The following is a 144,179-nucleotide window of genomic DNA, read 5'->3' on the forward strand; positions in this document are numbered from 1 at the left end:
GTATAACACCAGGAGTAAACCTAAGGTAAACTATAGACTTTGGGTAATTGTGATGTGTCAATGTAGGTTTATCAAATGTAACAAATGTACCGCCCTGGTAGGTATGTTGATAATGAGGGAGACCAGAGATGTGTAGGGAAGAGGTATATGGGAAATATCTGTATCTTCCTCTCAATTTTACTGTGAACATAAAACTACTCTTTAAAAATAAAGTTGAAAAAAGAAAAAGAAAAAGAATGAGTACAATTGTATACATTAGGACAAATGTTGCCCACAAATATCATTCATCACGGTAAATAAAATAGGAGAAAATATGCAGTTATTGTAGATAAATTCTATATTTTAAACAACATTAGTAATTACGGAATTCCAAAGATGTCCCAGGATTAGGACTAATGCAATAATCCATTAATTAAAAATTATTTCATTCATGTTATTCATCAGCTCCTATTTTTGGTTCTACAATTACAGGAGTAAATAAAACAGATTTCTTACACTCAGAGGCTTGCATTCCAATAGGGGAATGTACAAGTGCATACATAAATAAGTAAATGTTATAATGCCAAATAATGGTAACGCTTGTGAATTTAAAACGTGGGAGGCAATAGATAGAATACCATTGTACCCTTAATTTGTTTGGTCAAGATTTCTTTTATTAATGATATTTGAAAGAGATGTGAATGTGATGAGGGAGTGAGCCAATTTATGCAGAAAGAAGTGCTAGGGGATGGAGCAGCAGTGTAAAGTCCTTGACACTACGAGGAAAAGTAAAGATGGCAGCAGTAAAAATCCAGTGAAAGAGGGAAATACTATGGTTAAGTTCACACATGTATCCAGTATCTGTTTGTCAACTTGGACTTATTTAATATATATTGAATAAATTTGAGCATAGAGCTATATCAGCTGTCTAATTTTTCTAGAGAACACCTTTAGAAGTCCTGGAAACATTGTAAATTTTTAAATGTTTGTTTATTTATTTATTTATTGAGAAAGAGAGAAAGAGAGAGAGAGAGGAGGAAAGAGAGAGTGAGACAGAGGGTCCAAAAAGCAGACTCTGGGCTGGCACTGATAGTAGACATCCTGATGTGGGGGCTGAAACTTAGGAACCACTGTAAGTTCATTACCTGAACTGAAGTCAGATGCTTAAATGACTGAGCCCCCAGGTTCCCCAGTCATGGAGACATTTTAGAAGAAAAGGATGAAAACTGGAAGAGCAGTTAAAAGTTCTTCATGGTACCAAAGCAAGAGACAATTTTGTCTGAGTTCAAGAGTCTACAAGGGAGCTGTTGAGAAGTGGGCAGATATGGAACCTGTTCTAAAGATGCAGCAACAGGTATGCTGGTGAATTGAAAGTAAGATGTTAGAGAAAGAGAAGAGTCAATAATGATTCTAAATTAGAGAAAAACTATGATATCATATGAATGGTGACAGATTTTTGTTAAAAAAGAACATAGATGACTTCCAAACACTAAACACAGAACACGCAAACACACACAAACACAAATACACATGCACACACACAAACTCTTTGATAATGCAGCAAAAATGTCTATAATATGATAAAATTCATAACCACTTTACATTAAAGATAAAACACTCCCAATGCGTCCCATCAATTATATGATCAGGATATTAAATACCATGTAACATGCTTTTTTTGCTCAACATCTTCCTGGAAGCAGTGGCCATGCATATTGGGGTAACATTCCAGCAACCAAAAAGATAGAAACTTCTGGGAAACAAGCAAAAATAAGTATTTGCGTATGATATAAGTAACTTGGTATGTGTTTGAATTTAACTGGAAAGCTATAAGAATGCTCAGGAAGTAGAGGGGACACACAATTGATATAGAAAAATGAAGGATCATACACAGTTAGAAATACTACTTTTATAAATTTACAATGTAGCAAAATTTACACATTTCTTCCTCATCAGGAAGATTGCAATATTTGTATAAGGACAATTTTCCCCTGAACTTTATAAAAGAGGAGGCAAGTCAATGAATTGTTTCTAGTTGGAAAGGTAGAATATAGAATATAGGTAAAATATACATTTTTTATTCATCTTCATGTACTCTAAAATATTATGAAATTCAGATTCAAATTCTCATTTCTTAAGATTCCTTTTGGGGTTTGGGTGCCTGGGTGGCTCAGTCAGTTAAGCCTCTGTTAATTGACCATATCATTTATATTGTCATGTTTTCTATCTACCCCTGCCTTGTCTCTTATAAACACTATAAGACGCATGTCTATTTCCTATACATGCCTCCTGTGTTTTTTCCAAGTCTCTAGTCTCCTCCCTCATTGCTTCTTCTTTTGTGACTCCAATCTGGAATAGGTTTTGAGAAACCTGGGTGAATGTTGCCTGAGTCTCCTTGTATGTGAACTTTTCTCCCTCATTTATTTACCAGGTTAATGGTTATGCCAGTTGGAGCCAATTATCTGGTTCAGCTACCTCTGCACAGGGACTGTAAGGAATATTCCCAAGCAGTGGCCAAAACTTCTTTTGTTCCAGGGAAGTTCCCTGTCTTCTCCAGCTCGACATGGACTGCCTATTTTTGCTTTTTGTTTGAGGAAAGCAACTTTTTTGTTAGAGGAAAGCAATTTTGTTCCTCTGTCCAGGCTGATGAGCTTTAGGACTGGAAGTCTTTTTTGTCTTCACTGTGAGCTTTTATCCTCCCCTAGGCTTGCTGGTAGTACCTCACCTCTTCTGCCTCTACCTACCCCTCCTCCTGTTTCTGCACCACCATGGGTACAGCAAGCATAACTGGCTCCTGTACCAGTCTCCATGCCTCCAGTGCCAGTGGCTCTGCTCCTTGTATCCTTTTTATCTAGGAGCAAAGAGCACCCTAAGCTGTTGCAACACCTTCTTATGAGGTTCAAACCAGACATGTCCCTAATAAACATGAAAGGGCCCAAGGGTTCTCTTGGATTTAATCTACCCACCCCGTCTCCCCACAGGTGCTGCACATCTGTCCACATGGACAGTGGGAACAAGGTGATTGGCTCTTATGTCGACCTAGGTGCAAAATATTCAATATTGAAACTCATATAAGTTTGTTAGCTCATATAAGTTTGTTAGTTGTCTTTAGATTTATCAGCATTAAGTATAACTTTTCTTCTACCAAGGTTTACTAAAGGCAAACATCTGGACAATTTTCAGGTCATTAGGTCAACATAATGGGAAAAGTTGTATGAAAAACAGATTTCTTCTGAGCTGTGGGGAATAAGCTTAGGAATTCCCTGGGTTTTCACAGATAGGTTAATAAGGCATAAAGAATTAGAAACTCACAGGATGCTCACACCCAAATTTAGGTAAGCAAGATTAAGTAAATAGGTATAGAAAGGGCAGGGCAAAGGTCCCAGTATAGAGAGCACAGGGCAAAGGCCCCAAAACAAACTTATATGAGGTAAACAAGATTAGGTATTCAGAGCAGAAACACACCCAACTTAGTACTATAGCAGAAAGCTGCTTTCACAGGAAGGAAGGACCAAATCAGGTAAACAAGTAAATAGGGCTATAGACTGCTGTGGGGCAAAGTTGCCCAGAGTGGAGCTAATTAGCAAAGGAAAGGTGCCTTGTTGACCCTGAGGTAGCTTGCTCTATCTTGTCCCCTAGACCAGTTTAGGTAAACAGAGGTGGTACCTCATGTCTGCTGTAAACAAACTTCCACAGGGCCGCCTGGCACCAGGATTTTGTTTGTATTAATTCAAACCCCCAACCCCGAATATCTTCAAAACCTCCTTTCCCTCACTTCCATGAGTTAATGTTCACAGTTTCATTGTCTCTTTGTGCACATCCATCACCATGTTTGTAAGCCTTCTGATCATAATAAAAACGGAGGAAGGACCCTTAATTGGAGCTCTTCCCTTCCCCCAGACATTAGCCATCTCTTGCATTTTAATCCTGCATCCCACTTTCTTGCTAGACAAGAAAGAACCCAAGACCCAGAGTCTAGGACACTGAGCTAAGTTCCAGGGTAAAGAAAAACACAGCTGTTCCCTTGTCTTATTAACCTACACCTGGCCAAGGAAACAGACCTGAGAGAAGGGTCCTGATGCTCACACATAAATGCTGCCTCCCAGTTGGGGGTTTCAGTGCTGGAGGGCCAGACCTCTGTCCTCCCATGAGCTATCATGGGTCACAGTCCTGAATTTTGGTTCACTTACATTCACACCATTTTTAAAATACTGTGAACATGATTCCCAAACAGAAAACTGACTTGTTTGGCCACTCACATAGGGGAAAGTGAAAGCAGGAAGTAAGTGGACTCTGAACAAAATTACTCATGCTTCAAATAGTAAAGGATCAAATAAGAAAGAAGATTAAAGCAGGGTTATTGATAACATGATGAAGCAATCTCCTTACAGAATGAAGATAACTTTAACCCTAAATTCTTCATTTCAGTATGGAGATTGGTTTTCTGGATTAGAATTTAAACCACTCTTTACTCTTTCAAGGAAAACAAAATTAGTGACATTCAAGTTGTCTTAATTGGCAGAAGGCAAACATGAACAGTGTCACATAATACAGACAGGAGTTCTTTGCACAAGTACAGAGGTTGTGAGATGCCTGGACCTCAACATTGTGCTAGAGAGGGTGTTTCAGGGATGAATTATAGTAGAGGGAGTCTTCCCCTTTCATCCTACTTTTGGGAATAAGCATGGGAGCACCTGTGCTACATATTTTAGCTCCAATATGTACACAAAAATCAAAAATCGAGAGTAAAAATGAAAAAAAAATAAACTAGTTACAAAACTGGGCCAAACAACCTAAATAGGCCTGGTTTACGGTTTCTCTATGTTAGCCATAGACTATATGTGGGTAATAAATACTTATATGAATATATGTATAACATCACTAGCCACAAAGAAAATATGAAATTAAACCATTATGAGATATCATTGCACATCTGTTGTAGCAAATTAACGTTGTGGATTTTTTTGTTATGTTTTTTGTTCTTGTTGTTGTTTTTAAGTGACAATGCCAATAGTTGTAATGGTACAGATAAACTAGATCAATCATACATTGTTAATGTGAATGTAAAATGGTACACATGCTCCAAAAAATAGTTTTATAAATTCTAATAAAACTAAACATCCGAATGCCACATAACACTAAAATTTTATTTTATTTTACATTTTCTATTATATTACATTTTATTTTATTTTATTTTATTTTATTTTATTTTATTTTTTTATTTTTTAATACGATATTGTCAAGGTAGCTAATATATAGTGTATACAGTGTGCTCTTGGTTTTAGGAGTAGATTCCCATAATTCATCGCTTACATGCAACACCCAGTGTTCATCTCAGCAAGTGCACTCCTCAATGCCCATCACCCATTTCCTCCTTCCCCCTCATCCATCAAACATCAGTTTGTTTTCTGTATTCAAGGGTCTCTTATGGTTTGCCTCCCTCTCTGAAATTATTACCTTCCCCCATGGTCTTCTGTTAAGTTTCTCAAGTTCCACGTGTGAGTGAAAACATATGATATCTTTCTCTTACTTACTTCACTTAGCATAACACCCTCCAGTTCCATCCATATTGTTGCAAATGGCAGCATTAACAAGCAGTATTCCATTTCATATATAAATCACATCTTCTTTATCCATTCATCAGCTGATGGATATTTGTCCTCTTTCCATAATTTGGCTATTGTTGACGGTGCTGTTATAAACATTGGGGTACATGTGCCTCTATGAATCAGCCTTCCTGTATCCTTTGGATAAATTCCTAGTAGTGCTATTGCTGTGTCATAGGGTAGGTCAATTTTAATTTTGTGAGGAACCTCCACACTGTCTTCCAGAGTGGCTGCAACAGTGTGCATTCCCACCAGCAGTGCAAGAGGGTTCCCATTTCTCCACATCCTCACCAACATCTGTTGTTGCCTGAGTTGTTAATTTTAGCCACCTGACTGGTGTTAGGTGGTATCTCAGTGTGGTTTTGATTTGTATTTTCCTAAAGATGGATGATGTTCAGCATCATTTCATGTGTCTGTTGGCTATCTGGATGTCTTCTTTGGAAAAGTGTCTATTCATGTCTTCTGCCATTTCTTCAGTGGATTATTTGGTTTTTTTGGTGTTGAGTTTGGTAAGTTATTTATAGATTTTGGATAATAAACCTTTATCCAATATGTCATTGCAAATATCTTCTCCCATTCCATCAGTTGCCTTTTAGTTTTGTTGATTGTTTCCTTTACAGTGAAGCAGCTTTTTATCTTGATGAGGCCCCAATAGTTCATTTTTGCTTTTATTTCCCTTGCCTTCAGAGATGTGTTGAGCAAGAGATTGCAGCAGCTGAGGTCAAAGTGGTTGTTGCCTGTTTTCTCATGTAGGGTTTTAACGGTTTCCTGTCTCACATTTAGGTCTTTCATCCATTTTGAGTTTATTTTTGTGTATGGCATAAGAAAGTGGTCCAGTTTCATCTTTTTTTTTTTTTTTTTTGCATGTTGCTGTCCCGTTCTCCTAATATTTTAATTCTCGGCAATATTCACAGAGAAATAAAAACTATGTTCAAAAAAGTTGTGTACAGAAATGTCCATAAGCTTAATCTGTATTAGTCAGAATTTTGAAGTAATCCTAATATACTTCAATGGGTGAATAGTTGTACTGTGGCACATCCATACTATGATATACTACTCATTAATGGAAAGGAAACTGTTGGTACACGAATCAACTTGATGGATCCAAATGGAATTACACTATGAAAAAATCTAATGACATAAATTATATACTGCATGTGTCTAGCCATATAATGTTTTCTAAATTATAAAATTACATTAATGTGGATTAGTATTTCACATAGGTTAGGGACTGTGAATAGTATTGAGGTGTAGGGTCAAAGACAAATGCGACTTCAAAAGTGTAACACAAGAGATCTTTTTTGGTGATCATACCTTTGTATTTCCTGGTTGAGGTTGTTACTCACATTACACATAAGTTAAATTGTAAAAAACTACTCAAACACACAAAAAGAAGTCAGTGAGCACGTTAAAGCAGTAACACCTGAAAAATTTCTGTGGATTGTAGTCAATTCAGTTTCGTAGGTAATGACATTATGCTGGAGTTCAACAAAATATTACCACAGAGGGAGACGGGAAGGAACTTCCTATACCAATTTTGTTACTTTTTATAAGTCTATGATTACTTCAAAATTAAAAAAAAAATAAAATACAAAATTTAAGAAAGACAAAGTCATAGGTGCACTTGGGTGGCTCAGTAGGTTAAGCATATTTTGGCTCAGGTCATTATCTCGTGCTTCCTGAATTAAAGCCCCACATTATGCACTGTGCTGACAGCTCTGAGTCTGGAGCCTGTTGCAGATTCTGTGTCTCCTTCTCTATCTGCCCCTCTCCCACTTGCACTCTGTCTCTCTCAAAAATAAATAAACATTAAAAAAAGAGGAAAAAGTCATAGAAACAGCATTGATACTAAATAATAGAAGTTGATTTTATATATAGGGGCTCCTGAGTGGCACAGTCAGTTAGGCGTCCGACTTTGGCTCAGGTTTGTGAGTTTGAGCCCTGCATCCGGCTCTGTGCTGATAGCTCAGAGCCTGGAGCCTGCTTCAGATTCAGTGTCTCCCTCTCTCTCTGCCCCTCCCCTGCTCATGCTCTGTCTCTCTCTGTCAATAATAAATAAACGTTAAAAAAAAATTAAAACACACCATGAGAAACTTAAAATAATATAAATCATATAAACTGTGTTCTCAGACTCAATGAAATTAACAATGAAATAAAGAGAATGATAACTTTGAAACTTAAAAATACTTGGGCACCAACTGATTTAAACACAACATATGTGTCATGGAAGAAGTCTCTAAAAATTCAAAATAATTTTGAAGTAGATAAAAATAGAAATACATCTTATCAAAATGTGTGGGATGCAGCAAAAACAGTGATTAGAAATAAGTTTGTTAATATTAAATATATATATTAGAAAAGAAGGAAAACTAAAATCAATAATCTAACCCGCCTTAAAAAAACTGGAAAAAGAAATGCAAATTACATTTAAATAAAGAGAATAAGGTAAATAAAAATTAAAGTAGAAGTCAATATAATTGAATCAAGATATAAATAAAGGAAATCAACAAAAACAAGAGCTCTTGATTAATTTTAATTACTTTAATTAATTTTAATTAATTGAAATAATAATTAAAATTGATTAAAGCTCTAACCTGAAAGAAAACTAACTTAAAGATCATTGATATTAGAAATTCATGCTAGAAAAAAGTATGGTATCACTCAATTCAAACAGTTAAATATTTAAATATTAATAAATGAACATGTTTTTCTTTTAAGTTTTTATTAAAATTCCAATTAGTTAACATACAGTGTGATATTAGTTTCAGGTATAGACTTTAGTGATTCATCATTTATATAAAACACCCAATGCTCATCACAAGAGCCCTCCTTAATATACATCACCTATCTAACCCATTCCACTGCCCACTTACCCTCCAGTAACCCTTAATTTGTTCTCTGTACTTAAGAGTCTGTTTCCTGGTTTGCCTTTTTTTTACCCCCTTATCTTCATCAGTTTTGCTTCTTAAAGTCTACATGAGTGAAATCATATGTACTTGTCTTTCTCTGACTAACTTATTTCACTGAGCACAGCACACTCTAGCTTCATCCATGTCCTTGTAAATGACAGTATTTTATTCTTTTTAATGGTTGAGTAATATTACATTACACACACACACACACACACACACCCACAAACACACACACACACACACACATACATATGCCACAACTGCTGTATCCATTCATTAGCCAATGGATATTTGGGCTCTTTCCATAATTTAGCTATTGTTGAGAGCACTGCTATAAACATTGGGATGCACTTCCACCTTCAAATCAGTATTTTGTATCCTTTGGGTGAATGCCTAGTACTGAATTTCTGGATGGTAAGGTATTTCTATTTTTAACTTTTTAAGGAGCCTCCGTTCTGTTTTCCAGAGTGGCTGCAATAGTTTGCACTCCCACCAACTGTGAAAGAGGGTCCCATTTCTCTGCATCCTTGACAACACCTGTTGTTTTTGTGTTGTTAATTTTAGGCTTTCTGACATGTGTGAGGTGGTATCTCATTGTGGCTTTAATTTTCTTTTCCCCGATGATGAGTGGTGTTGAGCATCTTTTAATGGAACTTTTAGACATCTGTATAGTCTCTTTGAAAAATGTCTGTTCATGTCATCTGCCCATTTCTTAACTGGATTATTTGGTTTGGGGTGTTGAGTTTGATAGGCTTTGTATATATTTGAATACTAACCCTCTTCAGATATGTAATTGGCAAATAGCATCTCCCATCTCCCAATTGAGTGTTTTTGTCATTAAAGGGTGATGGAATATATCAATTTTTTGCATCAACTGAGATGTTAATGTATTTTCCATCTTTCTATTAACATGGCTTCATGTTGTATTACATGCTTTGATGTTGTATGTTGATAGTTCTTGAATTCCAGGAATAAATCCTACTTGATCATGGTATACAATCCTTTAATATGTTGCTTAATTTAGTTTGCTAGTGTTTTTTTTAATTTTTTTTATTTTTCTAAATACATATTTTTAAAGTTTCATTATTTTGAGAGAGAGAGAGAGAGAGAGAGAGAGAGAGAGAGAGAGAGATCTGGGGAGGAATAGAGAGGGAGACACATAATCTGAAGCAGGTTCCAGGCTCGGAGCTGTCAGCACAGAACCCAACGTGGGGCTCAAACCCACAAAGTGTAAGATCATGACCTGAGCCAAAGTCAGATGCCTAACCGACTGAGCCACCCAGGTGCGCCACTAGTGTTTATCTTAAAATTTTTACCAATATTCATCAGGAATATTGGTCTGTGACTTTTTTCATGTAGTGTCTGTATCTTTTTTCAGTGTAAAGACAATTATGGCTTCTTAGAATGAATTCAGAAGTGTTTTATACTTTTAATGTTTTAGAAGAATTTGAGGAATTTTGGTGTTATATTTTCTTTAAATATTTGGGAACTAGAATATATTATGTTAAGCAAGTAAGTCAGAGAAAGACAAATATGATATGACTTCACTTATATGTGGAATTTAAGAAACAAAACAGATGTACATAGGGGAAGGGAAAGAAAAAATAAGAGAAAAAAAAAACAGAGAGGGGCAAAATATAAGACATTCTTAAATACAGAGAACAAACTGAGGGTTGCTGGAGGAGGGATGTTATGTAGGGGGGATGTTCTAAATGCATGATGGGCATTAAGGAAGGCACATGTTGGGATGAGCACTGAGTGTTGTATGTACGTGATGAAACACTAAATTCTGCTGCTCCTGAAACCATTTATTACACTATATGTTAACTAAATTTAAGCTTTAAATAAAATTTAGATGAAACGTATAAATCACGTAGCACAAAAGAAACTCCCCAAACATGAAAAGGCCAAAAATGAAGTTATAAAACTGCTGCAAAGATAAAGGGAATAGATCCTAAGTCACCTTAAGTTTAAGTTTTAGTCATGCTTCTCTCAATTTATAGAAGCAACAGACTGACAGGGATTCAGACTGACCTAAGGTTAAATCATGAATTTAGTATTCATTAAGTATATAACTTTTGCCCAGGTACACAAAGACAAGTCTCAGTCTTTCCTTTCTTTTTTTTTCTTTTTAAAGTTTATTTTAGAGAGACAGAGACACTATGGATGGGAAAGGGTGGACCGAGAGGAGAGAAAGAATCCCAAGCAGGTTCATCACTGACAGTGCAGAGCCTGATGTGGAGCTCGACCTCACGAAACTTAAGATCATGACCTGAACCAATCAACAAGGAGTGTAAATTAGAAACTTAGGTTTTCTAATTTATACAAGTAATAATGTATGTAATGTGAGTAGGAATGGATATTAAGTGTATGGTTCAGACACATTTCCTACCTATCATCTATGGGCTTTGCTTTTCATGTCTGTTCAACTTTTAAATATTTGTTTTTAATTTTTAGTCTGATTATTTCTACACCTCTTTATGAGACTGTGATGCTGATGTTCTTTCCATCTCTTAGAATCCCTTTCTTGACTTTTGTATGCCATGTAATCTTTTTTATTGAAAGCTGGGCCTAAATACAAGGTAAAAACACTGAGGTAGGTAGGCTTTCAGGAGGAAATTTTATGTTTATCTGGCTAGGAGTTAGTCCGTGTCTACCGTTTGCTCTAGCTGTAGGTGTCAAAGGCTAAAATGTCTGCTATTTTTTTAACTCTCCTTTTGCATTTGGGTCTCCATAGAGATTTCTACTTCAATAAGATCTGAAACATGTGTTTCTTTTGTATTTCTTTGTTATTTTACAGGATGCTTATTGATGTGGTGGTAAGGTAAGGATAAAGGGCATACTTTATTTCTATAATTAGGTTCCAATCTTTTAGTGTGCCTGTGGCTTTGCCCAACACTTTGTATAAGACTTTCAAAGCTGTCCCCCTTTTCCTACCCTTAGGTGTGACAGCATGGTTAGTAGGGGCTAGGCTGAGGCTGGGTATTTTGCTCCCAAGTTTGCTAAAGCTCTGGTAAATCTAGTTTTTAGGCTTTGTTAAAATAGTTTCTTTTGTGAAAAGCCTTTTAGGAACAGGATGATTGGGGCAGATTTCGAAATGATCACTTTTTTTTTTTTTTTTTTTACTTTTCCTACTGCTTGTATGATGGAGGACATTTTTCTTCAATCTTCACTATGATAATCTAGAAAAGCTCCTGGATGTAAAATTCAGAAAACTGTATAGGTCCCCTTAAGAAGACTTCTTTCTTTTAAGGTTTAACTCTCAAGTTTATCTATCTCAAACCTCCAGCATTCATCCATTACAGTTTAACTTTTTTCCTGAGTTCTCTTGATGGTTCCTACCATGATAAACTGATTATCTATATCTGTCTGTTGGTCTTTAACTTTGGAGCAGGTGTTTTCTCTGTGATATCAACTTTCTGATGGACCAAAGAAGAGTTGATCCTTTTCAGTTTGTCTTTGAGTTTGTGTGTGTACGTGTTGTGTGTGTCTTGTTGTGAGAAATGGAGTGAGGACTTCCACGTTCTTTCCTTACATGCCAGACTGAAAACCACAATGTCTGAGAGTTTATTTATTTTAAATATCAGTGTGGTTTAAGGATATAGAAATTAATGCACATACTAACTACAGTGTTCAATGAATAAGTCAAGAGTGTCTTCTAATTTCCAAAAAGCCTTCAACAAGAAAGGGTTTTTGAAATTAGAAAATGCTCTTTTATAAAAAGAAAAAAAATAAGTTTTTTTGCTACAACATATGAGTAGTGATATCTCATCAAGGTTTTCTTTCATATTTCCTTTATGGCTAATTATGTCATAAATATTTTCATACAAGTATTTATATGCCTATTCCTTCTCTATAGCTAACAAAGTAACCATAAAACAGGACGGACTGTTTATGTTGTTTGGCCCTGTTTTGTAACTAGTTTATTTTTTTTTTCATTTTTACTCTTCATTTATGATGTTTGTGTGTATATTAGGGCTAAAATATGTAGCACAGGAGCTCTCATGCTTACTCCCAAATGTAGGATCAAATAAGGCGAACTTTCCACTGCTAAAACACATTCCTGAAAGAACCTCTGTCTCCAGATGCTGAGGTCTACACATCTCACAACCTCTGTACTTGTAAACAGAGCTTCTGTCTGCATTATGTGACACTGCTCATGCTTGCCTTCTGCCAAGTAAGACAACTTGAATCTCACTCATTTCATTTTCCTTGAAACAGTAAAAAAGTAGTTCAAATTCTAAATCAGAAAACCAATCTTGATACTGAAATGAAGAGTTTAGGGTTAAAGTTTTCTTCATTCGGTAAGGTGATTATTTCATCCTATTATCAATAACCCTGTTTTAATCTTCTTCCTTATTTGGTCCTTACTATGTAAAGCATGAGTCAGTTTGTTCAGAGTCCACTTACTTCCTGCTCTCACTTACCCCTATGTGACTGGCATAACAAGTTAGTTTTCTGTTTGGGAATCAGATTCACATTGTTATAGAAACGGTGTGAATAGAAGTGAACCAAACTTCAGGACTGTGACCCATGATAGCTCATGGGAGGATAGAGGTCTGACCTTCCAGGACTGAGACCCCGACTGGGATGCAGCCTTTCTGTGTGAGCATCAGGACCCTTCTTCTCTCAGTTCTGCTTTCCCGGCCAGGTGAAGGTGAGTAGGACAGAGGAATGACTATTTTTCACTACCGTGGATCTTTGCTCAGAAGTCATTTTTTCCATAGAACATTCCTTGGACTTCAGCTTTTTTCCCATTATCTAGATGTGAAGACTTGAGAATTGTTCTCATTTCAGTTTATCTTTTTTTTTTTTTTCTGCCTGCCTGTGTCCCTTTCCTTTTCTACACTTTTTAGAATAAAATCATATAATTATGCAAATGTAATTTGTTACTGTAAATAATATATGAGTAATATTCAAAATACTGGTATTAATCCTGCCTAGTTTATGTGGTACATTTTCTAAGCTGAGCCTCGAAAAGGAAACTCAATTTGCTGCCCTGAGGGATGCTCTCTATCCACTGCTGCCAGAACCTACTGTCAGAATCTTTGGGATCCCATGGTCATGTTGCACCCATGCCCTTCATGACCATTGGTAGGGCTATTAAATACTTTTGGCCTCAATAAATGCCTTTATGCTTACATGAGTGCATTGAAATAAGTTTGAATATTACTTCCAATATAGAAAGTTTGTATTGAAATAGTGTTGTGAGGAAATTGGTACAATTGAGAAGACACGCACTTGCCAGACAGCAAGTTAGTTGAAAGAAGTTCACAATGTTCCATTTCAATTCAAATGTAAACAGTGGAATATCAACACATTTTGTAGAGAATATTCATATTGATTTTAGTGAAAAAGGGGCTACTGAACAATAAGGTATGTATACACACTTTGCCTAAGCAATAAAAGGGATCCATTTTAAATTCTAAAACTGCATCCTAGTCCACTACCTCAGAAACATCATCTATTAAAAATACAAGTAAGCAATTAGTACATTAGAAAATTAATGCTTGCCAGAACTGGAAAAGTAACCTATCATATCTGTGAAGCTCTGTACTTAAAAATTAGTTTTAAAGAGATCAAACTGATATATAAAATTCAAATATTTAAAATATACAATTTGTAATTTTGGACATTCACTATTTTGTTTTCTTTCATAAAATAATCAATAAGGTGCAGCCACCATAGGGTATACAGGAGAGGGTCAGGAAAACAAAACTTGTCTTTCTCACATGTCCTAGATAAAGTCCTATTCCATGAAAAGGGTTACATTGAGAAAGACAGAGAAAGTGCCTGGGGAGGGGGGTCAGCTAAGCAGTTTGGGAGCCTAGACAGTGGAAAGCTCATTGGCAAGTATCGTTATTGGAATCAAGGTGGGATCCATAAATAAAAGGCACAAATAAATTTCTGCATTTCAATATCAAAAGGCCCTAGTCTGAGAAGGGCAAGACGGGGAATTTGTGGTAAAGGTCATCTTATCACAGTGGTGCCTGTGGTCACCTAGGAAAAGTGCTCCCAAATCTGTTGGCATGTTGAGATATCAGGAAATGGTAACATGTGAAAATTTACAATACAAATGCAAACCCTTGTGTAACAATCACCACAATCAAGTTAATCAATATATCTAGAATTTTCCTCCTGCTATGCTGTTATTTTAAATGTGTATGTGTGTGTATGTGTGTGTGTGTATGTGTGTGTGATAACACTTGAGTTATCCCTCTAAACAAATTTCTAAGTGCACATAGTACAATATTGTCAAGTATACATCCTATGTTGTAGCAGATCTTTACTACTTATAGATCTTGCCAAATGTGAATTTCTCTTTAATTGCAAAAAAGGAGAAGTGGGATACAGTTTTTGTTAGGGGAGTAGGTAAAATGTTCTTCTGTTAAGCATGTTGCAGGATCATTGAGCATGGCACTCAAGAAAGAAATTTTAGACATTTTACATTGAAGGTTATTTAAGTTCATTTATGTAGCATGGGGACAGGACCCATGGGCAGAAAGCTGCACTTTTTCTATGAAGCTGGTGTTTATATGCTTAGTGCTCAAAGGGGAAAGGGTCTACACTGAGTATAAGTATTTTGAGTATAAGTACACTGAGTCATAAGTATTTTCTTCAAATTTCTACTCACAAAATTACTTTTGCAAGATTTCTCTGGTGAATAATATTCAGCTCCATATTAACTTTCATGAGATGCACAGGCAGTCATGACTCTCTTTAAGAATGTAGCAACCAACACATATTTGATCCTTATTGCAACTATGCAGGCCATAGCTAAGCTCTCTTGGTTAAAGGTGAACATTTTTCTGCCTCTAGCTGTCATCATTTCCCTCTGACCAATTTTCATTGCTTAAATCATTAAGGTTTTTGAAGGACAAAGGGCTCATCATCTGTAACTTCTTCAACCTGCAACCTGACAAGGATTGTAGAGATGTCACTACATATGGACTAAAATTGGTCACTATCTGTTCTCCAAGTAATCATTACAGAAGGCTATTGCTTTAGTGTCTAGAGTGGCCCTCAGGGTGAATTTGTTTCAAGTAGAGGACCATTTGATGGGTAAAGGATACAGGAACAGGTTGTGTGTATCTCAATAATAGGAGACAACAAAGTGAAAAATACAACATCTCAAGATTATAACTGTAATAAAACTAGAAATTATGATAAGAAGATGTTTTAGTGTGGGCCAACCAGGTAGATCCAACCAGGATCTTAGCCAGTCTTGATTACCCCAAGTGTAGGGTTTTAAGAGCACCAATTTGGTTATTTATATCAGTAAGTAATCCTGTTATAGTTTTGTTAAAATGTGTAATGTAGATGCAACATTCCACTTTAATAATGACATATGTTCGTGGTTATGCTGCTGTTAAATTACCTAGTGCCATTTTATTGTGTAGAATTTGTTTATGCTTTTGAGTTACTTCAGTGTTTAATAATGTAAAGCTATTTTGTGTTATTTAAGGCCATAATCGTGTATTTATCAAGGGCATCCATGTGCTATATGACATCTAAAACTACTGATGGAAGAAAAATAGATGCTAGATGGTAATACCAAAGAAATATGTATCTTGCCCATTATTGTTTTAGATATGGAAGATTAGTTGGACTTGTGATAGTTAATGCTACAACCAGGTATCCATGCTTAACCTATAGTCCATCTCCTAATCCAGCCTTCTGGAAGCTATGGCCACTAATTTTGCCCAAATAGCAACTGTGTTCTGTTAAGTGCCAGCCATGTGATATTTGGTCGCCTTGTCCAGTCAGTGGCAAACCAATTGGTTGCTGGCAAAATAATGGTATGGTCCCAGGCTTCTGGGGGGGAGCCATTGCTTTGGTGAGTACCATAGGGTCATGAATCAAGTGTATGTTCTTTCTGTTCCCAGCATAAAAGGACCACTTGGCTTAGTTGTTTTATTGTGGGAGTAAGCCTCATATATCCATCCCATATCTTATATATTCCTTCCTGAGTGTATTGATAGGAAAGACTACATAGATGTGGAAAGTGTGGTAATGAGTCTATCTGTTGGTTGGCATATTCAGTTAAATTTTTGATAATTCAAGGATAAGAGAAAGGTCTCCTATGACATGGAGTGGCCCATCTAATTTTTAGCATAATACAGCAAGAAACATTATTATTTTGGGGTGCCTGGGTGGCTTCAGTTGGTTAAGCATCCAACCCTTAATTTCAGCTCAGGTCATGATCTCACAGTTCATGGGATTAAGCCCCACATCAGGCTCTGTGTTAACAGTGCAGTGCCTTCTTGGGATTCTCTCCCACCCTTTCTCTGCCTCTCTCCTGCTCACATATTCTCAAAAATAAATAATAAAAAAAGAAACTCTATTATTTTTATTAATAGAAATTTCCCTATATGTGCTGGGACTGGGGTGACTTTCTGTTGGGTTTGGTTAAACATGGCCACTGTATGCTTGGCTAAAGCATCTACTTGAAATCTTGGTTCAATAGAGGTGGCTCCAAGGATAAATATGACTAAGGGATTAAACTATGAAGAAAGCTTCTTTGCTTGATGTCTATACCTAACCATATTATACTTGAAATGAATCACTGGCAAGTGGGCTATGATTTGCTCTGTGAGATAAGGGTATCGCCAAGTTCATTTTCCAATCAAATTTTAAGGATTTTATCTCCACAAGTTCATAGCTAACCCCATAGAGTGGGATGTGTTCTGACTTTTAAAGAGCAATTTTGTGGGGCGCCTGGGTGGCGCAGTCGGTTAAGCGTCCGACTTCAGCCAGGTCACGATCTCGCGGTCCGTGGGTTCGAGCCCCGCGTGGGGCTCTGGGCTGATGGCTCAGAGCCTGGAGCCTGTTTCCGATTCTGTGTCTCCCTCTCTCTCTGCCCCTCCCCGTTCATGCTGTGTCTCTCTCTGTCCCAAAAATAAATAAATGTTGAAAAAAAAATTAAAAAAAAAAAGAGCAATTTTGTTATCTCAGCCACATGGAATTGGTCAAGTTGACAGCTAATTTACACAGTTGTTGGGGAGTTTATTTTACTGTCTAGATGTTAAATAATCATATGTCCATGGAACACCTGTTATTAGCCCCACAGAGTAACAAATTAGAAGATAGTCTATATGCAAACTTTTATGGCATTTTCTCTGTTTTACCTCAAGTTGTTTAGTTTAGGCAAGTAACAAACACTTAAAGATAATTAATGAAAACTAGAATCTAGCATCCAAAAGGAAATGTTATTAAAACATGTATTTTCTCTCTACATTCACCTTTATTTCCAGAGATAGCCAAACCAGGGCTAATTTGCTTGTAGATTAATTCCAGTTTTGACAAAATTGGGTTAATTATTTACATAAGCTCACCAAGAATAGTTATTGACCATATACAGCCTTTAAAATCTTGCTGGATTTTAATCTTTCTGGAACTTTTTATGAGGAATCTCTAGACTGAACTCTTAATAGCCTCTCTAGGCCAGAGCCAAGCCAATATTTGTCATCACACTTGCCTACAATACCTGTATATTTTGGTGTATTCCTATTCTTGAGGTCTCCTGGAAATATATATCATCCAATCTATCCTGGATATATATTTCATCCAATATATGCAAGAAACTTGATGTCCCTGGAAGTGATGTTCTCTGCTCACCTGGTAAGACTGCTGGGAACTCTTAAACAAGATATCAGGCCAATATTCTCAAGGGGAGTTATTGGCTTCAAAACATCAACCTTAATTCCTTAAAGCTGTCTGGTCATATATGTGTCTATGCATGTCTCTTTAAAATATTACACTTCAGATAAAGTCTTGGTAATATAACCAATGTTCCAGTGGTGTCCTGATATGAGGAGACCAGATTTTCATGAAACTTATTCAAATAATTATAAATTCCATGGAAGAAAGAACACTCACTAAGAGTTTCTGAATTCTGGAGGATTCAGTTAGGGGAAAATGTTAAATGCTTCCATTTATTCACCAAGGATTATTCTATCATTTTTCTCAATTCAATCAGTTCTGTGTTTTTAATTTTTGTTCATTTTAAGTGCAGCTTGCTCATTAGTTCTGGAAATCTTACCTGGGTCAGTTTTATGATTTTAAAGATACCAAAAACTTGTATTTGTAAAAAATCCTTTCTATGAATCTCCTTGAAGATGAAACATATTTTGCAATAACACTCAAATAATAATTATAAATAACAAAATAAAACCCCTCAGAAATGCACATGGTTAAAAATCTTGTATGAAAATTTGTTATAATGCAATTGACAAGGACATCTGGTTATTTCTGTGACATACAAAATTTCAATAATACAAGCAATGACTTTCTATGAGGACATAGAAACTTCAGGAATTTCATATATTTCCTAGAATAATTATAGATTTATCCATAAAATACAATCTAAAGATTATCATTATTGGTTTGAAAATGTTGTCCAAGTAACTTCAAATACCAAATAAACAAATGTAATTTGGAAAAAAAAAGAAAAAAAGAAAACTTCCTGTATAATTAAATCTTGTAAAACTTGTTAAAACCCTCAGAAATTTTTAAGCACATTCCTAAAAAGTGTTATAGATCATTACAAATCTAATATTTATATTTAACCAAGGTGACAATAATGGACCCTATTAGGAAATCATATATCAGTTAGCAATACTATACTATTTCAACATTGGAAAGTCTTAAGGTTCTTTTTTTTTTTTTTTTTTCTTTTAATAGGTTCCACACCCACTGTGGTGTTTGAACTCACAACCCTGAGTTCAAGAGTCCCATGTTCTATCTACCCACCCAGGCGGGCACTTTCTTAAGTAATCAAAGACCTGATAAAGACAAAACATAGAAGCTTTGGTTTTCAGGGCAGATAAAGAAAAACACTGGTATTCTGGGTAGACAAAAGAGAAAAGCCCCTTTCTTTATTTTCTTATCATGAGCAGACCAGCAATCTAAATGAAAAAAAAAGTCTTTTTAAAAATGAGGAGAAACATTTTCAAACTTATACCAGTGTGCCTTAAATTCCATTTATTTCAAACTTAACCACATATAAAATTATTTTCCAAAGATTCTCCTTCACAAACGTCCTACAGCTTTCTTTTTCATTCAGAATTTGTCCTAAGCCTGTTTTCTCTAAACAACCGGTCTCATTTTAGGATAAAATTACATTCTTTTTCCCTCAACAATATTTGTCCTCATTCCTTATGCCTTTCTTATTAAAAACTCATCTTTTCTTACATACATAGTTTCTACCCTTATTTCCATCAGTCCTCATTACATTTAGCAGAATTTTATTTTTAGAAGCTTTAGTGTACAGTTAAAGTTAAATAGGAAACAATTGTGAACTGTTGCTCCAGAATTCTTAAGAAAGGAAATTCATGTTTACCTTGTATAATTCTAAAAATGTTTTCCATAGTATTCTTTCAATAAAGCATACCACATGTTTACCAACAGGCCCAAATATCTTCAGTTTCTCTGCAAGAAAAACCCCAAAACACAAACCTATGTTCAGTAACCAATGCTTTTCTACATTATTTGGACAAGACTTACATATCCAGCAAATTCAATCCAATTTTATCATTTAATTTAGCAAAAATTCAAATTTTAAGTGACCAAAGATTTTGAAAGCTATGAAAACTTTTATGTGTAAGCCTTTTAATTTATTTCAGTTTTTAAATTATCCATGAAAAGTTTAAGAGATGAAACAAGCATCTTTTTAAGTTATTATTATTATTATTTTTTTTTTTGCTGACAAATTACAACAGAAATCACATGAGTTTATTTCACACTTACTAAACCTTGGTAGAATAAAAGTTATATATTTAATGCTGATAACTCTAATTTTTTAATGTTTTTATTTATTTTTGAAGGAGAGAGAGAGAGAGAGAGAGAGAGAGAGAGAGAGAGACAGAGCATGATTGGGAGAGGAACAGAGAGAGAGGGAGACAGAGAATCCGAAGCAGGCTCCAGGCTCTGAGCTGTCAGCACAGAGCCCAATGCGGGGCTTGAACCCATGAACTGTGAAATCATGAGATGAAGTCAGACACTTAACCAACTGAGCCACCCAGGCACCCCTAATGCTGATAACTGTAAAGACAAGTCTTCCTTAGTTAAACTAACAAACTTATATGAATTTAAATACAGAATATGTTGCGCCTAGGTTGACTTCAGAGACAATCCACTTGTCTCCACTGTGCATGTTGACCTGAGGCGTCTTTGGGGAGAGGAAGTGAGCAGTTTAAGTCCAAGAGAACCCTTGGGCCCTTTCATGATGACTGGGGACATATCCAGTTTGAACTTGATAAGAAGGTGTTGCAACAGCTTGGGGTGCTCTTTGCTCCTCGATAGCAAGGGTAGAAGGAGCAAGAGCCAATGGCACTGGATGCATGGAGACTGGTCCAGAAGAGTTATGCACACTGCACCCATTGTGGTGCAGAAACGGGAGGAGGAGCAGGTGGAGGCAGAAGAGGTGAGGCACTACCAGTAATCTGGGGGAGGATAAAACCCAGAGTGCAGACAAAGAGGACTTCTAGTCCTAAAGCTCATCAGCTCATACAGGAACATACACATATTTCTTTCCTCCGACAAAAGTGAAAAAAGGCAGCCCATGTCAAGATAGAGAAGTCAGGGCAGACACACATTTATTTTCTCCAACAAAAAGTGAAAATAGGCAGTCCATGTTGAGCTGTAGAGATCAGGGACCCTCCCTGAAACAAAAGGAATTTTGGCAGCTGCTTGGGACTACTCCTTAAATTCCCTGTCCAGAGGTAGCTGAACCAGATAATTGGCTGCAATTAGCATAGCCATTAATCTAGTAGATAAATGAAGGAGAAAAGTCCACTGACAACAAGACTCAGGAAATATTCCTCCAGGACTCTCAAAATCTATTCCTGATCCCACATAACAGAAGAAGAAACAAGAAGGAAGCTAGTGAGTTAGGAAAAACACAGCAGGCATGTATAGGATCTTGTTAGCAAAGTGTTTATAAGAGAGACAAGGTGGGGGTGCATAGAAAACATGACAGAACATAAGTGATGTGGTGAATTAACAGAAGTAGAAGAACTGATGCAAATGGGTAAGAAGAAGTTGTCTTTAGGCCCCGTAAAGGAGTATAGACAGATCATCCTTGTGGCACAGGGCCATAAAGATCTGACCAAATGTAGGGGCGCCTGGGTGGCGCAGTCGGTTAAGCGTCCGACTTCAGCCAGGTCACGATCTCGCGGTCCGTGAGTTCGAGCCCCGCGTCAGGCTCTGGGCTGATGGCTCAGACCCTGGAGCCTGTTTCCGATTCTGTGTCTCCCTCTCTCTCTGCCCCTCCCCCGTTCGTGCTCTGTCTCTCTCTGTCCCAAAAATAAATAAACATTGAAAAAAAAATTAAAAAAAAAAAAAAAAAAGATCTGACCAAATGTGATTTTGTTCCATTTTCCCTGAAACCTACAAAGAAGGTCTAATTTATAAATAGTATTGAATTTGAAGGTCCCATTAATGGACCAATTTTCATCATTCTTCAGAGCATGTTGAGGCCAGGCACTATTACTGAAGAAGATGAGATGCTTCCTTAAATCCTGTTGTCCAAGGTCACCTCAATGTGCTGGAGACAGCCTGAATGGGGAATCCTTTGGGAGTGAAGAAGTTGATCACATGGTTGATTCATAGAAAACAAGGAGATCACATTAACAATCTAGGAGTCCATTACCAAAATCCCCCTCAGCTCTGAATGGCACCACATCAGGAATATTGGTGAAGGTTCCTGGGATCAGAGTGGTGGGAGGCATCCTTCTTTGGTGACCACTCTGATACTTTTGTACTACCTGAAAAGGGATGTTCAAATTTTCACTGCCCTATTGTATCCTAGGCTACAACAGGTGTTGATGAATGGACTGAAATGCCACAAAGAGTGTGGTTTCTTTCCATTTTGAAGGAGTCAATATATTTGGCAACTAGTAATAGCCTCAAGGTCTAGTATTAATGGAAAAGGCATAGGTTGTTAAGAAGGGGCAGCTATTTGATATCATATTAAGCATCATATACCTAGGGTAGAAGTACTTTCAATGTCTTGATTTCAGCTCAGGTCATGATCTAACTGAGATTGAGCTTCACATTGTGCTCTCCCTGATAGTGTTGAGCCTGCTTGGGATTCTCTCTCTTAATGTTTCTCTCCGTCCGTCCCCTGCTCATGCTCTCTCTCAAAATAAATAAATAAACTTAAACATAATAATAATAATGACAATAATAATAATAAACACCAAACCATACTGCAATGACATTGTAAGAAATCTAATCAAATTTATCATGGAACAGTCAGTAAGGTTTCAAGAGAGAAAGAAACCTAGCCCACTTTTCCAGCCAAGCTGGTTCAGTCCATTACTTGCATATCTCAAAATATATTATAAAAAACTGATACTTAAGAATAATAATATGAAAGTAAATTTTGTTTTAAATTCATTTATTTATTAGTGTGTTTATCTGTACAGCTTTCCTTACATTAATGACATGTGAGCAGTTAGAACTTGGAGCCATGCATGCCTAGGTTAAACATACACAGTGACAGAGTGAAAGTGGTGCTATCATGTTTGATGTTTACATTTCAAAATGATAGCCCTCCATCCTTAAGAAAGATATATTCAATGGGTGACTTGGGTGGCTCAGTTAAGCGTCTGACTCTTAATTTCGGTTCAAGTCATGATCTCACGATTTATGATTTCAAGCCTGACATGGAGAACCACCATCAGTCTCTGTGCTGACAGCATGGAGCCTGCTTTGGAGTCTCTATCTCTTTTCTCCATGACCCTTCCTGCTCTCTCTCTCAAAAATAAATAAATAAACATTTAAAAAATATATTTGAATTTCAATATTGGAACAAAAGATTATGTAGCCTTTTAAAATATATAAGCCAGGTAAAATTTATTGTTTTAAGATTGGTTTTAACTAATGGTTACTCTTTATGCCTATACTCAGAGAGAACTTACAGTAAAATTCTAGAAAATTTATGTTGTAGACAGGATCTCATACTTATGTTCTAAACTGGGTAAATATTATGAATAGAATTACGTTCTTTCTTAACAAAACCATTTAAGTTTTAATAGTTTCACCTTATATTTCTTTATAGATTATATTATATAATACATGGTGTAAAGCAAGGAAACATTTGGGTATTACTATTAGAATACTTAGACCATATAATCTAACAAAGAATAAGTATTTAGGGGCAATTTAACATTTACTGAATCCATTAATCATTGACTCAATTATTAATTGTTGACTGACTCAATACTTTCATCTGTTAAATGATAATATATTCTATAACACATGAAATTTTTATAAGCCATAAACAATGAGATTTATATAATTTGAATTCTAATCCTAGGAAAAGGGAAAAACATATTTTTTAAGATCAAATGACTATTGCATGTTGGCATTATGTTCTGTATTATCTTTTATGCTAACAGTGTATTTGGGCATCTATATTTTATTTTTTGTTTTTTTTTTTAACATTTATTTATTTTTGAGAGACACAGTGTGAGTGGTGGAAGGAGAGAAGGAGATGCAGAATCTGAAGCAGGCTCCAGACTCTGGGCTGTCAGAGAAGAGTCTGTTGCATGGCTCGAACCAAGAACCATGAGATCATGACCTGAGCTGAAGTCAGACGCTCACCCATCTGAGCGACCCAGGCACCCCTGGACAGCTTTATTTGAAATCTGTTCATTAATCATCTACAATTTCCTATGTTAATTAAACTGGTCTAATTTTTTACTGATCAGATGGCCACAACCATGCTTGTCAAGGTCTCAGTAATGATTCCATTGTTTTAAAAATTATTTCCAGGGCAATTCCAGGTCATAGGACCAAGAGCACCAGTCATTGCCTTTGTTGGGGAAGAGGTTGTGGTTTCCTGTCATCTCAACCCATCAATAGATGCTCAGAACATGGAAGTGAGATGGTACCGAAATGATCCTTCAGGTCTGGTGCATTATTATGGGACTTCCCAGGATCATATGGACCAGCAAATGCCAGAGTATCAAGGGAGGACCAAGTTCCTGAAGGGGAATATTACCAAAGGGCTTGTTGCCCTAAGGATCCATCACATCAGACCTTCAGATGAAGGGGAGTATGTGTGTTTCTTTGAAAGCTCTACATTCTACAATAAAGCACAGTTCAAAGTGTTGGTCACAGGTGAGTCTCTGCAATTAAAACTACTGTCCAAATTGTATTATTTTGTTTCCATCAGCAGTCTAAAGTAGTGTTGTATATGGGTAAAGGTGGCTAAATCTATACAAACACTATGACTGAATGCCAAGAAAGTTAAATATGCAATCTAATCAGTCTGCCTCAACATTCTTGGGTGGTAGTAAAAACACATTTTAATCATTTGTCAACATAATTTCTTTGAAGAAAAGAAAAAAGTAGGTATTATAGTATGTTCTATCTCAAAAGAGTCCCAGAAGTGTATCTTAGTCTATCTTCTAAATTTCAGAGGGAGTTAAAAGAGACAGAAAGAATCTGAGTAGCTGCCCTCTGGCTAGGTTTTCTATACCTTGCTGCTACCACTCTGGGAAAAGCCCAGTCACATGTGGTCTTGTTCACTATTTAGTATGACATCCTTCTTTATTCAGATCCCTGCATAATTTGTCCCCTGAGATCTCACTCCTGCTCAGATATTGACCAAAACACACACACACACACACACACACACACACACACCCCAAAACAAAACAAGAAAAAGCCCACAAAACTATATTGCCAGAGTGAAAGACTAAGGAAGGACTGTAATTAAACCACACACTGAGCCTCGTCTTCTGAGATGAGTTTTTGTATCATCTTTCTTATAATGGACATAATATAAACTAACCCAATATAATGAAAGAGACAATAATATTGACCTTCCTCCCAAAAGCAGGAAAACGTTTTCCTTCAGAACTCCCTGACCTATGTGCAAATGCTCCTTCCTCTTATTTAGTGACAATTGTGCATAGGTCCCAAGTAACCCTTAATCCATGTTTACACAATAAAGGATGTGTTCTTCTATAATTATTCATAAATTAAACGGGAGCATGTGCAAAGACACTCGCCTGCAAGTTTTAAACACCTTTGTGAGTTACCATTTTTGTAACCAGACATTTTGAGCCACACATCTTCTGATAATATTTCTGACGAATCATGGAAAGAATAGTAACCTCCTTCTGAGATTCCTTCCTGAATTTAAAGAATATCTGCTTTTTATGCAAGTATACTCGTGTTCTTCACTGCAAGTGTCTATTGTATGCAAATGACTTTCAGTGTACTGGAGACATTTAACCAGTCACTAAGAGGCATGAATGAAACCAATTATATTCATTCATTCATTCATTCATTCATTCATTCAGTTTTGCCTTTTGAACAGGGATCTTTCACTCTATTGTGGTAACTTCTGAAGCAATCCAGGTGTTACACATCCACTTCTATAAGTCCTACAAACATTTCCTAAACTTTGGATAAACTCTTATCAAGGGCTTTGGATTTGAAAACTGTAATTGCTTCTGCAATGAACAATATGTCATTCCTCAGAATCATCTCAATTTATTTATCTCAATTTCTTTACTTGCTCCTTGTTGAGAGAAACTCTACCACTAAATAGAAAACAAATTTCCACTATGTGTCCTTTTTAACCCAGTCTTTAGAAGAGTGCATTTCCTACCTTGACGCTCTTGGCACTAAACTCTGACATCATGCTTGTGATTGAATTTGTTTTGAGCTTAAACAATGGTTAACTGACATACCTTCCCGAATCTCTTATATCTTGTACATGAGTTTTTATTATACATCAACTCATTGTTTGTTCCAAATCATTTATGCAAGGGAAGTTGTATTTGCTACCCAAGCACAAAAAGCCAGTGCCAAGCACTTTAATTTGCACTGTGAATATATATTTAAAACAAAGTATGCATTCCACCCATCTTTTTTATGAAGCCCAGAAGACCCCACAACATCCAAAGATATTTGGTTTTTCTCTTGGTTGGCTTTTCTCTTGTTTCCTGTGGGCAGTACAAATATGTGGATTTAATATTTGAACTAAGTACAATATTTGCATAAACAACCTTTGACTTTAGAAATTAATGAAAATAGGTGTACTTTTAAATTCTTAAGAAATTATATCATCCTCTGGCCTACTGTAAAATAAACTGGTATCTAAATATTGACATAATAAGTGATTACAAATAAGCTTTTAAGAATCCAGATTTTTTTCCAAAAAAAAAAAAGACTTCTGTACTACTAAAATGTAGTTGTGCTGCTTTTTTGCCACATTTTGTTGATTTTAATGGGAGATATCTCATTTTTGGACCTGCAATCCTCATTCATTATAAATAAGAAAAATAAAGTCCTATATTGATAAAATGCTCTGATGTTCTTACCTCTTCCAGATGAATTATCCATGAGCTTGTGTAGTTCATCCTGGGATGGATCCATTTGTTTCCAATCCCATATCCACTGCAAAATAATATCTGGTGCTGTGTGACTTTATAGTTTTCATTTGTGCCAGATCTTGAGACCAAGTCCTTGGTTTTCTCTAGCTGGATACCTCATATTTTTCTGTGTTTGCCTTAGTTACTATGATTTTTGTCATGAATTTCTTTAAAATATCTCTCCTTCATGGAGGAATAACATTTTTCTCAGGGTCAGTAATCAGTTCTGATAAGGATGCAGTCTCTGCAGGCAGCTCAAGAATTCTATACTATCTCCTAGAGAAAAGATTCTTCTGTATCTTGAGTCAAATGGAACCAACTCATTTCCCATTCTGTTTAAATACCCAGGAGGTTCTGGGTAACAGAATTTCTGCAGAACCCACAACTGCAATGAACACCTACATTAAATTCTACTTAAATACAATAAGCATCACTAACTTCTATCTGTTTGATAGTTGTAGAGTACAGGTAAGCAAATCCATCAATAACTATTAAGGCAACCACAAATATAGGTTGAAAACATAACCAAAATATTTTCTAAGAGATAAGAGATAAAAATGAAGGCCCTGATATTAGGTAACATAATCAGATGGTGTCATAATGGTGAAAACTATGAGATTTCTCTCCCTGCCATGGTCATAAGACAATACAAATCCCAGACTCTCAAAATAGATACAGTATGTATTAAAATCAGCCTGTGCTATGTCAGAAACCATGTAGGTCTCAAGTATGCCCATTAGAAACCCATGAAGGTAGAACAATGGTGACCTAGTTTACTCACCTGCTGGCAAACTTTTCTCCACTTTGACCCTTCAGTCTTCACTTGATAATTCATAAGAGAACATTAATGGCTAAGGCAGCACTTGGAACACATTTTTCAAGCCTGTGAAATTATCCATACCCAACACCCCTAATTTCCAATCCTATTTTTAATCCAGACCCAGAGGTTGTGTTCTACCCTTAGCTCCCAAATTTAGTAAGGCAAACAGAATAGCATAATTCTAAATACAACTTTTCTCTCTATAGAAAATCAGATACGAATTAAGCATTTATTGTGTTTCTACAAAGACTTGCCAAATATAATCTTCTCTTTAGAAATTACCCATCCAGAATGACATTTCCCTTCAACTTGTAGCAAGCAGCCTAAACACATGGAATACAATGGATGGCCTTTCAAATTGAAGGATCCAGCAAATGAAAACCATATTTTCTTTGTATTCTTAATTTATTAATTCTTTAAGATGAATAATATTTATTACAACATAGTAAGCACTATATATGGAGTAATATTTATAGCCATCATGTGTTGAGACTCTTTTTTTTCCTGGTTTTATAAAAAGGGAATGGAGGCACAGGGAGATTGAGTCAATAGATACACTGGGTCACTAGTCCCAGCAAGTACAAGTGTAACTCTTTGACTACAGAGCCTATTATCATAAGAGAATCATAACTGATTCTCAAAGCCATTGCATTCTGAGAATTCCATGTATCAGTACTAGCACTGATTGGCACCACTCTGCCACTTAGGTCATTACTGACTTGACACACTATATACTAGTCACCAAATGGTGTTAAGGGTTTGGCCATCCATGCAATATCAGAAATGATTGGATAATTTTCCTTCATAAACTTCCTAGGATGACTATCATAACAAATTACCACAAATGTGATGGACTGAAAACAAAAGACATTTATTTTCTCACAATTCTAGAGGCCAGAGTCCACAACCAAAGCGTCATCAAGGTTATGGTCCATTGGAAGCATCTAAGGAGAATGATTCTTTGCCTCTGACAGCTTCTTGTGGCCCAGGCATTCCTCTGCTTTTGTTGGGATCATTCCAATCTCTGGCTCTATCTTCAAAGGACCAGTTTCCCTGTGTCTCTGTGCCTAAATTCCTTTCTTTTCATATAGACCATAATCCTTTTGGATTAAGACCCATCTATTCCAGTATAATTTCATTTTTACTAATTACATGTACAGAAGGCATCCAAATAAATGCACAGATATTAAGGATTAAGACTTGAACATATCTTATAGAAGACAAAATTCAACACAAAACAAGGATAGTTTTGTCCTAGTAAATTTTATTTTTTGTAATAGACTGTAAGAGTTACTGTACATAATACTGTACAGAATGCTACACTACTATTCAATGAAGTCAACACACAGTAGCTTAAACCAGAATTTCTCCCGTGGTACAGGGATAAAGGAACTAGAACTGGAAGAGTAGGTACACACTGTGAGGTTTACACATTTCTCTCAATTTGATGTTTTGCCATATCGACAAAATTCACCTTTTAAGATGATTCATAGGAACTGTCTGTGCTCCAGTCCTTGAGAAATGAGAAAAAAATGAAGGAAAAAAGTGTATCTCCTTTCTCTGAGGGAAATATTCCATAAAGCACATATATCATTTCCATTTCACAACCCTTCTATCAGCATATCAAGGCCACTTTTAAATGTAAGGTGGTTTGGAACATTCAGTCTTAAATGGGACTGGGATATTCATAGTTAAAATTTATATTATTCCCCGAAATGTTCTATCCAAAATAGCAGCTACTAACTGCATATTTCTCTTAAATTTAAATTTAGTTGGAATGAATTTAATTGACTAAAATATGAAATTCATTTCCTAACAAAATTTCGGGTGCTCAGGAACGACCTGTAGCTAGTTATTTGGACCACATTGATGTTCATAGCATTCCCAACGTCATGAGAAGTTATTTATTTAAAAATAACTTCTTTAGAATTAGGCATTAAAAGACAATTGTAAAGTGACTACAAATTTGCTACAGAAAACCATCCTATGTTCCTTTAAATTCAGTGACTGCAAATGAATTGATAGAGTGTTTTTCCACTCAACTGAGTTTTTTAAAAATGTTTATTTTTTAGAGAGAGAGAGAGAGAGAGAGAGAGAGAGAGAGAATATGAATGATCCAGAGAGGGGCAAAGATAGGAGACACAGAATCCAGAGCAGTCAGCAGGCTCTGAGCTGTCAGCACAGAACCTGATATGGGGTTCCAGCCCATGAACTATGAGTTCATGACCTGAGCCAAAGTTGGACACTCAACCAAATGAGCCACCCAGGTGCCACATTCTTCTAACCAACTTTAAGAATCATCAAATAATATAATCAGTGATGTTTCAACTGGGAGGGCGGCAAAGGAAAACAATACAGACATGCTTGGTATGTGGGTACTTTATTAAATGTTGATACAGCTGATTTTTTCCCCAAAGTTCTTTGGCTTAGTTATTTTTCTAACTCTCTTTTATGAATAAGAAAAATGAACTTCATAGACATTAATTAAAATGTAAACTGGAAAGAAAACTCTTGGAGATGTGTACTTTCTCTGTCTCTCTTTGGCTTTCCTAGTCTCAGGTACAGCTCCTCATATTCACATTGAACCTGGCAATAGGATGGACATGAAGATGACCTGCACATCCATGGGGTGGTATCCAGAGCCTGAGGTACAATGGAGGGACCTTCAAGGACTGCTCTTGGCACCAGCCTTTGAGACAAAGAAAATAGAAGAAAATGGACTGTTTCATGTGGAATCATCTATCACAGTTGATAAAAATTCAAGAGCAGATGTGTCCTGTGTTATAAGGAACCTAATACTCAGTGTGGAGAAGGAGGTGCATGTCTCCGTAGCAGGTCAGTTTCCTCCAAAGTTGATATCTTGAGAAGTCCCTGCTGATCAGGAAGTTCTTACTGATAAAGACCTATGATTGACACACCAGAAGGATATTCTAATTTATCCATTTCTAAATTTTAATGCAGAGAACCTGGAAAAAGTCACATTCTGTCTTGTTTTATATTTCTTCTTATGATGGAAATGTCATTCTTCTACTTTATGCAGATGAATACATGAGTGGAAAAAAGTAATAACGTTTTTGAGGAAACCATCAAAGTTCTTTCTAAACTTCTCCTAATCCCACTGCCTAGGGAAAGCATATTTTCACAATTTTCTGTTTTCTCCCATCCTTCAAATTGATTTGAATCCTGGCAGTGCCATTTATCAGCTTCCTGGTCGTGAGTAACTATTGACCTTCCTGTGCTCAGTTCCCATGTGTTAAATACGGATAATCATAGTGTCTACCTCATAAAGTTGTTATGAGTATTAACTCTTATGATTAATAGCACAGGCAGAGAAGAGCTCAGACATTCCAATAACTATCCAAAGTGACAGTTCAAAGAAATAGTTTGCCCATGTGATCTCTTCCAACTTCCTGGATATACAAATATCCTTATTTGAAGTATTGTAGCCTGTCAATAACATTCTTTATCTCTTGTCCTTTCTAATCTTTCCAGCTTCATCCTTCAGCCCTGTCTTCCTTTGCCTCCAATTCTTCCCACCCCTCACTCATTCCCAGAACATATTCACCCATGCAATATCCCATGTAGGCTGTTATTGACACATTTCTTCTATTTTTCCTCTAACCAAAGGTTTCTTCCTGCTCCCTCTGTATTTAACCTTAACCTCTCAGAAAGCTATTCTGTGTTAAGTGCCCTCTTTACTCATACATTATTTTGATTATATGTTTCACTATTTCCCTAGAATGAATATAAACTTCTGAGGATACTGTGTCTATTTTTTATATCCCCGTTACTTAGAAAAATACCGATCCACAATATATTTTTCTACAATGCACAAATTTTTGTATCACCTTTAATCAGTAAGTGAAGTGACATTTCCTTTGTGCTTTGGTTTGGGACATCACATTGGTTTAAGTTAGTTAGAAAGAAAACTTGAGGTGGAAAATGTGAAAGAAGCAAACACATACACCATGATAGAGAAAACATTTTAAAAATGCTCATATATTTATATATACATATATACATATATGTTTGAGATCATCAATTAAAAATTACACAGACATTTTGGGGCATCTGGGTGACTCAGTCAGGACCTCTTTTGAAGTAACAGTATTAAATAAAAGAATATAAAAATGATACTCATTTTTACAGATTTTATTTGCTAGCTGACACATATTTCATAAGAAATGGGGAATTGAATCTCTGTCTCAAGAACCTAGACATGAATTCCATTTAGCTTATAATCCAAGATGTCACAATTTTTCCTTTAAACTTTGGAAAAGCTCCACATGCTTCTTATTCATTGGTATATTGTCAAACTCACATATATATTTACATAGAAAATAATCAGATAGAAAAGACACATGGCAAAGTCAGTGTGGGGTCTGTAGCAGAAATAATGGAGAAAAGGATGAAAAAATACTTAAATGCATTTTTAGACTTTTATTTGTTGTAAGAGAATTATTTGTTGCAAATATAATAATATTTGTTAAATTTTGATTGTGGGTACATGGATGCCTGATAAATTATTTGTATGTGTTCAGCATATTAAAACATTTGATAATTTATAAAATAAACATCTGAGTCTCCGTATATCAAGAACAGGAAAGGAAACTGAAGCCTCTTTAGTATTCCAAAATTCTTTAGAATTGCAGGGAGAGGTAGATGAGGCTTAGAATCTGTGCTCTTCCTCATAATGTCCCCTAAAGGAAAACATCTAGGGATTTGTTCCCAACAGCCAAGTCTCTGATAGCAAGCTGAATACTAAGTGAGAAATTTTATATTTTTCAGATACCTTGTTTCCTGAGGACTGTCCTTGGGCAGTGGGGTTTGCAGTTTTCCTGTCTCTCCTGGCCTTTGGTGCAACAATCAGTGTTCTATTTGTGTGTACCCGAAAAGCCAAAGGTAAACTTAAAAAATGGTGAATTGGCCTCATTTTTGGAAGAATTAGAATATAACAGTAACAAAAAATTCATAAATGATCTGTAGGTGGTCTTTAGCATTTAAAATTGGGAATAAGAAAACCTGAACAGACTCATCCACAAACTTATGGCTTTGAATGTTTGTCAGAAACTAGAGGTTATTTGATGAAGGTCAATTACTTCATCAAGGAAAAAAAAAACATGCTTGGTTTGTTTATGAACTGACACTTAAATTTGTGGGTTCAGAAACAAGATTATATAATGCTTTGTTTATGTGTTTATTTATGCACCCAGAGATAATCAAATTCTCTACAATATAATTTAACTGAAATCTTAGTGTAGCATTGGGATGGTTTTTTTCTGTTATCAGAATGCCACTTTTCTCTAATATTGGGAGAGGGGGCAGAAATCAGTATAGCAGTATTCAGAACATTTCTTTGTGAGCAAAAACAAGAAGATATTAACAAATTAGAGCTTTTTTCAGGCCATGAGTGCCCGTGACTGCCTTTCTCCAGTCCCTAGAAAATAATGCATCATAAGAACCCATTTTTCTGTGCTCTGGCTTGATTACAGTTCTCTACATATGCCTGGCTACCCACAGCCTGTGGCACTTCTGTCCCTCACTCTGAATGTGTTCAGTGAGTTCTTTAAAGAAATGCTCTGTTCAGAAATAATATTTGTGCTGTAGACAGGCTTAGGTCATTATTCCTGTAGAACTATGATATATTTCTATTTACATTTGTTCTACATTGATTGAATTTCCAGTATCTTGAAGGTTACTTTCCTGCCAATGTGATTTACCTCCACTAGGTAGGAGAAGAGAATCAGGGCAGTGATCAAAAGTAAAACAAAACAAGCAAACAAACAACAAAACAAAACCAAAAAAAAAAACACAAAACCCTGACCATGAAGAGAAGCATTGCATTGTGTTAAAGTTCTTCTCTCATCACCTGTCAGTTCACAAAAATGATATAGTTCATACTCCTAAATTTTTATACAACTTAGAAATCCCTTTAAATATCCAATACTGTCTACTTGGTCAATATGAAAAAAAAAATAGTTTTTTTTTTCTAAAAATGTGAGAAATATATTTTCATGGCAGAAAAATAGTATTTATCAGAGCATAGCTGATAAATTTTATTTAATTGAAAACAATTGTTAACTGTACTGAAATTAAAATGAAAAACTTAATAAAAATGTATAGCTGACAAACAATACTACGTTAGTTCCAGGTCTACAACAGATTGATTCAAGAACTCTTCACATTATGCTTTGTTCACCAAAAGTGTAGCCACCATCTGTCACTAACAGCTATTACAATACATAAATTATATTACTTAAGCTGTACCTTTCATTCATGAGACTTACTCAGTTCATAACTGGAAGCCCATACCTCCCACTCCCTTTCACCTCTTCCTCCTCCAGTCCTGCAACAACCAGTGTGTTCTCTGTATTTATGGTCTGGTTCTCTTTTATTTGTTTGTTTTGTTTTAACAAACAAATGACTATCACACCTAGTCATTGTGATAGGTGTCAGAAAACATTGCCTGGTTTTGAATTGCATTTCACTGATGATTAGCGATGTCGACGATTATTATATGTGTCTGTTGGCCATCTTGAAAAACTTTCTATTCAGATACTCTGCTCATTTTTTAAATGAATTACTCATTTTCTTTTTCTTCCCCTTTTTTTTGCTGCTTTCTTTTAGATATTTTAGATATCAAGCCCTTATCAGAAATATCACTTACAAGTATCTTCTCCCATTCAGTAGGTTGCCTTTTGCTATGTTGATAGTTTCCTTTACTGCACACTTTTTTTTTTTTTTTGGTACAGTCCTAGTAGTGTACTTTTTGCTTTTGTTGACCTTGTCTTAGCAGACATATCCATTAATACATTGCTAAGATCAATATCAAAGAGATTGCTGCCTATGTTTTCTTCCAGGAGCTTTATGGTTTCAGACCTCAGATATAAGTATTTAATTTATTTTTATTTTTGGTACCGTGTAAGAAAGTGAGTCAGTTTCATTTGTTTGCATATAGTTATTCAGCTTACCCAGGCCATTTTTGAGGAAGATTTTTTTTCTCCTATCGTGTATTCTTACCTCCGTTGTCATAGATTAACTGACCATAGAAGCATAGGTTTATTTCTGGGCTCTCTCTTTAGTTCCATCGATTTGTGGGTTTCTTTCTTTTTTGTGTATCAATAAAATACTTTTTTAGTTATTATAGCTTTGTGGCATACTTTTAAAATCTTGGATTGTGATATATCCAGGTTTGTTTTTCTTTCTCAGCATTACTTTGGGTATTCAAAGTGTTGTGTGGTTCCATACATTTTATAATTATTTGTCTTATGAGAAAACTGCTATTGGTATTTTGATAGGGATTACATTGAATCTGTATTTTGATTTGGGTAATATGGATATTTTAGCAGTATTAATTCTTCCAATCCAGGAGCATGGAATATCTTTCCATTTGTTTTTGTCATCTAAATTTCTATAATCTATATTTTATAGTTTTCAGAGTACAGGTCTTTTTCCACTTTGGCAAAGTTTAGTCCTGGGTATTTTATTTTTTGGTGCAATTTTGAATGGGATATTTAAAGACATTTTTTTTCTACAGCTTCATTATTAATGTTTAGAAATGCAGCTGTTTTCTGTATATTAATTTTGCACTATGAAATTTTACCGAATTCATTTATTAATTTTCATAGTTCCTTGGTGTATTCTACAGGGTTTTCTAAGTATAATATTTTGTCTTCTGCTAAAAGGCACGGTTTTCTTTCTTTCTTACTGATTTGGATGCATTTATTTCTGTGCATTGTCTGATTGGGTGGTTAGGATTTTCATTACTTTTTTTTTTTCTTTTTAAGTTCCATTTGTTTTATTGCCAATTATTTATTTATTTATTCATTCATTCATTCATTCATTCATTTATGTATTTATGTATTTATTTATTATTTAATATAATTTATTGTCAAATTGGCTAGCATACAGTGTGTAAAGCGTGCTCTTGGTTTTTGGGTTAGATTCCTGTGGTTCATTGATTACACACAACACCCAGTGCATATCCCAGTGCCCTCCTCAATGCCCATCACCCATTTTCCCCTCTCCCCCCCTACCCCTCATCAACCCTCAGGTTGTTCTCTGCATTTAAGAGTCTTTTATGGTTTTCTTCCCTCCCACTCTGTAACTATTTCCCCCACTTCCTTTCTCCAATGGTATTCTGTTAATTTTCTCAATATCCACATATGAGTGAAAACACATGATATCTGTCTTTCTCTGACTGACTTATTTCACTCAGCATAATACCTTCCACTTCCATCCTTGTTGCTGCAAATGGCATGATTTCATTCTTTCTCATTGACAAGTACTATTCTATAGTATATATAAATCACATCTTCTTTATCCATTCATCAATTGATGAACATTTAGGCTCTTTCCATAATTTGGCTATTGTTGATAGTGCTGCTATAAACATTGGCATACATGAGCCCCTATGAATCAACACTCCTGTATCCTTTGGATAAATTCCTAGTAGTGTTATTAGTGGGTTATAGGGTATTTCTATTTTTAATTTTTTGATGAACTTCCACACTGTTTTCCACAGTGGTTGTACCAGTTGGCATTCCCACCAGCAGTGCAAGATGGTTCCCTTTTCTCTAAATCCTAGATAGCATCTACTGATTCCTGAGTTGTTAGTTTAAGTCACTCTGACTGGTGTGAGGTGGAATCTCAGTGTGGCTTTGATTTGTATTTCCATGGTGATGAGTGATGTGGACTATCTTTCCATGTCTGTGTGGGCCCTCTGAATGTCTTCTTTGGGAAAGTGTCTATTCATGTCTTCTGCCCATTTCTTCACTGGATTATTTGTTTTTTGGGTGTTCAATTTGGTCAGTTCTTTATATATTTTGAACAGTAAATTTATCCAATGTGTCATTTGAAAATATTTTTTTCCCATTGGGCCAGTTGCGTTTTACTTTTGTTTATTACTTCCTTTGTAGTGCAGAACTGTTTTATCTTGATGAGGTCTCAATAGTTTAATTCTGCTTTTAATTCCCTTGCCTTTGGGGATGTGTTGAGGAAGAATTGGCTGCAACTGAAGTCAAAGAATTGGTTGCGTCCTTTTTCCTCTACAGTTTTGATGGTTTCCTGTCTCACATTTAGGTCTTTCATCCATTTTGAGTTTATATTTGTGTATGGTGGAAGAAAGTAGTCTAGTTTCATTTTTCTGCATGTCGCTGTCCATTTCTCCCAACATTTGCTAAAGAGACTCTTTTCCATTGTATGCTCTTTCCTGCTTTGTCAAAGATTAATTGGCCATACTTTTGTGGGTCCAATTCTGGGTTTTCTATTCTCCTCTATTGGTCTATGTGTCTGTTTTGTACCAATACTGTACTCTCTTGGTAATTACATCTTTATAGTAGAGGCTAAAGTCTGGGATTGTGATGCCTCCTACTTTGGTTTTCTTTTTCAATATTACTTTAGTTATTCAGGGTCTTTTGTGGTTCCATACAAATTTTAGTATTGTGTGTTCTAGCTTTAGGAAGAATGCCAGTACAATTTTGATTCAGTTTGCATTTAATGTATAGATTGCTTTGGGTTCTATTGAGATGTTAACAACATTTATTTTTCCAATCCATGAGCATGGAATGTGTTTCCATTTCTTTGTTTCCCCTTCAATTTCCTTCATAAGTTTTCTATAATTTTCAACATAAATATATGTTATATCTTTGGTTAGGTTTATTCCTACGTATTGTATGGTTCTCGGTGCAATTGATAATGGTACCAATTTCCTGATTTCTCTTTCTGTTGCTTCATTATCGGTGTATAATTTACCCTGACTTTGCTGAATTCTTGTATCAGTTCTAGCAGCATTTTGGTGGACGCTTTCATGGTTTTCCATGTAGAGTATCATATCATCTGCAAAAAGTGAAAGTTTGACTTCTTTTTTGCCAATTTTGATGCCTTTTATTTCATTTTATTGTCTGATTACTGATGCTGGGACTTCCACCACTATGTGAAACAACAGTGGTGAGAGTGGGCATCCCTGTCATGTTCCTGATATCAAGGGAAACACTCTCAGTTTTTACCCATTGACAATGATATTAGCTGTGGGCTTTTCATAAATGGCTTTATGATGTTTAAGTATGTTCCTTCTATCCTGACTTTATTGAGGGTTTTTTATTAAGAAAGGATGATGTATTTTGTCAAATGCTTTTTCGGCCTCTATTGACAATATCATATGGTTCCTATCCTTTCTTTTATTAATGCGTTGTATCACATTTATTGATTTGTAAATATTGAAGGAGCTCTGCAGCCCACGAATGAATTCCACTTGATCATGGTGAATAATTATTTTTATATGCTGTTGAATTTGATTTGTTAGTATCATGTTGATAATTTTTGCATCCATGTTCTTCAGGGATATTGGCCTGTAATTCTCTTTTTTTGTGGAGTCTCTGTCTCGGTTGGGAATCAAAGTAATGCTGGCTTCATACAATGAGTCTGGAAGTTGTCCTTCCCTTTCTATTTTTTGGAACTTTTTGAGAAGGATAGGTGTAAACTCTTCCTTAAATGTCTGGTAGAATTCCCCTGGGAGGCATCTGAGCCAGGACTTTTATTTGTTGGGAGATTTTTGATAACTGATTCAATTTCTTCACTAGTTATGGGTCTGTTCAAATTTTCTATTTCTTCCCATTTGAATTTTGGCAGTGTGTGGATGTGTAGGAATTTGTCCATTTCTTCCAGGTTGTCCAGTTTGTTTGCATATGACGTTTCATAGTATTCTCTGATAATTGCTTGTGTTTCTGATGGATTGGTTGTGATAAATCCTTTTTAATTCATGATTTTATCTATTTGGGTCCTCTATCTTTTGTTTTTGAAAAGTCTGGCTAGGGGTGTATCAATTTTGTGTATTTTTTTTCAAAATAACAGCTCTTTGTTTCATTGATATGTTCTACTTTTTTTTGTATTCTATATTGTTTATTTCTGATATGATCTTTATTATTTCTATCCTTCTGCTGGCCTTGGGGTTTATTTGTTGTTCTGCTTCTAATTCCTTTGGGTGTACTGTTAGATATCGTACTTGGGATTTTTCTTATTCTTTGAGATAGGCCTGGATTGCAATGTATTTTCCTTTTAGGACTGCCTTTGCTGTGTCCCAAATGTTTTGGACTGTTGTGTTTTCATTTTCATTTATTTCCATATATTTTTAATTTTCTTCTTTAATTTAATTTAATTTCTTCTTCTTTAATTGGTTGACTCATTGATTTTTTTTTTAAATTTTTTTTTTCAACGTTTATTTATTTTTGGGACAGAGAGAGACAGAGCATGAACGGGCGAGGGGCAGAGAGAGAGGGAGACACAGAATCGGAAACAGGCTCCAGGCTCTGAGCCATCAGCCCAGAGCCCGACGCGGGGCTCGAACTCACAGACCGTGAGATCGTGACCTGGTTGAAGTCGGACGCTTAACTGACTGCGCCACCCAGGCGCCCCGACTCATTGATTTTTAATAGGATTTTCTTTAACCTCCATGCATTTGGAGGTTTTCCCAATGTTTTCCTGTGATTGATTTCAAGTTTCATAGCATTGTGATCTAAGAATATGCAAGGTATTATCTCAATTATTTTATATTTATTGAGGTCTATTTGTGACCCAGTATGTGATCTATCTTGGAGAATGTTCTGTGTGCATTTGAGAAGAATGTGTATTCTGCTCCTTTAGGGTGAAAAGTAAATATATCTGTAAAGTCCATCTGGTCCAGGGTATCATTCAGGGCCATATATTTTCTGTATTGATTTTCTGTCTGGATGATCTGTCCATTGTTGTAAGTGGAATATTAATATCCCCTGCCATTACTACATTTGTATCAATAAGGTAGCTTATGTTTGTGATTAATTATTTTATATATTTGTGTGCTCCTGAATTGGGAACATAAGCATTTATAATTTTTAGCTTTTCTTGATGGATAGATCCCATAATTATGTTATAATACTCTTTTTCATCTCTTGTATCAACCTTAATTTTGAAATCTAATTTGTCTGATATAAGGATGGCTACTTCAGCTTTCTTTTGAATTCCAGGAGTGTGATAGAGGGTTTTCCAACCTCTCACTTTCAATCTACAGGTGTTCTCAGGTCTAAAATGGATCATTTTTAGATAGCAAATAGATGAGTCTGGTTTTTTATCCATTCTGACACCCTGTGTCCTTTAACTGGAACATTTATTCCATTTTCATTCAGTGTTATTATTGAAAGATATGGGGTTAGAGTCATTGTGGTATCTGTAGTTTTCATATTGTAGTGATGCCTGGTCCGTCGTGGTCTTTGCAACATTCCACTCACAGAGCACCCCTTAGGATCTCTTGTAGGGCTGGTTAAGTGGTGATGAATTCCATCAGTTTTTGTTTGTCTGGGAAAACGTTTATCTCTCCTACAATTCTGAATGATAGGCTTGTTGGATAAAGCATAGTTGGCTACATATTTTTCTGATTCATCACATTGAAAATTTCCTGCCACCCACTTCTGGCCTGCCAAGTTTCAGTAGATAGGTGTGCTACCACCCTTATGTGTCTACCCTTGTATGCTAAGACCCGTTTATCCCTAGCTGTTTTCAGAATTCTCTCTTTATCTTTGGATTTTGCCAGGTTCGCTATGATATGTCATGCAGAAGATCGATTCCTATTACATATGAAGGGAGTTCCCTGTGACTCCTGCATTTCAATGTCTGTTTCCTTCCCCGGATTGGGGAAATTTTCAGGTATGATTTGTTCAAGTACACTTCATGTCCTTTTCTCTCCCTTCTTATTCTGGAACTCCTATGATTCAGATATTATTTCATTTCATTGGATCACTTAGCTGTCTAATTCTCCCCTCATGGTTAAGAATTTTTTATCTCTCTTTTTCTCAGCTTCATCTTTTTCCATAATTTTATCTTCTGTTTCACCTATTCTCCCCTCAGCCTCTTCCATCCTCACTATCACTGCCTCTAGTTTATTTAGCACCTCATTTATAGCATTTTTTTAATTCATCATGACTACTTTTTAGTTCTTGATATCTGCAGCAATAGATTCTCTGCTGACTTCTATGCTTTTTTCAAGGCCAGTGATTAATCTTATGACTATTATTCTAAATTCTTGTTCAGTTACATTGTTTATATCTGTTTTGATTAATTCTTTAGCTGTCATTTCTTATTGGAATTTCTTTGAAGAGAATTCTTCTGTCTTGTCATTTTTTCTAGTTTTCTGTCCCTTCTGCATTTTAAAAGCTTGTTGTGAACGCTGCACCTGCGAGCACTACTATATTATAGAGTGGTCATACACTATTCAGGCCCTGGCCATTCAGCAGGTATTTCTTGGAGTATGTTACTTGCTCTTTGTTTTTGTGACTCTGGTTGCTTTTTCTGCCTACTCAAAGTGATGTTTTGGACCCTCCACCAGGTGTGCTTTGATATGTTCATGGAAGTGGCCCTATGACCCTCCACGTTGTCCCCATGGGCCCCTGGAGATGTCTTTGTCACTTTGCAGCCCAGACTCTTGGAATTCAATGTCCTTTGGACTCAACACTGCTTTTTTTTGAGGGAGGAGGGAACTTTGGGTCCCCCTACTTCTCCACCATGTTGTATCTCTTCTTCATTACTGTTTTGAATACAAGTGACAAGAATGGACATCCTTCTCTTGTTCTGTTGTTAGAGGAAGAACTGTCATTTTTTTAACCATTATATATGACAATAAGTGTGGTTTTCCCATGTACAAAATTAATTACACTGAAGTATGTTCTCTCTAAACCCATTTTGCTAAATTTCTTTATCATGATAAATATCAAATTATGTCAGCTGGTATTTTCTGCATCTATGGAGATGATTACATAACTTCCATCCTTTATTCTATTAATGTGTTATATAATGTTGATTGATTTCTGGATACTGAACCATCCTTGCATCCCCAGAAGAAACCCCCTTGATCATGGTGAATGACATTTTTCAAGATATTATTAAAGGTGGTGTGCTAATAATTTGTTGAGAATTTGCATCTGTGTTCATCAGGAATATTGACCTGCTTTTTTTTTTTTTTTTTTTTAATATATGAAAATTATTGTCAAATTGGTTTCCATACAACACCCAGTGCTCATCCCAAAACGTGCCCTCCTCAGTACCCATCACCCACCCTCTCCTCCCTCCCACCCCCCATCAACCCTTAGTTTGTTCTCAGTTCTCAACAGTCTCTTATGCTTTGGCTCTCTCCCACTCTCACCTCTTTTTTTTTTTGTTTTTTGTTTTTTGTTTTTTGTTCCCCTCCCCCATGGGTTTCTCTTAAGTTCCTCAGGATCCACATAAGAGTGAAACCATATGGTATCTGTCTTTCTCTGTATGGCTTATTTCACTTAGCATCACACTCTCCAGTTCCATCCACGTTGCTACAAAAGGCCATATTTCATTCTTTCTCATTGCCACGTAGTACTCCATTGTGTATATAAACCACAATTTCTTTATCCATTCATCAGTTGATGGACATTTAGGCTCTTTCCATAATTTGGCTATTGTTGAGAGTGCTGCTATGAACATTGGGGTACAAGTGCCCCTATGCATCAGTACTCCTGTGTCCCTTGGATAAATTCCTAGCAGTGCTATTGCTGGGTCATAGGGTAGGTCTATTTTTAATTTTCTGAGGAACCTCCACACTGCTTTCCAGAGCGGCTGCACCAATTTGCATTCCCACCAACAGTGCAAGAGGGTTCCCGTTTCTCCACATCCTCTCCAGCATCTATAGTCTCCTGATTTGTTCATTTTGGCCACTTTGACTGGCGTGAGGTGATACCTGAGTGTGGTTTTGATTTGTATTTCCCTGATAAGGAGCGACGCTGAACATCTTTTCATGTGCCTGTTGGCCATCCGGATGTCTTCTTTAGAGAAGTGTCTATTCATGTTTTCTGCCCATTTCTTCACTGGGTTATTTGCTTTTCGGGTGTGGAGTTTGGTGAGCTCTTTATAGATTTTGGATACTAGCCCTTTGTCCGATATGTCATTTGCAAATATCTTTTCCCATTCCGTTGGTTGCCTTTTCGTTTTGTTGGTTGTTTCCTTTGCTGTGCAGAAGCTTTTTATCTTCATAAGGTCCCAGTAATTCACTTTTGCTTTTAATTCCCTTGCCTTTGGGGATGTGTCGAGTAAGAGATTGCTACGGCTGAGGTCAGAGAGGTCTTTTCCTGCTTTCTCCTCTAAGGTTTGGATGGTTTCCTGTCTCACATTCAGGTCCTTTATCCATTTTGAGTTTATTTTTGTGAATGGTGTGAGAAAGTGGTCTAGTTTCAACCTTCTGCATGTTGGTGTCCAGTTCTCCCAGCACCATTTGTTAAAGAGACTGTCTTTTTTCCATTGGATGTTCTTTCCTGCTTTGTCAAAGATGAGTTGGCCATACGTTTGTGGGTCTAGTTCTGGGGTTTCTATTCTATTCCATTGGTCTATGTGTCTGTTTTTGTGCCAATACCATGCTGTCTTGATGATGACAGCTTTGTAGTAGAGGCTAAAGTCTGGGACTGTGATGCCTCCTGCTTTGGTCTTCTTCTTCAAAATTCCTTTGGCTATTCGGGGCCTTTTGTGGTTCCATATGAATTTTAGGATTGCTTGTTCTAGTTTCGAGAAGAATGCTGGTGCAATTTTGATTGGGATTGCATTGAATGTGTAGATAGCTTTGGGTAGTATTGACATTTTGATAATATTTATTCTTCCAATCCATGAGCAGGGAATGTCTTTCCATTTCTTTAAATCTTCTTCAATTACCTTCATAAGCTTTCTATAGTTTTCAGCATACAGATCCTTTACATCTTTGGTTAGATTTATTCCTAGGTATTTTATGCTTCTTGGTGCAATTGTGAATGGGATCAGTTTCTTTAGTTGTCTTTCTGTTGCTTCATTGTTAGTGTATAAGAATGCAACTGATTTCTGTACATTGATTTTGTATCCTGCAACTTTGCTGAATTCATGTATCAGTTCTAGCAGACTTTTGGTGGAGTCTATCGGATTTTCCATGTATAATATCATGTCATCTGCAAAGAGCGAAAGCTTGACTTCATCTTTGCCAATTTTGACGCCTTTGATTTCCTTTTGTTGTCTGATTGCTGATGCTAGAACTTCCAGCACTATGTTAAACAACAGCGGTGAGAGTGGGCATCCCTGTCGTGTTCCTGATCTCAGGGAAAAAGCTCTCAGTTTTTCCCCGTTGAGGATGATGTTAGCTGTGGGCTTTTCATAAATGGCTTTTATGATCTTTAAGTATGTTCCTTCTATCCCGACTTTCTCAAGAGTTTTTATTAAGAAAGGGTGCTGGATTTTATCAAAGGCCTTTTCTGCATCGATTGACAGGATCATATGGTTCTTCTCTTTTTTTTGGTTAATGTGATGTATCACGTTGATTGATTTGCGAATGTTGAACCAGCCCTGCATCCCAGGAATGAATCCCACTTGATCATGGTGAATCATTCTTTTTATATGCCGTTGAATTCGATTTGCTAGTATCTTATTGAGAATTTTGGCATCCATATTCATCAGGGATATTGGCCTGTAGTTCTCTTTTTTTACTGGGTCTCTGTCTGGTTTAGGAATCAAAGTAATACTGGCTTCATAGAATGAGTCTGGAAGTTTTCCTTCCCTTTCTATTTCTTGGAATAGCTTGAGAAGGATAGGTATTATCTCTGCTTTAAACGTCTGGTAGAACTCCCCTGGGAAGCCATCTGGTCCTGGACTCTTATTTGTTGGGAGATTTTTGATAACCGATTCAATTTCTTCGCTGGTTATGGGTCTGTTCAAGCTTTCTATTTCCTCCTGATTGAGTTTTGGAAGAGTGTGGGTGTTCAGGAATTTGTCCATTTCTTCCAGGTTGTCCAATTTGTTGGCATATAATTTTTCAAAGTATTCCCTGATAATTGTTTGTATCTCTGAGGGATTGGTTGTAATCATTCCATTTTCATTCATGATTTTATCTATTTGGGTCATCTCCCTTTTCTTTTTGAGAAGCCTGGCTAGAGATTTGTCAATTTTGTTTATTTTTTCAAAAAACCAACTCTTGGTTTCATTGATCTGCTCTACAGTTTTTTTAGATTCTATATTGTTTATTTCTGCTCTGATCTTTATTATTTCTCTTCTTCTGCTGGGTTTAGGCTGCCTTTGCTGTTCTGCTTCTAGTTCCTTTAGGTGTGCTGTTAGATTTTGTATTTGGGATTTTTCTTGTTTCTTGAGATAGGCCTGGATTGCAATGTATTTTCCTCTCAGGACTGCCTTTGCTGTGTCCCAAAGCGTTTGGATTTTTGTATTTTCATTTTCGTTTGTTTCCATATATTTTTTAATTTCTTCTCGAATTGCCTGGTTGACCCACTCATTCGTTAGTAGGGTGTTCTTTAACCTCCACGCTTTTGGAGGTTTCCAGACTTTTTTCTGTGGTTGATTTCAAGCTTCATAGCATTGTGGTCTGATAGTATGCATGGTATGATTTCAATTCTTGTAAACTTATGAAGGGCTGTTTTGTGACCCAGTATATGATCTATCTTGGAGAATGTTCCATGTGCACTCGAGAAGAAAGTATATTCTGTTGCTTTGGGATGCAGAGTTCTAAATATATCTGTCAAGTCCATCTGATCCAATGTCTCATTCAGGGCCCTTGTTTCTTTATTGACCGTGTGTCTAGATGATCTATCCATTTCTGTAAGTGGGGTGTTAAAGTCCCCTGCAATGACCACATTCTTCTCAATAAGGTTGCTTATGTTTATGAGTAATTGTTTTATATATTTGGGCGCTCCGGTATTTGGCGCATAGACATTTATAATTGTTAGCTCTTCCTGATGGATAGACCCTGTCACTATTATATAATGTCCTTCTTCATCTCTTGTTACAGCCTTTAATTTAAAGTCTAGTTTGTCTGATATAAGGATGGCTACTCCAGCTTTCTTTTGGCTTCCAGTAGCATGATAAATAGTTCTCCATCCCCTCACTCTCAATCTAAAGGTGTCCTCAGGTCTAAAATGAGTCTCTTGTAGACAGCAAATAGATGGGTCTTGTTTTTTTATCCATTCTGATACCCTATGTCTTTTGGTTGGCACATTTAATCCATTTACATTCAGTGTTATTATAGAAAGATATGGGTTTAGAGTCATTGTGATGTCTGTATGTTTTATGCTTGTAGTGATGTCTCTGGTACTTTGTCTCACAGGGTCCCCCTTAGGATCTCTTGGAGGGCTGGTTTAGTGGTGACAAATTCCTTCAGTTTTTGTTTGTTTGGGAAGACCTTTATCTCTCCTTCTATTCTAAATGACAGACTTGCTGGATAAAGGATTCTCGGCTGCATATTTTTTCTGTCTAGCACACTGAAAATCTCGTGCCAATTCTTTCTGGCCTGCCAAGTTTCAAAAGAGAGATCAGTCACGAGTCTTATAGGTCTCCCTTTATATGTGAGGGCACGTTTACCCCTTGCTGCTTTCAGAATTTTCTCTTTATCCTTGTATTTTGCCAGTTTCACTATGATATGTCGTGCAGAAGATCGATTCAAGTTCCGTCTGAAGGGAGTCTCTGTGCCTCTTGGATTTCAATGCCTTTTTCTTTCCCCACTTCAGGGAAGTTCTCAGCTATAATTTCTTCAAGTACCCCTTCAGCACCTTTCCCTCTCTCTTCCTCCTCTGGGATACCAATTATGCGTATATTATTTCTTTTTAGTGTATCACTTAGTTCTCTAATTTTCCCCTCATATTCCTGGATTTTTTTATCTCTCTTTTTCTCAGCTTCCTCTTTTTCCATAACTTTATCTTCTAGTTCACCTATTCTCTCCTCTGCCTCTTCAATCCGAGCCGTGGTGGTTTCCATTTTGTTATGCATTTCGTTCAAAGCGTTTTTCAGCTCCTAGTGACTGTTCCTTAGGCCCTTGATCTCTGTAGCAAGAGATTCTCTGCTGTCAGCTATACTGTTTTCAAGCCCAGCGATTAATTTTATGACTATTATTCTAAATTCACTTTCTGTTATATTATTTAAATCCTTTTTGATCAGCTCATTAGCTGTTGTTATTTCCTGGAGATTCTTCTGAGGGGAATTCTTCCGCTTGGTCATTTTGGATAGTCCCTGGCGTGGTGAGGACCTGCAGGGCACTTCCCCTGTGCTGTGGTGTATAACTGGAGTTGGTGGGCGGAGCCGCAGTCAGACCTGATGTCTGCCCCCAGCCCACCGCTGGGGCCACAGTCAGACTGGTGAGTGCCTTCTCTTCTCCTCTCCTAGGGGCGGGATTCACTGTGGGGTGGGGTGGCCTGTCTGGGCTACTTGCACACTGCCAGGCTTGTGATGCTGGGGATCTGGCGTCTTAGCTGGGGTGGGTAGGCAAGGTGCACGGGGGCAGGAGGGGCAGGCTTAGCTTGCTTCTCCTTAGGTGATCCACTTCAGGAGGGGCCCTGTGGCAGCAGGAGGGAGTCAGATCCGCTGCCGGAGGTTTGGCTCCGCAGAAGCGCAGAGTTGGGTGTTTGCGCGGAGCGAGCAAGTTCCCTGGCAGGAACTGGTTCTCTTTGGGATTTTGGCTGGGGGATGGGCGGGGGAGATGGCGCTGGCGAGCGCCTTTGTTCCCCACCAAACTGAGCTCTGTCGTCAGGGGGCTCAGCAGCTCTCCTTCCCTTTGTCCTCCAGCCTTCCCGCTTTCTGAGCAGAGCTGTTAACTTATGACCTCCCAGACGCTAAGTCGCGCTTGCTGTGGGAACACAGTCCGTCAGGCCCCTCCGCTTTTTGCAAGCCAGACTCGGGGCTCTGCTTGGCCGGCGAGCCGCCCCTCCGCCCCGGCTCCCTCCTGCCAGTCCGTGGAGCGTGCACCGCCTCGCCGCCCTTCCTACCCTCTTCCGTGGGCCTCTGGTCTGCGCTTGGCTCCGGCAACTCCGTTCTGCTAATCCTCTGGTGGTTTTCTGGGTTATTTAGGCAGGTGTAGGTGGAATCTAAGTGATCAGCAGGACGCGCGGTGAGCCCAGTGTCCTCCTACGTCGCCATCTTCCCTCTCTCTCCTATTGACCTGCTTTTATTTTGTTTTGTTTTGTTTGCTTTAATGTCTTTGGTTTTGTTATAAAGGAAAACATTTTTTTATCTTGGAATTATTTGGAAAATTAATTTGTTTTACATTTTTTGGAGTAGTTTGAGCAGAATCAGTATTAACTCTTCTTTAAATTATGTGTGCAATTCACTTGTGAATACATCTGGTCCTTATGTTGTATGTCAAGAGTTTTTGGATGCCAATTCAATATTATTACTCAGAATTGGACTGTTCAGATTTTCTGTTTCTTTGTGATTCAGTTTTGGAATATTATATGTTTCTAGGAATTTATCCATTTTTTTTTGGTTGTCTAGTCTGTTGGTGTCTATTTTTTCACAGTGGCATAATTATAATCCTTTATATGTCTCTGGTGTTGGTTTTGATTTCTCCTCTTTCATTTCTGATACCATTTATTTGGGTTCTTTCTTCTTTCTTTCTTTCTTTCTTTCTTTCTTTCTTTCAATAAGTGTATCTAAAGGTTTATCAATTTTGTTTATTTTTTCAAATGACCCAGCTCTTGGTTTCAGTGATATTTTCTATTTTTGTCTCATTTTATTTATTTTCATTCTCATCTTTATTATTCTCTTCCTTCTACTAACTTTGTATTTTGTTTCTTCTTCTTTTTCTAGTTCATTTAGGTGAAGTGTTGATTGTTTATTATGTATTTCTTGATCTTCATGCAGGCATCTATAATATTGAATTTTCCTCTTAGAACTCTTTGCTGAATCCCAAAGTTTGTGAGAAGTTGTATTTTTATTTTCATTTGTTCCATGTATGTTCTCATTTCCTCTGATTTCTTAGATTACCCATATCTTGATTAAGAACATATTGTTTAGCCTCCTCATGCTTGTGTGTGTGTGTGTGTGTGTGTGTGTGTGTGTGTTTTCCAGTTGTTTTCTTGTAAGTAATTTTTAGTTTCTTACTGTTTTGGTTCAAAACATTCTTCTCCTGATTGCAATTTTCTTAAATTTATTGAGTTTTTATTTGTTTGCTTGTTTGCTTTGTTTTGTTTTGTTTTGCTTTTGTCCTAATGTGATCTATTCTGGAGAATGTTCCTTGTGCACTTGTAAAGATTGTGTATTGTTATGTTTGAATAGGATATTATGTATAAATGTGTTAAGTTCATCTGGTTTAATTTGTCAGTCAAAGACATTGTTCCCTTATGGATTTTCTGCCCTGCTGATCTCTCCATTGAGATTAGTGGGGTACTGAAGTCCTTTACTATTATTGGATTACTGTCAATTTCTTTTTTTTATGTTTGATAATATCTGGTTTGTGTATTTAGGTGCTCTAGTATTGAATGCACTGATAATTACAATTGCTATATTCTCTTTTTGGATTCATTGTTTATCTTTAGATAGTGTCTTTCTTTTTCACTTCCTAGAATCTTTGTTTTTAAACCTATTTTGTATAAGCACATCTAACCCACATGTTTCTTCACTTACATTTGCATGGCAAATACTTTTCCATCCCCTCACTTTAATCTTTATATGTCTTTATGTCTAAAGTAAGTCTCCTTCAGGCAACATATGCATGGGTCTTTTTTTTTTTTAATCCATTCTATCATACAACATCTTATATTGAAGCATTTTGAACAGTAATTTTAAATAATTTTTGATAGGTACATTATTGTCATTTTATTTGTTTTCTTAGCTTTTTTCATCTTTCTCAGTTTATTTCCTCCCTTGTTCTCTTTTCTTGTGATTCATTACTTTACTTAATGGGATTCTTGGCTTTTTCTTTATATTTTTGTAATATCTAGTATAAGTTTTTGGTTAATGGTTACCATGAGGTCCATACACAAGATCTTAAGTATATAACATTTTAACATAAGTTCACGTTCAATTAAATTCAAATACATTTTTTTTTTTTTTTTAATATGAAATTTATTGTCAAATTGGTTTCCATACAACACCCAGTGCTCATCCCAAAAGGTGCCCTCCTCAGTACCCATCACCCACCCTCTCCTCCCTCCCACCCCCCATCAACCCTTAGTTTGTTCTCAGTTCTCAACAGTCTCTTATGCTTTGGCTCTCTCCCACTCTAACCTCTTTTTTTTTTTTTTTTTGTTCCCCTCCCCCATGGGTTTCTCTTAAGTTTCTCAGGATCCACATAAGAGTGAAACCATATGGTATCTGTCTTTCTCTGTATGGCTTATTTCACTTAGCATCACACTCTCCAGTTCCATCCACGTTGCTACAAAAGGCCATATTTCATTTTTTCTCATTGCCACGTAGTACTCCATTGTGTATATAAACCACAATTTCTTTATCCATTCATCAGTTGATGGACATTTAGGCTCTTTCCATAATTTGGCTATTGTTGAGAGTGCTGCTATGAACATTGGGGTACAAGTGCCCCTATGCATCAGTACTCCTGTGTCCCTTGGATAAATTCCTAGCAGTGCTATTGCTGGGTCATTTTAAATGAACTTCATTTATCTTCTCACTCTCCATTTTATATATCTATCTATATCTATATGTGCATCTGCATCTAAATCTACATCAACATCTACATTTATATCTATCTATCTCTATCTATCTCTATCATCTATCATCAATCTATTGATATCTATCTATATCATCTATATCACCTATCTCTATTATCTCTATATCTGTCTATGTATCTATGTACCTATGTATCTATTTATCTATCTATATCATCTCTCTATCTATATAGTCATATTTTACATCCTTTTATGTTGTGAGTCCCCTTATCAATTTTTTTAGATATAATTGATTTTAATAGTTTTGTTTTTTAACCATTATGCTGACTTTTTACATGTCTGCTCTACTAACTTTACTGTATTTTGCTTTTACTCATGATTTTTTTTTTCCTTTCATAAATGTCTTCCTTCTCATTATGGTCTATTTGTTTTCACTTAAAAGTCCTTTTAACACTTCTTGTAAGGCCTGTTTAGTGGCTATAACCTCTTTTAACTTTTCTTTTTCTAGGAAAGTCTTTATCTCTCTTTGAATTCTGAATGATAGCCTTGCCATCTACACTGTTCTTGGTTGTAGTTTTTATTTATTTTTTTCTTTTCAAAACTCTGAATACAGTAGGTCACTCCCTTTTGCTCTACATGTTTAGGCTAAAAAAAATCAGCTCATGGACGTATTGGGATTTTCCTTTTTAGTAACTACTTGCTCCAATATTTATGCATTTATGTATGTATGTATGTATGCATGCATGTATGTATGAATGTATGTATTTAGTACAAAGGGGGATGAGACAAAGCGGGAGAGGGAGACAATCTCAGTCAGGCTCCACCCTCAACATGGAGCTCTATATAGGGTTGATCTCACCAACCTGGGATCATAACCTGAGTCAAAATCAAGAGTCAGACACTAACACACTGAGCCACCCAGACACCCCTCTTTTTTTGCTTTTAAAATTATCTCTTCATATTTAGTCTTCCATATTTTAATTATTCAGTGTCATGGTGTGGACCTCATTGGATGTCTCTGAGCTTTGGTACCTGGATGTCTGTTTCCTTCATCAAGTTAGTGAATTTCTCCACTATTATTTCTTCAAGTAAGTTTTCTGCCTCCTTTCTCTTTTCTCTTTCTGGAAACCATATGATGTAAACACTTATTCACTTGATGTTATCTCATAGATCCTTTAGTTTACCCTCATTTTTATTTATTTTTCTTTTTGCTTTTCTTCTTGGGTGCTTTCCATGACCCTGTCTTCAAGATCACTGGTCTAGTCTCCTGTATTCTCTAAGCTAATGTTGATTCCCTTTCGCACAATTTTATTATAGTCACTGTATTCTTCAACTCTGATTTTTATATTTTCCTACATATGTTAAAATTCTCACTGAGTTCATTTACTCTCCACACCTGTGAGCATATTTTGGAACATTACTTTGAACTCTTCATTAGGTATATGATTACCTCCATTTCATTCTGTTGTTTTCTTGACATTTTTTTCTACTTCTTTCATTTGGAACATATTCTCATTTTGCTCATTTAGTGTGTGTGTGTGTGTGTGTGTGTGTGTGTGTGTGTGTGTCTTTCTATGAATTAAGCAAAACAGCTCATTTTCCTGAACTTGAAGAAATGATCATGTGTATAGTTATCCTCTGTGTAGACTGTTTTTAGTGTGTTTGGCTAGATGGCTGGAACTGTGGTTTCCTTGGGCTCTGGAGCAGAGTGCTCAATATACTCTGGCTGCCATAAAGGTGTAGCCAAATATTAAGTGGGATCTGGCTGTGATAATACTGGGGATCACCACACTCAGGGGTCTCTGGCAGGGCTCCGTATCTGAGGTGGGTTCTGGCCAGGTGTTCCCTGGACATTTTGTGGCAGGGCTTTGCCTGGTAAGATGTTTGGAGTCAGACTGATGCAGTCCTGGAGCGTTCCACTGTGTTTTGCACCTGTGATATCATGGTGATTCAGCTGGAGCTGTACTGAGTGTAGATCCAGTGTGCCCTGGTGTATACTGCACTGGCTCATCATTAGTGTAGTGGCTGGCTGATGTGGACTAGGTCTGTGGATCACTAAGGAGTTAGCCAGCTAAAGGTTCTGGACTCTATTCCTATCCATACTATTAATATGGAGGGAAAATAGAACCTGTGTTTTAATGAAGACCCTTTGACCAAGGGTGAGTTTCATTAGCTCCCCTGCCATTTGGTAGACTTCTAGGGCTGGATCCTTTATATTTTAGTTGCTCCTTTCTTTTAACTTTTTAAAAAAAATTTAGTTATTTGGAATGCAGGGTTATATTAGTTTCACATGCACAATATAATAATTCAACACTTGCATATAACACCAGTGCTCATCAAAACTACTCTCCTTAGTTTCCATCATCTATTTAATCCATTGCCCTACCCACCTCTCCTCTGGCAACCATCAGTTGGTTCTCCATTGTTAAACATCTTTTACTTGATTTGCCCCTCTCAATTTCTTTATTTTTCCTCGTTGAGCATTTGTTCTGTTTCTAAAACCCAAATATGAGAGAAATCATATGGTATTAGTCATTCTCTGACTCACTTATTTTTCCTAGCATAATATTCTCTAGATTCATCCATATTATTGCAAATGAAAGATTTAATTATTTTATATCGCTGAGTTATATTCCATTGTGTGTATGTGTATATATGTGTGTGTGTGTGTGTATGTATATACATATATATATAATTGCAGTTATGTGTATATCTATTTTATTACAGATGTATATATATATATATATATATATAATTGTAGTTATTGTGTGTATATATTTTGTTACATATATATGTGTATATATATATACATAATGTAGTTATTTTGTATATAGGTATTTTGTTACATATATATATATATATATATATATATATATATATATATATAAATCCATTCATCACTTGACAGAAGTGGGCTGTTTACATTATTTCACTATTGTAGATAATGCTGCTACAAAGATCAGGGTACATATAGCCCAGAATTAGTACTTTTGTATCTTTAGGTAAATACCAAGTAGTGCAAATATTCAATCATAGGGTAGTTCTATTTTTAACTTTTTGAAGAACCTCAATACTATTTTCCAGGGTGACTGCACCAGTTTGCATACCCACCAACAGTGCATGAGCAATTGCCTTTTCGACATCCTATGAACAAATGCTATTTCCTGTGTTGTTAATTGTAGCCATTTTGGCAGTTGTGAGGTGATATCTCATGGTAGTTTCCATTTGTATTTTTCTGATGCTGACTAATGTTGAGCGTCTTTCCCTGTCTTTGTTCATCTTAATGTTTCCTTTGTAAAAATATCTATTCATTTCTTCTGCCTATGCTATAATTGGATTATTCATTTTTGGGGTGTTGAGTTTGTAAGTTCTCTATATATTTTGGATAATAACTCTTTTCTCACCTGTGCCAGTTGTAAATATCTTCTCCCATTCCATAGCTTGCCTTTTAGTTTTGGTGTTTCCTTCCCTTTGCAGAAGGTTTTTATTTTGATGAAGCCCCAATACTTTATTTATTTATTTATTTATTTTTTTACTTTTGTTATCCTTGCCTCAAGACAGATATCAAGAAAGAAGTTACTATGACCAATGTCAAACTACTGCCTATGTTATACTCTAGGATTTGTATGGTTTCAGGTCTCACATTTAGGTCTTTATTCTTATTTCAATTTACTTCTCTGAATGGTGTAAGAAAGTGATCCACTTTCATTCTTTGTCATGTAGCTGTCCAGTTTCTTCACACAATTTTTTGAAGAGACTTTCTTTTACTAGTGGTAATCCTTTCCTGCTTTGTCAAATTTTAATTGACCACATACTTGTGAGCTCATTTCTGGGTTTTCTGTTAAGATCCATTGATCACTGTGTCTACTTTTGTGCCACTAACATACTGTTTTGACCATTACAGCTTTGTAATATAACTTAATATGGAATTATAATTCTCCCAGCTTTACTCTTCTTTTGCATGATCGCTTTTTCTCTTTGAGGTCTTTGTAGTTCCCTACAAATTTTAAGATTGTTTTTTGCAACTCTGTGAAAAATGTTGTTAGTATTTTGATAAGGATTACCTTAAATGTGTAGATCGCTTTTGGTAATATAGACATTTAACAATATTTGTTCTTCCTATCCATGCACAAGGAATGTCTTTCCATTCCTTTGTGTCCTCTTCAATTTCTTTCATGAGTGTTTTATACTTTTCAGAAAACAGGTTTTTCACCTCTTAGGTTAGGTTATTTGTATATATGTTATTGTATTTGGTGCAATTTTAAATGGGATTGGTTATTTAAATTGTTCTTTCTGCAGTGATTTATACAAATGTAACAAATTTCTATATGTTGATATTGTATCCTTCAGATTAACAGAATTTGTATTTCAGTTCTAGTATTTTTTTGAGTTAGTATTTCTGGTTTCATATGTGGAGCATCATGTTATCTGCAAATACTGAAAGTTTGAGTTGTTCCTTATGCTGATTTAAATGTATTTTTCTCTTTATTTTGTCTGATTGCAATAGCCAAGACTCCCAGTACTATGTTAAATAACAGTTATGAGAATGGTCAGCACTGTCTTTCTTTCCTGACCATAAAGTAAAAGTTCTCAATTTGTCCCACTGAGGATATTTGCTGTGAATTTTACCTTGTGACTTTCATTATTTTGAGATGTGTTCCCTCCAAACATACTTTTCAACGCTTTTTTTTTAATCATGAATACTCTACCTTGTCAAATGCTCTTTCTGCATCTATTGAAATGGTCATATGATTCCTATTCTTTCTTTTCTTTTTTTTTTTAATGTGGTATATCACGTTGACATGCTCATGAATATTGAACCTCCCTTACAACCGGGAATAAATTTGACTTGATCATATGAATGAGTTTTTTAAAGGTGTGTGTGTGTGTGTGTGTGTGTGTGTGTGAGTTTGCTAGTATTTTATTGAGAATTTTTGCATCCATGTTCATCAGTGATATTGGACAGTAGTTTAATTTTCAGTGAATACTTTATTCAGTTTTGGTATCATGGCAAAGCTGGCCCCTTAGAATGAATTTGGAAGTTTTCCTTCCTTTTCTATTTTTTTGTGAAAAATTTGAGAATAACAGTTATTAACTCTTCTTTAAGTTTTTGATAGAATTTGCATATGAATATAAGTGGCCCTAGATATTTGTTCATTGGGAGTTTTTTTGATTACTGATTCAATTTATTTTTGGTTACTGCTTTGAACAAGGTTTCTATTTCTTCCAATTTCAGTTCTGCTAATTTATATGTTTCCTTTCTACTCAAAGTTCTGTGGAAAGATTTGACCCTAGTATATGGGTCTTCCCTTGTATGTTAAGGACTACTTTTGTCAGTGTATATTGCAAATTTAATTACAATATGACTTGGTGTTGGCCTGCTTTTGTTGCTTTGATTGGAGTTCTCTCTGCCTCCTGGATCAGGATGTCTGTTCCCTTCCCCAGATTAGGCAGTTGTTTAGATATTATTTCTTCAAATAAATTTTCTGCCCCCTTATTTTTCTTTTCCTCTCTGAGACCCCAATAATATAAATGTTATTACGTTTGATGTAGTCACTGAGTTCCCTAAGTTTATTCTCCTGTTCCATAATTCTTTGCTCTCTCCTTTGTTCAGCTTCATTATTTTCCATATTTTTTCTATGGAAAAATAGTCACTAATTTGTCACTCTGCTTCTTGCATCCTTCTCTTTATTTCATCAAGCCTGTTTCCAACCTTGTTTATACATTTTTAATTTCTTAATTATTCTTTTCTCACTCTTTTATATCTATGGTAAGGTTCTCTCAGATGTCTTCTATTCTTTTCTCAAGCCTAGTGAGTATCTTTATGAATGTTGTTTTAAATTCTCCATCAGGTATGTTTATTTGTTTGGCTTAGATTTCTGATCACGGCCTTATCTTATTTTTTCATTTGAGGCACAGTCATCCACCTTTCCATTCTGTCTAATTACCTGCCCTCTACAGCATGTCAGAAAAGCTGGTTATGTCTCCTGCACCTGAAAATAATGACTTTATGAAGAACAGACTGTGTATTATCTAGGACCTGGCATTTCATGAAGTTTCTTGTATGAGTGCTGTATGTATTCTGCTATAGTGCTTTAGATGATATAACTTTTAGACTAGTCATTTTAGGAGGCTCCCCTTGCCTTCTGTGGGCAGTGTTTGAGGTGAGACTCTGGTCTACTTCTCAAATGAGACCTGACACTACCTCAATAAGAACAGAAGATTTTCAGAACTCTCTGGTTGGGAGATGTGGTGTGGGTAGGGTTTATGCTCCACATGGGGGTGGAGCCTACTGCACTAGGACTGAGGCAAGTTTGAGTGAGAAGGGTAATCCCATCATAGTGCAGGGGTGTGGCACTTGGTGTAAACAAGTTAGGAAGACAACTTTGATGCTAACGTGCTTTGCACACTTGGCTCTGTATTTATCCTTAAGGGTGGGTGAAAGAATATAAAGCATTATATTTGACAGCCCCTTGGATCTATAGATAGTCACAGAAACTCCTATGTGATTTGGTGGCATTCTAGGGCTCTTCTCTATTCTAGTTGGTCTTTTTAAACTATGGCTTTTTTTTATGTGCTACAGAATGTCCAGGGCTGGCATGGGTCAGGAGTCTGGGGCTCACTGAGGCAAGCCACTTATGCTTCTTAAACTATGTCCCTGTATGCAGTATTAAAGTCAATGGTGTGGGACAAACAGTGGTGCTACCAGCCCCTCCCACACAGAGAGAGTTCTACCAGTTCCCCCACTATTTGGCAGGATTCTAGGGCTGGTTCCATTATATTCTAGTTACCTCTTTAAACTACAGGAATATTTTGTGCCCTAGGGCAGACAAATCTGCTCATAGTTCCTTAGTACTATGTTATTTCACTAAAATTTACAGCACTGGGGGCAAGATTCCGTTTAGTTCCATATCTCCATATATCTTGCCCTTTTCTAACTTTTTGTTATGTAGAAACTGTCCAGTAAGCCATCACCTCTTTTTTTTAGGAGGAATTACTCTGTAAATTCAGTGTGTAGATTTGGTGTATCGGTGGTAGAGAAGAGTTCAGAGTCCTACTACATCACCATTTTCCAAACAGATCCACAATAATTTTTTTTTGCTATTTTCATTTTATATTATTTTTTAAATACAGATATTAGCCTGAGCTAACTCCAGGGAAAAAACAATTAAATAGTCATATAATTTATTGTTGGTAATATATATTTAAAATTTGTTCAATTAATTACTTTTCTTAAAACAGATTACTTTGGGTCTCTGTACATATTTTTGAATGTTAAAACCAAATTAAACTTGTAACTGTGTACTATAGGTTGTAAGAGTGACTTACCAATGATCTGCTACACTCATACTAAAGGATACACATTCATTCATTTATTTTGGATGCATTTATTAAGAAATGCTATGCATCAGGATGGTTGTACATTAAGAACATGACAGGCACATTACAGGTGTGATTTCAGTACTTTTGTGGGAAGAAAATGTGTTTTAAAAAATTTTGTCAAAAAAAATTACTTAGTGTCTTGGTGCTCAGTGCATGTGTACTTTTGATCAAGGTATTGATATTTAAAGACAATATGAACCAACAGTCTTAGAATCACCACGTATTTGATGAAAGTTAACCTTTCTTTCGCACTAATCTTACCCTCTAAAAAATTGGCATCAGCAGTTGTGAAAGCGAAAGTAGCATTTAAAAGCTGTTTTCCAAACAGTGAGCAAAATGACAGAGTTGCCAACCCTAAGCTCTCATTCCCATACAGAAACATCAAAACAAAGTCTCAGAATTGATCATAACCAATTTGTCAGAATTCTGAACAAAAAATAAAAAAATTTACAACAAGTAAGCAGAAACTAAATTAATGAAGTGACCATTCAAATGGTAGGGGAGTTTTGTGTCAATTTTAGTTGCCTTTGATTTACCCTGTCTCTGTTGCATTAAGGGTCTTCATTAGGAAATTGCAGGAATCTGCATTAAAAGTCTGGACCCATTTCCCTGAGTTGACAGAGAGAAGGGCAGATAATTCATAAATTATTACATATATCTATTCCAATCTGTGTGGACATTACTTGACAGACTGATGTAAGATGTTTATCTTGGTTTTGCCTATCTCAGAATTGAGAGTTAAAGAGCACTTAGCATTTCTCCAAAACACTACAAGCTGAACTAGCAATTCTTAGAGGACTGGACAAAACATGGTAGTCAAACCAAACAATAGACTGCCTAAGATAAACTCTGGGAAGTTTCTTAGGGAAGCCAGGGCATTCACAAACAGCCTCATGCATGTCCAAAGTAAGCCTCATTCAGAAAAAGTCTTACAAAAATACAATTGTTTTTATCATGGGTTTTCTTCAGCCTCAGTAAAACTCTGAGTGTTAATGGAGAGCCATGAACAAAACCAATCAGCAAACACTAGGGGAGACATTTACCTTTCTTTTTTGTGTGTTTCTTTGCTTTTTTTTTTTTTTTTTATTTAATACATTTTTAGTTCCTGAAATTCAAGTAAATATATTTCTAAACAACTAGCTGAATACAAGTTAAAGAACATGGACTTCGTTGGCCATACATGATTATGTATGATCTTTGTAAAGATAACTTTGGAAAGTAACTAAACAACAACTTCAACAAAATATTCTTGAAGAAGAGCTATGACTTACCAAAAAAGGACTCTAAAGCAAGTTTTAAAATATAATCAAATAGCTAAAGAACACTATGGAAAGAAAGAAGGAAAGAAAGAAAGAAAGAAAGAGAAATAAAGAATGAAAGAAAAGAAAAGAAAAGAAAAGAAAGAATGGTGGAAGGAAGGAAGGAGGGGAAAGAAGGAAGGAAGGAGAGAAGGAAGGAAGGAAGGAAGGAAGGAAGGAAGGAAGGAAGGAAAGGACGGAGGGACGGAAAGGATGGGGGCACCTGGGTGGCTCAGTCGGTTGGGTGTCCGACTTCAGGTCAGGTCGTGATCTCAAGGCTCTGAGTTCAAGTCCCTCATCAGGCTCTGTGCTGACAGCTCAGAGCCTGGAGTATTTTTGGATTCTGTGTCTCCCTCACTTTCTGCCTCTCCTCCACTTGTGCTCTGTCTCTCACTATCTCAAAACGTAAATAAACAAAAAAAAATATTAAAGAAAGGGAAAGAATTAGAGGAAGGAAGTAGGGAAGGAAGGAAGGAGGGAAGAACAAAGGAAACCAGGAAAACTGAATGGACAAAATAAAATTTTAATAAAAATACAAAAATATAAAAAATCAAACAAAACTTGTGGAGCTATAAAATTCAATAAATAAAATTTAAAATTTACTAGAGGGGTTCAAATGCATTTTGAATACATGTTCTAAATAATTAGTGATGATTGTAAATGTTAAATCTGAAAAGCAAAAAAATATATAGAAAAATTAACAGTCTAAGGGACTTGTGGAACACTGTAATGGTAAATTTTGTGTCTCAACTTGAATAAGTTAAATGATGTCAAAATAACTGATAAAGCATTTCTGGATTTGTCTGTAGGAGTGTTATGAAAGTTATTTACATTTAAATTAATACAGTAAGTAAAGAAGATAATCTTCACCAATATAGGTAGTCATCATCCTATCCATTGATGCCCAGAATAGAACAAAAAGGGTGAATAACAGAGAATTAACTCTGTTCTTGAAGTGGGACATCCATTTCCTACTGTTGGATATTGATGCACTTGAGTTTCAGGCCTTTGGACTCAGACCAGAATTTACATCATTGGCCTGCTCAACTATTAGTCCTTCAGACTCAGATTGAGACTTATGTGATTGGATGTCATGCTTGTTAGGCCTCTAGATTTTGACTGGAACTACACAATGGGGTTTTCTGGGTCTCCAGCCTAAAAGTGGCCAATTTGGGATTTCTCAACCTCCAGAAATGTGTGAGCTAAGCCTACATTATTAAATTTCTTTTCCTTTCTCTCTTCCTCTTTCTTTCTCTCTTTCTCCCTACCAGTAGATTAGATAGATAGATAGATAGATAGAGATATGTATATGATCTATCACCTATCAGTTTATACCATATTGGTTCTGTTTCCAGGAGAACATGGACTAATACAGAATTTGTTACTAAGAGTGGGTCTAGAGAAACATCATTTTAAGGATGGGTTGGTTCTGATTAGATTTGAAGAGACTAGTGACTTAAGGCACCTTAGTGGCTCAGTCTTTTAAGCTTCTGCTCTTGATTTTGACTTAGGTCATGATCTCCCAGTTTATGGGCTTGAGTCCTGTGTCAAGCTATGTGTTGACACTAAAGAGACTGTTTAGGATTCTCTCCCTCTCTCTGCGCCTTCCCCTGCTCGCTGGCTCTTTCTCCCTCTAAAAATATAAACTTAAAAAATATATTAATGACTCTATTTCCAGTAGTAAAGAGAGCACAGATAGTTCATGTTTTTGACTGTTTATAGAAATATGCAAAATATCTGCTTTGGATATTCCTAATCACCACTTATAAGAAACAAGTAGTTGCATGACTGCATATGACATTTTTCATTTTTTTTTAAACTAAAAATGTAATGATGTTGCTTGGTTACTCCTATTGCCACTAGGCAAAGTGATGCAAGAAAAAGATGAGCTCAGGGACTACAATTTTCAGCTCAAGTGTGACATAAATAATCTAAGAACTTCTATGTGTGCCTTGAAGAAGTCCCTTACTTCTTGTAGTTGCATGGTTAAAATTGCTTAAAACCAAACACAGAACCTCAGCCTGTGACTAGGAGAATTGAAACATAAGTTAAACTCCCAGTACTGAATGTCATCTACTCTTTTTTAAAATTTTTAAAAAAATGTTTTTAATGTTTATTTACTTCTGAGAGAGACAGAGAGAGAGAGTGCAAGCAGGGGAGGGACAGAGAGAGAGGGAGACACAGAATCTGAAACAGGCTCCAGGCTCTGAGCTGCCATCACAGAGCCTGATGCGGGGCTTCAAATCACGAACTGTGAGATCATGACCACAGGTGGAGTTGGATGCTTAACCAACTAAGCCACCCAGGCTCCCCTAAATGTCATTCACTCTTAAAGTGACAACACTGGTGAAAGAGAATGGAATTTTATATGTTGAGGTGGGTATGTGGGGAGACCCTGGTGAACCTGGGAACATGTGGCCCCTAAATTCTGATTTTTTTTTTAACCAATGGAAGAAACTTACCTACCTCCATGAAAATTTCCCTCCTCAGTTCTAGTAGATTTGACCTCCCAGCCCACAGAAGTGTCCTGCATAACCTCAGTAGCAGCGGCATCCTTACTCACACTGGCCTCTGAGTCCACCTCCACCTGATGGGGATTAACTCTGTATTACATAAAATTAATAATGGTTTCCTCTGAGGAAATTGCCTTACAAGATAATGCTGATTGTCACAAGACTTACAGCACCTTTTTGCTTCTATATTTCTAATTAGACTTGAGTCCCAGCAGAATCCTAAATGTTGTATTAAAGTGTAACCCATGTGGAAGTGTGATACAATCTAAAGGAGTGTAAATTAGAAACTTAAGTTTTCTAATTAATACAAGTAATAATGCATGTAATGTGAGTGGGAATGGATATTAAGTGTATGGAATAATTGTAGAAGGGACATAAATTTGGATCAGGTAAACTTTATTGGTATGAAGTCTGCATTTTATTAATGTTGCAACTCAAGTGGTCAGAAAACACTTTGGATGAAACACTGAACAACAAATGTAAGTGAACTGGGTATACCAGACATTACTTTCTTTAATGTGAAGGAAGGAATTCGAAGATTTAAGTAGATTAGAAAGTTAGAATGAATTTGTTTTTTAAGACCAGTCACCCATGCTAGGAGGGTCTAAATGACATACCTCACATCATAACTGTGAGGAATAAATTTATGAGACGAGCCTCATTAAGAACATCCTTGAAGTGTACTGTGATCACTCATCTTTCTGGGTCAGAATTCACAGTGGTAAATTCAGTCACTTACTTGAAAGTTTTAAATGCAGTGGGAGGAATTAGACCCCAAGGTGGTATGGGTTAGGTGGAGGCACTCAACGTCCAAAGGCACAGGGGGTGGGACTACTGTAATGGACAGCAGAGTCAAAGCAGCATTTTTAGGAGTCTGACTCATGCAGACTTATGCAGTTGACTAAACATGGTGGTCTTAGAAGTAAAATAGATAGGAAGTCTGCTAAATTTTTGCTTGATTTGTACAAGCAGAAAAGTTCTAAGTCAGGTAAACAGAAGCCTAACTTAAATCATAAACATAGTCACAGTCATTCAATCATTTTCTGATTTGAGCCAATTTATAGATCAAAGTCCTTAAGTAATGGCAATTTGTGTTTCTTTGAGAATGAACTCCACCATATTACTGAAAATTGATACTCAAACTTTCTCACAGACTTTCCCCAAGGGTTCTAAGACTTTTACCAGAGTAAATGTACATTGCAGTAAGGGAAATAAACAGACAATTTGGGATGACTACACACTATATCTGAACCTACACTAATTCTAGGAGACCAAAAATGTCACTGTGTCTCACCAGAGTAGAGACAAAACAGCTTCCACAATAATATAGACCTAGTTCAGGGTCCCACACGAAACGAGCAGACTATTGAATCTGTAAATGAGAGAAAATAACACACCCAACTGGGGAAAATATTGCCTACCAAATCCAATGCTGCCCAATGAATGGTGTGCCTCATTCTTGGTTGTAGGAAGGTCCAGATGCAACAACTTATCATGTACCTTGGAAAGAATATCTCAACATGTCCCAAACCACTGCACCCTTAGAAGTTTCTAGACAAGCCCTGAATTTTAGTCTGAAATGTTTCCACCCCCTTTTTTACTGATAAGTATAGAATAGTTGTTACAATTTATCACTAGGTCCAATCAGCATGTCATCAATATTATGGAACAGTGTGATATCTCAACGAAGGGAAAGGTAGTAAATAAACTTTAAATGCTCAAGTAGAACACCAAGTAGGTTGCAATATTCACAGGACCAGGAGAACTTTCTCCTGAAGAATGTGTCTGCTCTGAATCAGCATTCAATCAATGGTGCTGATTATCTTAATTCACAAATCTTGAAATCAAAGCAGAGCCAATGGAGTGGCATCATTCACAGTTACCTACAGTGAACCATAAACAAAATTTTAATTTTTTTCCCATGACTTTATGTTCTGTTGGCCTAGCAGACTTTGTTCCAGAGGGAGGAATGTTCCATTGGGATATACAACAATAATTCCAACCGAACTGGAAGTTGAGAATGCCACCTGGCCACATAGGAATCCTTATGTGTCTGAGCCAACAGGCAGAAAAAAGTTATAGTGTTGGTTGGGGTGACTGATCTTCATTACAAGTGTAAATTGGACGGTGACTCAATAAGCATGCCTTAATCCACTTTGAAAGTTTGAAGTCATATTTAGACTTTTTAAACGTCACTTGGAAAATTTAGAAATACGTAAAAACTCAACAATACAAAACAATTTAGTAAAAATTATGATAGAAATTAGAAAATATAGATGAATGAAAGTGAAATAGAACACAACATAACAAAGTTTACGGAATACAGTGAAGAAAGTGGCCATAGAGAAAACTATAGTTGTAAACAACACAGTTCTAAATTAACATCCTTAGTAAATAAAATTAGACGTGAGGAAGTAGAAGATTAAAAAAAAAGAGCAATTTAAATGAAAAGCTGAGAGAAGAAAAGGAAACAATATAGATTAGAAAAAAAATAAAGTGTCACTTTATAGTGCCTTTTATAAGGTCAAAAAAGTTTAAAAGCATTTGACTAGACTGGAAAGAAAAATAGAAGAAAAGAGAACACAAACAAAGCATAAATGAAAGGGGACAGTACTAGGATCTGTGAATAAATCCGAGTTACAATGAGAATATTATGAACAATTGCTTACCAAAAATTGCATAATCAAGACATATTGAACAAATCTCTAGAAACACAAAAATTATCGAAACTGACTCAAAATAATCTACCATATCACAACAGACCTATAAAAAGTAACAAAATTGAATACGTAAACATAAGTCTTTCAAAATAAGAATTTTCAGGGCAATATGACTTTAGTGGTGAATTATATAAAAATTTAAAGAATTAAAAACCATGCTTCACAGCACTTCCAAGGAATAGAAGAGTCCAGAACTCTCCATAAATCATTTTATGAGGCAAGCATTACCCTGATACCAAAGCCTGATTGATAGAAAGAAAGAAAGAAAGAAAGAAAGAAAGAAAGAAAGAAAGAAAAAAAAAAGGATACAGACTAATATCCTTAAGAGTATTTAACAAAATGCAACCAAACTGAATCTAAAAGCATCTTAAACAGCATATGAAAAGATTCATGCACTATAACCAAGTGGAATTTTCCCGGGAATACAAGAGTGTTTCAATATAAGGAAACCAAATAATGTAATTGGCCATATTAGTGAATTAAAGGGTAGAAGCCTACATGATAATCTCAAGTGACACAGAAAAGACATTTAAAAAAAATCTATCACTCTTTCTTATTAAAAGCATTAATAAATATACAAATATAAGGAAATTACCTCAACATAAGAAAGGGAAGGTTTTCAAAATCCACAAGCTTGCACTATATGAAAAGGGAAAAACTGAAAGCTTTCTTCCTCAAGTCAGGAACAAGAACAATTTGCCAGTTTTACCATGTCTATTCAACACATTGTACTGAAAGTTCTATCCAGAGCAACAGGAAAAGAAAAATACATACAAGATATTCATATTGGAAAATAAAAATTGAAACAAAATCTATTCACAGATGACATCATCCTCTATGTTGAAATCAAACAACCCACAAGAAAGTTAATAGAAATAACGAATCAATTTATCAAATTCATAGGGTAGAAAATCAACACACAAAAATTAGTTACATATTTATAGACCTGGAAAAAATCAGAAAAAAATATATTAAAAAGTCAGTTCTGTTTACAATAGTGTCTAGAAAAATTAAGCAAGGAGAAATGAATTAAACAAGGATGTAAAAAATTGCACACTAAAAACTACAGACCATTTATGAAAGATATTAAAGACTTCAAATGGAAAGAAATCACGAATTCATAAAAATGCAAATTTAGTATGATTAAGATGCCAATATTACTTAAGTGATCAGCAGACTTAATGCAATCACTATCAAAACTCCAAGCTCACTTCTTACAGTGGGGAAACTGGTATACAAATTTTTATGGATCACAAGAGGCCATGGATAGCAACAACAAAAAAAATCTTGAAATTGAAGAACAAAGTTAGAGGGATCATAATTTCTCATTTCAAAACTTACTGCAAAGCTACAGTAATCAAAAAGGTGTGGTTATTGAATAAATACCTATCTATCTGTATAACTTCTATCTATCTATCTTTCATCTCTTTATCATGTATATCATATCTGTATCAATGAAATAGAATTGAGAGTCTATAAGTAAACCTATACCTTTACTGCAAATTGAATTTTCACAAAAGCTCAAAGTCCATTCTATGTGTAAATATTGTCCCTTTAACAAGTGTTTCTGGAATAACTGCATTTCCACATGCAAAAGAATGAAGTTGGATCTCTGCTTCATATATATAGAAAAACTAACTCAAAATATATCAGTGAAATAAAGATTAATAAAAAAGTATAGAATAAATAACATGGGCAAGTCATGACCTTGTACTCTTAAACAGGACACCAAAAGCACAAACACCAAAGGGGGAAACAAAACACATAAATTGAACTTCACTGACTTCTTTAATTAACTTTTTAGAGATTTTATTTTTAAGGAATCTCTACACCCAATGTGGGGCTCAAACATATAACTGCACAATCAAGCTGCCTGCTCCACAGACTAAGCCAGCAAGGTGCTCAGAACTTCATTGACATTTATTTTTTTTTTCTTTTTTCAACGTTTTATTTATTTTTGGGACAGAGAGAGACAGAGCATGAACGGGGGAGGGGCAGAGAGAGAGGGAGACACAGAATCGGAAAAAGGCTCCAGGCTCTGAGCCATCAGCCCAGAGCCCGACGCGGGGCTCGAACTCATGGACCGCGAGATCGTGACCTGGCTGAAGTCGGACGCCTAACCGACTGCGCCACCCAGGCGCCCCATAACTTCATTGACATTTAAAACAACTTTGTATCAAAGGATATTACCAAGAGAGATAAAAGACAAATTACCGAATGGGAGAAAATATTTGCAAAATATATATCAAATAAGGGTTTTATCTCAAGAGCACATAAAGAACTTTACAAATTCAACAACAAAACAAACAACCCTAATTTGAAAATAGAAAAAAAAATACATATTTTTCTAAAGAAGATATAAAATGGCAAAGAAGTACATGAAAAGAAGCTCAACACTATTAGTCATTAGGGAAATGAAAACCAAAACCACAATGAGATACCACTTCACACCTTTTAGGAGGGCTATATTATTTTTAAAAGTGAAAATAACAAGTGTTGGGGAGAATATGGAGAAATTACAACCTTTGGACATTGCTGGTGGGAATTTCAAATGCTGCAGCCATTGTGGAAAACTTTTGGCAGTTCCTCAAAAAAACTATAAATATAATTACCATATGATCAAGCAATTCCATTCCTAGTAACATACCTCCAAATAATTAAAGACAAGGAGTTGAAGAGTTTCTTTATGCCAATGTTCATCGTGGCATTATGTATAGCAGCCAAAATATAGAAACGACACAAATGTTCATCATTACATGAATGGGCAAATTATATTACATAAAATAGTGAAATATTATTCATTATTCATAGCAAGGGATGATATTGTGATGTATAGTCCAACACGAATGAGCCTTGAAAACATTATACCAAGTAAAATAAGCCTGACACAAAAAGGGAAATATTGCATGATTAACTGATATTAAATAGCTAGACTAATCAGATTTTATAGAAACAGACATAGAGTTAAAGGGAGTTGGAGGTTTGAGACAGTGGGAAGTTACTGATTAATATAGATATTCCGTGCAGGGTGATAAAAATATTTCAGAAATAGTGGTGATATTTGCACAACAGTGGAATGTACTACTGCCAAAGATTATACACTTAATAATAATTAAGAAGTCAGATGGTATCTTATAATTATATTTATCTATCATCTATCTATCTTCCTATCTATTCTACATATATTCTTATATATTTATATAATTTACATATGGTGTGTGTGTGTATATATGTATATATATATTCACAATATTTAAAATAATAAGGTATTTTTCTCTATAATGATTGCATTGCAGTTAGAAATAATTAACCCCAGGCTATTGATTTAAAGTCTTTTAGGGGCGCCGGGGTGGCTCGGTTAAGTATCCGACTCAGGCTCAGGTCATGATCTTGCCGTTTGTGAGTTCGAGCCCGCATCGGACTCTGTGCTGACAGCTCGGAGCCTGGAGCCTGCTTAGGATTCTGTCTCCCTCTCTCTCTGCTCATGCTCTGTCTCTCTCTGTCTCTCAGAAATAAATAAATGGTAAAAAAAATAAAGTCTTTTAAAGTTTTACCTTTATTTCCCATTTTATTAATCCTGTATTCTACTATTTTAGGTTTAAAATATAGGTATATATGTACACACACACACGCACACACAAAACTTCATGATGCTTTTAAACAGTGGAAGGAAACTCTCTAAAAACCTGAATGTCAAATTGGATTAATAGAGTATCCTCTTGTGAGCCAAAAGAGAAGCTCAACCACACCATAGATGAGTTCTACTAATAAATTCATTTTTGTCTGTTTTTCTTTTTCTTTTTCTTTTTCCTTGTAGGTTCACTCAAGAAGAAGCATGGTGAGTTGGTTTACTTCTAACTCAGAGCAGTTCAAGCATTTGTTTATAGGACAGGGTCACAAATTCAAGTTGTGCCTGACCAACATGAATCCAAAGAAAAGACTGCAGGAATTGTGTATGCAAGGCAAGTTGCCATAGGACTAATCTTATCCATGTCAAAAAAAGAGAGCCCAGGATGAGAACTTAAGTAAGGGCTATTTAACTGTTTAATATATATGAACATTGTTCTGACAACATCCCTAAGGAGGAGCTGTGATTTGTCAGTTTCAGAGAACTAGGGCAGAAACAATGTACTGTTATGTTCATTAAGTTATTTCTAAGGACCAGCTAAAGTAAATGTTCTCAAAACCAAGAATCGATCAGAATGCCATGGAGAGCACATAATTCTGGGACACATCCCTTAATTTTTGATTCAATATTTCTGCGTTAAGCTCAAGTATTGTCATTTCTAACAAGGTCCCATATGAGAAATGCCAATGCTGTGCAGCCAGGAGCCACACCATGAAGAATGTGGCTGTATCAAAATTTACTTGATAATTTACAAAACTATTAAGAACCATTAACATTAGAATTTAAATTTTATTTATAATTACCTGATGGGCTAAAACAATACAAAGTATTAATGCACAAGAAACAGATCAAATCCAGGAAAAAGACATGGAGCTTCCCAGGCTACATGGAAATTGATGCCATTTAACTTTTGGTATTACAATTTGAGAATAAGTGGTAAGATATCTAGGAGTAAACCAAGCCTTGTTTCTAAGGTAAGTAGCATTCCTCTGCTTTGGTTAAGAAATCACAATATCGAGGTGCCTGAGTGGCTCAGTTGTTTGAGCATCCGACTTCGGCTTAGGTCATGATATCATGGTTCATGAGTTCGACTTTGACTCAGGTTATGATCTCATGGTTCATGACTTCCAGCCCCAACTCGAGCTCTGTGCTGATAGCTTGGAGCCTGCAACCTGCTTCGGATTCTGCGTCTCCCTCTCTATTTGCGCCTCCTCTCTCTCTCTCTCTCTCTCAAAAATAAATAAACATTAAAAAATTAAAGAAATCACAATATCAATGAAAAAAGTTATTAAGTACTGAAAAGTGTGGAATCATTAGGAAAGACCAGAGCACTTTTGAAAACTGAAATTACACTCTCTTTGTCACTTTGGACTGGGACAGATGCATGTACTTGCATTTAGTTATAATGAGTGCAATACTGTAAGATGTAGATATTGAACATTATTCCTAGTCCTATTCCCAGGACACAGTCTAGCTGAATGAGTCTAGGCCTTTGGGGAGACAGGCCCCTGGAGCTGAAAAGATAATGTGAATCTGGGGTAGTCAGAGATTGAAGACAAGTAGTACTTATTCCTATTGCAGGAATTTTGAATTGTGAGTTCTGGGCTTAATCATATACACAGGTATCTTGGGAAGTAGGAGATTTTAGACACAGTAGAAGTTCAAGTGCCATCTCTGGAGACAGCTTTCCATATAGAAAGAAAATACTGTTTTGTTTTGTTTTTTGTAATGTATTTTTTAAATTGAATTTAGCCTATATTATTGAATTTTTCAGGTGTACACCATATTTATTTGACATTTCTATGCTTTGCTCAATATTCACCACAATAAGTATAGTCACCATCTGTCACCATACACTATTATACCATTACTGACTATATTCTTTAGGTTGAACATTTCATTTTTGTGACTTATTTATTTTATAAGTAGATGTTTGCATTCTTAATCCTTTTTATTGTGCCCTTGTCCACACCCACCACCTGTGTGGCAACAATTTATTGTTTGTGTTTAACAGTTTGCCTTTTCCTTGTTTCCTTGTTTCCTTGTTTTTTGTTTTGTTTTGTTTTTGTTTTTTGTTTTGAATTTTTGGATTCCACATAGAGTGAAATTATATGGTACATGTCTGTCTGACTTATTTCACTTATCATAATACCCTCTTGAACAATGCATGTTTTGGAAAATAGCATGATCTCATTATTTTTTTAAAGCTAAGTAACATTATATATGTTGCCACCACACCAGGTCCCTAAAGTTTGGATTTTAAAACTCAGCTGGCTTGGCCAGGATAGAAACAAAGCACAATGTGCTTCTCCAGTCAGGCAGGAAAACCAGAAACAGTGTAAAAACAGCAGTCTCAAAAAAACTATCACACAAAAGGGGAAATTATCTACTCTTCTGGGAGAGCTTCCCTGACTGCAGACAGCAGAAACTACCCATTCTGGGGACAATGGAGCTGGAGTGATAATTTTCCTCCTCTGTCCTGCAGCATAAACTAACTTCATTAAACAGCACAGTGACAACATTGGCTGTTTCAGTTGCTTACACCCAGCCCCACTGCCCGGCATTCTACTGGTACTACTTTTCTCTGGCAAGTGTGTCAAAGGACTAGCAAAGCAGGTCCCCTCCAGAGGACCAGCAGAATCCTTCTTATGCACCACCTCTACCAATCATAGAGTTCTGCAAAGATTCATGTATAAGGGGAAGTACAAGGGGAATAGACTCACATCCTTATTAACAAGTAGATTAGAGGACACCTGTTTAAAATTTGACAATTTGTGGCCAAGGTCCATACATTCCCCACAGCTTGCAGGAAAAACTCAAGAGGACTAACTTGAGGAATAGAGCATGCATAACAGCAGCAGAGTGCCACACCACAGATACATTTTGAAGCATGGGTCTCTGGACATGATTTGACCTGCTCTTCATAAAGCCATTACTCTCAGGAGCACAAAACATAACAGACATACCTAACACAGAAGAAAAGAGACTTAGACAAAATTTCAAGACAGACCAACTCATTCCCCCAAAAAAGTACAACAAAATGTCACAGCCAGTGATCCATGTGAAACAGATATAGGTAATATACATGATTCGCAATTTGAAGCAACAATTATAAGAATACTACCTATGCTTGAGAAAAGCATAGAAGACACCAGGGAGCCTATTACCCCAAATAGAAAAGATCTTAAAACCAATCATGCTGAAATGAAACATGCAATAATGGAGATTCAAATCTGACTGGATTCAATGACTCCAAGAATGAAAGAAGCAGAGGAAGGAAGAGGTGACAAAGGGGATAGATTTATGGAAAATAAAGAAGGTGATCAAAAGAGAGAAGGAAAATTTTGAACCATGAAAGTAGACATATGCAATCAGTGATTTCATTAAATGTAATGACATTCTTACAATAACAATCCCAGAAGAAGAGAGAGAAAAGGTGGCAGATGGTTTATCTGAGACAATTATAGTTGAATACTTCCCAATCTGGGGAAGGAAATAGACTTCCAAATTCAGGACGCACATATAACTTCCATCAAAATGAACAAAAGCAGGTAAAAATCAAGACATATTGTGTCTAAATTTGCAAAATATAAAGATAAAGAAAAAATCTTAAAAGCAACAAGACAAAAGAAGTCACTAACTCATAAAGGTAGACCAATAAGGTTAGCAGCAGTTTTCTCCACAGACACTTGGCAGGCCAGAAAAGGGTTCCATGATATATTCAATGTGCTGAATGGGAAAAATCTGCAGTCAGTAGTAAGGTATCCAGCAAGGCTATCATTCAGAACAGGAGAGATAAAGAGTTTCACAGATAAACAAAAACAAATAGAGTACTCTCAACCAGTCCTGCAAGAATCATGAAAGGGGACTCTTTCAATGGGAAGAAGACTAGAAAGACACAGAGAGTATCTCTCAAAATAATTACAAAACAATCACTACAACAGCACTAAGACCATTGATTATGATATATCGATAATTATTCTGAAAAAAAAAATACACCGTAAATTGAATAAATGATCTAATCAAAAAACAGTGTGTCCAAATGGATATGTAAGAGAAAAAGACACACTTATGCTGACTACAACAGACTCATTTTAGACCTCAAGACACAAGCAAACTGAAAGTGAGGGGATGCAGAAACATTTACAATGCAAATAGATGTCAAAAGAAAGCTTTACTGGCAATATTTATAACAGACATACTACATTTAAAAAAATTTTTTTAACATTTATTTATTTTTTGAGAGAGAGACAGACAGACAGAGCATGAGCGGGGGAGGGGCAGAGAGAGACAGAGACAGAGACATTGAATCCGAAGCAGGCTCCAGGCTCCGAGCTGTCAGCGCAGAGCCTGAGGCGGGGCTGGAACTCACAAACCATGAGATCGTGACCTGAGCTGAAGTTGGATGTCCAACCGACTGAGCCACCCAGGCACCCCCAGACATACTACATTTTAAACTGAAGACTATAATATGAGATAAAGAAGGACGTTGTATCATAATGAAGGAGGCTATCCAACAAGAATATCTAACAATTGCAAATATTTATGCACCCAAAAGGAAAGCACTGCAATTTATAAAACAATTAATAACAAACATAAAGGAACTAATTGGTAATAATAAAATAATAGGAGAGGAATTTAACATTCACTTGCAGCAATGGAAAGATAATATGAGCAGAACATCAACAAGGAAACAATAGCTTTGAATGACACCCTGAGCCAAATGGGCTTAACATATATAGTCAAAACATTTCTTCCTAAACTATCAGATTACCATGTTTTTCCAAGTGCACATAGGATATTTTCCAGAATAGATCACCTACTTTGTCACATATCAGGCCTCAACAAGTACAAAAAAACTTTCAGATCATAACATATATGTTTTCTGACCACAATGTCATGAAATTTGAAATCGACCACAAGAAAAAAAAATGGAAACATCAAAAATACATGGAGGTTAAAGGACATCTTACTCAGGAATGGATGGATCAACCAGGGAATTAAAGAAGAAATAAAAAAAAAATACACAGAAACAAATGATAATGAAAACAAGATGGCCCAAGACCTTTGGGATGAAGCATAAGCTGTAGAAAAAGGGAAATATAGAGTAATAGAGGCCTCCTTCAAGAAGTAAGAAAAATCTCAAATACAAAAACTAAGCTTACACCTGAAAGAGATATGTAAACAACAACAAACAAAGCCTCAAACCAGCAGAATAAGAGAATTAAGACGGATTAGAGCAGAAATTTATGATAGAGAAAATAATGAGGAAAAAAAGAACAGGCGAATGGGAAAAGGATCTGGTTGAAAAAACTAATAACATTTATAAACTCCTAGCCAGATTTATCAAAAAGAAAGAGAAAGGACCTCAATAAATAAAATCACAAATAAAGGAGGAGAGATCACAACAAACACTACATTAATACAATTATAAGAGAATGTCATGAAACATCATATGTCAAGAAACTGGGCAACTTGGTATAAATGTACAAACTCCTAGAAACATATAAACTACCAAAGTTAAATGGAAAGAAATTGAAAACTTGAACAGACCAATAACCACCACCAACAATAAAAATGGAATCATTAATCAAAAATCCCCCAACAAAAAAGTTCAGGGCAAGAGTCTTCACAAGTGAATTTCAACAAAAATGTACAGAAGACTTAATACCTATTTTTCTAAAAATGTTCCAAAAAATAGAAATGGAAAGAAAACTTCCAAACTCATTCTATGAGGCCAGCATTATTGTGATTCCAAAACCAGATAAAAATCCCACAAACAGGGAAAAAAAGGCCAATATCCCTCAAGTAGAAAATTGAATCTAAGGTACATTAATAGAATTATTCACCATGATCAAGTGGGATTTATTCCTGGGCTGCAAGCGTGGTTCAATATTTGCAAAATCAATCAACATGATACACCACATTAACAAAATAAAGAATAGGGACAATACATTCCTCTAAATGGATGCAGAAAAAGAATTTAACAAAGTACAGCATCAAATATTTAAAAAAAAAACATAAACCTCAATAAAGTAGAGATAGAGGGAACATGCTGCAACATCATAAAGGCCATAAGGAAAAGGCACACAGCTAATATCATCTGATATGGAGAAAAACTAAGAGGTTTTCCTCCATGATACAGGAGCATGACAGTGATACCCACTCTCAGCAGTTATTAAAAATACTACTGGAAATTCTAGCCTGAGATATCAGATGACAAAAAGACATATAAAGTATCAAAATTGGCAACAAAGAAGTCAAATACTCACTATTTGCAGACAACATGATACTGAATATAGAAAATTGTCAAAATGTCTATACTACCAAAAAAATTGCCATATTTAATGCAAACCCTAACAAAATACACCAGCATTTTTCAGAGATGGAATATTTCTAAGAATTTATGGAACCGCAGAAGACCTGGAATAGCAAAAACAACCTTGAAAATGAAAAGAAAAGCTGGAGACATCATAATTCCAGACTTCAAGTTATATTACAAAGTTGTAATGATCAAGACAATATGATACTGGCACTACAACAGACCCATACATCAATGGAAAAGAATAGAAAACCCAGAAATGGACCCACAACTATATGGGCAACTTATCTTTGACAAAACAGGAAAGAATATCCAATGTGAAGAAGACAGTCTCTTGTACAAATGATGTTGGGAAAACTTGAAAGCAAGAGGCTAAAGAAGGAAAAGGACCACTCTGAATACCATACACAAAAGTAAATTAAAAGAGGGTAAGAGGCATAAATGTTAGTGAGGAAATCATTGAAATCCTAGAGGAGAAAACAGTAACCTCTTCCACATTGGCCATTACTAGCTGTTTCTCCAGAGGCAAGGAAAACAAAAGCAAAAACAAACTATTGGAAATTTACCAAGATAAAGCCTCTCTACAGTGAAGAAAACAATCAAACTAAAAGGAGACATTTGGAATAGGAGGAGATATTTACAATTGACATATCTGGTAAAGGGTTATTATCCAAAATAGATGAAGAACTTTTAAAACTCAACATCAAAACAACAAATAATACAGTTAAAAATGGTCAAATGATATGAATATACACTTTTTTCTAAAAAAGGTGTTAATGGCTAAGAGAAGCAAGAAAAGATGGTCAATATCACTCATCAATAAGGAAACACAAATCAAAAGTAAATTAAATATCACCTCAAACCAGTGAGAAGGGCCAGAATTAACAACACAGGAAAAAACAGATGTTGGCAAGGATACACAGAAAGGGGAACCCCCTTACACTGTTGATGGGAATGCAAACTGGTTGATCCACTTGGAAAACAGTATGTAAATTCCTCAAAAAGTTAAAAATAGAACTACCATAAGATCCAGCAATTGCACTACTAAATATTTACCCAAAGGATACAAAAAATACTGACTTAAAGGCGTACATGCATCTGTTGTGTTTAGAAGCATTATCTAATATATCCAAACTATGCAAATTTGCAAAAATAAAAAGGGCTCAAATTCCCATAAACTGATGAATCAATAATGAACATGTGAAAAAAATATACATTTACATAATGTATATGTAATGTAATGTATAATGTAATGTGTGTGTGTGTGTGTGTGTGTGTGTGTGTGTGTGTGTGTATAATGGAATATTACTCAGCAATAAAAAAAAAAGAATGAAATCTTGCCATTTGGGAAGTCATGGATGTAGCTAGAGATTATCATGCAAGGTGAAATGAGTCATTCAGAGAAAGACACATACCATAAGATTTCATTCAAATGTGGAATTTAAGAAACAAAACAAATGAACATATGAAGGTAAAAGAGAGAGAGGCAAACCATAAAACTGATTCTTAAGTAGACAACAAACTGCGGGTTGCTGGAGGGAAGGTGGGCTGACCAATGGGTTAAATGCGTGATGGGTATTAATGAGGGCACTGGTTGTGATGGGCAATGGGTATCTATAGAACTGGTGAATGACTAAATTCTACTTCTGAAACCAATACTGCACTGTATTTCAACTAACTGGAATTTAAGTAAAGACTTGAAACTCAAATTAAAAAAAAATAGCATTTTCATTTTGGGAGGTAAATACCCAGTGGTGGATTTATGGATCATATGGTGTTTCTATTTTTAAATTTTTGCACAATCTCCATACTGTTTTCCCCAATGGCTCCACCAGGTTACATTCCCACCAACAGTGTCTGAGAGTTCCCTTTACTCTACCCCCTCGTCATCTTATGTTATTTCTTGTCTTTTTGGAACCAGCCATTCGAACAAGTGTAAGGTGATAATCTTATTGTGGTTTTGATTTGTAAATTGTTTATAATTACTAATGTTGAATATATTATCAAGTATATGTTGACAATCTGTTTTCTTTAGAAAAAAATGTCTATTCAGGTCCTCTGCCCATTTTTAAATCAGATTGTTTTTGGTATTGTTCATTGTGTATAAATTCTTTACATATTTGGATATTAACCTCTTCTTGGATATATTATTTGCAAACTTCTCTCATTCAAGGATTTGCCTTTATATTTTGTTGATGACTTCCTTTTCTGTTGAAGAATTTTTACCTTAGTGTTGTCCCAGTACTTTATTTTTGCTTTTATTTTTCCTTTCCTGGGGCAATATGTTCATAAATATGATGCTAAACTAATGACGAAGAGATTACTGCCTCTGTTTTCTTTTAGAAGCTTTATGACTTCAGGTCTCACATTTAGATCATCAATCCATATTTATTGTATTTTTGTGTATTGTGTAAGAAAGTGGTCCAGTTTCATTCTTTCACATATACCTGTGCAGTTTTCTCAACACCACTTGTTGAAAAACCTTGTTTTCTCATGATATATTCTTGCATCTTCTGTCATAGGTTGACTATATACATGTGGGCTTATTTCTGTGCTCTGTATCCTATTGATCTATGTGTCTATTTTTGTGTTAGTACTATACTGCCTTGATTACTGCAGTTTGTAGTCTATCATTAAATCTGCCATTGTGATTCCATTATCTTTGTTCTGAAATCAAGATTTCTTTAGTTATACAAGTTTTTTTTTTCTGTGATTCCATAAAAGTTTTAGGATTATTTGTTCAAGTTATCTTAAAAGATGTTGTTGGCATTTTGTTGGATTTGTACTGAAACTTTAGGTTGCTTTAGGTAGGATGGACATTTTAAATATATAAATTATTCTAAAAAGCAAGCATAATACATTTTTCCATTTGCTTGTGTCATTGCAATTTGAATATATTATTATTATTATTATTATTATTATTATTGTCTAATTGTGGCAGCTAGGATTTTCAGCACTACTATGAGGAATAAAAGTGGTGAGACTGAATATCCCTGTCATATTCAAAACTTAGAGGGAAAGATTTCAGTTTTTCACTATTGTATGATGTTAGATTGAATTTTTTATATATCACCATTATTATGTTGAGATATTTTCCCTCTAAATCCACTTTGTTGAGAGTTTTTATCAGGAAGGAATGTCGTAATTTGACAAATGCTTTTTCTTCCTCTAGTGAGATGATCATATGTTTTTTATCCTTTCTCTTATTAATGACATTAATCACATTGACTGGTATGTGAATGGTGAAAACATGCTTGCATCCCTGAAATAATTACTACTTGATCATGGTTAGTGATTTTTTTTAATGTATTGTTGAATTTGGCTTTGCTAATATTTTTTTTGGCAATTTTCATGCATGTTCATCATAGATACTAGCCTGTAGTTGTATTTTTGTTTTTTGTTTGTTTTTGTTTATTTTTAGTATTTCATTTTGTTCTGTTTTTCTGTACCTTTGGTTTGGTCTCAGGGTAATGCTGACCTCATAGAAAGAATTTGAATGCTTTCTTCCATATTCTATTTTTTAATATAGTTTCAGAAGAATAGGTATTAATGCTTCTTTAGATGTTTGGTAGAACTTACCAGTGACACCATTAGTCCTGGACTCCTGTTTGTTAAAAGTTTATTAATTATTAATTTTATTATTATTAAGTGGCTTTTCAAATTTTCTATTTTTCCTGATCGAGTTTTGGAACTTGGTATCTTTCTAGGAATTTACCTATTTTTTTCTAGTTTGTCCAATTTGTTGACATTTTTTTAAATAATATTCTCTTATAATCTTTGCAAACCTGCTGTGTTTTTTTTTTCCATTATCTGATTTTTATTTATTGTGTCCTCTCTTTTTTTTTTCTTGATAAACCTGGCTATAAATTTACCAATTTTGTCTAACTTTTCAAAGAAACAGCTCTTGGTTTTATTTATATTTTCAACTTTGTCTCTATTTCATTTACCTCTGCTCTAATCTTCATTTTCAGTAGCATTTTTGGTTGTCCTTTCCCTTTCTAGCTCCTTTAGCAGTAAGTTTAGATTGATTACTTGAGAACCCACAGCTAACATTATACTTAATGGTGAAAAGCTGAAAACTTTTCCTCCACGTTCAGAACATGACAAGTATGTCCATTCTCAACATCTTTTTACAACATAGAATGCTTATGTATTCTAAAATGCTGAGGCATTTTAACAGTATGGATTCGTTGTAAACATAAGCATAGAATTTTTTCCCATTTCCTTGTGTCTTCTTCAATATCTTTCATCAGCATTTTGTAGTTTTTAGATTACAAATCATTCACCTCTCTGGTTAGGTTTATTCCTAGGTATCTTATGGTTGTTGGTGCAATTATAAATCGGATCAATTCTTTAGTTTCTTTTTCTGCTGCTTCATCGTTGATGAATTAGGAATTCAACATTTCTGCACATTTCTATACATTGTACTTCTGTACAAGATTTCTGTACATTGATTGTGTATCCTGTGGTTTTATTGGATTCCTGTATCATTTCTAGGAATTTTTTGATGGAGTCTTTTGGGTTGTCTATATCATTTAATCTGCAAGTAGTGAAAGACTGACTTTTTCCCTATCTATTTGGATGCTTTTTATTTCTTTAACTGTCTGATTGCTGAGGCTTGTAATTTCAGTGTCAAATAACAGTGATGAGAATGGATATCCCTGTTTTGTTCCTGACTGTAGATGAAAATCTTTCAATTTTTCTCTAGTGAGATGATGTTAACTATGGGTCTTTCATATATGGCCATTATTTTTTTATGTATGTTCCCTCAATCCCTACTTTTTGAGTTTTTGTTTGCCAGAGTGTGGCAAATTTTAACTAGGTATGCTCTGGTCTGCTTATTATATGATAGCTGATGTGACTTCCAGTAGAACTGAAGCCTTGCAGGACACTGTGGTTGGGAGACATGGTGTGGACAGAATTTCTGTCGGTCCACTGAGGAAGGAACCTGCCTTGCTGGGACTGAGGCACACTTGACAGGGAAATGGAAATATTGGCAGAGCACAGGGGTGTGAGACTTGGTGTAAGCAAGGTAGGCAGCCAGTCTCAGCGCTGTGTATTTACTAAAGGTTGTTCTGTGTTTATACTGAGTGGTGAGGGAGACAGATATCACCAACCAACTCCTTTGTTTCCAGTGAGGGGTTCTTGTGTCTGCTGCTCTCAGAGAAGCATTCACTGAAGAGTGAATAATCTCCCCTCTGTGTGTTCCCTGTGTTTTTCAGATTCCCATTTCCATGCTGTCTGTCCCTAGGTAGTTTGCCTGTCTTCTAGCAATGAGCATTGCAGGGTCCATTCCAGTAAAGGCTCCCAACTTTGAAAACAACAGACTTTAGGGACATGGTTTGGGCAGGGGCTGCACTGGTCTTCTGGAAGAGGGTCTCATCTCACTGAGACTGATGCAGGTTTTGCTGATAAGGGCAATCACAGGCTAGGAAGACAGTGTCAGGGTTGAGCTGCCTTTGACAGAAGGCTTTGTAATTATTATCAATGGTGTGGGAGGGAAGTGGAACATTCTGAAACTTTTGTCCCTGTAGAGGGGTCCCTATGAATGCCACCTGCCACTCAAGTGCTCCAAGAAGAATAACAATCCCTACCTGTGTTCCCCAAGCATTCCTCCAGCCAAGCCACCTGCCCTTGTGGTGTTTGCCTGCCTTCTCCACAGGAGTAGGACAGTACTTTTTGTTCTGTATCCCAGTTAAGCCTCCTGATGTTAAAAACTCCAGGCTTTAAGCCCTATTGGATAAAAAAAATTCTAGGAAATAAGCTCCTTTGTCATTCCCAGTCAATGGCTTTGAGGAAGTGTCCTCCTTGTGCATTTCCCTGCATAATTCTCTCTCTCTCTCTCTGTCTCTGTCTCTGTCTCTGTCTTTGTCTCTGTCTCTCTCTCTCTCTCTTGTCTTTCTCTGCAACCAGGGGTCCCTCCCTTCCACAGTGCCCAGGATCCATGTCTCCCCCAAACCATGTCTTTGCATTTCCTACTTTCCTCAATGTCGCCTTTTCTCTCCCTCTAGTTGTGAAGTTGTTCTGTCAGTCTTCAGGTCAATTTCATAGGTATTCAGAATGATTTGACAGCCATCTAGTTTTGTTTAAGTAATGAGAAAAGCCTAAAGTTCTCCTACTATGCAATCATCTTAGCTCTGAAGCAGGAAACCTTGAAAAGGAAGGAAAAGCTCATGGTATCACCCTTCTGGGTACCATAATGTACTGCAAAGCTATAATAATGAGAACAGTACTTTATTGGCACAAATGTGGATAAATAGATACATGAGCACAACAGAATAGCCCCCAAATAAGTCCTCACTTATATGGACAATTATTCAGTGACAAAAGAGGCAAGAATATACAATGGGGAAACTATCCATTCAATAAATGATGTTGAGAAAACTAAAAAGATACTTGCAAAAGAATGAAATTTGACCACTTTCACACCATAAACAAAAGTAAATTGATAACGGGTGGAAAGACATAAATGTAATATCTAAACCATAAAAGTCTTAGAAGAAAACATAAACAGTGAGTTCTTTGACAAAAGTTTGAGCAATATTTACTTGAATCTGGTTCCTCAGGCAAGGACAGCAAAAACAAAAACAAACTATTAGGACCATATCAAACAATTTTTTTTCACAGCCAATGTAACTATTAACAAAATGAAAACACAACCCACTTAATGGGAATAGATACTTTCAAATTATGTATCTAATAAGGGATTCACTATGAAAATACATAACAAACTCATACAATTCAATATGAAAAACTCAAGCAACCCAATTTAAAAATGGGCAAAGATCTGACTGGAATTTTCAAAAAAGACGTACAGATATACAATGGTTACAGGAAAATATGCTAAACATCACTAACCATTAGGAAAATGTATATCAAAGCCACAGTAATATATAATCTCACATCTATCACCATGACTAATATCAAAAGGACAGGAAACAACAAATTGTAAATATGTGGAAAGGGATAATGTGAACTGTTGGTGGGAATATAAATTGGTGCAGCCATTATTGAAAACTGTTTGAGGATATTAAAAATAAATAAAATTGAATTATCACATTATCCAGTAATTTCAGTACAAAGTAATTATCTAAAAATTAAAAACACAAGTTTAAAAAGCATTTCTAAGTTTATTACAGCATTACTTACATAGCCAAGATATGGAAGAAACATAAATGTCCAATGATTGTTGAATGGATAAATAAAACATAGTGTGTGTATATATATATATGTTTATATCTATATAATGGAATATTACTTAGCCATAAAAATGAATTAAGAAAGAATGAGATATTGCCATTTGAGACAATATGGATGTACCTAGATAGTACTATGCTAAGTGAAATAGTTCAGATGAAGAAAGCCAAATACCATATGATTTCTTTTGCATGTGGAATCTAAAAATCAAAACAGAGACACCTGGGTGGCTCAGTTGATTGAACGTCTGACTTCTGCTCAGGTCATAATCTCGTGGTTTGTGAGTCCAAGCCCTAGTTTGAGTTCTGTGCTGACATCTCAGAGCCTGGAGTCTTCTTTGGATTCTGTATCTCCCTCTCTTTCTCCTCCCCGCCCACACTTGTGCTCTCTCTCTCTCTCTCAAAAGTAAATAAACATTATTTTTTAATACAAATAAAAATTAAAACAAACTAAGGAACAGAACAAAACAAACTGTGGTTTTAGATGTAGAGAATAACTGATGGTTGTTATAGAGGATATTGGTGGGGGAATAAATGAAATGAGTAAAGGGAAATAACAGGTGCTATCTTTCAGTAACAAAATATATTTAGAAAACGGGTATAGTTTCTCAGGGTCCACATAAGAGTGAAAACATATGGTATCTGTCTTTCTCTGTATGACTTATTTCACTTAGCATGGGGGAGGGGAAGGAAAAAAAAAAGTTAGAGAAGGAGGGACCCAAAACATAAGAGATTTAAAAACTGAGAACAAACTGAGGGTTTGATGGGGGGTAGGAGGGAGAGGAGGTTGAGTGATGGGTATTGAGGAGGGTACCTGTTGGGATGACCACTGGGTGTTGTATGGAAACCAATTTGACAATAAATTTCATATTAAAAAAAAGAAGTAAAAAATAAAATAAAAATGGGTATATAATGTACAGCACAGGGAATATAGTCAATACTATTCTATTATACTTGTATGGTGGTCAATTATAACTAGACTCAATTTGCTCATGATTTCATAAAACACAAATATTCAATCACTACCTTTTGGTAGTGGAAACTAATAAAGTATATCCGGTCAATTATGCTTCAGTTAAAAAAAAAATCTTGCTGTGTGAACAAGGGTTTAAGATAATAACATTTTGCACTCTCCTAAGCATAGAGATATGATTTTGGAGATACATACTTTACTCTCATTCTCTTTGAATGACCTCCTCCAACCGTCATAAATGTAGTTAATAGTGTCAGAAAGAGATTTATTCAAACAGTTTGAAAAATTTTAAAAGCATTTGGCAATACTTGTTACAGTGTTGTCCTTTGGGGATATTTTAATGTAAGACAGCTCAGAACTACTAAATATCAAACAGGTCCACTATTCTCGAGAGAATATCATCCTGGGCAGTGTTAGAGGGTCATGGCTCAGACCTCTCTGAATCATAGTACAGGTTCTCAAAACTCTGTGAATAAGCTCTATGAGGATGAAACTTGTATTTACTTGTTATCCAGCTGCACAACACATGGCTCACAGATACAAAATATAGTTTCCAACCTCCATCTCTAATAAACCGCATCATCTTCACAGAGCAGTGAACTCTCAGAATTTTTAGTTTCACTCTAACTAATTTGTGTATTTCCTCTTAAAGGTAAACTCCGGAAAGAATATGGTAAGTCATTCATTACTTCCTTGTGTATATCATATTGATCACAGTATAAAAAGTCAGGCCTTTTTTGAAGGAAAGTTTTAAGAGAAAAACACTTGGTAAAGATATAAGTATATACATACCACTCTGGAATTTGGGATTGTGCATTTCCTTTCATTTTTTTCTTTTTTAAAAAAAAAATTAAAGGTTTTTATTATTGAGAGACAGAGAGAGGCAGAGCATGAGCAGGTGAGAGGCAGAGAGAGGAGGAGACACAGAATCTGAAGCAGGTTCCAGGCTCCATGCCGTCAGCACAAGGCCTGACACGGGGCTCGAACTCCCAAACCGCGAGATCATGACCTGAGCCGAAGTTGGATGCTCAACCGACTGAGACACCCAGGCGCCCCTCATTTTTTCTTAATTAGGTTGTTCGAGTGTCCATGAGCTCTGTTAGGTCATGCTGTGTCTAATCCCTTGAAGTTTGCAAATGTTGCTTTGATTCTACAGAGAGGAGAAACTGGGTAATACTTGAGGAAAATACTAAAGGAAGGTCTGCAGTTAAATCTACCAGATATACTGAAAAGGTACAGGGTGCTACATTTCAATGCACAGCACAGCCTTGTCTACTATCCAAATCTCTACTAATGTTAGCTATTCTCACTTTTTGTTGTTTGAAGTGCATGTTTTACTTGCTAACCCACTTTCACTGGAATTGAGAAAAGGAAGCTTGTGTAAAATGTACTTGGAGAACATTTTTTTTTCTCTTCTGCATTTTCAAAATTTCCTCATGTCTTGAGGATTATTTCTTACCTATTCTGACCCACTAAAATTTAAAAAATTTTCCTCATGTACCACACACCAGTTTCCAAAGTAGAAATTGCTGTTTGTATTATCATCAGACTATGCTCCTAGATGAAGCATTAGAGGAAAATTATGTCTTTCAATGCCCAGGATTTCTTCTTGGGATGAGCAATAAAGACTAATTAGCTGTTTCAGGTTGTTTCTGGCTCTGGATATATTCTTCTCCCAAAGGCTCACTGATCTTGTCCCAGTCTCTTGTAGTTCAAACCCCATGTGTAATCTGGATGAACTTTGCTTGGGAAATATTCTAGGGTGACATCCACACAATCAGCAGATGGAACAGAATGGACTGACTTAGTTCTTGGAGAAAGGAGACCGTAGATGATGGAGTTATGAGCATATTTCATGATACTATGCAGTCTCTTAGAAATTATCTATTTGAGATAATGTACACAATGCCTTCTTTTTTATTTTTTGTTTTTTTCTTCTGTAGCTTTTAATTTTCACCTACTTGACTAATATTTTACCAAGTCAGATGTTGAAAGATTTGAGTAAAGTCTGTTTCTTTAGAAATTCTTCCATATATACTTTGTTGAATTCTTTATTATATATTTGTTTTTACACAGAGCTCTTACGTGAACAGAAAGGTGAGTAGTATTTGTTTAAATTTTAGTGGCAGACATCATAGAAAAGTATATTGGTCAACTAAAATTTAGCAATTGATTCCATATCATAAACTATTTTTTAAACGGTCTTTCTTTTAAGTGGTTTCTCTATATATGATTAGTCATAAGTTGAAACTATTTTGTATTTTGTAACATTATAAATTATAAGTTCTATAAATGATTTGCATTTTAAAAGCGTCACACTGTGGTATCTTTGTTGAAATCTTTCTCCTGTTTATTGTTTTGTTTTTTACAGTCTCAATAAGGTGTTCAGATATTCCTTTATGATTTTTCTACTATTACTTCTTAAATACAAATTAATACCTGAATTTTGATCTTCATATTGGTTTCTTCTAATATCTGAATCTATATTATTAAATAACAATTAATGCTAATTCTATTTTATACAATAGGATGCCAATCAAATATATCACCATCAATATTGGGCACTTTTAAAGACTTTGCATTTTTCTATATGATATATACAATTTTAAAAATATGATATGCATAAGCTTTGATATACCATATGCATATTTTTGTTTTGATTTTTCTTTATTCTTGGCCTTGTTTTTAGGAGAATTTTTTATGGTAATTTGGTCTCTGTACCTTTGTACTTGTTTTTCTCTATTCCTGAAATATTTTATTTCTGTAATCATTTCCTAATTAACTCTGTTTTTCCTGTGGGAACCTGGTGAACCCTCACTAGTTGAGAGAGGGATATGAGTAGTCTATGGTATCTCACAGCCATGCATTCTCTCATTATTGTTTTTCATGGTGATCTGTGCATGTGACAGGTCAGAGCTATGTGTCCTCCTTTACTGAGGGAGCCTGATCCATGCGGAGCTAAGGGCGGCCAGTCCACAAATATCTGTTGAGTGGAAAAAATTATTTGTATTTATATTTTTCTTTGTCAAATTGTTTTGCTCCTTGTTTTTCTAGATTATGTATGAAAGAAAATATTAGCTAGGAAACAGACCTAATGTTTTATTTCCTGATCTAGGGTTTAAAGATCACATAACACCTAATTTTTGGAGAAACACTTATGTCAAAATTAATTTCTTATATTCCCTTAATACTATATTGAATTGAATCTCATGTCTTTGGCCATGCAACTCTGGGCCAAGTGAGGCAAGGTGAAGAATCTTGTCCTGGAGATGCCTAGAAATATATTTGGCATGAGACTTTCAGTTAGGCTCTATGTGACCTCAAGAGAGTGATGTGGAGGGAACACTTCCTAAGAGAGTTATTAAGTACTCCTCTCCCATGAAAGGCTATCGTTCGTGTTGGAATTGACAGGGAGAACCTTAAGGAATCTGCCAAAATCCTCTCCAAAAGAAAGTGATAATTTGAACATCTAAGCACGCAGACTACCCTCATGTGAGACAAGTTTTTCTCCTTCCTTTACACAAACTCCCACTCCACTCCACCTTCAGTTCTCTTTCCTGGAGGAACCACAAGTTTCATGGGAGGTGAGAGAAGGTAGGAGACCTGAGGCAGAAGGGAAATGGGCCATTGCATGGCCTGAACAATTTAATACTCAAAATAGACATGAAAAAATAATTCTGGGAAATTTATTTGAAACGTTAACAGTGAGATTAAATAAGGTTGTTTTTTGCATAAACTTGATGATTTCTAAGTTATTCTACAAACCAGTTATAAAGCCACATATAACTATGGCCCTATACTCACGTTTGGTCAAATGTTTAATAAATAGCTATTGAAAATATACTTGTTTAAATAAATTTGGTAATGTCAAGAAACATACTATATTATTATCTACTCAAGAAAATTCTCAAGAAAGGCCTTGTGAACAGTTTTGCTGACTCTTCTCTGAAACACTCAAAGAAATGGGTTATCCCGAAGTGGTTGGGGGTACAATCCATTGAAATTCCAATCGACCCTAAGTCTGCAGCCATGTGGCGTTCATTCTGGAAGACAAATCTGCAGTAAGTTTATATTAATGTAAGATAAACATGGTATGTTTCCAAGACTGTACATCTAAACAGCCTGTAGTTTGGAACATTTTAAGGTGTGAAGAGGGAAAGTACCTCCTTATTTCTAAAAATCCAAGACAGACACCTTAAGTTTTTATGGTTGCTCAAATAAAGGATATATTGCTAGAGCTGAGTATGCCAAATATACCACGTCTTTAATGCAAAGTAAGGTAAACCAAACCCTCCATTTCAGTAAATCCTCCTTTCTCAGAAGCACCCCCCACTTCATTTCCTTCTTATAAGCTGCCAGGTATTGTAAATGAAGTGTGATAAAATGAGGGTCTGAAGGCCACTTTCAGACTTCCCTCTTATCCTGGAAAGAATGGGTAGAATTTGTAGGTCCTTGGCACTTATATTCTCAAATTTGAGACATCATCCAAAAGAGATCACTTTTAATATCCTATTTTATATCTACATAAACACATTTACAAGTCAAATAGTATGTATTTAGTTTGTGTTTATTATTATTATTATTATTATTATTATTATTCAGGAAATAACTATCTCTCTCTGTGTCACACATATACACTGGATCATTAAGTCTTTGTTCTCAGGGTCTCTGTTTTCAAATTGAGACCAAGTAATAGGACAGATATTCCATGAATAGGGATAAGAGGACACGTTCTAACATACATTTTCTTTCTTTATTTCTTTATATAGGGAACATAGAAAAAAAGAACGGTAAGTGATATTTATATTTGACTGAAGCAGTGTTTGAATATCCCATATCAATATTCCAATATTGATGTTCTTTCATTATTATTAAAGAACAAATTCCAGGCACCCCATGTGTGACCTAAAAGTTTTTGAAACAAGTAAAGTATCTTCCTGCTACTTTAAAAAGTGAACATAACTATTCATAAGACAAAGTTTTAGGCATAAATACAGAAGAACAAGATGAATCCATGTGTGCCATTAGCGCTGGAACTCAGGTCTTAAGTTCAGTGCCATTCAGTGAGGTCATTTGTCTTTTGTATATATAGTAATTAACTGAATATTTTACAGTCAGTGCTTAAGAAACAGTGAGACAAAAGGACTATCTTTCTTTATGGAAGTTGCTATAAGAATGATACAAATTCCACATTTAAATAATAAATAAAAAACAAATATTCTAATATTTGTTATGGAGGAGGGTTAATGATGCCATGGATAGTACAACAGTTGGACTGGGCTTAGACATGAGGTTCTAGATTTGCTAAAGAAGGTCAATGCAGAAGAGGCTGGAGATATTGAAAAGGACAGGTAGGTCAAAGAGAGAACTACCACGTGTAAAGCAGAAAGCACAACATGCACTAAACTCTGAGGGGAGGTGAGCCTGTGGTTCTATTAGAAGAGACAATATTAGCCAGGTGCCTCTGGTTCCGAAAACCTAGACAAGGCTATACGTAGGCAAAGGCTGGTAAATGCAACATCCTTACCATTCTAAGAATTTTGAATCCTCTCTAAGAAACAGAATTTTGAATATTATCCAAGAAAATAAGGAAATCATATAAATTCTAAAAAGGGGTACAGTGACAAGATTTTCAATTCAAAAATGTTATTTCCTTGAAGGTAGAGAACAGATTATATGGTTAGTGGTAAAAAAAAAAAAAAAAAAAAAAAAAAAGAAAAGAAAAAGAAAAGCTGGGACAATCTACTCTGAGATATACACTGAACTAAATAAACAGGTCTTAAAAGTCTGTACATGTTTGTGTACAGTCTGTGTAAAATCGGTAGTTTAATGGAAAAGAGAAATCCTATGTAAAGTCTATGGTTTAATTTTGACTCTAATTCCCATGACCTGGAAGCCTATGTCCCTGCTGTGTTTAATTTTGGAATCCTATTAAGATTTAGATTTTCTGTGCAACAAACATTCTCACTTAAGGAAAGCTGTTGATCAAATGTAAAAGTACTCTGAATGGGTCTGTATAACATAAGCCCATCCTGACTGAAATCAGAATTAACTACAAATTAATCCAATTCTGAAACCACTATACATATATTTGTTACAGTTCTAATAATTTTTCTCAACTCATTTTCCCAGAATTGAATTAATACTTCTTTGGAGTAAAGAAAAACTTGAATTCATTTCATAAAAAATACCAACAAGTATCTTTTCTCTTATCAAAAAAAAAAAAAATTAAACGTGATTCATGGAAGAATGAAAGCATTTATCTATAGTTTAACAAAGGTAGGTTAGTCATGTGGGACATATCCTGAGAGGAAAAAAAAAATATTTGTCATCATTGTCCTCCTCATCATCATCTTCACCACCAACAACCTACATTTATTTATTAATGCTCTTTACATTTAAAAAATGTGCTTTACAATAGTAATATAGGCAAATATGGAGCACATATTTCTTTCTGTCATGTACCTAAAATTAAAAGAAGAATAAAGTAAATGTATTAATAAAGTAATACATCAATGAACTAGCAGAAACTATGACTGAGGAGGTAGGTAGAAGGCAGATAATAACCAACCTCTTAATTTTAGAATTTAATATTTATCTTATGAGTGGTGAAAGGAACCGAGGAATTCTGAGTAAGTAGGTATTCAACATAAAAATTATAAGATCCGAGTTTTAAAAAGACTGCATTAGAGAATCCATTGACGTGTGCAGGAGTGGGCATTGGAAGACCTGTAAAGGAGCTTCCACAGTCAATGAGCAAGACTCAGAAGGCTGATGAAGGGTGGAGGTTGGTGGAAGGGCTTGGGAGAGCAGGAAGCCTAAGATGGAGCTAGAGTCAAATGACCATAATGAATAATTCAATGTGGAGGGTGGAGTGGGAGGAAATGGAGAAGGAAATACAAACAAAACGCCCCTCTTAGTGGCCTGGACAGCTGGATCCAGTGATTTTATTCACTAAGTTGGTAATAAAATTCAATACTTAATTCATCAACTCTCTTAACATTAGTAATCTCTTCAATTGCCTAAACTTCTGATAATTAGAACCAATCCCTCAGTGACACTTGGCAAAAAAAAAAAAAAAAAAAAAGGCTTAATCTTCATTCTCTGTTTTTGATTTATTGTTTTGTCTTTGCTCTTTATAGTCACAAACTGCATTTTTATTTTATACATTTTTTGACACAGTCATTTTTCTGTATATCATTTGTCTTTTATTCCCTTTCTGTCAGATCACCTGAAGGATGGGATTTATAAATGAACAATAATTTTGTTTTTAATTTTATGAGAATAAGGGAAAATCAGTAATTCAACGCTTAAAAAATAAAGTTTATTAAGTTTTATTTAAAAATAAGTCAGTTAAGGGGTGCCTGGGTGGCTCAGTCGGTTAAGCATCTGACTTCAGCTCAGGTCATAATCTCACAGTCCGTGAGTTCCAGACCCCCGTTAGGCTCTGTGCTGACATCTCAGAGCCTGGAGCCTGTTTCAGACTCTGCGTCTCCCTCTCTGCCCCTCCCCTGCTCATGCTCTGTCTCTCAAAAAAAAAATTAAAAAAATTAAAAATAAATCAGTTAATTATGCTATAGAATAGTGTTTATTTTCATTAAAATGTTACAATTAATCTCTAAAAGAATAGAGCACATTATGAAAAACATGCATTAGATTATTCCTTTCACTATTGTGGGGTAAAACTATTCTGCATATTTAGATAATGAGAATATGGCAAGATATTTTAAAGGGATTATAGATGGGTAATAGACACCTAATGGGTCCCTTTTTCTTTCCTTGACTTTTTTTTTTTTTTTTAATTTTTTTTTTTCAACATTTATTTATTTTTGGGACAGAGAGAGACAGAGCATGAACGGGGGAGGGGCAGAGAGAGAGGGAGACACAGAATGGGAAGCAGGCTCCAGGCTCTGAGCCATCAGCCCAGAGCCCGACGCGGGGCTCGAACTCACGGACCGCGAGATCGTGACCTGGCTGAAGTCGGACGCTTAACCGACTGCGCCACCCAGGCGCCCCCTTTCCTTGACTTTTTAAAAATAAATTGACACATATCATTTTTGTAACAAATTATGTTTATAATTAAACACAAAGAATATAACCCTTGTGAAAATGAGCACAAATACCTCAGATGGCCCTTCTTCTGTTAAAGCACCTTGATTTTGGAATGGTGCTTCAATTGTCAGGCAGCTTGTTAATGCCTCTGTGGGTGAAGAAACTGGGTCTTATTCATCACAATGAAAATAGTGCTTTGTCTAAAAAAGAGTCTCAGTAAAAATGTGCTGGATAAGTAGAAAATTTTTGCAGTTAAATTAGGAATATCATGAATAAAAAGTAATAAATGCTACTTGTGGACATGTCAGATAAGTTAAATACCAGATGCTGAATGCAGATTTTTTTTTCACGTTAGCTCATTTATCCATCACATTGTAAATAACAGTATCAACCTAATTTATGGTACTTTCTTGATATCACACAGATCACACTTGGGAGAGATATAATTTGGTTATATTTGGAAAAAGCTCTGTTCATATTTTGAACCAACTCTAGCTGGCCACCATGAGACTCTAGTTTAAAATTTTATTATCTATTCACATAAGTACAATTTCTAACTGCATGACAATTTGTGTTTCATAAATTTTTATATTACTTACAACTCTATGCCCTATCTTTGAATATCAATTTCTTCCTTAATGACTGTGATTTCTGTGGTAGTGCCTATATTTTTGTGCTTACATATGTAGCACAAAAACAGACAAAAAGATTAAATGATAAATCATGATTATATTATAGTGAAATGATAAATAATTATTGTTATAATTTTCTTAGAAGAATGTTTTATTGTCTGGATTATAAAATAAAATCACCATTTTGATTCTGAATGCATGATGTACCCACATATTGATAGTAGACTTTAAAATAAATTACTTTGGGGGTTATTGGGTGGCTCAGTCAGTTGAGCATCTGACTCTTGATTTCAGTTCAGTTCATGATCTCACAGTTCGTGCATTTGAGCCCCGCACTGAGCCCTATGTCAGGCTCTGTACCATTAGTGTGGAGACTGCTTGGGATTTTCTCTCACCCTTCCTCTCTGCCCCTCTGCTGCTTGCACATGCTTTCTCTCTCTCTCTTTAAAAATAAATAAGTAAAATTAAAAAAAAATTTAAAAAAACTTTTTTTTTCCTAGTAAATGCAAAACTTTTGCAAAGGAAAAAAAAAACTCTATTGATAACTGGATGCTAAATATTCTTAAGTCACATATCAATTTCAGGTACATATTGAACACATATTAAACATTATATCCGGCAAAGCTCATATCTCTAAGAATTCTGTTTTGTTTTTTGTTTTTTTTTTTAACGTGATACATTTCTTTTTGGAATATATTGACCACACTATAACCTGGTAATGTTCACATCAATATCACATCACATAATTATCATTTATTTTTTGTGGTGAGGATATTTAAAATCTAGTCTCTTAGCAACTTTGAAACAGCTCTTTGAAACCAAAATAAAATAAAATAAAATAATTAAATTAAATTAAATTAAATTGTGCTTATTTTTTTATTTTTTTTATTGACATATAATTGACAAATTACATTGTGTAAGTTTAAGGTATACAACGTGTTGATTCCATACATTTACATATTGCAATATAATTATCACCAAGGCATTAACTAACAACTCCATAATGTTGCATAATTATGATTTATTTACTGAGTAAGAAAAATCAAGATCTATCTTCTTAACAACTTTGATTTTTCTAACACTGTGTATTTGACAATAATTATTATGCTGTACAACAGATCTCAAAAATTTATTCATTTCCAGTTTTAAGTTTATACCCTTGGGCAAAATCTCTTAAATTCCCTCTACCTCCAGCCTCTGGTAATCATTATTCTATTCTCTGTTTCTATGACTTCAGGTTTTTTTTTAATTTCATATATAAGTGATATCGCACAGTATTTTTCTTTCTCTTTCTGACTTACTTAATTTAGCATAATGCCATTGCAATTCACTTTCATTCATGTGGTTACAACTGGCATTTACTTCTTTTCCGTCGATAAATAACGAACAGTGACAATAATAATAATAATAATATACATAGTGATGTTGACCATATTTTTATGTACCTGTTGTTCTTTTGGCTATTTGTATGTCTTCTGTGGGGAAATGTCTACTCATTCCCTTTGTCCATTTTTTAAAACCAGATTGTTTGCTTTTTGCTATTGAGTCGTATATGTTTTTATATGGTTTCGACATTAACTCTTTCCTCATGATTTGCAAATATTGTCTCACTTTCTGATTGCTGCCTTTTCATTTTGTTGATTTTTCTCACAGTTCTGGAAGCTGGTAAATCCAAGTACAGGGCACCGGCAAATCTGGTGTCTGAGAGTCCACTTCCTTGTTTGCAGATGGCCATGTTCTCACTGTTCTCTCACAAGGCAGAAGATGGGAGCAAGAACAAGTGTTCATGGCTCTTCTTATGAGGGCACTAATCCTATTCATGAGGGCTCCACTGTAAAGACCTAATTACTTTCCAAAACCCCAACTTTCTAATATTATTACACTGGGTTTAAAAGCATATGAATTTTGTAGAAATAAATTCCATCCATAAACATGACATTACAGGCACGGTAGCCAAAAATCTTGTTGTTGACATATTTTTAAAAAATAAAACCTAGCAAACAGGTTACAGAATTTTCTACTTTTTAAATTGCCAGGAAATACCTAAATACTATAACCTTATGGCACTTTACCATGAAAAAGACATGTGGCAGCATATATTGATTGCCCCTACCTCCACCAGCATGCCCAACAACTCATGCAAAGGAAGATAATAACATAAATAGTGGTGAAAGAAAGTAGAAAGAGAGTAAATGAACAGAAAATAAATAGGGTTAAAAGCCAAAGAAAGGAAGGGCATGGAGCCCTGTACCATTGGTGAAGCTGGAATCTTGTAGTTACTCTGATGTGTCAGGACAGAGAGTTGTAATACCATTTGTGGGTGGTTGTATCTCATTGTCCTTCTGACATCTGTGCATATGTGTGTATGGGAGTATTTTTCTGTGTGTGTGTATGTGTGTGTGTGTTTATATATTTTATATGTTACTGCACCTGTGGATTAAACTGGGTACAGTTTTCTATCCCATAAAAATCACACATAAAAAATGAAAAAATTCATAGTATACTGAAATTCTTTCTTAATATGTTACATTTTCAAAACAAACATTATAGCTGAACTAACTGCATTTAGTTTTTAATTCTTAAGGTGCGGAGAAAAAAATTGTATCCAAACTCACTGGCACTTTCAATGCTAGTTTCTTAAATTTATACTTTTTTTTTGTTCTTTTGATGAGGGCAGTCTGTCCATAGGCTTAATACAAACACCTGGGAGAGGCTATTTCTTGTCAAAATTTTGCATTATGATCCTTTGAATTACGATAAAGCAAAGGCAGCCAAAGACTCTAAATACCTATTTTCCAAATATATAACTTGAATTCAATCTCTCTCTTTCTCTCTTTCTCTCTTTCTCTTTCTTCTTCCCAAGCAATTTACATGTGCAAAGATTAGAAAGAGAGTCTAGTTGGGGCACCTGGGTGGCTTAGTCCGCTAAGCATCCAACTTTGGCTCAGGTCATGATCTCATGGTTCATGAGTCCTAGCTCCACATTGGGCCCTGTGCTGACAGCTCAGAGCTCAGAGCCTGAAGCCTACTTCTGATTCTGTGTCTCCCCCTCTCTCTATTCTCCTTCCCCACTCATGCTCTGTCTCTCTCTCTCTCAAAAATAAATAAACATTAAAAAAATTAGAAAGAGAGTCTAGTTAATGAGTCCTGACCAAATTCTCACAAGACTTGTCACTGTTTTGCATTTCAGGAAAGCTTCATGAAGAACTTGGTAAGTAATATTTCTCTGTGAGGATAGACATGTAAATATATTTCAAAACAAACTCTTACTCTATCTCATTCTTTCAGAAAGGATAAAATTCTTGGGAGAAGAAGGTGAGTAATGAAAATGACCATCTGTAGCCCTGACTCATGCACTTGCCTTTTGACCACTCATCCTTTTCTTGTTTTATTCATTGGTAAACCTTGGTTACAAAACTATACTCTTTTTCTTTTATTTTCTTTTTTTTTTTAATTTTAGGGTTGAAATATGCTCGACGCTATGCAGGTAACTAAAGATTGAAGTATTTGGATATTGGTTCTTATTTTTAGCCAGTACACTGGGCCACCAGACAAGGGGTCTCACAAACTCACACCAAACATATGCGCACGCACACACACACACACATCCCTTTTTTTTCTCCAAAATTTCCACTTTGTTATGCTTATTATTGAGTATGTTATAGCTATAGCTCCTTATATATCACAAATGGTCCTGCTTCTGAGGTTCAGTGATGGATGGAAGCAGAACATTAGAGCCCAAAATGATATCATCTAACATGCTTTTCAGAACCAGAAATTCATTGGGGAATGTCTCTAGGGTGTAGCTGACAGGGAATGGGGTAAGGGCAGGCTGCCTTCTTACTATGTTAGGATGGAGGCTACTGACACAATGCCACTAATTTCCAAGGAATCAAAATTTGTGGCCCTTCATTTAATGTGTCAAATTGAAAAAACCAGAAGTTTTTGACATCTAACAAATTGTCAAATTTATGACCTCTGTTTAATATTAGGAACAACAACAATTTGTGTTATATTTTCTAACTTTGTATTAATGATTTCAAAGTATTTTCATTTGATTCCCACAAATACACTGTGAGGAAAAAATGCCAGGTATTAATATACTGAGATATATATATATATATATATATATATATATATATATATATATATATAATGAATATTATTAGGAGATTTCTCGTTTATATGACTAATTTACATAATATTTACTTTCATGAGACAACTTGAGAGGCACTTTTACCAATTGAATAAAGTATAGTCTAGATATCAGCTATTGCTTTGGAAAAATACCCATGAGCAACTAAGCTGCAATGGCTTTAAGTGCCTACAATCTTATATTTACAGTGCTAAGACTAAGAGTCTTTATTTATTTTTAATATTGCATTAATACTAATGGAATTTTCTTTGTGGTTACACTAATACAAGTAGAATTTAGTTTTGCTTATAACTATGATCACTTAATTAATAGGAGAAATACATACAGTGTACATTCACAGAATCCTGTGTAATTAGGTAAATATCTGAATCAAGTTTAGCTTTGCTTTGTGTGTTTATATACTTAGCATACAACACTTCAAAAATTATTTTTGTATCCATGTATCTGAATTTTGCACCTATATGAAAGCAGTTTTAGGAAAATTAATTGAGTAACTCTAGATAAATTTCATTTGATGATTTATAACAATTTTAAACTGTCAAAACATTGAGAATCAATGTAAATATTTATAATTGTCTTCAGTTAATTCACAAATTGAATCAGGTAAGTCTGGACTTGAAGCCAAACATTGATGGATATTAGTAATCATTGTTGGACAAACTTCTCCAAGTATTTGTTGTCTCAATTACAAAATGAAAATATTTCTTCATTTCATATTTTGTTTTGAAAATTGAATATTTATAAATGTGCTTCATGTACCAGTAAGCAGAAAAAGTTCCTAGATAAAGGAAGGACTCTTGTATATTGCATTAATTACTGTTGAATATAATTGATCATAGCCAAGACTGACAACATGTTCTTCTATAGAAAATGTTACCCTGGATCCAGACACAGCTAACCCATATCTCCAAATTACTGATGACAACAAAAGTGTGAAAGGAGGTGATACCTTTCAGGAACTACCCAAAAGAAGACAGCGGTTTGATAACCTGGTCTGTGTATTAGGTCAGCAAATTTTTTCCAAAGGTAAACACTACTGGGAAGTGAGTGTGAAAAATAAAATAAAATGGACTTTAGGCATTTGTAAGGATTCTGTCTGCAGACGGGGAGAAATCATGGTGTCCTCTGAGACTGGGTTCTGGACAATAGGCTTGAATAGAAACAATGACTATCAAGCTCTTTTAAACCCACAGAAAACACTCCACCTCGAGGAATCTCCTGAGACTATTGGTATCTTCCTGGACTATGAGGCTGGAAGAGTGTCGTTTTATAATGTGACCAATCTTTCTCACATCTACACCTATAGAAACTGCTTCACAGGTTCTCTGAGGCCATACTTTTATCCTGGCCCCCTCTACAATGGTCAAAATGAACACCCTCTCACCATCCTGCCCTTAGGTCATATTAGAAAAGCCATAGGAAGAAGACGTTCTATGTGACTGAGCAAAAATTGCCCTATTTTGAATCTGCTGAAACTAGGGATTTTTATGAAGTTTGTAAATATTCTAATATATATATATATATGTATATATATATTATATAATTATATATGTATATTACAATATTTACAAACTTCATAAAAATCCCTAGTTTCAGCAGGGAAATTTTTATTTATAAATAAATAAAAATAAATATATAAATATTTAAATAAAACAAAAATGTTTTATTTTAGAATGATGGACTTCTCCCTTCAAATAAATCTAAAATCTAAAAATCATTTTGATGCCATAATTTATAACTTTTTTATCATTTCAGTTCCTAATATATCTTTTGTTAATGGACAAGAATTGTTTGAGTTAAACTACATGATGTAGAACTTACTTGATGACTATTCAAGGCCACAGAACTAAATACAAAACCCAAAAGAAGCATCTACTTGTGCAAGTGATGAAGGAAAGTTAATTCCCAGTTGACCCTCATGGGTATGGTCTCTCTTTCATTCATGTTTTGAGATGGAAGAAGACATGGACTCTGCTCCACATCATCAGGAAATTGGCTGGAGCCCATACCTTATTGACTTTGCCCAAACCTAGGGGAGTATGATGGCTTTGACAAGGGAGTTCTAAACCCACACTATGTAATATTCACTACAAAAAAAAAAAAAAAATCTTCAAGTGAATATGTCTTCCAACTACTCATTCCTTTACTTTTTTACCTCCATTCTTTTTTGAAGTTTAAATGTACACAATCTCCAACTTAATTTAGTATAATTGTATCATTTATTCATCTACTTAACAAATGCTTATTAGGTACTGTATATACGTTATGTAGGTATCCGTAATCTAAAACACCTTAGATTGATTATGTGTAACTGTATTCAAAATGTTGTGTGGGAAAGGCTAAAGGTATCCAGATACAGAACAATAGTGAGTGGGTTCACTTCAGTCTACTCATCAGGAAAGCTCTCACTGAGAAAGGGATATATAGAATATGGAATTTCCCACATGCATAGCTGTAAATTATTAAAATCAAGACAACATGCAAAATGCAGAAAGACTGGGTCTGGGTGAGAAAGTAGAAGAAGACCTATGGGGCTCAGACAGAATGGTTTTAAATTAGGCTGCAGACTAAGTAGCTTAAGTAACCAGACAGGAGGAGCTGCCATGGATTTTCTTCATGCACCAGCAGGCCATTTGGTGTTGTTATTATAATAAAATATATAATATGTAAGTAAGGAAATGTTAAAATAAAATTTTTGAGAAAAAATAATTTATTAATTAATCAGTTAATAAACAAATAATAAATGAACTGTTCTAAATCAATGCTGAACCTATTGTCATTAAGTTATTTCAAGAGATGTGACCTAAATATGATTAAGTGGATCTAACAGCTCACATTCATGGAATATTTAATAAGGTCAAGAGAGAACATGGATAATTTAGGAGAGAACTGTAGGTGTATTCTGAGGTGCTGTCCCCGAAAATTAAGAGCTGGTATGGTTGCCTGCCCCTCACTTAAAACATGTGGGAAAAAATTAAGAAGATAGTCTGTCTCATGAAATCTAAAGAACACAATGGACCTATGTTTGCCTTCTGTCTTGAATATTGATAGTGAGAGAAGGGCCAGTAGCTACTCTGTAACATAATGGAGCAGTGCTGCATTGTATGATCTGTGCAATCTGAGCTTTTCTGGGGGAAGATCTCATGTTTCCTGAAGGATAGAATATGGTCCATGAGAAAGAATCCCTCTGGGATGCTGCCTGAAAAAGTGAATACATATCAGTATATTAGTGGAAATCACATTGTGTATCACAGGATGCCTGGTGGCTGAGAACAGAATCTTGACAAGCCAAAATACAGACATATTTCACGTTCCTCACGTTAACAGCAGGAAAAAAGTCCTCAGATATTTGGGGGCCTTTGAAGAACTAAGGAGGGAAAAATGAGCTTGAAATGATTTCTAAATATAGCTCATTACAACAATGATCAAGTAAAAAAATCTCACTCTTGTTATAAGATTAATAATAATAATAATAATAATAATAATAAATGTAGCTCACGTCCATAATAATTAAGTAAAAATGTTCTGACTCCTGTTACCTTTAAAACCCTCTCATTCCAAAACTCCACAATTCCCTACAATGCATGTTTTCCCTTACTTCAGGGAGTAATATACCCAACTCATCCAATTACAGGTGTTTTCCTGGTAACCTTTAGCTAGAGGACATTGATAAATGTTAAGGAGAAAAGACATCTATCGTATTGAGGCATATTTCTACCAACATTAAACTCTCCTGTAGAATAAGATTTAGAAAATGGAAACTTTAGGGTAAAAGGGAAATTCATGAGAAAAGTAATTTGGGAAACTATTCTTGTGTGTATTCCCACACAAGACACGATAAAATTTCATTGTGCTGAAATGCCTGCAATTCTGCTTTAATTAAAAATAAGAAAATGAGGGACGTGTAAATGGCTCAGGAATAGTGTGACTTCTCTAAGCTTGGCTGATTCTTTGAACACAGCTAGATACATAAGAAATAATTATCAACACCCAAGGAATCAATATGAAGACTGAGGGAACTATACTGCACATCTACAAGTAGAAAAATGACCAGATCCTGGTAGGGAGGAACTGCAGAAATTTGATATGGGGGAGAAAAGAACTGTGAGTGCTGCAAAATGGAAGGGGCCGTGATTACAGAGAGAGGAGTAAGCTAGCAAGCAAGCGAGAGAGAGAAAAAGAGTAAAGCAGCAGGCAGAGGATTGCATAAGGAAAATTCTTCCCTTAATCCATTGATTGGGAAAAGGAGAGGGGCTGATATTTATAAGTTATCCTAAGCAGCAAAGCACAAAGTCTGAAGTTTAAAAGTACACGCCATCACCTGGAGTCATGCCTGGTGAGCTTAGCAGTGTTCCTTTGGGAAATGAGGTTGGAAATCTGGGATTGGGCAGCATGATATGAGGGTCATCTGGATCACATGGTTGGAAACAGTTCCTCTTTTTAAAGTGTATTTGGGAGTGGTGGCACAGCTTCTCTGGGTTACAAGAACTGGTGGTGCCAATTTGGTGTCTTGTTCATTAGAATAGGGACATGGACATCAGCTGAGGGCAACAAACTTGATGCTGGTTTTTGTTATGCTTTACCATAAACTCTGAACCAACGTGCAGTCATAAGACTACTTTTCTGGGACAAACCAGCAAATATCACGAGCACACTGAGACCCTCCCTCAGAAGAGCTGTGCAAGTCTGCACTGCATGGGTTCATAAAATTTGGAGTTTTAAAACCCAGCCACATGCCGGAAGTATAACACAGGAGTTCTGTCCCTCCTGAAAGGTAGAAAGCTCAGACCCAGACAGGGTGATGGCAGGGATCTGACAGAGGCTGGACACACAAGAGTGTGTCTCCTCCAGGGAGGAGAGAGTGGGGTGAGACCATCTCAACTCCCCAAGTCCATCAGATGGACAAACTTCAATGAGCAACACAATGCTCCATAGTGGAGATTAGAGCATTTTACACCAAGACCCACCACCCTGCACCCTGAGAGTACATCTCCACTGCAGCACGTAGACTTGAGAATCAGTGCAGCAGGGCTCTCCCCAGAGGACCAGCACAAACCCCTCGTACCAAGTCTACTAATCATCGAGTACTCCAAAGCTTCAGTGTAGGGGATCTAGTTGCTATTTTATTTTGTTTTATTGTATTTTAGTATTAGTTTTTTTTTTTTTTTATGTTGATCCGACTTCTGTTAACAAGTAGACCAAAACACAGATAGTTAAAACTTGCCACACAGTGGACAATGTCTGAAAACTCCCCACTGCAGTCAAGGAGAAATTATTCAGATGACTGAAATGAAGCTATATATAATCAACCAAAAAATAACAACAGAGTGCATATAGGAAACCCCTCCCACATTTTTATGGACCTCTTTTTAGTATAGGCATTGTTCTCAAGAGCAGGAATATAACAGGCTTACTTAAATATCACACAAAAAATAGTGACCTAGAGACAATGACAAAATGGAGGAATTAACCCAAAAAGAAAGAACATGACAAAGTAATTGTCAGTGATTTAATAAATACAGATAGAAGTATGATGTCTGAAACAGAGTTACAAAAAAACAATTATAAGAGTATGAGCTATGCTTGAAAAAAAAAGCATAGAAAACACTAAAGAACCCCTTACTGAGAGGTAAAAGAACTTAAAACTGGTAAGCCTGAAAAAAAAATGCTGTAACTGAGATGAAAACCTGACTAGATGCCATGACAACAAGGATGGACAAAGCAGAAAAATAAATCAATGATATAAAAGATAACATTATGGAAAATAATGAAGCTGAAAAGAAGAAAGAAAGAAAGAAAGAAAGAAAGAAAGAAAGAAAGAAAGAAAGAAAGAAAGGTGTTCTATCAAAAGGTAGACTTAAAATACTCAGTGACTCCTTAAAGTGTAATAAAATCTGTGATAGGAGTCCTAGAAGAAGAAGAGAGAGTTAGAAATGAGGGCAGAAGACTGATTTGACTATTCAGGGTCTTTTGTGGTTCCAAACAAATTTTGGGATTATTTGATCTAGCTCTGCAAAGAAAGCTGGTGGTATTTTGATAAGCATTGCATTTTATGTGTGAATTGTTTTGGGTAGTTTAGACATTTTAACAATGTTTATTATTCCAATCCATGATCATGGAATGCTTTTCTCTCTCTTTTTTTCCTCTTCAATTTCTTTCATATGCCATCTATAGTTTTCTGAACACAGTTATTTTACCTCTTTAGTCAGGTTTATTCATAATATCTTATGGTTTTTGGTGCAATTTTAAATGGTATTAATTCTTCAATTGATATTTGTCTTAAAGTGTGGATATAGTGAATATTGGTGATGTAAGCCTAAAAGAAGTGGGAAGATGGGGTGCCTGGGTGGCTCAGTCGGTTGAGCATCCAACTTCTGCTCAGGTCATGATGTTATGGTTTGTGAGTTCTAGCCCCGCATTGGGCTCTGTACTGACAGTCCAGAGCCTGGAGCCTGCTTCAGATTCTGCCTCACTCTCTTTCTGCCCCTCCCCACTCGCACTCTGTCTCTCTCTGCCTCTCAAAAATAAAGAAACATAATAAAAAAATTTTAAAAAGAAGTGGCATTAATAAAGATGTGGATTTTGTTGAGTGCAAATCTTTCTGTCATCAGTGTTAAGTCCTGTGGCTGGCCAATGGCTTTGCTCCTATGGCACTACTAGAAATCTGGAAAGTAGTTCTAGTATCTTGCTCTGGGTTCCTGAACTGTGAGCTAATTGAAGGTCCTTGGCAATATTAATAACAGAAGGGTTATAAAAGCAACTTATGAGTTGTGGATTCTTGGATAAATCCCTTGGATATTTTTTTCAGAAATATGTTGGAGGTCATTTTTCAGCTCTTCTTACACCTAAATAACACAGAAGCTCTAATTGCAGCTGACAGTCACAAAAAGGAAAATCAGTACTTGAATATCAGTCACTGAAGCTGACTGCTGATGCTGAACTCTGGAGGTCATTTTCCTCAGGAACGTGCCAGAAATAAATAACTTTTGAGGGCAGCTGAAGTTGTGGGCAGATGGGTGGATGAGCAAAGCTGATGGTCTGGAACAAATTTAGTTTGGGTTTCAAAATACAGCCTGAGAAAGATGCCACAATATGAAGAAAGGGAAAAAATAGTGACAGGAAATCTAAATAGCTATCAAGGACTGAGTGTCATCAATAGGAGAAATGAGGAGGAAGGGAAGTGTCAGGTAGTTGTCATGTAGAGAGACCTGGGAGAAGTTCTTCCACCACTTTTAAAGTTCTGGGTGGCTCTTCATAGCCATCTGCCCAACAAGTGTACTAAGGAGTAGTAAATCTATTACTTTGCAATGGAAAATAACTATACAGAGTTCTGTCAGTCTCTGTCTGGAAGGTCCCTCTACCCTTCTGTGGCCCCACCCCAACTCTGTTCCCACAGAGGCAACTATACTGAATGAAAATGAATATTAAAACCACAGTTAGATATCTCCCTACAACCAGCATGTTTGCATATACTAAATATTCATAGGATACCAAGAATTGGTGAGGGAATAAAACAGATGAAAATTTCATAGTGTACTGGTGTGACTATAACTTGCTGTAGTAATTTTGAAAATGTTTTGGCTTTATTCAATTTATGAAGCATGCTATGGCCCAACAATTACAATCTTAAATACAGAAATTAATAATTATATTTCTATTAAAATTTTTTAATGTTTATTTATTTTTGAGAGGGAGAGATAGCAAGAGAGAAGGAGAGAGCATGAGTAGGGGAGGGGCAGAGAGAGAGAGGGAGACACATAATCTGCAATAGTCTTCAGACCCAACTGTCAGCACAGAGCCCAATGTAGGGTTGGACCTTGGGAATAGCAAGATCATGACCTGAGCTGAAGTTAGACACTTAGCCAACTGAGCCACCCACAGGCCCCAATAATTGTATTTTTAAAGGCAATGAGAAACATATATATATATATATATATATATATGTCCATAAAAATATAATAACTGATAATAGTCTTAGTGTCCATCAAAATATAGATTGAATGAATAAATGTATATATATTTATAAAATGTAATATTTTTCAGTAATGAAAATGGACAAATATAACCACATAAAATACTTGTTTTTTTAAGAGGCACAAGGTTTAACTAAAAGATAAGATAATAAAAAACAGAAATCTGACTCCATTATAGAAATGGTTCAAATAGGAAAACTAAATTATATTGTATAGGAGTCCAGGCATAATTGCTTAAATAAGAAGGCATTGAAAATGACCATTATACCACTATCCACTGACTCAGAACAGTGGATTCTTTTAGGGCAGGGTTTCTTAATCTCACCACTAGTGTCATTTGGGGTCAACCAATTCTTTGTTGTGGGGCCTAATCTGTGCATCATAGAATGTTTACTGTTATCTCCGTCCATCCCCTACTGAATGCCAGTAACAATCCTATCCCTTGACCTGCTACGACAACTAAAACTGACTTCATACCTTGCCAAATGCCCCCTTGGGTGGGAAGAATTGTCCCATTGTGAATGTCTAGGTGGAGCAAAAAGAAGTTCTATTTTTTCCCTGATTATTATTTACAAGATCTTGACTTTGTACTTTTTTCATAGATTTCAAATTCATGTTTTCAATAACATTCCCTATTATACTGTAGTTCACAACACACACACACACACACACACACACACACACACACACATACACACACACACAAATGCCCTATTATTTTAAAAATAAAATTACATACTTGGGCTGATATTGTCAATCTGTCCTTTTCCCCATGTCATAGGTCTTGTTCAAATCCTTGGAATAAATCCATCACCAGGCTATAGAAAAATTCCTCAGGGTCAATGTCAGGTATTATCTCCTCCTCCTCCTTCTTCTCCACCTGCCACTGAAGGACTCACAGATGTAGTTTAGCTACTTCTTTGACGCAGATATTTAAAGCAAGATGTTAGTGGTGAAGCATTGCTTAAAATCTACTAAAGACACCACAATTTTAAATACAAAAATTTAATTATATCTCTGGACCTAAGAAAGTAATATTATTTTTTAAAGTAAGTGTTCACCTACTTTCCAAGGAAGGATGTAACCTGAGCATTATACATGTCTAACATGTTCTTTTCTTTTTTTTTTCCTTTTTTTACTTAATGCAATTTATTTGCAAATTGGCTAAAATACAGTGTATAAAGTGTGCTCTTGGTTTGGGGGTAGATTCCCATGGTTCATTATTTACATACAACACACAGTACTTATCCCAACAAGAGCCCTCCTCAATGCTCATCACCCATTTTCCTCTCTCCCCCACAGACCATCAACTCTTAGTTTGTTTTCTATATTTAAGAGCCTCTTATGATTTGCCTCCCTCCCTCTCTGGTTGTAACTATTTTTCCTCTTCCTTTCCCCCATAGTCTTCTGTTAGGTTTCTTAACTTACACACATGAGTGAAAACATATGAGATCTGTCTTTCTCTGACTGACTTATTTCACTTAGTATAATACCCTCAAGTTCCATCCATGTTGCTGCAAATGGCAGGATTTCATTCTTTCTCATTGCCAAGTAACACTCCAATGCATATATAAACCAAATCTTCTTTATCCATTCATCAGTTGATGGACATTTAGGCTCTTTACATAATTTGGCTATTGTTGCTAGTGCTGCTATACACATTGGGGTACATGTGCCCGTATGAATCAGCACTCCTGTATCCCTTGGGTAAATTCCTTGTAGTGCCATTGGTGGGTCATAGGGTAGTTCTGTTTTTTTTGTTTGTTTGTTTGTTTGTTTTTTTTTTTGAGGAATGTCCACACTGTTTTCCAGAGCAACTGCACCAGTTTTCATTCCCACCAACAGTGCAGGAGAGTTCCCATTTTTCCACATCCTCACCAGCATCTGTTGTTTCCTGATTTGTTCATTTTATCCACTCTGAATGGTGTTGGGTGGTAACTCAGTGTAGTTTTAATTTGTATTTCGCTGATGATGAGTGATGTTGAGCATCTTTTCATGTCTGTGTTGGGCATCTGGATGTCTTCTCTGAAAAAGCGTCTATTCATGTCTTCTGCCCATTTCTTCACTGGGTTATTTGTTTTTTGGGTATTAAGTTTGGTAAGTTCCTTATAGATTTTGTATACTAACCCTTTATCCAATATGCCATTTGCAATTATCTTTTCCCATTCCATTGGTTGACTCTTAGTTTTGAGTGTTTCCTTTGCAGTGCAGATTTTTTTTTTTTTTTTTTATCTTGATGAGGTCTCAATAGTTCATTTTTGCTTTTAATTCCCTTGCCTTTGGGGATGGTTCAAGCAAGAAATTGCTGCAGCTGAGGTCAAAGATGTTATTGCCTGTTTTATCCTCTGTGATTTTGTGGTTTCCTGTCTCACATTTAGGTCTTTCATACATTTTGAGTGTATTTTTGTGTATGGTGTAAGAGAGTGGTCTAGTTTCATTCTTTAGCATGTTACTGTCTAGTTTCCCAGCACCATTTGCTAGACTGTGTTTTCCACTGTATTCTCTTCCTTGCTTTGTTGAAGATTAGTTGGCCATACATTTGTGGGTCCCCTTCTGTGTTCCCTATTGTAATTCATTAGTCTGTGTGTCTGCTTTTGTACCAATACCATGCTGTCTTGATGATTACAGCTTTGTAGTAGAGGCTAAAGTCTGGGATTGTGATGCCTGCTGCTTTGGTTTTCTTCTTCAAAATTACTTTGGCTATTTGGGGTCTTTTGTTGTTCAATACAAATTTTAGGATTTTTTTTTCCTACCTTTGAGAAGAATTCCCATGCAATTAGGACTGAGATTGCTTTGAATGTGTAGATTGCTTTGGTACTATTGACATTTTAACAATATTTGTTCTTCCCATCCATGAGCATAGAATGATATTTCATTTTTTTGTGTCTTCTTCAATTTCCTTCATCAGTTTTCTATAGTTTTCAGCATACAGATCTTTTACATCTTTGGTTAGGTTTATTCCTAGGTATGGTAAGGTTCTTGTTGCAATTGTAAATGAGATCAATTTCTTTTTTTTTTTAATTTTATTTTTTTATTTTTAAAATTTACATTCAAATTAGCTAAATGAGATCAATTTCTTGATTTCTCTTTCTGTTTCTTCTTTATCGTTGTATAGAAATGCAACTGATTTCTATGCATTGATTTTGTACTCTGCAACTTTGGTAATAACATATATCAGTTCTAGGAGTCTTTTGATGGTGTCTTTGGGTTTTCCATGCAGAGTATCACGTCATCTGTGAAAAGTGAGTTTGATTCTTTACCAAGTTTGATGCCTTTTGTTTCATTTGTTGTCTGATTGCTGATGCTAGGACTTCCAAAACTATGTTAAACAACAACAGTGAGAGTGGACATCCCTGTCATGTTCCTGATATCAGGGGAAATGTTCTGTTTTTCCCCATTGAGGACCATATTAGCTGTGGGCTTTTCATACGTGACTTTTATGATGTTTAGGTATGTTTCTTCTATCCCAACATTCATGAACATTTTTATTAAGAAAGGATGAGGGGCACCTGGGTGGCTCAGTCAGTTAAGCATCCAACTTCAGCTCAGGTCATGATCTCACAGTTCATGAGTTGCAGCCAGCTGTGCTGACAGCTCAGAGCCTGGAGACTGGAGCCTGGTTTAGATTCTGTGTCTCCCTCTCTCTCTGCCACTCCCCTGCTCATTCTCTGTCTCTCTCAGTCTCAAAAAAAAAAAAAAAATTAAAAGAATAATTAAATAATTAAATAAATAAATAAATAAATAAATAAAAAGAAAGGATGATGTATTTTGCCAAATGCTTTTTCTGTATCTATTGACAGGATCATATGGTTCTTATCATTTTTTATTCACGTGATGTATCACACTGATTTATTTGTATATATTGAACCAACCCTGAAGCCCAGGAATGAATCCCACTTGATCATAGTGAATAATTATTTTGTATGCTGTTGAATTTGATTTGCTAGTATCTTGTTAAGAATATTTTCATCCATGTTCATCAGGGATATTGGCCTGTAATTCTCCTTTTTTGTGGGCTCTCTGTCTGGTTTGGGAATCAATGTAATGCTGGCTTCATAGAATGTGTCCAGAAGCTTCCCTTGCATTTCTATTTTTTTGGAAAGCTTGAGAATGCTAGGTATTAACTTTGCTTTGAATGTCTTGCAGAATTCCCCTGGGAAGCCATCTGGTCCAGGGCTCTTATTTGTTCAGAGATTTTTGATAACTGATTCAATTTCTTCACTAGTTATGGAATTAATCAAATTTTCTATTTCTTTCCATTTGAGTTTTGGTAGTGTGTGGGTATTTAGGAATTTGTCCATTTCTTCCAGGTTGTCCAGTTTGTTGGCATATAATTTCTCATAGTATTCTCTGGTAATTGCTTGTATTTCTGAGGGATTCATTGTGATAAATCCATTTTCATTCATGATTTTATCTATTTGGGCCCTCTCTCTTTTCTTTTTGAGAAGTCTGGCTAGGGGTTTATCAATTATGTTTATTTTTGCAATGGAAGAGCTCTTCATTTCATTGACCTGTTCTACTGTTTTTGTTTGTTGTTGTTGTTATTTGTTTTTAGTTTCTATATTGTTTATTTCTGCTTTAGCCTTTATTGTTTTTCTTCCTCTGATGACCCTGGGGTTTCTTTTTTGTTTTGCTTATAGTTCCTTTAGGTGTGCTGTTAGAGTTTGTATTTGGGATTTTTCTTATTTCTTCAGATAGACATGAAATACAATGCATATTTTTAGGACTGCCTTTGCTGCATCCCAAAGGGTTTGGACTGTTGTGTTTTCATTTTAATTTGTTTCTATATATTTTTTTATAAGTTCTTCTTTAATTGCATGGTTGACCCATTCATTCTTTAGTAGGATGTTCTTTAACCTCTGTACACATTTGGAGGTTTTCCTAAATTTTCCTGTGGTTGATTTCAAGTTTAATAGCATTGTGATCTGAAAATATGCAAGGTATGATCTCAATACTTTTGCATTTATTGAGGGCTGTTTTATGACCTAGTATGTGATCTATCGTGGAGAATGTTCCATGTGCATGCGAGAATAGCGTGTATTCTGCTGCTTTAGGATGAAAAGTTGAATATATCTGTCAAGTTCATATTGTCCAGTGTATCATTCAGGGGCATTGTTTCTTTATTGATTTTGTGCTTAGATGATCTATCCATCGTTGTAAGTGGAGTATTAAAGTCCCATGTGATTACCACATTCTTTTCAATAAGAATGCTTATGTTTGTGATTGTTTTATATATTTAGGTGTCTCCTAATTGGGCACATAAACATTTATAATTGTTATCTCTTCTTGATGGATATACCCCATTATTATGATATAATGCCCATCTTCATCTCTTGTTTCAGCCTTTATTTTAGAATATAGTTTGTCTGATATAAGTATGGCTACTTTCTTTTGACTTCCAGTAGCATGATAAATGGTTTCCATCCCCTCACTTTCAATCTAAAGGTATCCTTAAATCTCAAATGGGTCTCTTGCAGAGAGTAAATAGATTTGTCTTTTTTTTTCTTTCCATTCTTATATCCTATGTCTTTTGATAAGAGCATTTAGTTCATTTACATTCAGTGTTATTTTTGAAAGATATGGCTTTAGTGTCATTGTGTTATATGTAGGTTTCATTCTTGGAGTGATATCTCTGATCATTTTGGTCTTTGCAACATTCCACTCACAGAATCTCCCTTAGGATCTCTTGTAGGGCTGCTTTAGTGATGATGAATTCCTTCAGTTTTTGTTTGTCTGGGAAAAACTTTCTCCCTCCTTCTATTCTGAATGACAGGCTTGCTGGATAAAGAATTCTTGGCTGCATATTTTTTTTTTTCCTATTCAGCCCTTTGAAAATTTTTTGCCACTCCTTTTCTGGCCTGCCAAGTTTCAGTAGATAAGTCTGCTCCTACCCTTATGTGTCTACCCTTGTGTGTTAAGGCCCATTTGTCCTTAGCTGCTTTCAGAATTCTCTCTTTATCTTTGCATTTTGTCAGTTTCACTATGATATGTCATGCCAAAGATTGATTCCCGTTAGATCTGAAGTGAGCTCACTCTCCCTCCTGGATTTCAATGTCTGTTTCCTTCTCCAGGTTGGGGAAGTTCTCAGCTATGATTTGTTCAAGTACACTTTCTGCCCCTTTCTCTATTCTGGAATTCCTATGTTATGGATATAATTATGTTTTACTGAATCACTTAATTCTCTAATTCTCCCCTCGCAGTCCAGAATTTTTTTTAATCTTTTTCTCAATTTCACATTTTCCATAATTGTATCTTCTATTTCAGTTATTCTCCCCTCTGCCTCTTGAATCCTCACTGTTACTGCCTCTAGTTTAATTTGCACCTCATTTACAGCATTTTTAAATTCAACATGACTATTTTTTAGTTCCTTGATCTCTGCAGCACTAGATTCTCTGTTGTCTTCTATGATTTTTTCAAGCCCAGCGATTAATCTTATTACTATTATTCTAAATTCTTGTTAAGTTGTATTGTTTATATCTGTTTGATCAATTCTTTTGCTGTCATTTCTTTCTGGAATTCTTTTGAGGAGAATTCTCTTTTGCCATTTAGACTATTTTTCTGTCCCTTATGAGTTTTAAAAGCTTATTAGGTGCCCTTCACCTGCAACTACTACTATATTGAAGTGGGGCAAACACTTTTCAGAGCCTGGCCCTTCAGGAGGTGTTTTTTAGAATGTGTTACTTCTCTCTGTTGTTGTGATTTTGGTTGCTTTATCTCCCTACTCTTAGTGATGTTTTGGATCCTCTGCCTGGTGTGCTTTGATTTGTTTGTTGAAGTAGCCCTGGAAAAGAAAACAAACAAGCAGAAAATAAAATAGAAAAACACCAGCTACAGCACAAGATGTGGGGGTATCGTTGTTGGAAGACAACAAAGAGAAAAATGACAGGGTTGGGGAAAAAGAAAAGAGAATAAAATTAACCAGGCACAGAAGAGAAACTATAGGGCTTAATCTTTCAACGTTTTTTTTTTTTATTTATTTTTGGGACAGAGAGAGACAGAGCATGAACGGGGGAGGGGCAGAGAGAGAGAGGGAGACACAGAATCGGAAACAGGCTCCAGGCTCTGAGCCATCAGCCCAGAGCCCGACGCGGGGCTCGAACTCACGGACCGCGAGATCGTGACCTGGCTGAAGTCGGACGCTTAACCGACTGCGCCACCCAGGTGCCCCTTAGGGCTTAATCCAGGGAAGGAGAGAGAGGAAATTATAGGAGACATACAACATGTACAAAGAGAATAGTTCAAATACATCTGCTTAAACAAACCATCAGAAAAATCAGACTAGAGGAAGGAAGAAATAAGAGGGAGAAAAGGAAGAAAAAATATATATCATAGATTTGTATACGATAACAATTGTCCAAGAACTAAAACAGGAAATGCAAAATTGCTGAATGCTTTGGAACCAGTGGCAGAGCTGGACTGGAGGAGGGGTTGTCTGGTTCATTAGAGTCAATTCCAGTAGATATGGAGTTAGCAGGCACTGAGGGACGTGGTTTGGTGTAGGCAGGCCCTACCTCCACTGTGGGCACACTGTCTGTTCACTGTAGCCCCACCTTGTCGGTGATGGGGATAAAAATGGCAACACCCCAGACTCTCCTCCATGGACCAGGTGTCCCAAGCCACTCTGTTCAGGCAGTCTTCACAGTGCCACTAATGTGAATGAGGCAGAGGTGGTTTGTCCTGCTTCCCCTACTCTCCGCTCATCCCTAGTGCTTGGCTGGGATTTAAACCCAGGTGTCTTAAAGGGTCCCACTATGTGCACCCCAGTTTCGGGGAAGTGTTCCTCTGAGCCACTGACGTATGGCTTCTGGCAGGCGGGTGCAGGCCGCCTTTGTCCTTTGAATGGTTATATGCCTTCTTCCCACAGCAGTTCAGGGAGGGGATTGCTTTCTTTCACAGTGGACTGCACCTCTGAGCTTGTTACTGAAACTGAGGCTGGCTCCCCTCCTCCCCAGTTGTGAAAACAGGACAACTGGCCCCCGTCCAGAGAAAACCCCACAGTTAGAGATTGGATCATTCTCCATCCCAGTCTGTGTTTTTTCTCTTGTCCGTATACAGTCCTACACTTCTCCAGCTTCCCTTTCTCTTCCCTTTGTCCCTCCACAGAAGGGGATCCCTCCCATCTGTTCCTACAAGGCCCATTTTATCTCTCCCAGTTCGCAATCACATACCTATGGCCTGCTAGGCTGTCCCCGGGTGCCCCTGGAGATGTATTTGTCACTTTTCAGTCCGAACTCTTGGAATTCAAGGTCCTTTGGCCTCAACACTGCTGTGTTTGAGTGATGAGGTAACTTTGGGTCTCTCTACTTCTCCACCATCTTGGCTCTCTCCAGAGCCCCCAGTTTACATTGCAGGATATTGTTTTGAGACACTGACTCTGAATGGACTAGTTTGAAATGCTCTAGTTTGAAAACAAGAGCAAAAGGATGGAAAGAAATGCACAGATGGCGAAAGCACTTGATTACCAATGAGAGTGGGATGCAGCTAAGAATGAAATGCCTAGCAAATCTTCTGAGAAACTGTTGTCTCTAGTAAGAAACACCTGTCATGTCTAACATGTTCTGAATCCTGTTTCAAGTTATCATCAAATTATGTGGAACTAAGACTTCTAAAGTTTTTGGGGTGGACACAATTTGACCCATAAGAGACCCTTTCTCCCCTCTGTTTATTATTTTATATATATATATATATATATATATATATATATATATGAAGAATAAAAAAGAGAACAAGTGAAGGGAACTCAGTGACATCATCAAGTATAATAACATCTGCATTATAAGGAACGCAGAGGAAGAAGAGAGAGGATGTATAAAATATATTTGAAGAAATAATAGCTGGAAATTTTCTAGTCTGAATAAAGAAGGATAAATACAGGAGGCACAGAGATCCCCCAACAAAATAACCCAAGGGGGTCTACACCAAGAGACATAGTACTTAAAATGGCAAAAAGTAATAATAAGAGATAATTTTAAAAGGAGGGAAAAAAAGTAACAAGGAAAATAGTTACATACAAAATAAACCCCATAATGTTTTCAGCTAATATTTTGTAGAAACATAACCAAGGAGATGAAAGATATGTAGTCTGAAAACTATAACTCATTGATGAAAAAACTGAATATGACATAAACAAATGGAAAAATATCCCATGCTCATGGACTGGGAGAATCAACAACGTTAAAATGACTATAATATCCAAAGCAATCTAAAGGTCTTATTCAATCTCTATCAAACTACCAACATTTTCCTCAAAATTAGAGCAAATTATACTGAAATATTTATAAAACCACAGAAGATCTTGAATAGCCAAAGCCATCTTGAAAAAGAACTAAGCTGAAGTTATCACAATTACCCAAATGCTAAGTTAAAGAAGAGTATGACACAAATATAGACATATAGGTCAATAGAACAAAATGGCCTGGAAATGAACCCATCTTGATATGGTGAATCTATGATAAAGGAAGCAATGACATACAATGAGGAACAGATAGTCTCTATAATAAATGGTACCAGAAAACTTAGACAGCACCAACCAAAAAAATGAAGCTGGGCCACCATTTTGCACGATACATGAAAATAAACTCAAAATGGATTACAGATCTTTATGTAAGACTGTAAACCATAAAACTTGTAGAAAAAAAACATATGCAGTAATTTATTTGACATTGGCAGTAGAAATATTTTCTAGATATGTGTTCTCAGGCAAGATAAACAAAAGCATCAAATTAAAAAACTTCTGCACAGCAAAGAAAGCCATCAACAAAACTAAAAGGCAACTACTAAATGGTAGAATATACTTTCAAATATATATCTGGCAAGGAGTTGATATCCAAAATATATGAATAACTTATATAAGCCAACACTTAAGAAGATTCAATTAAAAATAGGTAGAGGTCCTGTATAGACATTTTTACAAAGAAGACAAACAGATATCCAACAGACACATACACAAGGAAAATGCAAACCAAAATCATAATGAAATATCACATTATAGCTGCCAGACTAGCTTAAATAAAAAATGCAATAAATAGCAACTATTGGTCAGGATGTGGAGAAAAGGGAACTCTTATGTACTATTAATAAAAATGCAAATAGGTACAGTCACTGAGAAAAAAGTATGGAGGCTCTACAAAAATATTGAAAATAGAATTACCATATGATCTAGTAATTCCATTACTGGGTATTTACACAACGGAAAATAGAACACCAATTTAAAAAGATATATGTTGGGGCGCCTGGGTGGCGCAGTCGGTTAAGCGTCCGACTTCAACCAGGTCACGATCTCGCGGTCCGTGAGTTGGAGCCCCGTGTCAGGCTCTGGGCTGATGGCTCAGAGCCTGGAGCCTGTTTCCGATTCTGTGTCTCCCTCTCTCTCTGCCCCTCCCCCGTTCATGCTCTGTCTCTCTCTGTCCCAAAAATAAATAAACATTGAAAAAAAATTTTTTTAAAAAGATATATGTACCCCTATCTTTATGATAGCATTATTAAATAGACAAAGTATGGAAGCAACCCGTGTCCATCAATTATATATATATATGTGTGTGTGTGTGTGTGTGTGTGTGTGTGTGTGTGTGTTTGTGTGTGTGTGTGTGTGTGATATATATATAATGTGTGTATAAATATGTATTATATTTACATGTGTGTGTATATGCACACAAACACACTGGAATGTTAGCCATAAAAAAGAATGTGGTCTTGACATTTGTGACAATTTGAATGGACTTAGAAAGTATAATGCTAAATGAAATAAGTCAGTCAGATAAAGACAAATACCTTATGATTTCATTCCTTTGTGGAATTTAAGAAACAAAACTAACAAGTAAAAAATAAAGAAACAGTAAGGAAGACACCTAAATACAGAGAAAAAAAATTTGGCTGTTGCAGGGGAGGTGGGTAGGTTAATGAGTAAAATAGACAAAGGATATTAACAGTATACTCATTTTGATGAGCACAAAATAATGTATAGAATTGTTGAATCATTATAATGTATACCTATAACTAATACAATACTGTATATTATTTATGCCTCAATTTAAAAAAAAAAAAAAAAAAGAGGGGAGAGTGAGAGAGAGAGACAAAGGCTTGGATGCCCAGAGGCCATGAAATTAGAATCTCAAGACATGTTTACTTTGTGTATGTTTGTATATGTGTGCTTGATCAGAAGGTATTTGCTGATAAGAAAAAAATGTATTTAATTTTTTTAGTAATTTATACACCCAACGTGGGGCTGGAACTCATGACCATGAGTTCAAGTGTCCGGTGCTATTCTGTTGGAGCTATGCAGGCACCCCAATATGAATCTTAATGGTGAGATTATTTCAGTTTTATTTAATTTAGATACCGCATTTTTCTGGGTAAATAACCACATAATCTGAACTAGAAACACATTTCAATATAATTCTGAGGTCTTAAACCCACTGTGCCAGGGAGGAGAGAAACTGGTTTTTGTATTTTCTTTGTTGGTACTATCAATGCTGCTCCAAATTAAGGACTGATTGTGGAAAGAGCCTCACAACTGAACAACAGTAAGTCTTTGAATATACATGTTTTTGAAGGCTGGAAGTTTTAAATCAACACCAAGATATTGAAAGCATTGAGTACCTAAAGAGGTTAGAGTGGGAGAGAGCCAAAGCATAAGAGACTCTTAAAAAATGAGAACAAATTGAGGGCTGATGGGAGGTGGGAGGGAGGGGAGGGTGGGTGATGGGTACTGAGGAGGGCACCTGTTGGGATGAGCACTGGGTGTTGTATGGAAACCAATTTGACAATAAATTTCATATATTTAAAACAAACAAACAAACAAATAAATAAATAAATGAAAGGATTGAGTACCTGCTCATAGGTGTGATTATATTCAAGGCTATCCCTCTTGGAAGTAGAAGTTGAAAAACAAGAATCACTGGACATACAAGTACTTAATTCTCCTTGTGTGTTTGGAAAGGGCATGTATGACTGCTTTCTGGGATTGATTACAGTCTTTTACCTATGACAGAATCTGTGGAGCTTAGACACCCAATCTAGGGTTCATTATCTGAATATTGTAAACACTGACAGAAGTTTGTTGTTAGTAGGAATTGAAAAAGCCTTACAAATTAAAATTCTATGACTGGGTGGGAAAAACAGAGAATTCTAGATGAAACACGTTATTTAAAGGTTTCAATGAATTTACCATTGTAAGAGAAGAAGTGAAAGCAATTGATGGAATGTAACAATAGCCTTGAAGCCAAATTACTTTTAATATTTCAAATATCTCAAGGATCAGCTAATAAGTGGAATGAAATTTCTTCCCATTAAAGCTTTCTGTTCTGCAATAGAGGGCATGAAAATAAACATGGTGCCTTGGATATGATTACTCATGGTGCTTCTGAAAATCTGCCAGGGTGTTATATGTGCTCTGTTCAGATAGACATCTGACTAACACAAGGCCAGTTTCACGTCCTCTAGAAATTTTAACTCTAAGCCACAGATAGTCTAGTAAAATGACATAGATTTCCACACAGCTTTTTTCCATGAAAAAAGACACCACTACCTGTACTTTCTTGTGAAAGCTATTAAATTATGTATATTTAAAGTCACCAAGGAGTGCCTGGGTGGCTCAGTTGGTTGAGTGTCTGACTCTTGATCTCATGGTTCATGGGATCGAGTCCCATGTTGTGCTCTTGCACTGACATCACGGAGACTGGTTGAGAAACTCTCTCACTCTCTCTCTCTCTCTTCCTCTGCTTCACCCCCACTGGCATGTGCACACACATGCTCTCTCTCTCAAATAATTAATATTAAAAAATAATGTCAGCAAGTAAGCAGTTCAGGTTAAAGACAACTGCTTTATTAATGATATAAAACCTAGATAATCCCATGCTAATTTTCTGTGTTGACAAAGGAGTAAAGTAAGTTAGTCAGAAAAACTATTTGGTGCTGATACAACAACATTTATGTCTCATCTTTTAATGTCACAAATATTGTTTTACTCTCATATGACACTCCATTATGAACCCTCTGATAGTTTTGTTCTACTGGATTTTCATCTTCATTCTGACTGAATAGCACGTATCTAGATCTTCCTGGCTAATGTGGCAGAGAGAAGAGAATTTGGTCAAACACACACCCTGATCATTTGCCCATCATTGACCTTTGTTCCCATTTTATTGCCCAAAGCAAACTTCATGGCCAAACTTGACATCATAGTCTTTTACTAAGTTCTAATAATCTCAGGAAGGAAATGAATACTGGTGAGCAGGCCAGCAGTCTCTCTAAAGCTCCATGGACTGATTCCTCATTATAGTTTTCTAGTGTTCCACCCTGAAAGCAGAATTTTTCAAATTCAACTCCTTCCAGTTCAGTGAAAGATAACACCTTTTCATGTTTTCAGTTACAAATAGCAAGTTTTTTTGCTCCCCCCCTCCATCAGGGAAAAACAATAATAGTATAAACCTGAAAAATCAGTCTAAGGCCAATAGCTTGTTGAACAGTTTATTTTATTTCATTGTTTTTTTCTTTTAATTTTCCAGTTAAAGTTAAATATTGTAGCAATAATTCCTTCAAAACATTGCTGTAGATAGTGAAAATGCCTACCATACAATATGTAATTAACATTAAGACGAATACAATTAATTCCCTTCACATCTGTGTACTATGGATATAAAGACTTAAAGAAAAACAATGAACAATCTATTATATATATATATATATATATATATATACACACACACACATATATATATGAAAACAATATAAATAATAAGAAATAAGAATAAGAAAACAAAATAAAATGTGTATATACATTTTATATTGTTTTCTTATTTTTAATTCCAGTACAGTTATCATACAGTGTTATATTAATTTCAAGTGTTCAATATAGTGATTATTTTATCATTATAAATTGTATTTATTTTTGTCTTCAATGTCATGTTAATTTTGAAATATCTTCCTGTATGTGTGGTTTCTCAACATATGTATCTATGCCTGTCCAAGGAAGAAGCCAGATCCTTTTTTTCCCAGTTTCTCTTGAAGTAGGCTGCAGGCATATTAACCATGTTATCCAATCATATGCATTCATGATAAAATTCACTGTCAAAGCTAGTGACAGGGAACACTCATTTACAATTACATTGAAAAAGTTTTTTTTTGGGGGGGTGTTGAGAGAAGGGATCTTGTGATCCCTAAGAAGTTCATATCTACCAATAAAAATATTGACATCACATGTGCAAATTGTACATGTGTATACCAAATGCAGATACCTAAAAGCATTGTTTATAATAATCATTAAACTTGTTTCAAGTGTCCATCAATATCAAAACAAATAAATTGTCATAATCATATAATAGGGTACTACACAGAAATGAGAATGTACTACAAATAGATACCTGCAACAGTACAGATAAATTTTATGAGCATACTATTCAGTGAAAAAAAAATTAGACACAAATGAGTATATGCCATATGATTCCATTCATCTAAAGTTCAAGTTCAAAAAACTGGCAAATTTCATCTATAGGGCACCTGGGTGGCTCAGTCAGTTAAGCATTGGATTTTGGCTTAGGTCATGATCTCAGGATTTGTAAGTTTAAGCCCCACATGGGGTGAGTTCGAGTCATGCTTGGGGTGAGCTCGAGCCCCACTTTGGGTCAGCTCAATCCCTGCTTCATGTGATCATGAGCCCCACTTCTCTCCCCCTCCTGCCCCTCATTCACTTGCACTGTCTTCCTCTAAAAAAAAAAAAATCACCTACAGTTATATTAGTGACAAGAAGAGTTATTTTTCTAGGGTGTTACAACGGAAGGGCATGCAAAGGGAACTCTGGAATTCTGGTAATGGTTTGTTTCTCGATATGGCTGTTGGTTATGTTTGTTTTTACTGTATGAAAATTCATTGAGCTGTTTGATTGTATATTTGCCATGTGCTGCTCTGTAAAAAGTTCACTTAGAAAAGAAAGAAAAGAAAAGAAAAGAAAAGAAAAGAAAAGAAAAGAGGGGAAGAGAAGAGAAGAAAAAAAAAGAAAAGAAAAGAAAAGAAGAAAAGAAAAGAAAAGAAAAGAAAAGAAAAGAAAAACTGGTGATGTGAAGATGCAGACCTGCATGGAGTTCTCTCTGGAGGGGCTGGTAGGAGGAAGTTACATGCATGTGCCATAGAGACAAAGAGTGTAGCTCCAGCTTCTGCACCAGGATTAGCAGTGCAGCTTCAGTGCTTGCATCCACTCAGAGGAGCCATGCCCCACTGGGGTGGCAGGGGGTAAAGCGTCTATGTTGGTCTCCAAGTGTGGCAATTCCAAATGTTCTATAATCAATTTAACATGTGTTCTCAACTTTAATTTCCACTTAAACTAGTGCTATCTTTTCCTAACTCATACAATATTTTTGTATTCATACTTGGATAGTGAGAAGATTGTCATGTATCTGTAACATGTGTATAAACAGAGGTCCTATGGAAAGTTACCAGAGGGTTGTAAAATATTTCCCAAAATCTGAGCTACCTCATGTTACTGTAGGATAGAATTACTTCAAGAATGGTGTAAGGACAATGATTATACTAGGGTCCAGGAATGGTACAATACTCTCCCACATCTTTCTGTTCTGTACCTGTAATCTTACCACTCTACATGATAGAAAACAGGAATTCTGTGCATTTCTGGATATATTTTTATTCTTCTGGGAAAAAAAAGACAGTGTAAGAATTAGATTTTTATATAAGGGTTCTGAGGAGTTACCTCCTTTTATCTCTCAAACTGTTTTCCACTAGTTATCTCTCAAATTGTTTCCCACTAGAGATATAACTCATATTCCAGAACTTTCAGAAACCAAAAAATGGTCATTTTACAATCCACACAAGATAGGCTGTTTTATTTTTGTATCTCATATTTATTGGAATCTTTGTGTTGGTGAGTAAATCTTTATCGTGTTTGGCCTCTGCCAAAATATCTTAATATTTTCAAATAATTGTTCACCCATGGACTCTTAGCTCATTTATCCGTCTTCATGGAGGAAATCCAGCACAATATAAAGGACATACAATCATCTACCTCTTTTCCATGTTGGCTTATATTGTATACTAAATAAATGCAAAAAATAGAAATTAATAGAATAATAGGAATAGGCATTATTGAGGTAACAGAATCACTTATAAAAAAACATAGCCAACTTGAGATTGTTTATACCATAAACTAAAATTCATGAGATATTTTCTTGATATGGTAGAAGTGTAATAGCCAAATGAATCTCGAATGTCACAAAGCTTGGAAATTGTGTCCTGAATCATCTGCTCTATATCTTCACTATTATAACATGAATTACTAACCATAACTTGTGAATTAGACACATAACCAGATATCAACTTTGTTAGCACAAAGCTCTGAATATATCAAAGATAACATGGTTTAATAAATGGTTACTCCATTTCTTAGATCCATCTATTTCCCTGGAAATGGAACACCACATCACTCCCCATGCTGAGGTGGATGGAGTAACTTTCAATAAGAATGTTGCATGCTTAAACATCCAATGATTTAAAATCTTCTAATCTTCTGTTATACATGTGAGGAATCAGTGTTATTGAGTGATGACTAAGAAGCAACAAATGTTTGAGGGATGTGTTTTTTTGGTGGTCAGTACATGTATGTGTTTCTGTTGGGGGATTTCTTAGATTCTGTTTTATCAATTTTGTAACTAAAACTAATTTGGGTGACTAGAAGAAACCACTCTTACAGTACCCCAATATGGTTGTGCACACAATCACATGTACGAACAAACAACATACAACACACAAAAAATACTATTTTATGTAATTCTACATATTCTGTAAGTTAATTTTTTTATGCATCAATATTACATGAAAATCATTCCACATGAAGGCCAAATATATATCTCCTTTGATAAACAGATGCATAAAGTTCAACAGATGACTTAATTTGTTTAACAATGTCCTATCTATACATGGGCATTGTGGTTGTGTAGCTTAATATTGTAATAATTACTGTGTTGCAGATAAGTTTATTTTATATTTCTTTAAAATTGATCCAATATTTTGTAAATAGCTTGTATTGCTTTATATTATGTCAGTGTTTTTTTTTTCCCATTCAGTTGTCAATTTGACTTCTTGAATTTGTTTGTTTTGTTTGTCACTTTTTGCTCAGTCTGAGAATGAGAAAATAAATGATTACAGATTCTTATTGTTTTCATTTGTATTTCTGTAAAAAGTTAAGATTTGGATGATCTTCTCATTGTTAATTATGTATTGTATTTCATCTTTTGTAATGTTGTTATATGGCCTTTAGTGACCTTTTTGTTATGCTTTGTCTTTTTGTTTATTAATTAAATTTTATTTTAAAGAATCTGATCTGGAAAGACAAATCATTAAGAACAAACCTCATATATCTTTGCCTAAAAAAATTTAATTAATTAAATGTCTTTGAATATATGTATTAAATTGGAGAATAATTTTACTTTCAAAATATAAAATTTTCATGGGTGTCTCAGATGGTTAAGCATCTGACTCTTGATTTTGGCTCAAGTTGTGATCCCAGGGTCATGGGATAGAGCCCTGTGTCTGGACATGCTGAGTGTGGAACCTGCTTAAGATTCTTTCTCTTTCTTCATCTTTTCTTCTCCTCACCTGCTCTTTCTCTGAAATAAAATGAATTAATTAATTAAAATTTAAATTAAAAAAATAAAACATAAAATTTCCAAAATAATGGGCTACAACATATCTCTTTAGGAATTAATGTCTTTAAAGTCATTTACAAAAACTTGGTTGGGTTATATGTATAGTTTACCCAATAACTTTCCAAATAATTTTCTTCATGTTTTATACTTTCTTATAAAATCATACCCTTAACTATTCCATGTTTTTAATAGCCTGAAATCAATATTGAGGTTTATCCATTGACTTATCCAAACATATGCTGAATTACTTCCCTAATAAAGTGACTATTTAAAAAATTAAATGGTTATGCTTTTTTTAATGTTTATTATTTTATTTTCAGAGAGAGCGACATAATGAGTGCATGAGGGAGGGGCAGAGAGAGAGGGAGAGAGACAGAATACCAAGCAGGCTCTGCATTGCCAGCACAGAGCCTGACATGGGACTCAAAATCACGAAAGATGAGATCCTGACCTATGCCAAAACCACGAGTCAGATGCTTAACTGACTGAGCCACCCAGGTGCCGCTCTTTTTACTTTTATAAAGATTTCCATCATCTAATGTTACCAGGTCAGGGAAGATGACAGAAAAGAAGGAATCTAAGCTCACTTTGTCCCCTGAGTACAAATAGCTAACACATAGTGTAAAAACCTCAGAAAGCAACCTGAAGACAGTAAGAGTAAACTCCACAGGTAGATGTAGAGAGGAGGCCACAACAAGGAGGGTAATTAGGATGGAAACATGGTGTGGAGCTAAACAGAACCATGAGACTGTCCACAGATATGGAAAGGAAAGAGAAACAAACTATTACAGTGGGGAATCTGAATAGGGAAAACAAATTTCCATAACATTTGGCTTTAAAAAGCAGAGAGACCAGCGGTGCCTGAGTGGCTCAGTTGGTTAAGTATCTGACTTCAGCTCAGGTCATGATGTCGGTGTTTGTGGGTTCAAGCTCCATGTTGAAATCAGAGCCTGGAGCCTGCTTCGGATTCTGTGTGTCTTTCTGTCTGTCTTCCAGTCATGTTCTCTGTCTCTGTCACAAAATAAATAAATAAACATTAAAAAAATTAAACTAGAGTGTTTTCAAATTTTGTGAGTTCTTACAACCAGTGGGATTTAAAATTTGAAATTAGGGGCGCCTGGGTGGCTCAGTCGGTTAAGCGTCCGACTTCAGCTCAGGTCACGATCTCGCAGTCCTCGAGTTCGAGCCCCGCGTCGGGCTCTGGGCTGATGGCTCAGAGCCTGGAGCCTGCTTCCGATTCTGTGTCTCCCTCTCTTTGTGCCCCTTCCCCGTTCATGCTCTGTCTCTCTCTGTCTCAAAAATAAATAAATGTTAAAAAAAAAAAAAAAATTTTTTTAAATAAAATTTGAAATTAAAAAAAAAAAAACACAAAAAAACTAAAAACAAAACATTGTGCTCAGCTCTGGAAGAGTCAGGAGGGTGAGGGGAAATTGAGGCCCTGTCCTTAAAGAGGCAACACAACCAAAACACAGAGAGAAAGAATAGAAACAGCAGCTTGAAAAACACCTGGGAAAAATATGGGAAGGATATTTGTCTACACTAATCTCAGAGCATGAGCTGGAGGGTCAGAGATCTTGGGGAGACACCTTCAGGAACAAAGGAGCTGGGGATACCATTATCCTCCCCCACTACTCATCCAAACACACTGCCACCACTGGGAACAAGCCTAGTACTGATGTTTGCAACCTGTGTATCTTGGCCCCCTCATGTTTCAATGGATCTCTCTCCTCTAGCCAGGTTTGGTGAGTCCTGGCTCTATACCAAAACACCATCACAAGCTTTGCTAAAACCACAGATTCCACTCTCCCTAGCACTGTGTGGGTCCACCCTTTCCAGTTTGGCTTGGATCAGTCTCAGCACTGCAGGTCCACTCACACAGAGGTCCACAGAACAAATATTGTTAATACTGAGTGTCCTGCACCTATGCATGTTGTGAATGTGTCCTCTCCAATAAGCTCTTGGACAGAGACCATCCAAACTGGAAAAAGGGGAACACTTTTGTACTGTTGGTGGGAATGCAAACTGGTGCAGTCATACTGGAAAAGAGTATGGAGGTTCCTCAAATAATTAAAAATAGAACTAGTGTATGACCCAGCGATTCCCCTGCTAGGCATGTATCCAAAGAATACAAAATGCTGATTTGAAGGGACACATGCACCCCGATGTTTGTAGCAGAACTAAAAACAATAGCCAAATTATGGAAAGAGCCCAAATGTCCATCGACTGATGAAGGGGTAAAGAAGATATGTTATATATGCACACAATGGAATACTACTCGGTGGTCAAAAATAATGAAATCTTGCCATTTTCAGCAATGTGAATGGAACTAGAGGTATTATGCTAAAAATAAGTCAGGCAGAGAAATATAATTATCATATGATTTCAATTATACCTGGAACTTAAGAAACAAAACAGATGAAGATAGGGGAAGGGAAGGAAAAGAATAAGATGAAAACAGAGAGGGAGATAAACCATAAGAGAGTCTTAAATGCAGAGCAAAAACTGGGGGTTGCTAGAGGGGAGTAGTGTGGGGGAATGGGTTAAATAGGTGATGGGCATTAAGGAGGACACTAGTTGGGAAGAACACTGGGTGTTGTATGTAAGTGATGAATCACTGGGTTCTACTCCTGAAACTAATACTACACTGTATGTTACCTAACTTGAATTTAAATAAATAAATAAATAAAAGAAAACAGTAAAACAAACAAACAAAAAATTCTTAAGACTTCCACCAAAATACTGTTAGAGATGACAAATGAATTCGGTAAGGTCATAGGGTACAAAATCAAGGAACAGAAATATATGAAATTTCTCTATCCTAATAACAAAGTAGCAGAAATGTAAATTAAGGAAATGATCCCAATTACAATTACACCAAAAAATAATAAAATACCTAGGAATAAAGTTAACTAAGGAGGTGAATGACCTATACTACCAAAACTATAAAATGATGGGAAAAGAATTTGAAAAAGGCTCAAAAAAAAAAAAAAAAAAGGGAAAGACAGTCCATTCTCATTGATTGAAAGAAAAAATATTTTCAAATCTCCACACTACTCAAACGAATCTACAGACTTAAGTAGACTTAAGTATGTTGGATCAACATACCAACAATATTTCACAGAACTAAAACAAACGATTCTAACATGTATGGAACCACAGAAGGCCCTGAATAGCTACAGCAATCTTGCAAAAGATAAACAATACTAAAAGTATCACAATTGTATAGATCAAATTATATTACAAACCAATAGTAATCAAAACAGTATGGTACTGGAAAAAAATAGACACATAAATCAATGTGAACGTGTAGAAAGCTCTGAAGTAAATGCATGATCATATGGTTGATTAATCTTCAATGAAGGAAGCTAAAATATGCAATGGGATAAAAAGAGTCTTTTCAACAAATGCTGTGGGGGAAAACTGGACAGTGACAAACAAAGGAATGAAACTGGATTACTTTCTTATATCATACACAAAAATAAATTTAAAATGTACTAAGCACCTAAATATGACAAGTGAAATCATAAAAATCCTGAATGAGAGAATAGGCAGTAATGTCATTGTCATTGGCTGTAAAAACATGTCTCAAGATGTGTCTCTCTAGGGAAGGGAAACAAAAACAAAAATAAACTATTGGGACTACATCAATGAAAGTTTTCCCCACAGCAAAGAAAACAACCAACTAATCTAAAAGGCACTGACTGAATAGGAGGAAATATTTGCAAATGTCATATCTGATAAATGGCTATATAAAGAACATATACAACACAACATCATAAAATCAAGTAATCCAATTAAAAATGGGCAGAAGGCAGGAACAGACATTTCTCCAAAGAAGACATTCAGATGGCAAAAAGACACATGAAAAGATTTTCCACATCACTCATCATGAGGAAAATGCAAATCAAAACTAGAGTGAGATAACACCTCACAACTGTCACAATGGCAAAAATGGAAAACACAAGAAATAATAAGCCTTGTCTAGGCTGTGGAGAAAAAGGAATCCTTGTGCTAATATTGGTGGGAATGCAAACTGGTGCGGCCACTGTGAAAGACAGTATGGGTGTTCTTCAAAAAATTAAAAGCTATCCTGTAATTGCACTACTGAGTGTTTTCCCAAAGAATACAAAATGATTAATTCAGGAAAATATATGTGCCCCTGTGTTTACTGTAGAATTGATTACAGTGCTCCAGATAATGGGAGCAGTCTAAATCCATCAATAGATAAATGGATAATGTAACAATGGTATTTATATAGAAGGGGATATTATTCAGTCATAAAAATGATAAAAGTTTTCCTTTTATTACATGGATGGATCTAGATAATATAATGCTGAGTGAAATATGCCAGTCAGAGAAAGACAAATACCATATGATTTCAATCTTATGTGGAATTTCAGAAACAAAACAAATACAGGAAAAAAGGGACATACCATAAAACAGACCCCTAGCTGTAGAAAAAGATAGATGATTATCAGAAGGGTAGTGGGGGAGAGGAACGGTGAAAAGCTGAAGGGGATTAAGAGTACACTTATTTTGGGGCGCCTGGGTGGCGCAGTCGGTTAAGCGTCCGACTTCATCCAGATCACGATCTCGCGGTCCGTGAGTTCGAGCCCCGCGTCGGGCTCTGGGCTGATGGCTCAGAGCCTGGAGCCTGTTTCTGATTCTGTGTCTCCCTCTCTCTCTGCCCCTCGCCCATTCATGCTCTGTCTCTCTCTGTCCTAAAAATAAATAAACGTTGAAAAAAAAAAAAGAGTACACTTATTTTGGTGAGCACTATGGAATATAGAGAATGTTTGAATCACTACATCAACAACTGAAAATAATACAACACAGCATCTTAACTACAACAGAGTGAAAATAAAATGAAATTTAAAAAAGAACATTTAAAAATTGGAAAAAATAATTCTATCAGCTGAAGGTATCACTTAATTTATTTCTAGTTTTCAATAATCACATGGCATGTCAATATGTCTTCAGCTTGGGAATTTACCTAAGAACAATAAGAAATACATCAAAAGCATGACGTGGTAATATTATGTGTACTTGATTTTAGTTACCCATTACATATAGCTACTACATACTTAGTACTTCTTAGAAAGTTGTTTATTCTTAAAACAACTGCATTAGATATGCCTTATCAATCATATTTTGCACATAAGGAAATTGAAAATGACTGCATTCTCCTTTGTCATATACAAGCCAACTAGCTGAGAGATTTTGGCTCATATTTTCTTCCTATAATCCATGATCATTTACTGGAGAGTATTATAGGTTAGACTCTATATATCACAAGAGGGTAAGGAATCATTCTTGTCAAAGTCCCCATGCATCTTTTCCATTCACATTTTTTCTTGCAATTATTATTCTATTTGGGTTAAAATTGCTTTCTTTATAGGCTTTATAATAACACATAGTGATTCTTAGTGCCAAGCTCAATGTACATTCTAGTCACAACATGTTGATCAACTATTCTACGACTGCGTGTGAACAATTACCAGTGGGTGTTCACTCTGATTTTTTCTATTAATCATTATGCAAAGGCTTTACAGCCTTTTCAGGAATACTGATTGCATTGGGGCAAATTCCACTGAATATCCTAATTAGGGCAATTTAGTTTTATTTCTTTGTAATTTCACCCATTTTTATTAGCAGGAGCCTCAGAGAAACTTCGCAGAGACAGCCTTACTCAAGTGAGATTCAAACCATATCCAATAAGAAAGAACAAGACACAAAATATCAGCTTCAGTTTACCTTTTTTTCACTATTCCTAGTGATTAATTATTCAAAATAATCTTCAAATAATAGGGGTAAAATACTTTCTAAATAAGTTAAATTTCAAGTTAAAGTTATGCAAAGACCAGACATTGGATGTGAGTGGAATAGGACCTTTAGTTCCTGTTATTTCACTTTATGGGGAGAACACAGTTGGTAGAAAGTGTTATTAGCTTCTGATAGAATAGACTGGGTTTTTAGCATATCCAGAATACAATAACTATACTGCAGGAAATTCCTTCAGTATGAGAGTTACCTAGTTTCCTGAAGTAAAGCACTATGAGAAAGTGCAATTGATATTGAATAATGCTCCTAAGAGTTGTGATAAGATTAAATGCTTAGTATTTATAGTATTTATATGATCTTTACAAAACCCTAAAGCATAGTCAAATAACATGCCTAAATTTCATCTTATGAAACACACACAATTAGACGAAGGATGAAAAGGGAACTTGGAAAATAATGAGTATCATCAGATGAAGGGAAGAGAACAATATATGCCTTCATAGTGACTAAGAGAACACAAATAATGGGATTTAAAAATTGTGTGGTCATCCAAAACTGGGGGGAAGGGGAGGATTCTTGAGGAAGACTTTACATACTCTCAGGACTCAACAAAGAGGGAATAGACAGAAATACCAATATCCCAGTCTTATCCTGAAACTATTTTCATACTTTAAACTCTGCTACCCTAAGGTCTCAGTCCCCATTAGACTGAATCTCATCTAAGTGTGGCCTGAGATCCTCCACTTTAGTATGCTGACACGTTTTGCCACATCTTCAACAATTAGGAGCCACTAGGAGGTAAAGAATACAATAACTGAGGGGCTCAGTCAGTTGATTGTCCAGCACTTGGTTTTGGCTAAGGTCACGATCTTGTGGTTCATGAATTCAAGCCCCACATTACACTGTAATGGCACTGCAGAGCCGGCTTGGGATTCTCTCTCCCTTCTCTCTCTGTCCCTATCCCACTTGCACTCTTGCTTTCAAAATAAATTAATTAAAATTTTTAAAAAGAATACTACAATAACCGAATTGAAAATTTCAATAGAGGGATTAAACAGAAGGAACGGAATGAAACACAAAAAAAGTATCAACAGACTAGAAGACAGAACAGTGGAATTCACTGAATAATTGGATAAAATTGGCCTCTGAAGGATGAACAGCATTTGGGAAGCCATTGAGAAATAGAAAGGTCACTTTGGAAGATGGAATAACATGAATGGAAACTGAGGGAAAATATGATATATTATACATTTGCCTCGTATTTACTGAGTGTCTTCTATGGACCAGATGTTGGGATATTTACTGGATTCACACACAAAAATGTGAAAAGACTTTTTCTATATGCAAAGAAATGGTCAAGTACTGAGGGCATTTGCTGATAAATGAGGTTCAGAACTAACTAGAGTGAATACACCATGTTGGGAAACAGGAAGGGGAAAAAAAGTAAATGCCCTAAGATCCACATGCTAATAGAACTTGAAAATGAGCATTGTGAAATAAAACATAAGAATCTATTAAGGACTCTTGAAAAAGAAAGTGGTTTGCTAAGTGGTATTTTAGGGAAGTTCCTCTGGCTGAAATATTAGAGATAAATTGTGCTGTTACTTAATACAAATGATCAGCTAAAGACACTTCTGACAAATTCACAGACACAAAGAATAATAAAAGCCATATTAGTTTATTGCTAATGGTGGTTGAACAGAAATGTTAGGCTCTGGAACTAATTTGAGTAAAAGTGAGTTCTAATAGGTGAGTTAATGGAAATGTATAATAAATGCTGTTTAACATCTTTCAATGTAGATAATTTGGCTCTACTACATTACCTACTCAGCCCCATGGTAAGGTTAGTAGGTAAGGTTAGTAACAGGAAATTTGAAGTGCTAAATGCCAAAAGATATTCTTTTCTGATCATAATTTTGTATGCATCCATTTTCTACCCTGTTCCTCCCACTCTAACAATTATTCTTTTTTAAAATATTTTTCCAATGTTTACCTTTGAGGGGGGTGTAGGGGCAGAGAGAGAGGGAGACACAGAATCTGAAACATGCTCCAGGCTCTGCACTGTGAGCACAGAGCCCGACCAGGCGCTCAAACTCATGAACTGTGAGATAATGACTTGAGCTGAAGTCAGACTCTTAACCAGCTGAGTCATCCAGGCGCCCCACAATTATTCCTATTAAACACTAACCAAGAAAATTGTAATCCGTTGTCTATTTGATTTCTTTTATATTACCACATTCCATCCTTACTTTCTTTTCAATAAAGACATGAAATCCCTATCACTTCAAACAGGGTCTTATAAAAATGGTCAATCCTCTTGCTCTTTATTTAGAATGAGAGGAAACCACTAAACCTGGATTGTTTTAAACACACTTTTCTTCTTTCTTTCTTTCTTTCTTTCTTTCTTTCTTTCTTTCTTTCTTTCTTTCTTTCTTTCTCTTTCTTTCTTTCTTTCTTTCTTTCTTTCTTTCTTTCATCAAGAGACAGAGACATGGAGAAACAGAGAGAATGAGTGGGAGGGGGCAGAGGGAGAGGTAGAGAAAGAATCTCAAGTGTACTCCATGCTGTCAGTGTGGATCCCAATGTAGGGTTCAATCCCATGAACTTTGAGATCATGACTTCAGATGGAATCAAGAGCCTGATGCTTAACTGGCTGAGCCATGCAGGCACCCCTAAATATGCTATTTATTTTCTCACAAGCAGTTGGGTATGTACAAAAGACAAATGGCTACACCACAGGCTTTTAATTTCAACAACATCTGTCTGGGTTGTCAGTTATTCCCTTTAGTAATTCAAAATTTTTCTTTCAAGCATTCTTTTCTACCATTCACCACCTGAAACAGTATCAAAGTTTGGTTAATCTCCTCATTCCTTTATACCACTCTGACATTTAATCTGGTGATAAAATCTCATCTCCTTCTTCAGACTCTGTGAAATGGTTTACTGTTTCTTTTCATTTTATGTGTCCAGGGAATAAATAGGTTGTGCCTTTCCCACTGACCATTTTCCTATCCCTCCTTTTGATACCATTCCATTCTACTTCCCTTGGTGACAATATTTCATGTCATGACTTACCCTATTTTATTTGGAATTTGTCCCTCATATTATTAAAGAAGCTCACAAATCATTCTCTCTTTCCCATGTGTCCTTGCAATATGCTTCTAAAAGACACTTTCATTAACTTATTTTAGTATGGACATAAAAAAACCACATTGTTGCCAAATTCAATCCTAATATCTAAAAAAAATCTTTTATTTTCATTATTTGTGTAGTGTGAGAATCTATAAACACAGAGCCCAAGGTGGGAACCCCCATAACCAAATATAAAGATGTGTCTTCCCCTGTGCTTCTGACATTGACATAGGCTGTGCCTTCTGTCTATGGTGTTTTTTCAACCACTTGCCTTGTGTTAAAGTCACAATATAAATCTCTTACTTGGTATTGCACAGTTTATTTATTCTTTACATACGTATATTACAGAGAGGCACTGAGTTGAGTGACTTTAATACCAAGTCTTCCATGCTTTCTTCGGGGGCTACTTTGCCTTCACTTTGGCTTCTATACATCTACATCCATATATATGATGCAAATCTTAGAAAACTCTAACAAGAAAATATCATAAACAATGATATTGTTTATGTTATCTCACTAAACAGACATGTCATTGATTTCACATATTCATCTATGTAGTTAATGCACAGTAGTGTGTGTTTTATGAATGACTTAACAAACATAACATGACATAAAAAACTCACATTGACCAATTAAGGAGAAACAAGAGTACAGAAATAAATCTATACATATGCAATCAATTAATTTTTATAAGGATGCCAAGAACACATAATGGAGAAAACGTAGTTTCTTCAATAAATGTTGCTAGGAAAAGTGGATATTTACATGTAAATGATGGGAGATTGGGTTTAAGATGCTGGTGATGCAACATCTTCAACTCACCTCCTCTCACAGACACTCAAAAAAAAAATCTACAACTACTCATGTAATAATACATCTTAAAGGAAGCTGAACATTGGATAAACAGAGTCTCCACAAATAATAAAGTGATTCATTGTGATGGGAAAGTGGCAGAGACATGAGCTCACCAGGGAAAAAGCTACACCTCATTGTGATGTGTCACAATCAAGAGATACCAAAGTATTCCTTTTATACTTTCTATAAGAACTTTTGCTGAGGAGTGAGTGATTCAAGCTCTACATCAGGAACCACAATCCTTATATCCTGCATGGAGAAAATAATGCCCCCTAAACACCAAGCATTTTAAATAATGGGGATTGAGGCACCTGGCTGGCTCAATCGATTAAGCAACTGACTCTCAATTTGGGCTCAGGTCATGATCTCACAGTTTATGAGATTGAGCCCAGCATTGGGCTCTGTGCTGACAGTGTGAAGCCTGCTTGGGAAACTCTCCCTCACTCTGTCCCTCCTCTGTGCACTCTCTCTGTCTCAAAATAAATAAACTTTAATTTTTTTTTTAACGTTTATTTATTTTTTTGGGACAGAGACAGACAGAGCATGAACGGGGGAGGAGCAGAGAGAGAGGGAGACACAGAATCGGAAACAGGCTCCAGGCTCTGAGCCATCAGCCCAGAGCCTGACGCGGGGCTCGAACTCACGGACCGCGAGATCGTGACCTGGCTGAAGTCGGACGCTTAACCGACTGCGCCACCCAGGCTCCCCAAAATAAATAAACTTTAAAAAATAAAACAAAATCAATGGGGATTTCATTTAAGAAAACTATAAAACAATAGGGTTTGGAAAACCTGCCCTTAAGGTCCATGCATACAGAGCTCAAATTAAAAACAGCGCAAAATCACCAATTTGAAAAATGCATAGACCTGAGGTAAAGGAGATATCTAACCTTAAAGTGTTTGCCATAGAGACAGGAAATGGGAGGGTCTCTCCCCAGAAACTAAGATAATAGAAGAAACTATTTTCTGGTCTCAGTCTACCTTACCCATCCTGACACTGGAATTCTGCCTCTTACCTTCTAACACCAGTGGTTATGTTCTGTTGAGAGCTCCACCCACTGATACAGCACAGCAGCCAGAGACACTTAACACACCAAGACGGACTCCATCCCCACCCTCCCTGCAGAGCAGGAGTCATGCAAATGTCCTATAGTCAGGCTGGGGCCATCCCTGCCACCAACATGCCACAGCATCTGAAGCCTCGTCCTGTAGCCAGACTGTGTGCTAACCCCACCACCAACATGTCACACCTGCTGTCCTGCCTTAAGAAGAGTGTGCAAACATCCCACAAATGGACAACACCAGAACCTGGCTCTGGAGGCCAAGAGACATTGTGCTTCCTGACCCCACAGGTCCTCTCCTACATAAGGCCACTGCTTGAAGAGTGAGAAAGGGAACCCTTAGGGGCTCAGTCACTTGGGCATCTATTTCCACTACAATAAAAGGTGTTTTTCCTCCCTGATGGCTTCTTTCAAGTTTTTTTTTATTTGTCTTTGATTTTTAGCATTTTGACTATCACATGCCTAGTTGTAATTTTTAAGGTATTTATCATTTCCATGTTTCCTGGGTTTCATTTATCTGTGGTCTGGTATCTGTCATTAATTTGGGAAATTCCCAGACATTATTTCTTCAAATGTTTCTTATATTCTTTTACCACTTTCTTCTTTCGGTATTCTTATCACATGTATATAACATTTTTTGTAATTGTCTCACAGTTCTTAGCTATTCATATGTTTTATCATTAAGTTTCCATTTTGAAAGTTTCTATTGACCTTTTATCAAACTCACTGGTGTTTCCTCAGCCATGTCAAATTTATTGATGTCTGATCAAGACATCTTACGTTTGCTTACAGTGGTTTTGACTTCTAACGTCTCTTATTCTTTCTTAGAGTTTCCATCTCTCTGCTTACATTATCTATCTCTTTTTGTATGTTGTACAAATTTTCCATTAGAAATTCTATCCTATTAATTTTGTTTTTAGTTCCTAGTCAGATTATTTCTACACCTCTTCTTAATGAGAGTGTGATGTGGATTTTCCTTCTATCTCTCAAAATCTCTTTCTCATCTTTTAGTAAGTCATGTAATCTTTTTTCTTGAAAGCTGGGCATGATGTGTGGGGTAAAAGCACTGAAGTAATAGGCTTTAATGGGAAATTTTATGTTTATCTAGCTAGGAGTTAGTCTGTGTTTACTGTTTGCTCTAGCTGTAGGTACCAGAGGCTGAATTTCTGTCATGTTTTTGTTTTTATCTCCCCTTTTGCATTTGGTTTGCCATAGAGATTTCTACTTCAATAAGGTCTGAAGCATGTGTTTATTTTGTTGTATTTCCCTGCTATTTTACAGGATCCTTATTGATGTGGTTGTAAGGCTAGGAGAAAGGGCATATGCTAGTTGTATAATTAAGTTCCAACATTTTAGTGAGCCTGAGATTTTACACAATGATTTGTACAAGAGTTTCTCAGTTGTCCTCCTTCCCATTGCCTTAGGTGTTACAGGATGGTTACAAGAGGCTAGAGCTAGGCATTTACCTCCCCAGGTTACTAAAGCTCCGATAAACCCGGTATCTTAGACTTTGCTAAAATAGTTCTTTTGAGGACAAGCCTTTTAGGAACAGAATTATTGGGGGGAATTTCAAGATTACAACTTTTGCCCTCTATTTGCAGTTTGTATGAAGGAGGAAAGTTTTCCCCAATCTTCACTATAAAAATCTAGAAGAGCTTCTAGAGGTAAAATTCACAAAATTGTATGGGTCCCCCTGAGAAGGAGTTTCTTTATGTTTTTAACTCATAAGATTATCTTTCTCAAGCCTCCTCCATTCATCCAGCACTGTTTAAGTTTTTCTCCTGAGTTCCATGGATGTTTCCTATTATGATAAACTGAGATTCTCTGTATCTGCTGGGTGGTCTTTCTAATTTGGGGGAAGCTGTTTTCCCTATGAATTCAACTTTCTGTTGGAGTTAAGGAGAGTTGTTCATTTTGAGTTTGTTTGTTTTCTTGTTGTGAGAACAGGAGTGAGGACTCCTTAGTCCCTTCTTTATATGCCAGATTGGAAACCACAATCCCTGAGAATTTATTTATTTTGAATATCAGTGTGCCTTAAGGAGTTAGAATTGAATGAACATACTATATATAATGTTTAATTAATATCAAGAGTGTCTCCTAATTTCCAAAAAGTCATCAACAGCAAAGGGTTTTTGAAATTAAAAAAATGCTTTTTTTTTTCAAAATTTTTACCATTTATTTATTTTTGAGAGAGCAAGAGCAGGGGAGGGGCAGAGAATGAGGGAGAGAGATAATCCCAAGATAGCTCTGTGACATTAGCTCAGAGACAGTCTCAGGACTGGAACTCACAAACAATCTAGTGAACCACACAGGCTCCCTAGAAGATACTCCTTTTTAACATTTTATTTATTTATTTATTTATTTTGTTTATACCTTCTTATATTAACATGTGTGATTTTTCTTTGAAATCTGTTATCTTGCCTTCTGGTTCTCTGTCTTAAGCATTCATATGTTTTATTTTCAGTGAGCTTTTTTTATTTTATTGATAACTTCTATTTTGTTCTTATGATTTTAAATGGAACAAATTTTATAGAAAGCTAATTTATTTTTTCACACCATACATGACAGTGTATTTAATCATGTAATAGGATTTCTTTCCTACATATAAAATCAACCTATTACTTAGTATCAGTAATTTTACTGACTTTGTACATCTTAAAATTTGAATTTTATTTTTTTAATTTTAAAATAACTATAGTCTTATGAAAAGTAGAAAAATGAATACAGATAAGTCACTTCCCCTGTCCCCCTCTCTGGTAACATTTTGTATAACTCCAGCATAATATCATAACCAGGAAATCGAATTGACTACCATCCACAAAAATTAAGCTGTTACAGTTGTTATAAACATTTTTCATGTGTGTTTGTGTGTGTGAGAGAGTAGTTTTATGAAATTTTACTCCCTGTGTAAATTTGGGTAACCACCTCAACCAAGAAATAGAAAAGTATGATCACAATAAAAACCTCTTGTGTTACCCCTTTAGAGTCACATTTGCATTCCAACCCACACCTCAACTCCATTCCCAGTTCTTAACACCTGTGAAACACTAATCTATTGTCTATTTATATAATTTTGTTCCTTAAAGAACATTATATGGGGGCACCTGGGTTGCTCAGTCAGTTAAGCATCCTACTTCAAGTCAGGTCATGATCTCCCGGTCCATGTGTTTGAGCCCTGGGTCAGGCTCTGTGATGAAAGCTCAAAGCCTGGAGCCTGCTTTGGATTCTTTATCTGCCTCTCTTTCTGCACCTCCCCCACTCACACTCTGTCTCTCCAAAATGAATAAATGTTAAAAAAAAAAACTTTCTAAACGGAAAAGGAACATTATATGAATAGACATATGCAGTATGCGCTCTTCATCACTGACTTTTTACAGTGTAATTCCACCGAGATCTATTCAAGTTCATTTGTGTACCAATACTTTTCTTTTTATTGGGAGTAGTAAACCATAGTATGGATGTGCCACAGTTTGATTAACTACTCACCCACCGAAGGACATTTGGAGTACATCAAAATTTTGACTATCACCAATTAGCTTTATGAACATCCATAGACATTTTTTGTGGACATAGTTTTTATATTTCTGTGAATATTGTCAACACTTACAATTATCGTGTTGTGGCATTTGGATGTTTATTTTTAAAATTTTTTTTTTTCCAACGTTTATTTATTTTTGGGACAGAGAGAGACAGAGCATGAACGGGGGAGGGGCAGAAAGAGAGGGAGACACAGAATCGGAAACAGGCTCCAGGCTCTGAGCCATCAGCCCAGAGCCCGACGCGGGGCTCGAACTCACGGGCCGCAAGATCGTGACCTGGCTGAAGTCGGACGCTTAACCGACTGCGCCACCCAGGCGCCCCTGGATGTTTATTTTTAGCATAAATTACAAAATTATTTTTTTTTCAGAGTCTGTGTACCATTTTATGCTCTCATTAGCAATGTATGATTGATCTGGTTTATCATTACAAGTATTGGAATTGTCACTCAAAAACTAAACAAAACAAAGACCCATTACGTTAATTTGTTACAAAAGATGTGTAATGATATCTCATCATGGTTTAAGATCATATATTCTTTATGGCTAAATGATATTGTACATATATTCATATAAGTATTTATATACCCATGTATACTCTGTGGCTAACATAGAGTAACCATAAACCAGGCCTGTTTATGTTGTTTGGCCCAGTTTTGTAACTAGTTTATTTTTATCATTTTTACTCTTGCTTTATGATGTTTGTGATATATTAGAGCTAAAATACCCCGGGTCTTGGGGCGCCTGGGTGGCTCAGTCGGTTGAGCAGCCGACTTTGGTTCAGGTCATGATCTTGTGGTCCGTGAGCCCGAGCCCCGCGTCGGGCTGTGTGCTTGACAGCTCAGAGCCTGGAGCCTGTCTCAGATTCTGTGTCTCCCTCTCTCTGACCGTCCTCCGTTCATGCTATGTCTCTCTCTGTCTCAAAAATAAATAAACGTTAAAATTTTTTTTAATAAAAAATAAAATAAAATAAAATACCCCGGGTCTTAACTCAGAAGTCTTTTTTTTTTTTTTTTTTTTTTTCAATTTCCGTAAATGTTCCCAGGACTTCAGCTCTTTTCCCATTACGTGGACCTGTAGACCCAAGAATTGTCCCATTTCAGTCTCTCATACTTATTTTTTTTTTCTAAGCCTTCCTGTGTCCCTTTCCTTTTCTACACTTTTTAAGATAAAATCATATAATTATGCAAAGGTGATTTGGTACTGTAAATAATATAAGAGGAATATCTCAAAAATGTTCTATTTTTAATCTGCCCAGTTTATGTAACACATTTTGTAAGGTGAAAAGAAAAGTCAGTTTGCTGCCCTGCAGGATGCTCTCCACCCTCTGCTGCCAGAACCAAGAGTCAGAAACTTTAAGATTTAATGGCCATGTTGCACCCATTTCACACACGGCCCTTGGCAGGGTCATTAAATATTTTTGGCTTTAATAAATGTCCTTATGTTTATATGAGTGCACTTAAACTAAGATTAAATATCACCTCTAAAACTGATATTTAAATAGGGTTGTGAAGAAATTGTTTCAAGTAAGAAGACATGCAATTGTCAGACAGCAGGTTGGTTGAAAGAAATACACAATATTGCATTTCATTTCAAATGTGAACAGTGTAATAACAATACATTTTGATATAACTAATTCATATTGATTTTAATAAAAGATTTGCTGGTAAAAACTAAGATAAATATACATACTTTGCAATAAAATAAAATAAATTTAATTCTAAAAATGTATTTGAGTTCTTTACTTCAGAAACAACATCTATTAAAACTACAAGAAAGCAATTAGTACAGGGACACCTGGGTGGCTCAGTATATTAAATGTTCATCTCTTGATTTCAGCTCAGGTCTTGATCTCAGGGTTCATGAGACTGAGCCCTGTGCCATGCTTTGCATTGACAGCATGGGACCTACCTGAGATTCTCTCTCCTTCTCTCTTTTCTCCTCCCCTTTTCACACTCTCTCTTTCTCAAAATAAATAAATACACTTAAAAAAGGAAGCATTATTTTTTTCAATATATGAAGTTTATTGTCATATTGGTTTCCATACAACACCCCCCAAAAAAGGAAGCATTAGTATATTAGAAAATAAGCTTGTTAAATTAATTAATTAATTAATTAACTTGAGACATAACTGAAAAAATAATATATCTGTGAGATATTATTTTTAAAATTAGCTTTATTGAGGTAAAATTGATATACAAAAATGCACATATGTAACATATAAATTTGTGATTTTGGACATTTGCTGTTTTGTTTTCTTTCATAAAATGATCAATCAGCTACAGACACCAGAGGGGATACAGGAGACTTTCTGGAAAACAAAGCTTGTTTTTTCACATATCCTAGAGACACAGTCATATTCCATGAAGGGGTTTACATGGAGAAAGACAATGGAATTGCCAAGAGAGGGGGGTCAGCTAAGTAGTTTGAGGGCCTAGACAGAAAAAGCCTCATGGGCAAGTATCCTTATTGGGCTAAATGTTATTTAAACATTAAATAAAACCCCGATGTTATTTAAACATTAAATAAAAGGCAAAAATACATTTCTGCATTTGAATATCACAAGGTCCTACTCTTAGGAGGCCAAGAAGGGAAATTGTGGCCAAGACCAGCGTACCACAGTGGTGGATGTGGTCACCTGGACAAAGTGCTCTCTAGTCAGTTTGTGGATGATTGAGGTAGCAGGAAAAAGTGATATGTAAAAATTTACAATAACAGTGCAAACCCCTGTAACAATCACCACAATCGAGTTAATCAATATATCTAGACCTCCATAAATTTCCTCTTGTTATGCTGTTTTTTAAAATGTGTGTGTGGTAAAAACACTTAACTTGAGTTATACTTTCCTAATAGATTTTAAGTGCACCATCAGTATTGTCAACTACACATCCTATTTTGTAGCAGATCTCTAGAACTTGTTAATCTTGGCAACTATGAATTTCTTTTCAACTGAAACAAAGGAGAAGTGGCATGCAATTTTTGTTAGTGTCCTTGGTAAGCCATTCTCATGTTAAGAATATTGCTGGATCGGGGTGCCTGGGTGGCTCAGTCAGTTAAGTGTCTGACTCTTGATTTTGGCTCAGGTCATGATCTCATGGTTTGTGAGTTCAAGCCCCACATCGGGTCCTGTGCTGACTGTGCAGAGCCTGCTTGGAATTCGTTCTCTCCCCTCTCTCTCTCTGCCCCTACCTCACTTTCTCTCTCTGTCTCTCTCTCTCTCAAAATAAATAACTTAAAAAAAAAGAATATTGCTAGATCATTGAGCATAATAATCAAGAAAAAAATGTTGAGACATTTTACGGTGTAACTTACTATGTTTATTTAAGTAGCATGGGGACAGTACCTGTGGGCAGAAAGAACCACTTTTCCTCTATGAAGCTTGTTCTTGCATGCTTAGTGCTCAAGGGGGAGGAGATGTGAAGGGAGTATTTGGTCATAGGTGTTTTCTTCAAATTTCTACTCATAAAGCTACTTTTGCAAGAATGTTCTGGGGCTTATCATTCAGCTCAATATTAACTATCATGAGATGGGAAGGCAGTAATGACTTCCTTTAAGAATATAGCAACCAGTCAATATTTGATCCTCATTGAAACTATGCATGCCATAGCTAAGCCTTCTGGGCTAAAGGTGAACATTTTTCTGCTTCTAGCTGTCATCATTTCCCTCTGACCAATTTTGGGTCCTTAAATCATTAAGGTGGTTGAAGGGCAAAGGGCTCATCTTCTGTAACTTCTTCAACCCACAACCAGGCAGAGGTTGTAGGGATGTCCCTACATATGGAATGAACTTGGTCACTATTGGTCCTACAAGTAACTATTACAGAAGGCAATTGTCATAGTGTCCAGAGTAGTTATCATGGTAAATTTGTTTCAAGTAAAAGGACCATCTGACAACTGGGTAAAGAAGACATGAGCAACTTGCATGTATCTCAACAATAGGAGAGAGCAAAGTTAAAAAGACAACATATCAGGATTATTACTGTAATAAAAATTAAAAAGTGTAACAAGAAGACCTTTTAGTGTGGACCTAGTTCACCTCTTGCCCAGGAATTTAACCAATCATTAAGTGACAATGCAGGGTCTTTAAGAGCACAAGTTTGGTTATTTATATCAGTTCAGTAATCCTGTTACTGTTTTGTTATAATCTGTAATGTAGATGCAACATTCCGCTTTAGTTATGGCATATGTTCCTCCTTGTGCTGCTGTTAAGACATGTAATGTCTTTCTATTGTGTAGAATCAGTTTATGCATTTGAGCTACTGTAGTATTTAAAATTTAGTGAGTTGTTTAAGGCCTTAACTGTGTATTTATCAAGGGCCTCTGTGTGCTATATGATAGAAGAAAAATAGATGTTAGATGGTCATACTACAAGTCATGAATCTTGTCGATGGTTGTTTTAGATATGAAAGATTAGCTGGGCTTGTGATAGTGCTACAGTCATGCATCCAGACATAATTTACAGTCCATCTCCTATTTCAGCCTGTGGAAGCCATGACCATTAATTTGACTCACACTGCAATTGTGTCCCCTTATATTAACCACATGATGTCTCTGGTTGCCTTGACCAGTCAATAGCAAAACAATTGGATGCCTGTAAAATACTGGAATGGTCTCAGGCTTCTGAGGGGAACCATCCCTTTGGTGAGTACTATTGGGTGATGAATCAAGTATATGTTGTTGTTGTTGTTGTTGTTGTTGTTGTTGTTGTTGTTTTCTCCTGTTCTCAGCATAAAAAGGCAACTTAGTTGAGTTGCCTTATTGTGGGAGAAAGGCACATGTATCCATCCCATACCTGGTATATGCCTTCCTGAATGTATTGATAATAAGGACTGTGTAGAAATTTGTGGTAATGAACCTAACTGTTGGTTTGGCATATTCAGTTAAATTTTTGATAATTCAAAGATGAGATAAAGGACTCCTATGGCATCCCATGTAACATTTTTAGTAATAGAACTATTTCTATGTTGGCTGGTATTGGGGTGACTTCATGTTTGGTTTGGTTAAGGGTTGCCACTCTATGCTTGGTTGAACCTCTACTTGCAATTTTACATTAAAAGAGGTGGGTCCCAGAATAAATATGACTAAGGGATAAAAGTATTAAGAACCCTTATTTGCCTAATATCTAGCCTTATCCATATCATACTTGCAAGGAATCACTGGTAAGTGGGAAAAAAACTTGTCCTGGGAGATAAGGGTGCCCCAAGTTCACTCTCCACACAAATTATAAGGAAAGAGGGGATATCCATTGCATTCACAAGTTCATAATTAAACCCATAGAGTGGGGTATGTGTGACTCTAAGGAGTGATTTTCTTATCCCAACTACATGGAATTGATTAAAGTGACCACTGAGTTACACAGTTGTTGGGAGTCCAATCCATTGTCCAGATGTTTAAATAAGCAGATGTCCATGCCGCCCATTTATTAGTCAGAGAGCAAGAAGCAAGAAGATTATTTATATGAGAGTTGTTATGGCAATCTCTCTGAGTTTACCTCAAGTTGTCTAGCTTAGGCAGATAACAAACACCTGAAGACAATTAATCAAAACTAGAATCTAACACCCAAAAGGATAAGTTACTGACTAATATACAGTATATGTTTCTCTCTAAATTCACCTTTATTTTCAGAGATAGCTCAAACCAGGCCTAATTTGCTTGTGAAATAATTCCAGTTTTAACAGAATTTGGCTAATTATTTACATAAATTCAGCAAGAATATTGATAGATCATATAGATCCTTTAAAATCTGCTTGCTGGAACCTTTCATAAAGAGTTTCTAGATTGAAATTTTAATAGCCTCTTGAGGCCACAGACAAGCAAATATTTGTCATCAGACTTGTGTGCAAAACCTGCAGATTTGGGTGTATATTCTTCTCAAGGTCTCCAATATATCCCGGAAATACATTTCCTCCAATATATGCAGGAAACCTGCATCTGCCAAGAAGTGACATTTTCTACTCACCTGGTAAATCTGCTGGGATCTCTGCAAGCAAGATAAAAGACCAACATTATGGGCTTCAAAAAGTCAACCTTACTTCATTAAAGCTATCTGGTCATATCTGAGTCTATATACATCTATTTCAAATATGACATTCCAGGCAAAGCCTTGGTAATACAGCCAGTGTTTCCAATGGTGTCCTGTTACCAGGAGACCAGATTCTCATAGAACTTATTCAAATGATTATAAATGCCATGGAAAAAAGAACACTCACTGAGAATTACCTAATTCTGGAGGGTTCAGGAAGGGAGATGTGTTAAATGCTTCCATTTATTCACAAAGGAACAATTTATCTTCCTCAATTCATTCAGTTCTATGTTTTGTTTTGTTTTGTTTTGTTCATTTTGAATGCAGTGTTGCCATCAGTTCTGGAAATTCTTACCCAGGTCATTTTTATGGTATTAAAGATACCAAAAACCTGTATTTGTCAAAAATCCTTTCTAGGAATCTCCTTGAAGATGAAACACATTTTTCAAGAGCATGAGAATAGTACCTATAAATGACAAAAAAGAAAAGAAAAGAAAAACCTTCAGAAAATACATGGTTAAAGATATTTTCTGAGTGTTTAATGTAATGCAATTAATTGACAAGAAAATCTGGTTATTTCTGTGACATACAACATTTCAATAATACAAGTAATGATCTGTTCGTCATTCATATTATAAACTTCAGAATTTATTTTATTTTCTAGAATACTTACAGATTTATCCATGAAATACAACCTAATGATTATCATTACTGGTTTGACAATGTTGTCCAAGTAATTTCACATACCAAATAATGAGTGTAATTATTTTTTTAAAAAGCTTGTTAAAACCCTCAAAAACTTTCAAAGCACATGCCTATAAAGTATTATAGATCATTACAAATCTAATGTTTAAATTTAAGCAAGGTGACAATAAGGGAATATATAGGAAATCATATATTGGTTAGCAATACTTTGCTCCTTCAACATTGGGAAGTTTTACTTTTCATTTTCTTTACTTTTTTCTTCTTTTTTTTTGCTTTTAAAAGTCTCCACACCCAATGGCATGCTTGAATTTAGAACCCTGAGTTCAAGAATCTCATATTCTACCTACTTATCCAGCTAGGAGCTTTCTTAAGTAAGCAAAGACCTGATAAAGACAAAGCTTTGGTTTTCTGGGAAGATAAAGAAAACACTGGTGTTCTGGGAAGACAAAAAAGAAAAACACCTTTCTTTACATTCTTATCAAGAGCAGACCAATAATTAGAACAAAACAAAACAGAACAAAAAGCAAAGAAACAAATAAAAAACATATAACAAACTTTGTCTTTTTAATAAAGAGGAAAAGTAGAATTTCAAACTTATACCAGTGTAAATTTCATTCATTTCAAAATCACTCCTGGCCACATATAAAATTATTTTCCAAAGATTCCCCCCTCACAATCTTTCGACAGCTTTATTTTTCATTCAGATTTTGTCCTAAGCCTTTTCTCTAGAAACAACCAGGCTCTTTTAGGATGATTTTTTTTTCCCCTCAACAATATGCATTTCCATTCCTTATACCTTTCTTATTAAAAATACATCTTTTGTTGCATACAGAGTTCCTTCCCTTATTTCCATCAGTCTTAATTATATTTAGCAGAATTTTAACTTAGAAACTATAGGCTCCAGGGAAATTAAGTAAGAACCAATTGTGAACTGCTTCTTAAACCAGAATTCTTGGGACAGGAAATTCATGAATACATTGTATAATTCTAAAAACATATGTTTTTCCATAATACATTGTTTTCAATAAAATATAAGATATGTTTTCCAACAGACCCAAGTATCTTCAGTTTCTCTGCATTAAGAAGCCAAGCACAAACTTACGTTCAGTAATCAATGCTTTACTACCTTATTTTATTTGGACAAGACTTAGATATCCAATGTATTCAATCCAGTTTATCATTTAACTATCAAAACTGCAAAGTCTGAGGTAACCAAAAAATTTGAAAGTTATGAGAAATTTTATATATAAACCTTTTAATTTATTTCACCTACTTGTTTTTTTTTTAATAATTACCCATGAGAATTTTGAGAGGGACAAAACTAGCATCATTTTAAGTCATCTTTTTGCTGACAAATTAGAACAGAGATCACATGAGCTTATTTCACCTTTAGTAAATATTGGTAGAAGAAAAGTTATATTTAATACTGATAAATCTAAAGACAAGTCTACTTTAATTGAACTAACAAGCTTATATGAGTTTCAATATTGAATATTTTGCACCTAGGTCAACATAAGAGCCAGTCACCTTGTTCCCACTGTCCATGTGGATGGACGTGAAGCACCTGTGGGGAGAAGGGGTGGGCAGATTAATTCCAAGAGGACTCTTGGGCCCTTTCATATTTATTAAGGACATGTCCAGTTTGAAACTCATAAGAAGGTGTTGCAACAGCTTAGGGTGCTCTTTGCTCCTAAATAACAAGGATACAATGAGCAGAGCCACTGGCACTAGAGGCATGGAGACTGGTGCAGGAGCCAGTTATGCTTGGTGCACCCATGGTGGTAGAGAAACAGGAGGGGGGTAGGTGGAAGCAGCAGAGGTAAGGTACCACCAGCAAGCCTGGGGGAGGATAAAAGCCCACAGTGAAGACAAAGTAGACTCCCAGTCCTAAAGCTCATTAGCTTGGACAGGGGAGCAGACACACATTTCTTTCCTCCAACAAAAAGCAGAAATGGGCAGTCCATATCGAGCTGGAGAAGACAGGGAACTTCCCTGAAACAAAAGAAGTTTTGGCCACTGCTTGGGAATGTTCCTTACAGTCCCTGTGCAGAGGTAGCTGAACCAGAAAACTGGCATAACCATTAACCTGGTAAATAAATGAGGGAGAAAAGTTCACATACAATGAGACTCAGGCAACATTCTCCCAGGTTTCTCAAAACCTATTCCAGATTGAACTCACAAAAGAAGAAGAAATGAAGGAGGAGACTGGAGATTTGGAAAAAAACACAGGAGGCATGTATAGGAAATTGGCAGCAAAATGTTTATAAGAGACCAGGCAGGGGTAGATAGAAAACATGACAGAATATAAGTGATATGGTCAATTAACAGAAGTAGAAGGGCCTGATGCAAATGAGTGGATGGTGTGTTGTGGAGTAGAGGGTAAGGAGAGGGTGTCCTTACGCTTCTAAAGGAGTATGGAGACAGCATCCTTGTGATACAGGACCATAAATGTCTGACCATGGGTTTTGGATTTTGGT

General features: G+C 35.8%; 1 protein-coding gene across 1 annotated transcript; it reads left to right on the forward strand.

The window, feature by feature from the left end:
* Positions 1–20,824: 20,824 nt before the first annotated feature.
* Positions 20,825–96,427, forward strand: LOC112856859 (butyrophilin subfamily 1 member A1-like). The gene is made up of 9 exons (XM_025920160.1): positions 20,825–20,921; positions 24,278–24,625; positions 30,266–30,547; positions 32,501–32,614; positions 67,847–67,867; positions 82,801–82,821; positions 94,023–94,043; positions 94,293–94,319; positions 95,856–96,427. The coding sequence occupies exons 1-9, from the start codon at positions 20,825–20,827 to the stop codon at positions 96,425–96,427; spliced, it is 1,503 nt and encodes a 500-aa protein (XP_025775945.1).
* The last annotated feature ends 47,752 nt before the right edge of the window (positions 96,428–144,179 follow it).

The sequence above is a fragment of the Puma concolor genome, chromosome A1 (assembly GCF_028749965.1).
Source record: "Puma concolor isolate L17-30 chromosome A1, mPumCon1.1.hap2, whole genome shotgun sequence".
Classification (NCBI taxonomy): domain Eukaryota; kingdom Metazoa; phylum Chordata; class Mammalia; order Carnivora; family Felidae; genus Puma; species Puma concolor.

Excerpts from the sequence above, each read along its gene's own strand:
- LOC112856859 (XM_025920160.1), top strand. The coding sequence starts at position 20,825 with ATGGCACTGGATGCATGGAGACTGGTCCAGAAGAGTTATGCACACTGC. Across the intron at positions 24,626-30,265 it reads GTTCAAAGTGTTGGTCACAG|TCTCAGGTACAGCTCCTCAT; the intron begins GTGAGTCTCTGC and ends TGGCTTTCCTAG. Across the intron at positions 94,044-94,292 it reads AAAGCTTCATGAAGAACTTG|GGTTGAAATATGCTCGACGC; the intron begins GTAAGTAATATT and ends TTTTAATTTTAG.